Source organism: Lampetra planeri, chromosome 46 (assembly GCF_965212315.1).
Source record: "Lampetra planeri chromosome 46, kcLamPlan1.2.h2, whole genome shotgun sequence".
NCBI classification, from domain to species: Eukaryota; Metazoa; Chordata; class Hyperoartia; order Petromyzontiformes; family Petromyzontidae; genus Lampetra; species Lampetra planeri.
In genome coordinates, this window is record NC_136152.1 from 4,329,218 (window position 1) to 4,473,396 (window position 144,179).

Here is a 144,179-nt window from a genome sequence, read left to right on the forward strand (position 1 = left end):
AGGTGTTGTAGGCACGCAGACTCGGGTCTGTCTGCGGAGTGGATCTCTGTGTGTGCAGAGCCTCTGAGGGTTCACCCCTCGTGTGCAAGGAGGGCCCCCCCCCCCTTCCTCCCGCACGAAGCCAAATTGTTGCTAAAATGGAATTCATGGCCAAACATCCCCCAATGTAGCTGCACCCTCTGGCTGTCGCCTGATGAAGCTAGTTGTAATTACTGTCGAAACGTCGTCCTCGGATTGTAAATGTTGTGGCTTGGCTCTCCAACACACCGGTGTGCTGTACTAGTGACGAATTGGCACGTTCTGTTTACGTGACAACCCCCACTAGTTGGCTGTGTCGGGTGGTGGCAGGTTTAACGACACATTTTTTTTCCACGCGATCTAACCCAAAGCAACCTCTATCATAGTTAACATCGCTCCACCGTCGCACCCTTTGATAACCGAGTAGGTTGTCGTAGGGCTGTTGGGGTACGTAGTGGACAGCAGATGTCAGTGCAGCAAATATTGTACTGTATTTCTATGCTTCCACATCTGCACTCTGCGTCTTCCCCAACCAGCGCCGACGAGCGAGGTGAATTCGGGTCAACTAACCCCCCGCGTGGGGGGGCCCTCATCCACCTCGTTTGAAAATGTAATCAGTAGAAGCTGGATACAAGCACACCCCTTGTGAGCAAGGCAATATGTGCTTATATAAGAAGTTTCACTCTGCCTTCCCCCACCAGTGTAATGCAAGCCCCTGTTGCTTTTATCAGAACCGTGCGTAGATGCGTGCCTATATCCTGCTTCCATTGCATTTCCATTCTAAATTTAAAAAAAAAGAATTCCCCAGTAAGAATATAAAATGCCATTGCATTGAGAGACAGGAAGAGATGGAGGAGAGAATCCAGGCAGGTGAATGGCATCATTCAAGCGGCCAAGAACGTGAGAGTGGCGTTGGGGCAGGACGGCCGATGGTCAGGGGACTTCATCTGGCAAAACAGAAAATAGTTTCGCTTTATTGGTATGTTTGTCGTGATTTGATTACCTTCCCTATACTGTGCACTCCTGCCGTGTTTGTTGTACTGTTTGTTGTTGTAACGGGTTGACCCGCCACCTACTGGACACCTGTGAAAAAGAGCTTCATAGCTCATCGGATTCTTCCAGTATGAATACATATTCTGATTCTGATCATAATAATAATAATAACACCAGCCAGAGAAAAGGAACGGGTCCTAGTGAACGGCCACCAAGGAGATGGAGTGATGAAATCAGCTCGTGTGCGGGCGTTGGGTGGATCACTACATCGCAGGGTTCCGAGAAAGGTGGCAGCAGCTTGGGAGATGCCTTCATACAACAATGGATTGACAGAGGAGGCCAATGACGATGGCGATAAGAATGTAAAAAAAAATGTCCAAATATATCCGTTGCATCTTGCCTAACGCAACGCATATTACGTCACACGTGCTCCCACAGCATCCACAGGTTCGGGACATTAGCTGCGGGGGAGTGTTTTTCTTCTGGCAAAAGGTCGTTCCGATTTAGAACCCCCCACCCCACCCCACCCAACTCCAGATCTGCCAGTGTCTGAGACCATCAAATGTCCTTTTGAGGTTCACTGCCAGTGCATGGGCTGTTGGCTGTGCTGCAGGTGTGCTGAGCAGTGGGCACGCTGAGCACACAGCCCATTAGGCTGCCTAATGTTGTCCATCGCGGCGTCGTCCCCACAGCCCTTCACGCCTGCCCAGCGCACCACCCCTCCGCCGCGTCGCGCTCCGTGCGTGTGCGTGTGTATGTCCATGTTTGGTGAACTTCTTTCAAGCTGCATGTAACGTAGCGGTTAGCGCTTCGCTGCGCTCCGAACACGGCCACCCGAGTTCAATCCCCGCTCATGTCCGGTCTCCCCCCCCCCCTCCTCTCCGTACCCCGGTGCCTGAGCTCCTCCGGTCCACGACCGGCAAGCTGTCTGACGTTTAGCTCCACGCGCTCGCAGCTTCGTTTCACTACCTTAAGAAGCTCCCAGCCACGTGGAGCGAACCGTCGGACAACGCGGGAAAAACACATCAGAGAGTTAGGCAGCACAACATCGCGAAAAATAGAAATGTACGCGGCACAACAAGATCGCGAGTCATCAATAGCCGGTGGATGAAGACCTCCCGTACTCTGCATTTACTTCAGCACTCTGGTCAGTGCGGGGCGGTGCAGGGAGGCCACCAACAGTCGGTTCAGACATCACTCACCACGGATTCATCAGCCGATTCTGGCAAGGGCCAGAATTGTGGTTGTAATCACCAGCGGTTAGTGCTGAACTCGTGTCAATTCGACACGTTTTGTTCACGTGACAAACCTTACTAATTGGTGGTGTCGGGTGGTGCTGGGTTAACGACACATTCATAATGACATCATCTAACCCCTTATGATGAATGATATTGGTCGCGAACGTGTTAAACTGACTGACCACTGATGCTAGCCATGGCCAGCGATTGAACTTAGCTCACTGGGTTCGTAGCGGTCGCGTGCAAACCATCGTGCCGCCACCGCCTCTGTCACTGCTCGCCGTCACAGCGCTGTGCGGGATAAAAAGAAGACAACCTGCAAGTTCCACTGACTCGCACTCCTCGCTCAGTCACCCTGTGCAAGGGGGCATCAGTCCCTGGCGTGTTTACATTCTCCCCCATCACTGCAGGAAACAGAACGTGGTGATGGTGATGATGGCGACGACGATCACAACCTCGAGAGTAGCTCGCGTAACAACGGCGACAATGGTGACATTGCGGCGGAGAGCGGCGCAATTCGATTTGGATTGATGGAGCGACGGCGGAATGAGACGAGGGAATGAGACGTGGGAATGAGACGTGGGAATGAGACGTGGGAATGAGACGTGGGAGTGAGACGTGGGAATGAGACGTGGGAATGAGACGTGGGAATGAGACGTGGGAATGAGACGTGGGAATGAGACGTGGGAGTGAGAAGTGGGAATGAGACGGCGTCTCGGCGTTGCGTCACGCGCGCCACGCCGCGCGCTGGCAATGGGTCAGGCGGAGGTCCAGATATCCCGCCGAGAGGGGTGGTGGTGTGAGCCGGAGAGAAATAAACTAAAACTATTTTAATGTTCACCAGTCGAGGCCCACTGAGCTCTGTAGCTCGTTTTTTCAGAAGCAACCTGGCCACAAATTATAGCTCAACTAAGCGGCTTATCACGTGGACATTTATAGCAGCAAAATCATCAAAACAATCTAGACGCCAGTTTCTAAACGTGGAGGGGAAAACCTGGGACCCGGAGAAAAATCCACGAGACCACGGGGAAGACATGCAAACTCCAAGTATACAGCAGGCGTCAGGGTGTAGGATCTCCTGCATACCCGGCGAGGGAGTTAACATCTCGCCACCGTGGCAGCCATGGGGGCACATCCATCACAATTTCTCGTTGTCCTCTGATGAGACGGCAGCCATCGCAAACATCGCCGCAGCATTGGCGCGCTGCGCGAGTCGGGGGTTCGTTTGCGCGCGCGTGGCGAGGCAGGTGGCGCAGTGGTTAGCACACTGTACTGCGGACCCACTGAGGCTGAGTTTGATTCCCACCCACGGCCAACATCGGTGGCGAGTGACACTGGAATCTTTCCTGAGCCTCTCTCCCTCTCCCACTCCCTCCCTCCTCTTTCTGTGTTTAGTTCGTTGACCTTCCCCTGTACCTCCGTTGAGCACGGTGGGCTACGTCGTGTTGTGAAATGAGTTCAACAACAACACACACACATACATAAATACATACGTCCTGCCAGCCTCAAGATGACAACGTGGCGCAGTGTGTCCACAAACAACATCACCGGGGAGACAGAGGCAGCCCTGCAGGTGCGGTGTTGTCCCACCCACCTCCTGGCGTTCGGCATCAATAGGCGCTCGCTAACAACATTTGCCCCAACAGCCTGTTCAAGGCTACATGGAGGCGCTCCCCAATCGCATCGGATCTTTGCATCACGCGCCATCACGCACATACCGCGCAAGCACACTCGTATCTGCTCTCTCTCTGCCCTCTCTTGTATGTGCTCTGAAGAAGGACCATTGCCCGAAACGTCCCCTGTTATCTTTGGTGCTATTGACGAATGCCTTGCCTTGTTGTTGTCGTTATTTGTGCTGGTGCACCACTGCCAACCCAGCAGCAGCACCGAATAATTCGTATCTGCCTGTCTTTGCCTTCTCTTGTGTCTGCTTTGTGTGTGTGTGTGTTTCCACCGAGTGTGTGTGCAGGCATTGCTTGCGTGTGTGCGCATTCTATTGTCTGAGGGCATACGAGTGCAGTGCATGTCACCGGCCGAATGTAAAGATGTCATTTCTCATCAAACGGCCCCGGTGCGTGTCAATCGAACGCTCGCAAATTTGCGGCCGGTGATTAATGGGCGCAGAAATGTTGTTCCACCGCGCGGGCCGCCGCGTACCGCCAGGCTTGCCCGCGAACTCTCCCTCGGTGCCCTTTACTCTGATAGGGCCGTGTTTAATCATCGCGGTGTTTAAATGTTAAACAGCGGCGACGCGCCGGACACGACACGGCGTCGCGGCGGCAGCGTGATGATGACGGCCACGGGCCGCGTGCGCGCTCCACGCTCGCGGACGCTCCACGAGACGGAGCTGGTAGCGGATCAAACTGTGCCCGTGCCATCGTCAAGAAGAGGGCAGTTAACTACGTTGACGCCTTCCAACCGCCACGATCGAAAGCGTTTAGATCTGTCCGTGAGTCTCGCTGTCGGTAAACGAATAACTCAACTCGTTGTATTCTCCCAGGTAAGGCCCACTGAGCTGTACAGCTCTTTATTTAGAAACCAACGTGGCCGCCAATGGCAGTTCGACGAAGTGGCTTGTCATCTGGAAATGTATAACAGCCAAATACTTTGAACACGTGTTGATGATTAATGTGGAGGGCCGGGAGACACGACCACGCAAACACGGGGAGAGAGATGCGCAGACTCCGAACGTACAGCAAGTGTCAGGGTTGGGATCAAACGCACGACCTCATTAATACCAGGCGAGGCATTTAACATCTCATAGCAAGAGGGGACTACCGTAACTCTCGAAAAGAGGATCCGATATAAACATAACTAGACTTGCCCTGTATATAAAACAAAATTGGCCAAATTGACCATTGAACAAAGAAGATATATTTACAAACATACAACGGCGTTTTGTCCTGACAACTACCCATTAATTTCCACGTCGCTAATGAAATACTTCCAGAGATAAACGCACGATAGAACGCGTCGCATAATCCACGCGTTGTTAATTCTAGTTTTACTAAATTGTTCAACTTATCACGGAGAAAAACATTTCCCAAGATGCAAATGAGCAAAATTGTGAATGTGTGAGCGTTTATATCTTTCACTCATTGTCAGTGCACAGTGAACGCCCAGTCCTGCGTGTTCTACAAATGATTAGATTATGAAACATTTTCTTTTTTCATCTAAGTAACATATCTCTCCCTTTCTCAGGGGGCTACATCTTTCTAACGTGCTAATTTACATGTAAGTTTATACTCTCGACGGCTTTGTAAAAGTTTGACGCACACATTATCTTAACAAGTCACGTAAGCCCCCACTGCTCCGTGGAGCTCTTTTTCAGAAGCGACCTGGCCACAAATGATATCTCAACGAAGTGGCTCATCGCGTGGAAATACATGGAGAGCAGCCAAATACTCTAAACGTACGTTCATTCTAAATGTGGTGGGAAAAACCCGGGAGATAAAACCAGACGACTGCAGGGAGAGAGAACATGCAAACTCTAAATCTACAGGTGCCAGGGTCTGGATGGATCCCACGACCTCTTCTTTACCAACGAGAGGTAGGTAGCATCTCGCCACCGTGGTGCCCTAAGTAACATATCTTTCCTGATTATCAGCGGGCTGCATCTTGAACATTTTACGTGGACATTATCTAAACAAGTCAACGCGTCTCCCCGTTGGAATGAGCCATGGGGTGGAAGTCACCTCCAATGGCGGTGGCGAGCCACTGGCGAAAAAATAACCACTCAATCCCGCGGACGAACGCTCACTAATGGAGTTGGTCAAACATCCAAAATATAGAAGCACAGAGCTTTGGCAATTGCAGCTAACGCCGGTTTTGGCTGTCTTGCTTTCTTGTCTGCGATTCCCCGCGCCTCCGTGCGACATCTGCGAGCATTACAAATCACACATCGTTTTCTTGCGCTGTGAATTTGCACGAAGGGCGCTGTGTAACGTAAAGGGGGGGTTATCGTTGAGACGTTGTCACGATGGAGGGGGCCAAGTTTGCTCAGCTGCTTGACCGATGTTGACGTCTCGCAAAGCGCTACCAATTTTTTTCTTATCAGCTTTAGATAAATGATAGACTGCGTTGACCCCTAAAAGTAATAATACACACAAACGGTGATTTATAGAGCGCAAAGGTAGAATTGTGACTCTGGGATTGGTCATCCCATCGTGCCTTGCACGTCACGTGATATCACCACACTCTGTGTGTAATGCAATGCCTTGTTTTAGACCAAATGACTAAACAGAGTCAAGATTGCAGGCATTTATTTTTTAGCCAGCGGCAATAACATGCAATTAATTATTATCATGATTACGCTTTTTTACCAAGAAAAGTTTAACTGAGTCTCATCACTCCTTTTCAGGAGAATCCTGCCAAGAATTCACAGCAGTGAATGCTACGTTTATTCCAACCGAGTAATTTGCCGGGTTTATTTTTCAAATTTAGACCGTGAAGGTCTGTACATAATTAAATTATTACGAATGATGTCACGGGATTTTTAACGTCCACTGTGAATCGCACGGCCGGTATTATGATATTGGTCCAAACACACCGCAGTATTAACCAGGGCGGCCGCTGTATTTTAACTGTCAAGCTCTGTAACGAGCAGCAAACGCCCTACCGCTGAGCCACATCACTGCCCCAATAGCACTTTGACAACCGTATACTGGTTTCATCATAGTTAGGAATCATCAGTGCAGTGTAGCTATCAACGCCTACTCCTGCCTTAGGCCTCAGGGAGTCTACGTGGCACTGCCCAAGGACGACAATAGACCAAGTCCAACGCACACAGTGCCACTCCCCTGTGTCAGAGATTGGCAGCAGGAAATAAAATCACCGCATTGTGTGAGTTTAGCAATGAAATCAGCGTGTGTTTCGGAGGCGAGAGAGATTGCTACATAGCAGGACCTTGACAATTAACAGCAGAGACCTACTCGCAGCAGCGGATAGATCATGGCTGATTACAACAGTGATATATTGTCCCGGTGTTTGGCGGTATTCCTCTGCTGTGTATGTAATATTGGTAGGAACCTCCTGGTTACACCAGCCCACAGGGGATTCCTGTGTCCGTCCGTACGTCGTGCATCCAAAAATGGAAGGGGTGGGGCTGGGTGGAGAGGGGAGGGTGGGGAGGGGCTGGGTGGGGAGGGGAGGGTGGGGAGGGTGGGGAGGGGCTGGGTGGGGGGTGGGAGGGGTGGGGCTGGGTGGGGAGGAGCTGGTCACCCCGTGGTGCCCTTATAAAACTCAACGTGTAACCTACTCACGCCGGCTTGTGCCCGCCCTCACAGTCGAGCATATTTGCGGAATACACCACGCCGCCCTTGACCCTGGCCATTGACCAAGCAACCCAACGTTCCTACCAGCTCCCTCCGCAGGACAATGTGTTAATTTACATTTAATGTCTTGAGGTATCGGCTGCATTTAGCTGCTCCATAAATCTGAATTGCATTGCAGGGACGTGACAACTGAAGTCGCTTCAATTGCTTCAACCACTGGAGGGAACAGACTTCATGTCTCCGTGCAAGCAGTGTCTCTCACATGGCAGTCACATACACTGTTCAGTCTCAGAGACGGAACGATCGTAATTAAACGAAGCATCAGACCATGTAGACCAATGCATATTGGTGAAGGTATGGTCCCGGACTAGTTCGATACCACTTATCACTGATGTCACCAGATTCATAGTTTATTGTGTCGAGCACCGTGCCACCACTGCACCCAACTGTTTTTGCATGGGAACATTATTTTCAAATATACAAAGACATGAAGACACTATTATAACTTTAAATGAATTCAAGTTGCAAGCTAATTTGTTTAACCAGGTGAGAACTCAAAGAGACCAGGATGGCTCTCATTTACAAGAGTGGCCTGGGGCGTTACCTCTGCCATTAGGGGGCGATGATTACTGGGTATATCCCAATTCAGTAATTTGTAGTTAATTGTCATATTATTTTGGAAAATCTGAACCCTGATGCCGGCACACAATGGCCCCCTCTTGCGAATGTCGCCACGCGCTCTTCAGCATCCACTGTGAAACACAAGCCACTGGGTAATGATTACGCTTCACACACACACACACCGCAGTATTAACCAGGGCTGCCACTGGAACCAAACGGTGAACTTCTGCAACAAGTGGCGAACTCGCTACCGCTGGGCTTGATGGCACGGGGCAGGAGAGTGTCGCGAGTGAGACCGAAGGAAGGGGCACAAATAAAATCACATCCACACAATTGCATCTTGCCTGTGTACTCTGGGGTTCTTAAGTACCGCTAGCGGAGCAAGTTTGTGCCTTGTTCAAATGGCATTTTTAAGCACGGTTCATTAATCCAGTTTTGCTCGTTAACTAGCGAGAGACATTGTACGGCAGGGGCGAGAATAAAGTTCAGTATTTTATCCATTAAATTACGCACAATTCCACAAATTAATGAGAGACAAATTCCACAATTTGCTAACTGCCGTAAGTGCTGACTTTTTCAAAAGAACCCGTGTAAACCTCAGTTAATTAGATCATTGATTAGGAAATGCTGACGCGGCGAGTGAGGGGTTGTGTGTTTTGCAAGGCAGGGTCTGTGCTCGGTGCCCCTGCGTTCATTCACTGTTTGTCTTTAAACAATTAGCGAATGCTGATGCAGCCCTCACCCCCTCCCCCTGCGCCAGCCACTTCCCTACGCTCTCCACGCTTGACATTGGCACGTTCTAAATATCCATCACGAACCACGCTGCTCGCCGCCTCTCTCCGCGGTCACGGTTTCGAGCGCAACGCCGTGTCCAGTCGTCGCAATCTCACGGGCGACCGCACTTCTGAGGCCGTCTGGAACGCTCTTCCTTTCGATATTAGGAAGCCACTGAAGCTATGCACTTTTAAATCTAAATGTAAAACTCTTTTCTTGAGAACTGCTTTTCTGTGTTTGGTGTCCTTCTCTCACGCCTCCGATTAGCGCCGTTGTCTGCGTACGGTGCGAAGGAAGTTCAACATTCACACATTAAACGTTCATTACGGTTCTAATTACGCGATCTAATCCAAAAATATATATTACGAATCAGAATATTGGTCACTGCAGAATCACACAACAATACTAATAATTAATAATAAAAAAAGGAGAGCCCGTTGTCAATCCACGATTGGATGAAGGTGTTCTCATGTCGGTCATAACAATAATTACAATTTATAAAGCGCATTCCATCCTAGGATCCCAATGCGGTGATGGGCGTTGTGACTTCAGCGCGCTGGTCAGTGCGGGCTTCGTGAAGGAGGTAGGCTCCAACCAGTCCAGATAGCACTTGCCACTGGTGTTAGCAGATGCCCAGAGGGAATTAAACTCAGGTCACTGGGTTCACCGCACAGAGTACGATAACCACTGAGCCTCAACTGCAGCCTGCACAAGACACAATGTCACGCTTACAACACACAGTTAACGCACGGGACGTTCATGTCATTGTTACTCATAATAACGGTTTACAGCCGTTTGTCAACCCACTGCTGGATGAAGACTTTCCCGTGCTGTATTGATCATGGCGGGGTTGGGGGGGTGTTCGATCATCACCACGCTGGTCAGCGTGCAGGGCTCAGGACATCACATCCCAGCGACGTGTGACCATGGCCGGGAATTCAACTCAGGTGGTTTCATAGGTCCACTCAGCTACGACTCTCCCACGGTGTCACTCGAAATAATCCAAACGCTCTCTCCGCTAAAAAGGAACGGTCAATGCCGAACAAGAAACATTATTGCCTCCCACTGTGTTAATGTTATAAGTATTGTTGGTTGTTATATGTATGAAAACATACAATTATTCTCGGGTGTTATGCAGGTGCCAAACATTTATTGAGTTCCCCTGCAGGCAGGGAGGTACTAATACAGTACTATTAATATAGATATGCTTTAATATATTGACATCTGCATTTAAAATTCCAGACAAACTCCACTCTACATCCTGGCACCAGACAAACTCCACTCGACATCCTGGCACCAGACAAACTCCACTCTACATCCTGGCACCAGACAAACTCCACACTACATCCTGGCACCAGACAAACTCCACTCTACATCCTGGCACCAGACAAACTCCACTCTACATCCTGGCACCAGACAAACTCCACTCTACATCCTGGCACCAGACAAACTCCACTCTACATCCTGGCACCAGACAAACTCCACACTACATCCTGGCACCAGACAAACTCCACTCTACATCCTGGCACCAGACAAACTCCACTCTACATCCTGGCACCAGACAAACTCCACTCTACATCCTGGCACCAGACAAACTCCACTCTACATCCTGGCACCAGACAAACTCCACACTACATCCTGGCACCAGACAAACTCCACTCTACATCCTGGCACCAGACAAACTCCACACTACATCCTGGCACCAGACAAAACTCCACTCTACATCCTGGCACCAGACAAACTCCACTCTACATCCTGGCACCAGACAAACTCCACTCTACATCCTGGCACCAGACAAACTCCACTCTACATCCTGGCACCAGACAAACTCCACTCTACATCCTGGCACCAGACAAACTCCACTCTACATCCTGGCACTAGACAAACTCCACTCTACATCCTGGCACCAGACAAAACTCCACTCTACATCCTGGCACCAGACAAACTCCACTCTACATCCTGGCACCAGACAAACTCCACTCTACATCCTGGCACCAGACAAACTCCACACTACATCCTGGCACCAGACAAACTCCACTCTACATCCTGGCACCAGACAAACTCCACACTACATCCTGGCACCAGACAAAACTCCACTCTACATCCTGGCACCAGACAAACTCCACTCTACATCCTGGCACCAGACAAACTCCACTCTACATCCTGGCACCAGACAAACTCCACTCTACATCCTGGCACCAGACAAACTCCACACAACATGCTGGAAAATCTAATTTACTGCACTATTTGGATGTAATTTAAACCGCAGCTCCGGTTAACACGTTTGGTGTACGTACGGTGCGAAAGAAGTTCAGCACGCGTAAATTTACAGTGTTAATGATGCGATACATTTCCATGCGCTCTCACAATTAGACGCTGGCTCTTTGCGGTCTTTTCTTTGCGTAGTCCGAGCCGTGAAGAGAGAGGGGGGGGGGCAGCACACTGCGTGTGGAGTCGTTCATTGTACATCAGAGAGGCTCGCCACCGATGGCAGGTGATTAAAGAGATTCATAGCTCATCGGATTCCTCGAGTGTGAATAGAGATTCTGATTATGGATGTCCACGGGACAAGAGGCGAGCACAGATTAGCAACACGCCAAACTAGTTCACCACTATGAGGGTCAGATTTGTCCCGATAAGTAAAACATTTTGATTCTATTTATTTAAAGTTTTGCTGTCTGGTGTGCTGGCGGGTAAGAAACGCGGCGGTGGCGTCACGGCGCCCTCACCCCGGCCGTGTATCCAGCGCAAATAGGTGGCCAGTGTCAGTGTCAAACAAGTCAATGAAGATGCCTCCGGGCAGTCTTGCTCATGCCACTGCTGGCGAGATGTTAAATACCTCGCATGGCATCAATGAGGTCGTGCGTTTAATCCCAACCCTGACACCTGCTGTACATTTGGAGTGGTCGCGTGGATTTTTCTCCGGGTCCTCCGGTTTTTCCCTCCACATTTAGAATCAACGTCATGCGTTTAGAATATTTGGCTGCTGTACATTTCCACGTGATGAGCCACTTCGCTGAGCTATCATTTGTGTCCAGGTCTCTTCTGAAAAAGAGCTATACAGCTCAGTGGGCCTTACCTGGTCAAATTAAAACAAAAAAGTAGCAGTAAGTGTGCCATGAAGAATAACCAGGGCAGAGTGCGTCTCCCACGCACTTTACACGCGTGTGCCGCTCACCGTTGGCAGATGGGTTAAAGAGGCGAGAGTGTCCGGTGAGATTACCTAGCCATGGCGTGAGGTCACCGGAGATGTGGGCAGGCAGTTAGGGGGCGTGGGGCCATGGCGATTCATGTAGCTACGGAACGATTCGCCTCCCCTGGAATCTGACGATGCTTTGTGATTCAGGGTCGCCATCATGGGCTGACACTCGGTGAGATCTGGACTGGGCTCTGCACCCCCAAAATTACTCTTTGGCCCACCCGGGTTCACTGCCCTTAGCGATTTAATCACTGTTGACGGTAGCCCCTCACGCAGCAGCAACAGCTCTGCTGGGGCCACCATCCGAAAGGAGCTGGAGCCGAGCCTCGTCACGATTCAATTCAAGGATCGCTTATTTTTTTTTATTGTTTTTGTGTTTTATCGCTTCCCATTTTTGGTGATATCGCCGCCACGCCGTGACATGAATGCAGTTGGACTCTCGCAGAGCACACTGCAACCTCCCCCACCCATGTTATGGAAGGGCCCGCAGGAGTGGATATTACAGAACTGCTTCTGAGAACCCTTCGAAGTGACCTCTATTCCATACAGTAGAGGCCAGAATTGTCCCACCCGCACTGCCGACTACTAAGTAATGGCTGTCGCATGATAGTCAAACCAATATTTTTAATTCTCAGCGCTGGCACTTATTCATATTAAATGCAGAACTAAATGTAATGTTGGGGGTTTTTGTGCTGTCACTCGTGACCAGTCTAAGGCCAGCCACTCACTGCGTTTGAGACCACGGTTTGTATCACAGGTGGCTAAACCCGGGATTCAAACCCAGGATCTCAAGGGATGACCTCCTCCGACACACGCAGCCACATCTGCACGTCCAGTCTCAGAGGCGGCGTGCCGCGCCAGTCGCAGCGGTTCAGCGGTCGTTTCTGAGTCGCAGCGATATCTCGGTTTACGTCGGCGATGCGTTCCTGAAAGGTGTGACGACGAATATTGAGACGACGTCAATCGAAGCGATTTACACAGCCTCGGTGGCAGAGGCGGAGTCTGAGAGGCGACGAGTCACGAGAAAGGACGGACAATGCAATCAGCGACGTAAGCGTGGGGTTGAGGCGACGCAAATCGTCAGCGAGTAGCGGTGTTAATAATACATGGACGACGTGTTTGTGAAACGTCGTAAAACGGGGAGACGTATATCGGGGTATTACTTTACAGGGAATGCAGCTAATTCGGCTGTGACGGTCCCACCTGATGACGGAGACTTGTGTTGCCTCCGAAACGTCGTGATTTTTGTTTTTATTTTATTTTCATTAATTTTGATGTTTAATCTACGTGACTTTACCGAAAAAACCTAAGAATAAGAACCTGACGGTTCGCAAGCGAGGACAGACGAACTCTCCGTGCCGTTCAGTGGCCGATCCAGCAATCCCACCCACCACCTTCCTCTGTCGATTGGTCGAGGCGCAGTGCGGCAGGAGGCAGCCGTCAGCCCGCACACCCGGCCCTCTCAACGCGCTCGGTCGCGCATCTCCAGCTGGAGACCACTGCCGTGCGTGCACAACCAGCAATATAGAGACTGTGCCCTGCGTCCAGGCGTCGTGTTAACAAATGATATACGGCAACTTGTACCTTTACAATATATATGAATTCTTGTACCGTTGGGACCGTGAGAATAGCAATCAAAATAATTAATAATTTAACTTTAGAAAGCGTCATTTATGCTGATTGCATCCCACAACGCCACCCGAAACGTCACCCATTCAGAATCAGAATATTTATTTATACTGCAGGAATCCGATGAGCTAAAAACTATTTTTCACAGATGTGCAGTATTTTATATATACCTTTCCTTTCAAGGCCACGGTGCTATTGACGAACGTGTTGAGTCTTTTATTATTTTGTGCTTAAGCACCACTGCCAACGAAGCATCGCCAAATAATTTGTTTAATCAATGTTCGAAGTGACCGTGGTGGCTCAGAGGCAGGAGCAGCAGCAGCAGCACTGAGGCCTTTATCTCAAATATGCATATCAGCCCCTTGTGAATAAGCCTGGTTTCTCAAGTGTGATGAGTTGATGGTGATGGCCTAAGACCGGTCACCGATGACTGCCCATATGAAGAAGAAAAAAAAATGTTCCCTTAATTGGCTCAATTCAAGTACCTCGTTGTGTAAACATAAAAAATCCACTGGAGGGGTTTTCAGAAGTTTTACGACACTCTCTTGTGCTGACACACGGGAGCTACACTCCTCTCTGAGATTTCCCAATGGATTCTTTGACTCGTGGCATGATGCCAATACCACAACGGGAAAAAATGATGGAGAAGAAGGCCAATACATTTCTACTTCTATCCCGTACAATATTAGAAACATGTTTTGATGGCTGTCTGGCTGGCTGGCTGGCCACGCCCCGGCGAGCGCGTGTTCTGATTGTGCGTACGTATGTTGAACTTCTTTTGCACCGTACGTATCGAACTGTGCTAATCGGAGGCGATTGGCTGGAGGCCATACATTGCCCAGAGCCCGCGGTGGTGAAATGTTAACTACCTTACTGAGTTATTGGCTTATTTTTCAGAAGTGACCTAGCCATAAATGATAGCTCAACTAAAGTGGCTTATCATGTGGACATTTCATAGCAGCCAAATAATCTAAAAACGGAGCTGATGCATTAATGCTTTCAACATTGATTTGGAAAGTGCTAAAACGAATACACTTTAACTCACAAATTGAAGTCATATTCTTTAGTAATGCACGTTTGAACATTATTATTGAATGTATTATATTATACTTAGTGGCTGCTAATAGTGTCATTCCTGTATTCATATTCCAATTTAAAAACTGTTCGTTGGGAAACATTTTAACATTTTTATTTTCATCAGGCCACATGGTGTCATGTGCAGTCGTCAACCATCATTCTCTAATCTCTCTCTCTCTCGCCTCTCTATGTGCTATGGACAAGGGACATTGCCTGAAACGTCTCCTATGATCTTAATTTAGGAGCTTTCGTGACTGCAGGAATTATTCTTTGGTTCTTTTCTTAACCGAAAAGAACCAAAGAATGTCTCCTATGATACACTTTTATTTGTAATGTTATTGACAAATGTGTGAAAAAAATTTGTAATTTAAGGATCATTGCATGCCTACTGTAATGCAAGTGTGAGGCATAATGCTCTTTTGGATTGCTTAATCTAATTCAATGTGTTGATAATTCTGCTTGTGTGTTATTATTGTTTATTCGTCATCTTTCATGAATTCCAACGTCAACTCTGCTTAGATTCCGAAGCAATGCAAGTTGCTGCATCGCGGGTGATCTGGTCGTAGGCTTTCCTATTAAATTAGAAACACAAAAGATATCAAATTGGAGAGCAGCATTGTAAACGTGAGAGATTGAAAAGTTGCAATCATTCAAGGAGACTTCTGGAGGCAGGGGTCATGTTGAGTGAACTGCAGCTGAAGAAATTCTCACTTTTATTCGTACACCGAAGCATAACAAATGTGGCGATACAACCGTAACGTTACAATGACCAAGTACCTCCGATTAGCACGGTTGGCTACGTACGGTGCGAAAGAAGTTCAACATACTTACATACGTGCGTGATGATGATGATGATGATACTGCTGGGTTTGGCAGTGGTGCACAAGCACAAAACAACAGCAACTCGATCGGTTCAGCAAGCACATTGTGTGGCCTTCATAGAAACAAATTTATAAGGCAACGTTGCGGCCATTGGCCCTCCTTCACAGCACACACGTAAGAGATGCCAGGAGAGAAATCGAGTGTATAACAAGAAGTTGGAGACTGCACTTGTGTGGTCTAACACTGTTTGAGACTAGGCTCTAAAGAAAGCTGTCTCTGGTGTGGACCAATCCGTGTCAAAGACAATGCACACATACTGTCAGGAATTTTTTTTTGTATTTTTACCACAAGCATTGTGGTTAATGCAGACATGACTGCTTGTAAAAGGTTTCAGTGTGGTGTTTTAACATCTTAACACCTGTTTTGTTGCCAGAAAAAAGGGGGAGAACTATTCTTATGAGAATTAAAGGTAAAAAATACTTTCTGATGACCAGTTTTTAAATCGTCATGTAAAACATGTTAACATATAATGACGATAATCGTCGTGATGCAAAACGTGCTATCGTATCGCGTCGTACGGAACGACATCGCGACAATCCAGTTAGACAGCAGAGAGGCCGTGTCTGAAAAAGTATTAGACTGCTCATTAGCAATTCTACAGTCGATTTCATTTCTGTAATGGCTTTATAACTACATTAAAATAGTTACATTCTGAAAAGAAATATCATTTGCAATGCGGCAGATTGTTGGAGGGTTTTTTTCCTCTCTCGCCACATCTTTAACATTAATAATGTTTAAAGACAACAGCTTTGAAAGCAATTAAGAGGCTGAATGATGAAGTATTGGGCCCTGTAAACATTTCTTGTTGTTGTTGTTATTCGAGGAAGGCACAGCTGCAGTCATTGCGAACACACTCCATCAGAGAAAATTTCAAAAGAATATTTTTTGGGGGGGGGGGGGAGTTAAAAACGCAATCGTTAAACTAAGCACCCACATTTGACAATGCTGAAATCAACATTTATTCTCAGGTTCGGATCGCGCGAGTAACACGACGTGTCGTACAACCCTCCTCCACCCGACAGCCAACAAATACAGTTGTCACGTGATTAATAAATGTGGCCGATGTATGGGAACTGCCACCCAGAGAGGTGGCAGCAGTGAAAGATTGAGAAAGGATCATTTGGATTGGAGGACATGCGCAGGTGATTGATGTCATTCGGCTTGGGCAGGAAAATGTGACTATTGACTATTTTTTATTGTACTCGGTAAGACTCACTGAGCTTTCTTGCGGTTTTTCAGAAGCGACCTGGGCACAAATTATAACTCAACGCAGTGGCTTGTCACGTGGAAATGTATAGCAGCCAAATACTCTAAACGCGTGACGTTGATTTTAAATGTGGAGGGAAAACCCGGGGAGAACATGTCAACTCCAAATATACAGCAGACATCGTCGGGGTCGGGATTGAACCCACGACCTCCTGTGTATCAGGCGAGGTAGTTAACATCTCCTAGCCACCGTGGCGGGGTCTGGCAGCCAAGGGATGGAACGCATCCGAGGAGAAATCCTCTCGTGTGCAGAGGCGAGGTGGATTCATTCCATCGCAGGATCATGAGAGGTAGCAACGGCTTGGGGAGGCTTTCATGCAGCAGCGGGCTGATCAAAGCTGACGATGACGAATATTTGTAATCACAGAGACGCACCGTGAAAAGCACGTGCCGGCAGGAAACGAATCGATAAATATTCCCTGCGCCGGCGACAAACGAAGCGCTTTGCACGCCGGCGAGAACTGTACGCGTTGTATCGGTTGTTGCTTTGTATTCCCTCTTGGTGGTAATCAGTGGAAAGAGCACTGTACGAGCCACGGGTGCATGTAGCGGAGTGACTTCAGAGAGAGAGAGAAACAAAATCAATTGCACGGCTGCGGATATATCCAGGGATCACGCAAATCCCCGCTGAAAATGCCAGATGCCCTCCCATCTCCTCCAGAAAGACGATAGAGACGGGGTAAAGCTGAGTATGAACATCGCTGTAATATTACTGCGTGTTCAATACGAGGCGGCCGGGCTGCCGGCGAGGTCGCGTAATCGCGGGCAGGACAACCCCCGACACGACAAACACATCGTGTCACAGTTTCCTGTGCCCCGTGTTCGTAACGCGTCAATCCTGGCCAGATGTGGCCAAAGAATATACATATTGTACAAAATGTAGGTAATTTTGTACAATAATATACATATTGGATCTCTATGCTTGATATGACATTGTGGAGAACCAGCAACTGCTGGCTGATAACAAAACATAATTAGATCGGGGCCGTAATCTGGTTATTTAAGTGATCATTGGCTGTACCGATTTATAAAAAAATATATATCGTTACTGGACTAATCGGATGGGGCCCAAACAGTTCTGGGGGGGAGTCACACCTAATTTCACACGTGTGCCGCTGGACGGGAGGTGATGGGCAGGTGTTGGTGACGTCATCTTCATGATCTGCCGCGTCACGCTGGGCGTGGCTTTTCGGGAGTTTCGGCTGGCAGGGTGCTGGGGCGGCCACCATTTTTAAATGGAGGCGAAGTTAATGGACCTCAAAAAAGGAAGCGTTTGGTTATAATTTTAGTCGAAGAATCAATGTAATGGACTCATACTCCCAGCTGTGATCATAATAATAATAATGGGGAGTCCTTCGTCAACTCACTGATGAAGGGCTCCCCGCGTGTCTGCCATATGGAGATGGCTCAACGGGCCATTTCACCGCCCTTCGCCCATGACGGTCGCACTGCTCGAGACACCTTGACTCGATTTCCCCACCCACTCAGCGAGGCGTACCAGCAACAATAACATCAACAACATCAACAACAACAGCAGCAACAACAGCAATTATCACTCGCCACCGATGTCATCACTCATTGAGAATCACACTCAGGTTGTAGGGTTCATGTTGCACCGCGCTAAACGCTTCCACCACCGCCGTTCTACTCAAAAGTTGAATGTATTCATCATCAAGCGTGAGTTGTAATATGAAAAAAAAGTTTCCTACGTATATAATAATTATAATTAGAATAACAATTATAATCAGTATAATTATTATGGAAGGTTATTATTAATAATTAGTTTATACATAATTACAATAATTATAGTTAAATTTCGATTTAAAGCTTTCGTGACTGCAGGGATTCATCTTCTTGGTTCTTTACCGAAAGAACCAAGAAGAAGAAGAATTTCAGTTATTATATTGATGGTCATGCAACGAGCTTATTTATTTATTTACCCAGGAAGCGACGTTCAGTCCAAAGACTTTTTCAGAAGGGTCCTGAATCGTATCATTTCTTTTTTACGTTTCATGTGAAGATGTTTTCAGCCCAATTAAAGACTTTGTGATGTTAACTGGACAACAAACCATCGGTGAGATCAAATTAGAGTATCATTAATAAAGAGACGTGAGCCCTGCTCCGGCCTCGCTTGCACAGTGCGGCGAGAGCGGAGCCCCTCAGAGCGAGTCCACCGTGGACCAGGGCCGAGAGAGCGACTCTCTCAGAGCGACTCCACCGTGAACCAGGGCCGAGAGAGTGACTCCCTCAGAGCGAGTCCACCGTGGACCAGGGCCGAGAGAGCGACTCCCTCAGAGCGAGTCCACCGTGGACCAGGGCCGAGAGAGCGACTCTCTCAGAGCGACTCCACCGTGGACCAGGGCCGAGAGAGTGACTCCCTCAGAGCGAGTCCACCGTGGACCAGGGCCGAGAGAGTGACTCCCTCAGAGCGAGTCCACCGTGGACCAGGGCCGAGAGAGTGACTCCCTCAGAGCGAGTCCACCGTGGACCAGGGCCGAGAGAGTGACTCCCTCAGAGCGAGTCCACCGTGAACCAGGGCCGAGAGAGTGACTCCCTCAGAGCGAGTCCACCGTAGACCAGGGCCGAGAGAGTGACTCCCTCAGAGCGAGTCCACCATGAACCAGGGCCGAGAGAGTGACTCCCTCAGAGCGAGTCCACCGTAGACAGGGCCGAGAGAGTGACTCCCTCAGAGCGAGTCCACCGTAGACCAGGGCCGAGAGAGTGACTCCCTCAGAGCGAGTCCGCCGTGAAGTGCAGCGAAGAGGCGTGGGCGCGGTGCCCCGGCGCAGACTCTTAGAGCCCCTTCACGAGTCCCGAGTCATGAACGTTTCAAGAAGTAACCCATGGAACGTGATGTGAATCAGACTGGCACCTGTGGGTATTTCCAGTCGCAAAAGAGAAAAGAGAATGTTTGGGAAGCGTTTCTGCCCGCAATCCAAAAATGGAATGGAAAAAAGGAGAGGAAGTGCCTGGCTTTTGGAAGAAAAAAACAAACACGAAGGTGTGCGCGCAGCCCCCTAATGGCTTCAAAACACAAATCCGACAATCCTCAAAGGCACATCGGAGAAGTTTTCCAAAAAAACGTGTAGTCACGGTGAGATCGAGAAAATGAAGTGTAAATACAAAAAGAAAAAAAGTCAAAGAGAAAAAGAAGCGAGAACTCTTTGCAAGAGTTTTGGTCCCTGCAGCAAGGGACAACGTTATCGCTGGCCGACCGACAATAATAATAATACAACTGTGGCTCTCAAATGGATATTCGGGTCAATACCACCTTTTGTTTGGCGCGATGTCCAACGTTTCGCACTGCGTACTGGGAGCTTCTTCAGGAACTGAAATGAGCGGCTGACTTTTTTGCACGGTTAATCGATCAACTCAATTCGGATCCCGCACGCGATTAAGATCAGATTTCATTTGGTTGCGCACTCAATCTAGCTTAATTTCAAGCGGTGAGAATTAAAATAAATATTAATTTGACTGTTGTGCGACGAACTTTACTCTCTGTAGCAATGTTTGGATGGGTGAGTTCCGCCCCCTAGTGTGGAAAAGCGGTCACTCGCAGGGAATTCAGAAGCAGTTCTGCATTGTCTCCTTCCATGGACCGTTGGCTAACACGAGGTGATTGCGCTGCTATGCAAGAGCGATAAATGTTTTTGTCTCATGACGCCGATGATGCGATTCAGATAAAATTTGGGTTTTGGGGTGGAGGCAGAACAAAAAAACAATGAAACTAAAGTGAGACACACACAGACATACAAAACACACAAGAGATTGTGTGCATGAACTACGAACATGGAAATCTCATTAAATTTCCATAAGCCCTACAGAAAACACTCAACGGGCGATGCAAAAAAATAAATCACTGCCACTTTCTGGAAGTCTTATATTCATACAAATCCTGAAGTCAAACATGGTCTGTTTGTCAAGCGGAGAGCTTTACGATAGACCTCGGAAGGCCTGACACTTAGGGCGCTAATCCTGGAAGGGGAAAATACTCCGCCGCGTGTCATGATTTTTGAAATGCCACAGAAGCAGGATCATAATAAGCACGTAAGCGGGAGAATGTCGCCAAAGTTGCTTGGATACATCTCATGATGAACATTACATTTTTTATTTTCCCCACCATCAGTGGACCATGTATTTCACCTCCCATGGAGTGAGACATTTTACAGTGTCCATGATGCTGGATGAAGGCCTCCCCGAGCCGTCGCTATCTCTCACACATTCATACTCTTAGTTCTTTCGGTAAAGTCACGTAGGTTAAAAAATGGCTGTGACGGTCCCACCTGATGACGGAGACTTGTGTTTCCTCCGAAACGTCGTGATTTTTATTTCATTTTTTATTATTATTTTTATTAATTTTAATTTCATTTTTTACCTACGTGACTTTACCGAAAGAACTAAGAGTATGAATCCTTGCAGTCACGAAAGCTTCAAATCTAGAACTCTCACACATTGCTGCAACGCAACAAACACCTGCGAACGTGCCAACCACGGTATGGCACCACTTCGATAGGATGGCACCACCGTATGGCACCACCTCAATGCCCACGGGAAGGGCGTTTAGAAGCACTTGTAATTTGCCCGGTCCACCAACCCTCGCCTCCACTTTTCTGTATTAAAATATCCCCCACAGAGCCTATGAACAGACTGTTGGCTCAAGTGCTGTTAGCGAGCACCTATGAAGGCCGGAACGGCACACCAGGGAGTGGGTGGCCAGCACCACGTCCGGCCGCCTTGTCTCCCTCATTGCGACATTTACACATCGCACCAGGTACTCATTTAAGGCTGAGTTGACCTAGGGGAGGCCCATGACTGGTCCAGACAATCGCCACTGGTGTTGGCCGTGTGTGGAAATCGAACTCGAGTCGCCGGGTTCGTAGTGCACTCGCCACTACACAACCGCTCGTCACTCGCCGACGAACACACACAAACTTGGGATCATCGTCATCATCAGTAAGTACAGTATTTATTCAGTAGTTATATTATGCATTGTTTAGAAATGGTTTTTGTATTGTTCTTTTACATGTTTATTTCAATTCTTTTGTTGTAGTTTATTTGGCATACAGTACAGTACTTTTTTAAATGTTGATGTTGTCTATTGTTGGTTGCCTTTGACCGAGCCCCTTTATTTCGGTATTAAGGCTTAAGTATTGAATATCGCAGTTTTGGCTTTTGCGGCACTTTTCCAAGAACGTAACCCCCATGACATTCAGAGGTCTCCTGTGCGTTACCGTTGTGTTGTGCTGGGCTGTCTCGCGGCCTCGACGTGAAGAAGAAAAAAATCAAAATCCCGACTGTTGTTTGTTTAGTGAGGAACACTTGGGGGGCTTGAGTGTCACATCTGATTGGCGCTGGGTCAGAATTCAAATAAAGGCCACCATCACAATCACTCTCATTAAGCATCCACAGCCACTTACCACGGCTTCCTTTCTTAATTCCTTCCCACATCCGGAACTTCCTTTTCTCTTGCCCGCCGTCGTCCCAGCCCCTCTGATCTCCCTCCACAAACATCCTGCCCACCTGCTGACTCAAAGCCCTGGGCACGGTGTCGTGGGTTGTTTTGTGTGTGCCGTCAAAGTTTACGTGCTCGCCGCTTCACTTGTCAGTTATTGGGTTGAGAGCGTCTGTCGTTTAGGGCGAGGGTGCAAGATCGGGGTGGTCGTTAACGTGGCATCAGAAGTGACCCACTAAATGCGGTATGGTACACTTTTATTTTGTGCATTGATTACATTAATATATCGGAACTCTTATCACGAAGATGCTGTCAGTGGTGTAATGGTTAGCAGCGCACTGGACATGCAATCCACTGGTCTCCAGTTTGATGCCATCGTCTGGCGAAGCAGTTGACACGACAGTGCCTCTTTCGTAAATCTCCTACCCACTGCTTCCGTCCACCCAGCAGCAGTATCAATGGGCACAGCCACAGTGAAGTCTACGATCGGTGGCACAAAGAGTGTGGGCACTACCACCTGTTCGAAGGCGTCTGATCAATGTGTAGCTCATGGTCCACCCTAAACAAACCATGGCAGTGGGTGCGGATACATGATGCACAAATGGAAAATTAAAAACTCTCCAGGAGTGTACGACTGTGGTGGTCATTCAAAATTGACCGTACAACGTATATCGACGCAATGCCACGATCCACAAATACAACGGAGACATCACAGCGATACACTCCGCTACTGCTCCTGACACGGTTGTCTGGCTTGACCACCTCAATGTGAAATTGTAGTTCTGTATCTACATCAGCAGTCATACGAAAGACGAATGTGGTAGAGTAGGCCAAATGCCCTTTAGAGTGCATTCTAGTAGAGGCCCCTTCTGCCAGCAGTTTCGTTCGCTAGCAATTGCAGGGCCGCACCTTCACCTGTTATTTAACTGACTGTGTGTATGGATGGCAAAGTCAGTACGTTGCAAAGCAGAGAGACTCGGTAATGATGCATGTTTAATTTATTAATTTCGCACATTCCCAGATTCAGTTACACTTAATTTCTACATAAACAATGTTTTGTTTTGCGCTCATTTCCATAAAATAATCAACACATTTTAATAGTTTCATAATGCGCTGATGCACTTTTAAATCGCTACATTATAACGTATCATTACAAACCGGCGCAATAAGCGAAGAGTGTTTTTTTTTAAACTGTAAGCGCCTTGAGATTTAAACGACTTTAAAATCCATTATGCCACGAGATGCGTATTATTCTCAGAGTTGCTCGATGGGCTAACGCCGAATTTAGCACATCTTACTCTAGAACTTTAAAAAAATCTAATTTTCGTACAGTAATATAGCTAGAATGAGTGTTTGTTGCTTTTCGAGGAAAGTGCCGTGATACTAATAACATTTACACCGAGGACTATTTTCCATGAAGTATTTTTTCTGCTCACGGCTTTACCTCTTGTTACACCATTTTCCACAGAAACATCTTAATTTGCGCAAACACTTCCTGTAATTAAATGGGGTTTTTTCAATCTTGATTTGAAGCTTTCGTGACTGCAGGAATCCATACTCTTTGGTTGTTTCGGTAAAGTCACGTAGGTAGAAATAAAATAAAATAAAACAAATCATGACGTTTAAATCTCAACACAAGCAATCCTCATCAGGTGGCACAACCACAGCAAGAAAAAATGCTGAAGTGGACAATTCTTCTGCAAATTGTATCCCAATTGTGGCTTTTGGCGGCACCTCACGAAATTAAGAATAAAATCGGAAACCTCAACCCCTTTTCCTTCTTCTTCTTCTTAGAGAACGGCTCGCAGAAGTAGATACCGCAGAGCTGCCGCTGAGATCCCCTGGAAAATGCATCTCTTGCTCTGTTAAAAATAAATGTGGAAGATAAAGGAGCAGCCCTGCAATTGTTTACTCGCACCACTGCTGGCAGAAGGGCCTTCCCTCGACGGAGCTCTCCAGAGCCTTAGCATCTCCAGAGCTTATTCCAAGCTGACCAGACGTCTTGGAAGAGGCGGGAGTGCCCACACTTTACCCCCACCACACTTTACCCCACCCATCCATACGGCCTGGTGCACCAAGGCGGACACATTGAACAAGCTCACGCCCCAGTTCGTTTTAAACGCCGCGCCGCGAGATCGAATCGAATGGAACCAACGAACTCTGCGCTGCAAGTACCAGTGCGCTGAACCTTAACACCACGGCAGCATCCGTGCATTTAAAAATGTAATAAAATTTAACTTAAGGGATTATTGTACCCGTTGCCCTTTTTGATCACGCACGATCGATCGGCCGTGCACACTTATTTATTTATCCGCGTGCTTATGGGATGTCCGTGCATGGGAGCCGCACGATTGTGTCCCATTCGTTCTGATTACGAACATCACCTTCTGTCCTCCGGTCTCTGCGTTTGGAAGAGCAAAGGGGAGAGCACGCGCGAGCACGCGCGAGAGCGATGGCGAGCGCTTTGAGATAAAGAAAAAATTAACCCGTAAAAACAAAGTTTTTCACTATAAATCCTTTATATGCGTGGCGGCTAGAGTCCTCTCGTCCTCTGGCTTGAGATGGATGCCACCTATGGGTCAGATGATTGCCTGCCACCATTAAGCAATTGGTAATTAAATATAAAAAAAAAATCCTAAAAAGTGTAACATTTTGGGAAAAACATTTTCACGAAAATAAATTGTCACGCACAACGAGTCTGTGTGCAAAATGTCAGCTCGATTGGATCACGTGAATTGGGTTAAAAAACGACCGAAAGATTTGCACGGTCGTAAGCGCGCAAGCAAGCAAGCAAGTGAACTTAATATAAATGATTTAAAAATGGGAAGGGCGCGGCGCAAGTCGCTAAACAGCCGCCGTACACTCGGCGCGCGCCACGTGGAGGAGTCGCCGCTGGCAATGCCTCGGGAGACACGTCGCGGCCGTTCCCGCTGCAGAACGCGCTTGGCCGCGGAGTTGCCGAGCGGCCGGACAGAGGGACGCTTTGCGAGGTCGCCGGCGAAGGGCGTTCACTTGCGGCGGTCGGCGAGCGCACCACAACTGCAGCGTCACGCGAGCGACACAGCGACGCTGCTGCTGCTGCTGCTGCTGCATTGGCGGTGGCGCACAAGCGCCGTTAACTACAACACGCATTTAATACGCATAGGTTGGCTTTCGTCTCCACAATATTGTGATGTATAATATATTGTTGGGGTCAGACCGCGTGAGCAAAATCTCACTCGAGAGTTGAGCTCCTGTTAACAACCTGACGATGCTCGGTGGAATCTCCAGCGAAACGTCGGTGCCCGTGCAAGAGCCACACTGGCGGTGTTGCTGAAGCACTCGCAGACGTGGCCGCGTTTGAATGGAATCTCTGACAACCGCCTGATGATGATGATGCTGGTGCTGGTGCTGCTGGTTGTAACGACCATCCAAACGTCGATAACCCAAGTCGTCTGACCAGTGTGAAAGAGTCGACCAAACACCCTCCACAAGTGTGAGAGAGCAATACGTGGTAACAGGGGTGGTGTGTAGACCTCGATATCCTCGAGATGGGCTCTCTTGATCTCCCTCGAGTGGAGTTCCCTCCACCAGCACTGGCGTGTGCAGGACGTGCACAGGGCTGCGACTCTCACTGCCTTCTCATTACAAAGTCTACCAGCTTGAGCACCGCATTATCAGCGGATGAGAAGTGTCCTCCAGGTTGTGTGTGCAGGAGATAGCCTGAGGCTCAGAGGGGAGCGCCCTGCCACGAACGCTCGTCTGCGCAGTCACTCACAGTTTTGTCCAGACACGGGGTCTGGAAAAAAACCGTGGGTGGGATTTCCTCCCAGAAGTTTATTCGTGAGAAGAAGTTTGCTCAGCCCAACAGTCTCTGTGCGTGTGGGCGATCCGGCTTTGCAGTTGGGCTTGCAGCAGCCTAATGAGAATGTCTCTTGTGCAGTCATTGGTGACTGGGCTGAGACCACCATCACCGTGCTCCACTTGAGAACCGGGATTTGATCCTGGGGTTGGATTCCGGGTTCTCAAGCCGAGAAAAGTTATTTGTGTCTCAGCCCAGTCATCAACGACCACACGAATAAAACATGAAATGTGATTTTAGCACTCGATTTGGCTAAACCGCAGCTCTCAGAAGTCAAAATAATTGGTTGACTGTCATAGGATGAACATTGCTTTCAGTGACAGGGAAGTTGGGAGAGTGTTCAAATACCCAAAATGCCACCACATTCCAATTTCTTTCACAGTTTGATTTGACTAAATTCCAACTTGGAGAATTAAACAAAATATTAGTTTGACTGTCATGCATCAAACAAGCAATCTTAAAGCAGAGTGTGGGAAAGTGCGCCCTCTACCGTGTGAAGGATGAAGTGGCGGCTTAAAGGATTTGTTTGGCGAAGTCCTGTCCAACATTTCTTCAGCAGTTACTCTCACACACATGGGGTGCGCTGATGTCTGAGATCTCCGGATTAACTCTTCTTCTGATTCTTCCTCTCGTGCGATAACGCCGATATCATACCCGGAATAAATTGGGTGTAGAAAGTAAAAAATAAAGGTAAAAAAGCCACTAATTTGGAAGAGTTTGGCGAAATGTTATTCTGTCGATGAGCCCTGTTCAAATCAGCCGCAGCAATACGGCACCGCGTGCTAATTGCTGACAGTTTTACTTGTGGCGCAAAAAAGTGCCACTCTTTGTGTGCCCTAATTCCCCTGCGTGCCTTCGAGTTTGTGAAACCACGGCGCAATCGGAGCGCTCCGTTCCCATTAACGCACCGCGTGAGCCAAGCCGCGACACCTCCAGGTGTACATCTCTTCGAAAAGAACTTAGCGCTCAGTTGTGTCTATTTTACTCCTTCAATAACGAACTATGCATGTACGTATGTCGACCTTCTTTCGCACCGTACGTAGCCAAACCATGCTAATCAGAGGTGCGAACTATACGTCGCGTACAACAAGTTCGCTAAAGTAATGGGAGATGTCTGTCGGGACAGCAGACAACAGGTCAACATGGCAGTGTATGAGCGATCACCATACATTGCACGAGGAGCTATGGCAGATGCGGATACCTAATGGACAAATGGAAAATTAAAAACTGTGTTCATCCAGAACAGGCCATACAACGTATAACGACGCAATGTCCGATTGACAAATACGAAGGAGACATCACGGCGATACGCTCCGGTGCTCTTGACGCAGTTGTAGTTGTTGCTCTGCGTCTACAGAACAAGGAGAAAGAGTTAGCAATGGCGGACCGTTAACGCAAACGAGTTGAAACAGAGAAAATGGAATGGAGAGTACGTTGCCATTGTTTTTTGGAATCGCTAATTTTGAGAATGAAAAAAGGGTAATGTATCGATTTAGGGTGCTTAAACAAGCATTGGTAAAAGCGGTGTCTGATTTCTAAATCGATTTCCGGTCTCAAAAGGCAGGAACCGCCGATTTTCCCTATTAATTATAGCGTGCCACATCAGCACGTTTTCTCCTAATCATTGTACTGGAACGGACAATTGTCAGCGATTGCGTAGGGCACATAGACTCGTAACTTGAGCTTGGTTTTGCTGCAGAACGTGCAATAACATCCGCACGTACCAGGGCATCGTGCTCAATTCTTAGGTGCACTTTTGTGGCCAGTCTGGAACGCTCTTCCTCACGATATTAGGAAGCCACTGGAGCTATCCACTTTTAAATATAGATTGAAAACTAATTTCTTTAGAACTGCTGTTTGTGTTTAGTTTGCTGTCCTTCCCCCGTACCTTCGATTAGCGTGGCTGCTTACGTACGGTGCGAAAAAAGTTCAATACACATACAAATCTCCACACAGCTTCGTGTCTGGAAACCCACCTCCTGCCCGCAAACTCTCAGCCAGCCAGCAGACCCGTGGTTTGAGGGAATTTCACCATTCTCTGCGTGATCCACCAACCCTTGCTCCGAAGCGTTGGATCACGGGAGCGAACCACAGCGACACCACAAGGTGCTATTCAGCACAGTAAAGGATAAAGGTGCATCCCTGCAATTTCTTGCCCATGCCACTGCTTGGCAGAAGGGCTTCATTTATGTAAAAAAAAGAGGGATTCAAAGCTTCGCACGAAAGGTGTAATTTGTATTTCTTTGGCCTGCTCTTTCACGCTGGCCAGATGTCTTGGAAGTGGTGGGATTACGTTACACTTCACCCCACCACAAACGACCTGCTGATGGACCAAATGTGGCGAACCCATTGACACTGCTGGCTGGACGGCGGTGGTGGGAAAGATTTAAGCAACTTGCACCGTTATTGAAACTTCCGCACCCGGAGATGAAATTGAACCTGCGACGTCTGGATTCTGGATTGCAAGTCCGGCGTGCTAACCGTTACACCTCTGGGGCAGCATCCCCCATTCAGCCACGGAATTCCGTGTTTAAATGCGAGCGCATGACAATACAAATTAACGTACAGTTAGGAGCAATTTCTCCAAATGGGGCCACAACCTCTGTGTGATGAATGCACGCCCATTTGTAAAAAACCAACTGCACAAAAGTGCAGACTGCCACGGCAAATTTGCCCTCCTGAGGATTTTGTCTGAAAAATGTGGTCCGAGCATGAACAAAAAAACCACTCACCGTTGCCAGGTTACATCGAACATTTGCACCTTTTTTTTCTACACGTGCAAACATTTCCGTGCAAACGAAAGAAGTTGTAACTCTTGAACAGGTTTTAAATCATCACTGTGCTCTGTGGGGATAATGACCCAACATTTAAGCTGGGAAAAAGAAAACATCGATAACGATCTTTAATAACACTACGGCCTTAAAAGGAAAAAAATATATATAATTGCTGACGTTTCGGAAAATGGACCTTCATTATAACACAAATTATAATTTATCTGGGGAAAAAATCAAATGAACCCACAACCTTCTGCATACCAGGCGAGATAGTTAACATCTCGCACGTGATGCCCAGAAGCAGCAGCAGCAGCCTCGAGAAGACAGCAAGGAGCGAGGAAGACAACATAAGACCTTCTTCTTGGTTCTTTCGGTAAAGTCATCACGTAGAAGGGAAATAATAAAATAATAATAATAAAACATAATAAAAGAATTCTCACGACGTTTCGGCCACAACGCAAGCAGCCGTCCTCAGGTGAAGAATGAAACACCACCAAGCTTGGAGCGTATATTTAAGCTGAGAAGAAGAGCGCTTCTTCCCCCTCCAACCCAGCTTAAATATACCCTCCAAGCTTGGTGGTGTTTCATTCTTCACATGAGGACGGCTGCTTGCGTTGTGGCCGAAACGTCGTGAGAATTATTTTATTATGTTCTATTTTTATTATTTTATTATTTCCCTTCTACGTGACTTTACCGAAAGAACCAAGAAGATGAATCTCTGCAGTCACGAAATCTTCAAATCGAAATTTTATTATGTTTTATTTTTATTATTGTATTATTTCCCTTCTACGTGACTTTACCGAAAGAACCAATAAGATGAATCTCTGCAGTCACGAAAGAAGCTTTAAATCGAAACATAAGACCTGGTAAGTGAAACGTCGAGCAGTGGACCGAAGCAACGCGACTCGAGTTTCTACCGCTGCACAGCTCACAAGGACGCATTCGTTGGGGGCTTCTGACCTCTGAGAGTCCTCGTGAAGGGCGCCTTCTTGAACGTGTAGGGTAGGAGACGCATGAGGCCAAGGTGGAGCAACGGGTGAAAATACAACGTCAGAGCCAACAAGCCGGCACCGCTGAAACCCTGGGTTGACTCTGGGTTCCAGCCGTGACCCCCCCCCCCCCCCCCGTGATTGAAACCGGGTCTCTAAAGCACGGCCAGTTGATGGTTTCGGCCCGGTCACTTATGATTGGTACAAAAAAATGTAATCCAATATTTTGTTCAGAAAATAGACTTTGCAGTGTGGTACAGAGCACAGGTGACACACGTTGGACACATTTGTCGCTGCCAGTGGTTGCTCCATAGAGGCCAATGGCCAAATCGCGCACAACGCCACCGAATCCCATCGGCCTCGGAAGTCACCAGCGGAGTGCCTGTGTAGAGGTGTAATTGTGTATGGGCGCGGATGGCTAACAAACACAAGGGGCGTGGTTAGGGCCGTACACAGAGGAGGTGCTCACACCGACGTCCGCACCTGCATCCCCCACGGGCCCCTCCCGGGGGCCGAGTACTATAAAAGGTGGTGAGCCGGAGTGCTCGAGGTCGGAGTATCAGCTTTAACCAGCGAAGACTGAAGACCAGCTAGCATAGGCCCCGGGGCTCCCCTGGCTCGCTGTCCTTGTCAGGGCCGACCAGGGCAAGCCGGTGGCGTGGCCCCGAGAGCCCAGACTGACGTTCTTATAAGAGCCGGTCTGGAGACTCAGGGTGCCGGGATCCCAGCTTGACCAGGGCTGGGATAGGTAGCCTCCCTTAGCTCCGTAGTGGAGGACTTGGGCTTAGGTTAGCGGGGTTAGATGTTGTGTCTCCCTGTTAGCTGAGTAAAGGGGACGTTAACCCCTTAAGTACTGTGTGTACCCGCTACTGTACAAAAGTTGGTGTTAATAAATAAGTGTGCCTCCGATCCCGTCGTCAAGCCTCCTGAATACTTACTACACCTGCATAGTGCCTGGGATGGGCAACCATCATGCACAGGGGAGCCGTGCAGTCGCCATTGGGAGCAGTAGAGGGCAGTGCACCAAAAACCTGCGGCCGCACGACTTCAACAAGAACGACCCCTCCAAACAGCGCCGCTGTTTGTGCTCGAAGCGAACGTCGCCATCCATCTCGCTCACCTCGCTCGTCTCTTTGGCCGGAGACGCGGTGGGGGTGAGGGGGGGGGAGCGACTCGTGGGAGCGACTCGTGGGAGCGACTCGTGGGAGCGACTCGTGGGAGCGACTCGTGGGAGCGACTCGTGGGAGCGACTCGTGGGAGCGACTCGTGGGAGCGACTCGTGGGAGCGACTCGTGGGAGCGACTCGTGGGAGCGACTCGTGGGAGCGACTCGTGGGAGCGATCTGCCACCGCAGCAGCTCCAACCAGCGCGTCGTCATCCCGTCAATAAGTCGCCGGAGATGTGCCCCTTGCAGCGGAGCGACTTGCGAGGGAGCTTTAAGTCGGCACGAAATCCAAATTCACCTTTGCGTCGGACCCTTTTGCATTGATAACGCGTTGCATTTATTAGTTTGTTGGCCTTTCCCCGCACCTCCGATTAGTTGCCTACGTACGGTGCGACAGAAGTTCAACGTGCACACATTCGGCGCCTTTGCACTGAAGGTGCTGTAAGTAACGCAACAGAAATGGCATTGTCCCAAGAGAATGACGAACTCTAAGGAGACATGGAGAAGCCGATTTGGAGAACGGAAAGCAACAGAATAAAATAGTTACTTTAGCCTGTAAGTGCAAGTAAACACTCGTTAACCCGCTAAAGTTCACATTCACTGTGAAATAAATTATCTATGGGACCTGTTTGCGAGATTCAATTGGGCGATCGGGCAAATCAGCCGATCGGGCCAATCAATTTAAAACACAATGCACATATCTAGAATCATCGGAGCATGCTTGTTCGCGTGTGTTGCCACAAGTGCGTGTGGTTAACGCAGACGTGATGTATTGCAAAAGGTGTCTATTTGGTGTTTGAACATCTTGACCCCTCGTGTTTTATTACCAGAAAGGGTGACACATCTTCTTATTTTATTTCATCACATTTATTTGTTTCATCGAATCCCAAAGTGGCTCGTTTGGTTCGTTCGGTCGGTCGTAGAAGTTTGTGATTGTTGATGAGTTGGTAATTGTTGATGAGTTTGTGATTGTTGATGAGTTTGTGATTGTTGATGAGTGCCGATTTGTGTCCTCTCTCTGTGTGCCGTTGTGATGTCTGTCTGCTTGTATGTCTGTCTATAGTTTTCCAGTTAGATTTTTGTTGCTATTTCTTGTAAACCTGATGATGATTGCTTGTGTTGCAATCGAAACGTCGTAATATGTTATTTTAATTTATTATTTTATTTTTAGACGTGACTTAACCGAAAAGAACCAAAGAATAATTCCTGCAGTCACGAAAGCTCCTAAATTAAGATTGAACCACTTCTACGGGGAAGTTTTAAGCTTATCCTTTTTCTTTCTGGCTATTTGTTCTCTCTGCCTGTGTCCTCTCTTTGGAATTTTCACACTTAAAATTCTAACTTAGCAAATTTTGAAACACGTAATCAACCAGGCTATGCGTTAATTGTTTGTTAACCGACTCTCTGTGTTGTATTACATCACATTTCGATATTTTGCTAGGTTATTTAATTTTCGTGTGCCTGTCTCCTAATTTTCAATTTTGCGTGCCCGTTTTCAATTTTGCGTTGCCCGTTCCACATTGTCATCTTACTTGCACAGCAGTACGTTGCCGTACACTCATTGATATGCTAATTCTCTCTGCCCCCTCCCTCTCTCCGTCCCCGCCCCCCCCTTTCTATATTTAAGGGACCGTCACAGAAACGACCCCTCTCTTTGTGCCGATTTGTGTCCTCTCTCTGTGTGCCGTTGTGATGTCTGTCTGCTTGTATGTATGTCTATAGTTTTCCAGTTAGATTTGTGTTGCTATTTCTTTTATACCTGATGATGATTGCTTGTGTTGCAATCGAAACGTCGTAATATGTTATTTTAATTTATTATTTTATTTTTAGACGTGACTTAACCGAAAAGAACCAAAGAAGAAATATTATTGTTCATCTCCAGGTGCTTGGAGGGGCAGCGCCCCTAGTGGACAAACCGCGCACAGTCTTTAGTCAGTACAGTTGTGGGTGGCAGCCTCCTGGTAACATTAAAAAGAGTTTCGTTTAGAAGGCTGCCGTGGGTAGCAATATGTGGACGAATCTAATCCGAGTGTTGCCCTCTCTAATGCGTGAGTAATTGTTCCACAGGTGCTCCGGTTTCCCGCCACGTGTATACAGGACTCATGAATTGGCTGAAACATCTCATTATGTAGAGAACCACAGAGCTTGGGCAATTGTTGTTGGCGCCCGCTCACCACTTGGCTGCTGCTGCTGCTGCGTTCCCACTCGCCTTGGTTCCTCCTCGTGCCTCCGAGTCGTCCGACCTCTTTGCGAGCGAGCGGACATCGTGCGGCGGCGAGAGTGGCGGCAGCGTCACGAACTCAAATCAGTTCGCGGACACTCGGGAAATCCCAGGACCAGGAGGTGAACTCGCATCCCTTCCCGAGTTGTGTGCATGTATGTTAAACTTCTTTCGCACCGTACGTAGGCAACCATGCCAACAAGCTACACGTCAAAAGCAGTTGTAAAGAAATGAGTATTCAAGAGTTGAGTTTATGCGCGCACACGACAGCGCTGCCCATTGATCGAACACTTTCATTCATAGCAGAGGGCCTCGCCTGCTATTGCTGCGCGACTGACTGCCGTATCCCTCGGATAACATCGCTGCTGCAGCAGCAGCTGCAGCTGCAGCTGCTGCTCTTGATAATCGAGTCTCAGCCCGCCCGCGATATTATTGCGCGCATTTTTCCCCCCCGCACCAAATGAAAGAATCCAGGGGGCTCACCGTCGAGTTTATTTTCATTAGGCGCTGCGTGAAACACGCGCAATTGGAAGCAGTCGCTGTTAATTAAACCACCTTTGTCCCCGGGCTCCGGCCGCAGGTTAGGAAAAACAAGCGCTCTGCTTGATGCATTCGGCGAGTGCAATCGAGAGCGGCTCGTGAGTTTTAAACCCGCAGCGCCGCAAAGACACGGAGAGGTAACACATTTTCGGGATTATTCTCATTTAGAGGAGGTTGAGCGTTGGAAGTGAGAATGCGTCGGGGACGCCGTTGTCTCGGCATTGCATTCATTGGTGGCCTCGGGTGAAAGCGGAACGCATCGAGGAGGTTGTGCCGACTACCAGTGCGGAGCACCCGGGTCAACTTTCGTCATTGACCTCCAGTCCCATTCTGGAGCACCCGGTCGTCGTGTTTCACGTGGCCGGCTGCGCCGCCACTGCACAGTGTCAGCTCGCTCTCGCAGAGAGAGATAGGGAGAGGTAGAGAGAAATAGGGAGAGAGAGAGAGAGATAGGGAGAGAGAGATAGAAGAGATAGAGAGAGAGAGATAGGGAGAGATAGAGAGGGCGACTCGGAGGTGCAAGGAGGAGCCACAGACGGACGGAACGGCAGCCACGTGTTGAGCCGGCACAGCCAACAATTGTCCAAGCTCTGGGCTCCTCTATATGAGGGGTCGACAACCTGCGGCTCTTCAAGGGCTGCTTCGTGACGTTATTTATTGGGGACCACGGTCTCGTATTCACCACCACAGTGCATTAAAATTTTGATGTTTGTTTTTTACCGAATTCGAAAAAAGGCTCTTGTTCTTTTGGTTGCCGACCCCTGCTCTAGTGCATTAAGGTGCTGCCGGCCAATCAATGAATGTTTACATCTGGGAGGAAACCGGAGTATCTGGAGAAAACGCACGTGTGCGAGGGGGAAACGCTGTATCCCATCCAGACGGAACAGGTGGAGTCCACATTTGCTCTACTGCGCGCTCCTGGCGAGCCAGGGTACGGCACCTCCTAGACGCCCAGGGGAAGGGGAATTTGCAACATCTGTGTCGTTTACCAAGCCTCGCTGCTGCCTACGCACTGCTGGATTATTACAGGCCACGTGAATAGCCACCAACACCACTCGGTTACGGCACTTAGAGGCCACACGTGAGTGAGCTCACGGTGTAATGTCTCACCTGATATGGTTATAAACTATAGCGCAGCGAAAGTGGCTTATCGTGTGGAAATGTAGAGCAGCCAAATACTCCGAGCGTGCGTTTCTAAATGTGGCGGGAAAAAACGGAGGACCTGGACAAAAATCCACGCGACCACGGGGAGAACATCGTCGGGGTCGGGTTCGAACCCATGACCTCCTGTAAACCACGCGAGGTAGTTAACATCTCATTAGTATCGGCGCAAGGCACGGCCACCAGGATTGCCACGTGGCAGCCTTCACGCGGCCCATGCTGTGAAGTGAGAAATGGCGACGAATGCCGTCAACGCGGTCTCGAGAGCAACACCAACACAGAGGCACTGGGAGTGCGAGGGTGTCGCCTTTCACGACCGCGCCTGGAGCCGGCGAAGAATCACCCCCAGTGAGAAGCTCGCATCTGGCACCAATTCCAAAAGGATTACCTGGTGGAGCCTAACCCGACTGAAGAGAGTGGATTTCGGCAGATGCAACTCTATCGTGAAATCATGGGGGGGGGGAGGCTTCTACACAACAACCGACCAATGTGTGCTTGTCAGGAGAAGCAACCCATGGGCCATCTCCTGAGATGCCCTGCAGCACCACAATGCACTCCTCAAGATGTGGCAATGCCAATACCAGAAGCGATGGCTTGTGCACAATATTGGGCAAAGACCGATGTAGAGGGTTGGACAGGAGACGCGGCGACGAAGACCGAGCCTGCGTTAGTCATCGAACCTCAATGTTGTCGTACGTGAGTTTTCACACCCCTCGACACGCACACTGCCGCGGTATGACAAGGAGGCGATACGGCGAGATGTGGATGAGTCACTGCACAGCGCTCGAATGCCAAGGGTTGTCACAAGTAGCACGTCGGTGCGGGGACGGCGTGAGAATTATTTTATTCACTGCATTTAGCCAGGAAAGTCCCATTGAGTGTCAAGAATGTTTCCCAGGGGGTCTGCGATGGGATAATTAGTGAGTGGTTTTTTTTTGCACGTGGGTGGAAACTCAGTGGTGGTGCAGGCAAAGGTCGCAGGCCGGCAATGTCCTGTTCATAGCCCTGCCAGCGGACGGGCCTCCACGAGAGGGGGCTCCAAAGAGAGCCTCTCTCGAGGGTATGTAACCCACTCTTGCATGCCGGCAGGATATTTTGACAAAGCCTTCATCCAGCAGTGGATCATGATGATGATGATGGCATTGGGGAGTCTCACCAGAGAAGATGCTTCTGCCCTTTTCATATTTGGTGCATGGGGAGGATGCTAGAAATTTTTCAGAAATTTCATTTCAGCAACTTGCGAGTTTGGGACGTGGCAAAAAAGCGTTCTCGGTCACGAGAATTATGTGTTTTGATAGACCGCTCTCCTACACATTGGGAGTGCTTCACGTCGCATGTCATCTCAACACGTCTGTTCTGAAAGGAAAGCCCCAGTGGCAGCCGTCCCTGTGGGCACCTGGCCTGCAATGAAGAATTGTAATCTGCCAACAGGGGGCGATTATCGATGTGTTTACAGTCATCGCAATTGAGTAAAGTGCCGTGTCATTTTCATGTTTGGCAAATCTGGACCCTGACGCCAGCACAGTGGCCCACTCTTGTTCATGACGCCAGATCTTTAACGTTCACGGCGCAACAGGCGGCGCGCAGCGTCAACACACCAGTGACAATTTTATGAACTGGTCCTGAGCCTCCCCTAGGTAGACTCAGCTTTAAATAAGTACCTGGTGCGGTGTGTAGTAAACATCGCCATTGGGGAGACAAAGGCGGCCGGGCGTGGTGGTGGCTACCCACCCCCTCGTGCGACGTGCCGGCCTTCATCGGTGCTCGCTAACAGCACTTGCCCCAGCAGTCTGTCGAAGGCTACACCGGGGGGGGGGGGGGTCTTTGTCTTTGGTGTTCATGACAGCGCTGTGGCAACTCACAAATCGGGCTTTGAACTCGCATCCGCCTCTGGGCGCGAGAGAGGCGCTGCTCCAGCCTGAGCCACATCCACCGCGGACGGGTTTACTGCGGTAAATGGGGGCATCTAATGCCCCCTTTATGTGACAGATATGTTGACACACGCCGCCCCGCGCCGTATTGGGGTCAGCGGAGGCGAGCCGCATTCAGGAGGTAATTGAGGAAGCTGCACCTCGGCTTTAAAAAAAAATGTTATCATCGGCGGCCCTTATATTGGACACGTGTGAGTTTACCGCAGACGGCCACGCGCGAGGAAGCACACGCGGCTGTGTGCTCGTTAACTCGCGACGGGGGAGCGGTGGTGCAGCGGTTAGCGCGCCGAGCTCAGAAACAAGAGGACCAGAGTTCGATTTCGGCTCAGGGCCACCAACACCCAGTGACGATTCATTGAACCGGTCCTCGACCTCCCCTAGGTCCGACTGAGAGTCAATGAGTACCTGGTGCGGTGTGGACATCGCCACTCGGGATACAAAGGCGGCCGAGCGTGTTGCAGACCACCCAGGACCCTTCGCGTGCCGTTCCGATTTCCATAATTGCTCACGAACATCGACTTGCCCCAAAAGTCTTTAGGGGCTACACGGGTGATCTTTGTCTTGTTAACTCAGTGTGGGGAAGTGAGCAGTGGCGCGGCGGTGACGAACCCGAGTTGGATTCCCGCTCACGGCCATCAAGCGGTGACGAATTATCGGACGCGTCACAGATGGGGCCTCGCCCCCTAGGTCGACTCAGCCTTAACTGAGCACGCACCTGGTGCGGTATGTAAACGGTCAGCAATGGGGGAGACAAAGGTGGCCGGGCGCGGTTCTGCCACCACCCACTCCCCTCGAGTGCAGTATTGTTCTTCTTAATAGGTGCTCGCTAACATCACTTTCCCAACAGTCTGTTAAGGCTACACGGGGGATCTTTGTTTTTTTTTTCTTTGTCTTTGCTCGCAGACCGATTCGCGATTGATGGACCGATCGGCTGATTCGTGAGCTTAACTCCTGCTAATTAAGCATTAAATCTAGCTCGGTTACAAGCAAGGCGGAGGACATAACGCGTCCAAGGATGAGAGGGTTAAGTAACATGTCGCCTGCTTCGACACGCAAGGCGCTCTTCTGTCACCGCACGCTGGTGACCACTCCGTGTGCTCGAGTCACGGCAAACAACAACAACAACAACAACCTTTTTGAAAATGACAAAAACTATTGGTAGTAGCAATAATAATTCAGCGCAATGTCAGCAGGCAATTACGCATTTTGACAAATACGAATAATTAGGCGTCGTCTTCTCGCGCTGCATTCGACGGCGGCGGTGAGGAATTACAAATTTGCTGTCGCTGCGGATTAATGGGCCCTCGGATTCGTGGACGCGTCGCCACTTTGAGCGAAATTTACAATCGCGCGCCTTGCCGTGGTGCCAACAAAAGGAAGAGGCCGCAAACGACCTCGTTTGCAGAAGCCCGCTGTTAATTAGCGTTGGGTAATTAGCAAGAAAACAGCAATCGATTAATGGAGACTTAAAATCACTCAATTATGCAATACGAACTCATTAGGAAGTGCCGATGTTCGAATGCGGAGAATATAACCGAGCCCCCTAGCTGGCTGGCACAGCTAAAGAACTGTCCATTGGAAACACATGCACACTAATAGCCCGTGTAACAGTACCAATCATGTCATTATTCAACCCATTATCAATCATGTATAATTATTATGTCACTCGTTTACCCAGCGGAGCCTCACGGAATGCCAAGACTCTTGTTTAGGAGCGACCTTCCAAGTTGTCCGCAGTATTTGGCGACGACGACCGCTTCTGCTATGCGTTTCCCAATTTATTCATTTTCCAATTTGCTATTTTAGAAAATTTGGCCAATTTGGACCATGACATCGGCACACGATGTCTTGCTCGAATGACGTCATGGGAATTTGTATTTCCACCACGAAGCAGGTGTCACGTGTTTAATAGTTATTTTCACACCCGCGGTATTGACCGGGGCGGCGACCTGTCAGGTTAGAACCGCGAACCGGCTTTACCAAGCGGCGAACACGCGGCCGCTCCGCGCAGGAGGTTTCAGTTGACGCCGCTTCTGCCAAGCGTCTCCGGTCCACATCTCTCTCTGTCCCGACCAGGGCAGGAAAAACAACAACAACAACCCTAAAAGTCGTACAAATGCTGTCATTTGTGAAGCAATTTCCAAAATAGCATAAACCAAGCCCTCCCCCAACGGCATTTATGGATCCAGGAAAGAAAAAAAAAAACTCCGTCAGTCTCAAGACTTCTTTTCAGGAGGGTCCTGCATTAGGACGTTGAGTCAATTCCTTTTGGAGGGTTCCTTTGCGAGCGGGGTGGAGACGGGGGGGGAGCTGTACCGGCGGGAAGCCCAACCCACGCAAGGGACCACGGGCTGTGCTGACATCTCCTGGCCACCTTGCAGCCCAGCGGGGTTTCTTTGCGTGATCCACCAACCCTGACATCCATCCCAAGTGTCGCGTCACTGCTGCACGCCGCCGCCACCACCACCACCGCGCGTTCCCTGGGCCTCGAGCAGATCGAATCGTGAGCTGCAACCGCTGTGGCCAGTTCCATGGAGCAAGGCAGGTTGTCCACGATAAAGCGTCTCGTGGGTTAGGGGTCGCGTAAATGTGAATGTGTCGTACATCCACCTCCACCCGACACATACAATTAGCGAGGTTTGTCACCTGAACAAAAGCGTGCCAGTTTGCTACGACTTCAGCACACCGGTTGTGTGTTAGAGAGCAACCTCACGACGTTGACAATCGGAGTAACCTAACTGGTAACAGGAATAAATAATTTCATATCAACAATCAATTTTTTATTTTATTAAGTCATTGACACCCCCCCCCCCTCCTCTGCCTGGGTCCTTCTCACCTATCGGTGCACAGTAATGACATCACCATACCCTATTAAGACCACGGCCTCTTCATAATCCCTGGCAATGGCCTGATGAAGCTGGTTGCAATCACCAGCGAGACGGAGTGCTCCGTGTAAATGCTGCGGGTTCACGCTCCAACACTCGGCTGCGCTGAAGCACAGTCCGAACTAACTGGCACGCTCTGTTCACGTGACACAACCTCGGCTGTTGCCGCGTGGGTCCACGTCCCATTTACATCGACACGATCTATACCCCCGGGGGGGAGGGGGTGGGTGGAACGTCATCGTGAATCGCATTGGTGGCGAACGCGCCGCGTGTTAAATGACCGTAGGTTGTGTTGTCCGTTCGTTCTCAATCTTGATCAGCGTGCGCCGAGAGTTACTCTTAGTGCGAGGTGCTTTATGTAACCGGCGAGCGGACAAATTTGCGGAGCGTGCGCTGTTTTGAAGGGGACATTAATCTTAGCCGGCGCGTTCGCCCCGATACTTCACAAGGGATTCCACGGGAGGGGGAAAAAAATAATAAGATTGAAAAAAAACATTTAAAAAATAATGTCACCCTCATTAAATTTGGGGGAGGTTTGTAATTGGTGGAGAAAATATATAAAAGCTCCCACGCAGACACTGTTTAAATGTTTGCACAGTTGGTGACAATGTCTGTAGCTAAAAGGGTGTGAGGACTGAATTGGGGAGATTCTCTGTGTGGCTCACGGGAGATTATTCCTCCAAATGCAGCCGCCCTGCCATGAGACTGACCGCACTCGTCCCCACACTGTCACCGGGATTCACGCAAGGGTAAAGGTGCAGCCCTGCAATGCCGTGGCGCAGTAACGACATTGTCAGCTCAGGTGGGGCCCCAATATCTGATTTGTCTCGCATGGTCGCATCCAGGATGTGACAGAGCCGAATAGCGCCACTCGTGCCGTTCACTGCCTCGAACACTTCACGCTGTAGGGGCGCCACGTGTACTAAATTTGTTGTCCTTTTACTCTGTCGTTGAAGTCATCTCATGGTGGTTGTCAGTAGGGCCCCAACTCGTAGCTTTGGCTACGAGTTGGGGGTAGGGGGCTCCCTACACCCGGTGTTTTCGTCGGACCACAGATAAAGAAGATGCTGGAGTGCAATGAATTCCCCAAGAAGCTCACTAGGAGAAAGTGGCTTGGAACGTCGTGAATTTTATTTGTTTTGTTTTATTTTACTTTCATTAGTTTTAATGTTTTTAACTACGTGACTTTACCGAAAAAACCTGAGAATATGGCTTGGAACGGCTTTGTCGCAGTGGTTCCTGGCTTCCTGGGCAATCACAAGGTCGAAAACTATGGGGAGCTGGTTGAGACTTGTTAAGAACTACGGCACAATGGGCTGTAGGATGTCCCTCAAAGTCCATATCATTGATGCTCATCTTGATAAATTCAAGAACATGGGAGCGTACTCGGAGGAGCAAGGCGAGCACTTCCACCAGGATGTACTGGACTTTGAAGGCCGCTAACCAAGGACAGTGTAACGAGAACATGATGGGAAACGACATTTGGGGGCTGATTCGTGAAAGTGATTTACAGTATAATCGTAAATCTCAAAAAACTACTCACTTCTAAATATTTTGTCGTATTTTTTGTATTACTTTAGTATAAATACATGTTAGTTGATTCGTATGTTGTTTTTTGCTGACTTTGTGAACGAAAAGACACAAATTCGCCCGTTTTCTCATTGAAAATAGGTAAAGTTCAAAATATCACTGTCCTAGTCACGAAAGCAAAGTTTGTGGGGAATAATAGCCATTTTCTATACTTTTTAGGCATAAGCAATTATGAAATAACACTACCCAGGAACAACAAATGTGTTACGTAGTGTAATCATAGAACAGAGCATGGTCCTCGTGTTTAGCTTGTTGGTTGCTGTGGTGCAATGACAGTTCCAGAACGTTCCACCCACTGAAGAAGCTCCTCAACCCCCCCCCCCCATACAGACCCGAATGCCCTCTTCTCGTGCCCTCTTCTCGTGTCCTGCAAACAAAGTGATGTATGTCGCCATGATCGGCCTCATGGTGACGTGGCCCGGTCTGCAGCCCTGGCGAGGTCCTGCATGGTGCACGGCTCTGCAGGAGCCGACAGACCCGACAGGCGCTCCATGATCTGTCTCCTCACAGCAAGTCCACACGTGCGTCAGTGCCACTGGAGGAGCCCCACCTCCAGACTTGTGAGCTGCCCACTTCCATTCCAAGTTCACGTGCGAGTGGGTGGGTGGTTGTTTGAGACCCGTTCACGGCCAACACGTGACGATTATCTGAACTGGTTCTGGGCCTCACCCTAGGTCGACTCAGCCTCAAATGAGTACCTGGTGCAGTGTGTAAATATCGCCATTTAGGGAGACAAAGGCGGCCGGGAGTGGTTCTGGCCACCCAATCCCTCGTGTGTGCCGTGCCAGCCTTCATAGGTGCTCGCTAACAGCACTTGCCCCAAGTCTGTCGAAGGCTATAACGGGGGATATTTGTCTTTGTGAGTGATTGGGCGTGTGGGTAGGTGAGTGAATGGGTGTGAGTGGATGGGATGTATTCAGAAACATGTATTTAGATGATTTGGCTGCTATAAAAGTCCACATGATAAACCACTTTTCTGAGCTATCATTTGTAGCCAGGTCGCTTATGTGCTCAGTGGGGGCTTTACCTGGTAAGATTAAATATACAAGTTTAAGTTTCATTTGTATATTTTACGTGATGTTTACCTTTACTAGACTTTGCACTCCTATCGTGTCTGTGGGTTGTTTGTTGCAACATTTCGACCCGCCCCGACTTGGACATCTGAAAGAGCTTTGTTGCTCATCGGATTCCTCCTGCAGTATATTCTGTGGATTCTGATCAGCGCGTTCACCCCCACCCCCTTCTTTGCTGCCGACTGCCGCTTGAAGGCGAATGGCGAGTGTCCCCAAGCAGCTGGGAGCGGGGGTCGTCGTCCTTCTCGGCGGTCGCGCGTTCCGAAACTCCGTCGATGTCCGTCGTGGCGCCCGCGACGCTGGTGCCGAGCTCCCCGCTCGCCACGCGTCCAGTCGCGTGGCCCTCGGCGCTGTTCCTTCAGCGGCTGTTTCCACTGCAAAGATGAAATGTTCGCCAGCGTACAGCTGACCCATACCCTGAAGGAGAGTCCTCCAAATTGCTATATGTTGAGGTTGTAATAATTTGTTCCGCAACTTGCAGGTTAACTGAACAATTACAATCGGCGCGTTATTAAACGCCGTCACACGCGCGACGAGTTATGTACCTTGAACTTCTTTCGCACCGTACGCAGCCAACCGTGCTAATCCGATGTGCGGGTGGAAGGGGGGTGGCGCTTAATGACATAAAATTGAATGAGATCATTACCCGACCAAAAATAAATAAATTAGGAGTCGATTGCGATGTAAATTGCGAAAAAATTAAGCAATTCATAATCCGATTGCTTCGCCTTGAATATACACCGGGGATTGTTACGTGATTTAACAGTACAGTATGTAATATTTAACAGTACAGTATGTAATGAAGATACTACTGGAGTGCAGTGGTACAAATTCGTCGGTGAGACTGGGCCAGGCAGAAGAGTTTTTAGAACATAACATTAAGAGGATTCACTATTCATCTTGCTTCACCCATCAGTCTTACCGAGTCTTGCAACTCTTCAGGAGGCTCCTGTCACGTTTTCGCAGTGGGGGGGGGGGTACGATTATTGCTTTGTCTAACCCCAATTTAGTCATTGCAGTTGTTGTTTTTTCAAATCTGAATCATGATGCCAGCACACAAAGGCCTCCTCTTGCAAATTATGTCACGAAATGTGACGTCTGCTATGAGGCAGATGGCTTCAATTTTATGGTTTGTTGCATCTGCAGTATTAACCAGGGCGGTCACTGGAATCGAACTGTGAACCTCTACAACAATCGGCCAATTTGTTTCCGCTAGGCCATGCCACACCTGGACTTAACTTGAGAAAACTGCCACCTCTTAAAGCTTATGCATAGCGGTTTGCCCCGCAATGACCATGACTGTGTGACAAGAGAGCTGGTGGCAAAGAGCTGCCCCCTCCTGAATGCATCAGAAGTCAATCGAAGGAACGTCAGATGCTGTTCTGCGATATCCACTTTCACGACACATTGTCACGCACGGGGACCTGCGCTGCTCGAGATCCGAATGGATTGTTCGTCTCACGACGTGATAACCTACAACACGATGTGGATGAAATTAAACGTGAAACGGGGGGGGGGGGGGGGCGGGGAAACAAAAAGTTATTTTAAAAAATCCTTTTAAAATCACAGAGATTTGAAAATCAGTGCCCTTATACCGAGCTTCGAGCCACTGATGCTGAGAAAGTGGCCTCATGTTACCACAGCTCCCGGGCAAGGCTATTAAATCCGAAGATCCAGTCAATCAGCTCGCTAAAGCCGCGACACACGTACACAGCGCAGTGCTTGTGTATGCCCTCCATGCCTGCGGTAGACAATCCGATGATCGAGTACGCTTATAAATCTGCGTCGCTCGGTTAATTAGTTTAATTTCAGGTCCTACTAAAGCGGGCTGAGGCGCAGTAGACCGCGTGATGAAATAATACTTATAAAGATCAAGAGGTCACCATGGCCACCGTCACCACCTCCTCTCTGCCGAATCCCGCAACTGCTGAAGAGTTGACACCCAACACTGAAGGGTCTGCCCCTCGCAATTTCCCACCATCTGGCCTTAAGTCTACTCCCCTGGTCGGCATTCTCTGGGTGCTACTCGCAATGGCCGTCTCGGTTACCTGCCCTCCCACATTCTGCACACGCCCCCCACCCTTCACAAACCTCTCCCAGATAACATCCTGCGACATTCTTAATGCAACATTTCTACTTTTATGCATGCTCCTGTACTCAAAGGCAGGAAGAATGTTTTTCCTAGTTGCTTGGGAAAAGTCCATCTCTCTAACCCGTAATAACACGGACATTACGACCGAGTAGGTTGTTGCTGCGTGTTGTTCTGTACAATGTCCAACGTTTCACTCAGAGTGCTGGAAGCATCTTAAGGAACTCGGTTCAGACATCATGTCAGCCGTCTGTTCAGCATAATAATTTCTGCAGCCTCATGCCATCACCATAGGTTGTCTATTCAGCACTGCCCAAACAGGTTTCCTTTACAAACGCCGGCTGTGTGTGCATGCTTGTGTTCTTTAACAGATCTCTAAAATTAAATACGTGGTATCACATAATTGCAATTAATGTAAATGAATGACTTTGCAACCTTACACAAGTCATGTGTGTGGTGAAAATATAATCCCCTCGCCACAAAACCCCCAGGGAAATCATTTCATACTGCACTTGCGTTTTATGCGACGGCACATCATTAATCTGCATTTATTGCTTAAAGGGCCACCCCTGCTGCTAAGCAAAATACTTCAAACTTTGTTGGAATACGACAATGAAATGGGAGAAAACAGCAGGTGCTCCTTTAAGGCAAAGTTTTTGTTACGCGGGGAACAGTGGTGAGTGTTTAATGAGTGTCTGATCAGGACAACAGGAGAAAAATGAGGATTCATTATTTTATTTTCACCAGAGGCACAGCAGACGTGGTTTACTTCTGGTTCAGAAGATGCAACAAAAGATTCCACCGCAAAAAAACAACCACACAAACCGACTTCTCCTTTACTGGTCCTTTCAAAAAACAGCAGTAGCCTCCCACCCCACCCCAGTGCTTGGAACAGCATTTATAGAAATAATCGCCGTCACTTTAATTTTTTTGTCAAACCACAGTGTGCGCCCAATACACAGAAAGGGCGAGCAATTAACAAACACGGGAGGCTCCGGGCGAGACTACAATGACGCCCACTCGCCCGTGTGTCTGTGCGGATGATTGCGACAGTTCAGGCTTTGCCGAGTGCCACGTTCGTCCCGTTGCCAGACTCGTTAAAGCGCAAGAATTTCAAGTTACCATTGACCTACAAAAGTGACTTTTTTTTTTGCCTAAGAGCAATCAACCAGGTCAATTTAAAGAAGGAACCTCACGCATGGCAAATAATAATATGAAATTGCAAAACTTGAATCGAACAACCTCTCACTCGAAGGACCAACCTCAATTAAACCCTTGCAAGGAATCACATACATCAAGCGATAAATGGTTGCGGCGCTTCGTCCCCCACCCCTCCCCCCACCCCAAAAGAAGAGCGAGAACGGCGAGTAACATTGTTAAAAAATAAACATACCCACACAAAGTGCGGCGATGCGCTCTAGTGAACGCTGCTACTTCTACTCTACGCGGAAAATGAAGATGCTGTCAAAAGTAAATCCCGTGGCCAGATCGAACCCGGGGACCCAGTGTCAGTGTAGTGTCAGCGGGGAGAAGAAGTGACGGCACTGACGCTCTGTGATGCGTGAGGCCGCCCCCCCCCCCCCGGGGGGGCTGCAGGGCCCAACGTGAGTGATGCCTTGGCTGAGAAATGACAACTGCTCGGGGAGGGGGAGAGGGAAGCGAGGGATGAGTGATATCTTACCTATGGAACCGGCGCACAGCGTTTTACAGAGGGGGAGGGTGGGGGAGGGGAAGTGTTATTACGGTCTAAGGAGAGCCCCCTGCTCTGACCTTTCCAACCGTCATTATGGGACCAATGCCCTGCCTGTTGCATCCATTAGTCAAGGGCGCCGCTGGATTTTTATTAATTTCGTAGGCGACTGCCGGGGTGGATCCCGCGATGTCAATTCAAGCGACGCGTCTGATGCGTGCCAAGTGTGTAGGCGGGCACGCGGTGCACGCTGGGAAGCTGGATTAGCGAGACGACGTTGGAACTTGAGGGATGGGGGGAGCGGTCTGTAACCAATCAAAAGAGAGCGGGGTTACGGGGCGGTCAAGAACGTTGGGCAACAATCGCCACCACCACCACCACATCTGTATCAGCCCCAGCATACAACATCTTTACCTATACCAGTCCAAATATAATGTGCGCTGTTGATCTTCAATGTGGATGGCCAGTCTAATAGAACGCATTCGGGGAAAAGCGGATACCAATTACGTGACAATTGGCTTCACCTCAGGAGTCAGGGACCAAGTGCCCTCGGCCACCCTCAGTTCCACGCAGCGTGCACTGCGCGCGTGTCCACGGAACCCTGCGTGCGTGCAACACGAGCACGGTCCCCGGCTGATGTCGGTGTTTTGGTCCGCAAGGAAAGAACTCAAGGGACGACGCCACCGCCACACCGTCTCAACGCTTGGCACTGGGTGGCGGGGCGAGGGACGGACTCGTCGACCCCTAGGAATTCAGTTACCGGCATTGGGGGTTAACGACAGCCGTGGGGTAGAAGGGGGGGGGGCAAGACAAGACACGCACGGCCGAGGGAGCCACTCCCTCCGCTAAGGGCAGTTAGTCTCGGGAATGTGTAGCTGGATGGGAGCGTGTGCTGCAGTTGACAATAGGGGGGGGGGGGGGGGGATCTGGACGAGTGCATAGTTCCATGTGGATGATGCGACTAAAGCCCTGGGCTGTGTGGGGGCGGTGGGGGTTGCCTGTGGTCCGGGGGTAGGGCGCGTTGTTTGTAGTCCTAGCCGTAGAGGTCATCGTCCGCATCCTCGTGGTACAGATTGCCGCTGCCACCGCTCCCGCTGGGGCCCTGGTTGGGGGCCGTGCCACCCTGAGATGCCCCCGGGAACCTGCAACGCACAAAGGGGGTGGGGGGGGGTGGAGGTGGTGGTGGGCGAGGGGTGGGTGGGAGAGGTGGTGGTAGTGGGCGAGGGGTGGGGGTGGTGGGCGAGGGGTGGGTGGGAGAGGACGACACATGATTACGACGCATCTCGCCGACGGGCCGGCAATCATCCATTACAATATTGGCTCCGAAACGCACACCTCCGCCGGCGCCATTGGCGGATATTCCACATCGCCAAGGTGGGAGCCGGTGTAGTCCACCACTCGTAGGACACCCCTCTAAAGACTTGGACTATTCATTGTATAGGTCCTGGATGGTTCATGGGGCCCGAGTCAAGGACCTCAATGATTGAGAGTCGAGGGCTCCATCTGCAGAATCTACGTCACCTGGCCGGATTGATAAATCCTCACCGGCCATGATCAATCCACTGCTGGATGGTGATGACACATGCGGCGAAACGTGACGGATTTGACGGCGAATGGCACGCGCGGCATGACGCAAACGCGCATCTGACGACAGGAAGGGGGAACGCCGCCATCTTCCCGTGACGACAAAGCCGAGGGGACAATTAGAAATCGGCAGCGAAAAAAACTAAAATATAAAAAGGCGACAATAAGTTTCACACACAGGCGCACTTTGTGGCAGCGGCTGCCAGGAGGGACCTTTCCTCGAGCCGCCTCGATCGCAGCGTTGCCGTGGCGGCACGTGGAGGATGCGTGGAAGCGCTCGCTGACAAACTATGGGCGCACGCCGCCAGCTCCCTCCTCCGCGGTGTGCAAACGCTACCGAGGCGGTTTCCGTGAACCAGTGGAAACTGCAGCCAAGGACTTGCACACCCCCCCCCTTCCCCGTGTCGTCATACAGCAACAGAATCAGGCGGGAGACCTGCTGATGCTTAATTCGCCTGAATTAGGGTGCTGCGGTGGTGAGATGTTAACTCCCTCACCTGGCATACAAGAGTTTGTGGGTTTGATCCCAAAACCCACGCCTGCTTTATTGAGCTATCATTTGTGACCAGGTCGCTTCTGAAAAAGTTCTATATAGCTTAGTGGGCTTAGCTAGCAAAAACATTTAGTTTAGTTTCAAACAGCAGTCGGCAACAAAAGAGTGAATGCGCGGAAGCGTGGCTGATCTAGCATCTCATCCACTCACGCACTCACCCATCAGCCCATTCACTCACCTACTCAAACACTCACCCAATCACTCACAAAAACAAAGCTCCCCCGTATAGCCTTCGACAGACTGTTGGGGCAAGTGCTGTTGGCGAGTACCAATTAAGGACAGCATGCTGCAGAAGACGGATGTGGTCAATCCCGCCACGCTCGGGCACCTTTGATTCCCCAATGCTAATATACACACGCTATACAAGTTACTCGTGTCAGGCTGGGTCGACCGAGAGGAGGCCTCAGAGTAAGTTCAGATACCGCCGGCCAAGTATGCAAGCCATGGCAGGGAATCGGTCTGTTCGCCAGGATCGTAGCGCAGTGCTTCAAACAACGAAGTCACGGCCCTCCACACGGAGAGACGCGCAAACATCATAAACAAAGATCCCCACCCCCTAACTCCTGGCCGCCTGTCTCCCCAGTGTTAATGTTTACACACTGCACCAGTAAGTGATTTAAGGCGGAACCGACATAAGGAAGGCCCAGGCCCAGTTAAATGTCGCCTGTTATTGGTCGTGAACGAGAAACACAAAAACACACGCAAATATTTACTATTTTTATTTTACCAGGTAAGGCCCACTGAGCTACGTGGCTCTTTTACAGAAGTGACCTGGACACAAATGATAGTTCAACGAAGTGGCTCATCATGTGGAAATATATAGCAGCCAAATACTCTAAACGCATGTTTCTAAACATGGAGGGCAAAACCTATGCAACCACGGGGAGAGACATGCAAACTCCAAATATACAGGAGTCAGGGTCAGGATCGAATCCCCGATCTCCTGTATACCAGGCGAGGTAGTTAACGTCTCGCCACCGTGGCATACACACATACTTCAAGCAACCAACTCAGAAGCAGCGGACGTTAACGTGATATGTAAGAAAAGTGGCGGCATTTGGAGTACGTGGAAAGGTTGGAGTAATTACAACCTCAATATACGACAATCATCTTCTATGCCGAGGAAGTCCTCAAGCGAGTCGAATATTTTTTCACACTTTCCAACTACGGTTTACAGTGTTAATTCGTTATATGTCAGTGTATCTATCTGTCCTGCTTGGGTTAATTTTACCATACTTCAGCATACTTGTCAGTGTTGGTTGGTGAGCTTAGATATTGCTGCAATGTTCGCAGATGCCCACAACGTAGTACCAAAGCAGCCTGTAAAAGCCTGCTTAACCACATGGTGGTTGCCTATTCAAGCACTGTCCAAGCCTCAAACCTGCTGAGCTTCTGAGATGTGATTAAGAGATTTGGTGGTGCATGGCAGGCAAATTGGTCACAGGCCAACTTAATCTGTGCAAGGACAGAATTTCACACGTGTTATTACTTTTTTTTTGCCAACATAACAAAGTTTGTTTACAGTGCTTTTCCCTTCCTAGCAGCAGCATACTTTCCTTAACCACACAAATCACCATCAGAAGCACAAAGGGCCTCATGGCGAGTTTCCTTGCAGTTCGCGTTGGCCTAATTTACGTTTCAGACTTTCGCACGCCCGTTGCCAATTAGAGCGCGAGAACACACACACAAAGCACCAAATTAGGAAGCTTGAATAAAAGCAGACGAACGAGTGAGAGAAGCCAGCGAGCGCCAGCGCGCCCGTCACGAGCAATACGAAGTAGGCGCCGCCGTAATTGTGCGGCGAGCACAGAAACATTTATCCATAGAGGTTTTATACCGCTGCTCCCGTGTCCTTAACGAGCCGCACTTAGGGACGCGTCTAAGTGGAGCGCCGATTTCCGTTTCGACGGCGCCAGTTTGCGTGTCGAGTTGAGCCACTGGTCCCCCCGGTCATAGGAATATGGAATTTCCACAACTGGCTCAGACCAACCAAAAGGAGAGGACTGCCACGCAATTGAGTGGGGGGGTTGGTGGATCGTACGAGGATAATTATATTGCTGTGGAATTCTAAACCAGCCGAACCACAAGGTGGCCAGATTGCAGTACAGCAAGCGGGTTTCTTGACCTGTCTGTACAGATTTTGAGTGCTTTCGCTCAAGGCACTCCCGTTTTCTTCCCATGAGCAATACGCTCATTAAAAAGGGAATTGGTGATGCGTGGCAATGCTGGGGTTCAACTTTGCTGAATAAAAGGGCGTTATTATTTAAAGCATCTGCAGAATGTATACAATCTAAGGTGGGTGCGCTGCTGTGTGGTTAGAGCCCTCGAACTCACAATTGCAAAGTGGCAAGTTGATATTCTGGTTGGTCACAGGGTACAGATCGCCCCGGTTTAGGAACCGATGAATCGGATCGCGTCGGTGACCAACGTATGACAAGTTACGTCAACGTTCGGTTAAACAGGCGTGCCGGCGACACCGATGTCTAGTTAGTGTGTGGCCGATGTCTCCGTAGCGAACAAGCAACGTGAACCCGGGCCGCCCCTCCCCCCTCCGACTTTTGCATCACCGTGGAGAGCGCCTCGCACTCCGCAAATGTCAACGTGCGATGATGTGTCAGGGGAGTGCCCGGTGGACCGATGGACAGTTGGACGGACGGTCTCTCACCGGAAGCTGCCAAAGCCGCGGCTCTGCTGCAGCGTCTGAGCGAACATCTCGTATTTGCGGATGTCGTTGTCGCTGACGGAGCGTCGGGCGAAGCGCATGGCCTCTTCAAAGTGGTCGCGGCGGATCTCGGGCACCGCGTCTTCGTCTTCCACGTCCTGCGGTGACAAAGCGCAACAGCACGGCCCACGCAGAGCGGCGCATCGTCATCGTGATCACGTCGCCGTCACCACCACCACCGCACATCACGGGACGAGCACCTCACCCAGCAATCAAGTCACCACCAAGCGAGCAGCACATCACAAGGCAGTGCCACCAGACAAGGCAGTACCATCGTCACCACGCTAGGCAGCACACCATCACCACACTAGCTAGGCAGCACACCGCATCACTACAAAATGTAATGATAGTATATGGGGCTAAAGGGCACAGTTGATATGTGAAAAATTTGTGCTTTCGATCATACAGGCATGAAAGCTTGCACACGCTTGAATTTGAAATATTTTGAAATGCTGCTGCTCTGTTGGCAGTGGTGACAATGGAACGTGTCCATCAAAAACAGTCTTAAACAGTCAAAGTTTATAATAGGCGACGTTTGGGGCAATAGCCCTTCTTAGCCCATCTTCGGAGCACATTTGTGGTCTATGATATAATTTTAGGGCAGCGTTATTGACGAACATGTTGAATTTTATGCAACTTAAGTTGAGGAATGCTGGAAAACCACCATCTGAATATGGCCCACAATTCCAAATGTGCAGCATACAGATCGTCGAGTACCAGCTCCCACACTTGTGTATCATGGAAGGCACAAACCGTGCGATCATTGGCATCTGTGTTCGGGTGGCAGCACTTAATTTGTACCGACATCTGGTACCGGTACTGTGTTTAACTTTATTACGAGACTGCACAGTTTTGACACAGACCTAGGCCGACTGAGAAATATGGTCACGTTTGGTCTGCAGAGTAAGAGGTGGCAACCCTAAAGAAGGGACTTTTGCCACTCAATGGAGGGCGGCCATCTTGTCAAACTGGCTCGGATGACTCTGCCACCATGTTGTCTCTGCTCTGCACCTTGTGGGTCACAGTGTCTCCTGCTGGTGGTGATGGGCGGTGCATCCTCAAAATCTGCGAGACATTTAAACGGTAAGGCTCCGAGTTCGTCACCGTGGTCACAGACACCGTGCCATCTTGGGTATGGATATAGAAACAGCCTAAGGCGCTCTTTTATAGCTTCTCAAAAATACCATTTAGCAGGTTGATGGAGAATACCGCCCCACCTTACTCGGTGACAAAAAATTCCCCCGATCTTCGGCCATGATTTTGACTAAAGATGACCGTGACAGAATCGCAGCCTTACTCGTTTGGCCCTCGACACCGTCACTCACAAACGTGCATGAGGCAGAGGAGGTAAGGGTACCAACTACCAAAATTCGGAAACACTAGTGGTACGGATATATTTATATTAAATAATAAGCTTACGGTCATTAAGAGGAAAGTCTCAACAATGTCAGTCACAACTGGCTTTCTTCAGGAGGAACCAAGCACCAATGGAACTCAATCACGTATGGACTTGGAAAGGAGTGCGTGATTTGGTGATGGTTGGGCGATAGACAAGCAGCTGAACGTAGTGGAAAAGCAAGTTGTGCTTCCTGACCCCGCGCCGACTCGGTACAGCCCCAGCACAGCTCGGATATGCACGTGGAACAAGAGATATGCGCGCGAGTGTGTGTGTGTATGTGTGCACTGGGGAGTGGAGCAGTTAGCACACTGCGCGACAAACCCGGTGACACGAGTTCGATTCTCGCTGTCAACACCTGTGACGAATATCTGAACCCGAGTACCTGGTGCGATGTGTAAACATCGCTACTAAGGATACAAAGGATTGGTGCTGGCCACACCACCCCATCGTGTGCAGTGCCGGCCTTCATAGGTGCTCGCTAACCACACTTGTCCCACAGTCTGATCACTGACCATGGCACCGTCCGGGTTGCTCTGGCGTTCGCGCTCGCGCCGGATCTCTGACTCGATGCTCTCGCGGATCGCCAGCTTGCAGGCGCGCTGGCAGATCTCCGTGAGGTCGGCGCCCGAGAAGCCATTGGTGGTCTTGGCCAAGTACTCGAGGTCCACGTCCTGTAAGGGAGGGACCACGCAGGGGAGGGGGGGATGGCGGTGAGCGACCTGGTAAGCTCCACTGGAGACGGACGGACCGTCTAGAGTTACGCGGCATACAGACCTCGTGCGGCACCCGATGCGCGGTTACACGTGTGCGTTTGTGGCACTCTGCTCTGAAAGTCTACTCACCGCATGGATTTATGAATGAAGGCTTCAATATAATAATGGATTTAATAATATAGATGTCGATAATAAAGCCAGGAAAGCTTCTCCGTTCACACAATCATTTATCAGGAGGGTGAAGCATTGGAATGTTTGGTCAAGTGAATATTTTACCATAATTTGTCTTTCCCCACAGTGGTTAGCGAGCTCAATCGATTCTCAGTCAAGGCTGATCAGCGGCGAGTAACATCCGATTCTGCCCCACCCCTTCCCCATTCTCTGACCAGCAATGACTGTCTGGCAAAGCATGGCCAGACAACTCCATGCCTAACATGGCACGGACAAGCCTTCATCCAGCAGTGGATTGACAAAGCGATGCAAGTTACTAATTACATATTAATCAACCAGAAACAGATTTAGACTTTAAACATTATTCAGAGTGGGACCATTTGTGTGGACCAACACGAGCCAACGTCACAACTAAGACACATTAATTGGAATCATTTATAAAATTAAGGAATTAGGATAGTTTTTATTAACATTAACTTTTTAACCATCCCATAACTTCTGCAAAACTTAGTTTTATTCAGTTAAACAGCAATTATGACCAAACAAGTCAACTGGAAAACTACAAATTACATCTAACCAGATACATCCACGCAATTTTCCCACACAAAAAACATTAGGCGGCCATCTTGTTTGCTTTATGAACGGTGAAAACGGAGCAGACAATAAAGCGGAGCAGACAATAAAGCCGAGCAGACAATAAAGCCTTGCAGCCTTTCCCAAAACTGAAAAAGCAACCAAGTGGCTGGCTAAACAAGCGTTGAAGAAATATGAGAGGACAGAATGAAAGGAGCGAAAGACGGCCTGCGCTTACGCTGGTGTTACCCTCAATCCAGCAGTAGACGGAGCATGGCTGCTGCTTAAGCGCAGGGAGAAGCCGACTAAAAAGTGTACGTTTGTTAAGTTATATTATTTGACATTGTCTGAAAATAGCTGTAAAGTATTTTTGTCTCATTAGCAATGCTTCACAGAGCCTTGGTATCTACCACTTCTAATTTATTTCTCGAGTTGCGTTTTTCCTTTCATAGCTATTTTCAAGTTCCGCCTCGAAGTACCTCTCTAATTAGTGCTACCGCGTGCGCATTGTGTAATGATGCATCTGTGTCTGCTTGCGTGCAGGGCGTGCGTTAAGTTTGTGTGCCTGCGTGTGCATGCTTCTTATGCGTATATAATGCGTGTTTGTACATATGTTTGGTGCGTGTGTGTGTTGTGCGCTTGGCTATGTATGGAGTATGCGTATGTGTGTGGTGTCTGTGTGGATTGTGTGTGTGGTGATCTTGTTTTCAGCGTCTATGTGGGGGTGTCAGTGGGGAGGGGTGGGGGGGCAGTGTTTAGCGCACTGTAATACGAATATCTGAACCAGTCCTGGGTCTCCCCTGGGTTAACTCAGCCTCAAAGGAGTACCTGGTGTGGTGCGTAAACATCGGTACCGAGGAGGGCGTGGTGTTACGGCCACTCACCTGCTCGTGTGCTGTGCCGGCCTTCTAAGGTGCTCGCTAACAGTGCTTACCCCAACAGTCTGTTAATGCTATATGGGGGAGATCTTTGTCTTCATGTGCATGCATGCGTTTATGCATGTGTGTGTGTGTGTGCATAGGGAGCGGTAGTGTAGCGGTTAGCATGCTGCGTTATGAACCCAGCGACCAGAGTTCGATTCCCAAATGTCCAACGCCAGTGAAAATTATCTGAACCGGTTCTGGGAATCAACCTCAAATGAGTACCTGGTGAGGTGTGTAAACATCACCACTGGGGAGACAAAGGCGGCCAGGCGTGGTGTTGGCTACCCACCCCCCCTCGTGTGCCGTGCCGGCCTTCATAGGTGCTACTCGCTAAGAGCACGTTCCCCAACAGTCTGGAAACGCTACACAGGGGATCTTTGTCTAAGTGTTTTTGTGCTATTGTCTGTGTGTGTGTGCGTGCCATGGATGCTGCATCTGTGCACGTATGCGTGTCGCGTCCGTGTGGGTGCTGTACGCCCGTGTGTGCGTGCATGCAGGCTCTCACAGCTTGAAACTCCCCTTTATTAAATGCAATACAACTTAACCACCGAGTCGGCCAATACAAATGCTGAGAAATGATTCAATTTTGGGTGAATTTGGAAACGCTTTCCATGGCTCGTGTGGGGCCACGCAACCTTCCAATCCCAAGGTTACCGCATGTCGACGCCGTGGCGGGTTTCCAGCGCCTCAAGATTGTATCGGGGGGAAACAAAACTCGTCGGCCGCACAGGTTCTCAAAATTCCTGTCGTTCCTCGCTCTGGAAACGGAAATAGCGTACCAGAGCGATGAAGCAGAACACGGACAACGCGTCACAGCGACAGCTAGCCTCCATTCTTTCTGACGGAGAAAATTAACGTTGAGGGAGATAAAAAAACGGCGCCGGCAAAACGCTGGAGGATGCAGGAAAACCATATTGAGTATGGAGGAAGAATCACCAACCCCTCTCTCCCCCCACTCTCATACTCAACGGCTGAATTCATGAGGCCCAATATCAGCCCTGGAGCATATGAGCTAAGCTTAGAGACAAGGAAGAAGATACGAGCATGGGGTCCATCGCCAAAGCTAAGACCGGTCTGACACACCTGAGCCTTAGACCAGTCTGACACACCTGAACCTTAGACCAGTCTGACACACCTGAACCTTAGACCAGTCTTACACACCTGAACCTTAGACCAGTCTTACACACCTGAACCTTAGACCAGTCTTACACACCTGAACCCAGAAAGGTAACGACCGGCTAAAACCCCCCTGCAAACCCCCTCCTCCCTCGACCCCTACCCCTCTCCCCTCTCCTGCTCTGATGAGTCTGACGTGCCTCATACCGCCGATGCCCTTGGAACTGCCGCCCAAAAGGTCATAATGTTGATCTATTCTCGTCAACGTATGATGTGAGGGAGGATGTGGAATACAAATAGTTTATATAAAAAAAACCATGCCAGAAAATGAGCAGTATAATCCTGCCAAAGAGCTTGCTCCAAGAGTTTCTCCATTAGCTGCGGCTAAGACGGAGCGACGATCCGCCGGGATTAAATGTCCCCTCCGCCAAGACGCGACTCACAGCCCCGCAAGCGTCTCCTTGCACACAAAGGCAATGGGGGGGGGGGGGGGACAGAGAATGCTGATCCCCACTCTGGGCCTTGAGCCAACCGTGCAAATGCCACATCAAATCCACATTCCCTCTTGCAGAAACCATTCTATCCATATGAAGATGATGATATCCCATAATATATGGGACAGGGACGACACTAAGCGGGACACAGGCTCGCAACTCCCTCCAATCGCGAGGATGGGCGCACCGCCAAAGCGTTGCCGGACAAAAATGGGGCCACATAAAAACTGCTTCTCCATCCCACCCCGTTCTACATCCATATGCTGCTCTTATTGTTATTCCTGAGCAAGGCGAGGAGGACGACGACTGTAGGTTAGAGGAGATGAAAACCCCTCACCGCCAATTATGTATTATTGTTTTTAAATGTATCAATTCAATTTCCCTTGCCATTTCCTCGTGTCAATAAGCGTCATTGCCGGGTCATCTCTCTCCACCCGAAATCCCAACCATCACAACAAACTGGCGATTCGGGCCCGAACACGTTAATGGATATTGATCGCGCTGCCACAGCCGAGGACTTTGCAATCAGCATCAAGGTCAAATCTTCACAGCGGTGAACGGGGCTACGGATCTTCCAACCTCTTAAAACAACCGCGCGTCAACGAGCAAAGTGCGGCGAGTGGCATTTGTTTTTCCGGCGGTGGGGGTAGAGCGGTGTGAGTCTTGACAAATAAATATATTATTGATGGTCCTAAAGGTTGATTTGGCGGAGGCGAGACGGGAGGCGGCTGACAGCGAATGCAGTGGCATCGCCAGATACGAGGTGCACACACACAGCCATGGAACAAGGTTAGCACATTGCGCGATGAACCTGGCGACCCAAGATCAATCCCCAGCCATGGCGATCATCAGTGGAGAGTGATATCTGAAATGAACCTGGGCAATTCCCATTCCTTCAACCCACACCGTACTTCACCGAGTTGGTCAGTCAAACAACCGCCACGACTAAGCCAAAATAAGGAAGCATTTGTCCAGCGGTGTATTGACAAAGAGATACACATTTTTAAGGTAAAGGAGCAGCCCTGCAATTACAAGGGGGAGCTCGAGAGATGCCCTCAAGGAAGTATTTGACCTACCCTGCTATGTTGGCCAATGTCTTGGAAGAGGTGAGTTCCAACACACTTTGTGTCTATGATTATTTAACTTCCTTTGCACCGTATGTAGACAACCGGGTTAATTGAAGGTGCCACCTGCTAAATCAAATAAACTGTGCCAAACCCACATATATGGCTGGGTAGACCGAGGCCGTGCAGGGCTGGGGGGATTCATGAAACGTTCGCGATCGTTTCAAACTGCCGCGCCAGGAAATCCAATCGAACCGTCGACCGCTGGATCGACGGTCGGGCGTGCTGCTAACCACTACAACACCCACCGGTGGCAGCTTACCGCCGTGAATAACGACAACGAGCAACAACGCCCTCCGCCCTCCTGGGCTGTGCTCTTGGCAGGGGGGGGGGGGGGGGGAGCGAAATCGAGTGCCCCAAGCAGGAACGGCGGCGCGGGACGGCGGCGCACGCGGAACGGGAAAACAATGGCTCGGCACTTCACGGCGGCCTCACGCCTATATTTAGTCTCCGAGGCGGAAGCCGCCCTTTTGCATATCTCCTAATCGAAGCCATTAAGCACATTTAAAAATGGAGCCCTCTTTTCCTCTCAGGAAGCAAAGGAGGAAGAGAGCACGGCAGGGGGTGAGGGGCGGGAGACGTCGCGAGAGGGGGCCGAGATCCACGGTGAGACAAGTGTGTCGATATCATGTCACGCGGCTGTCCGCGTGACCGATGAGAATGCCAGGCAACAACAAAGTAACTTCCCTGGAAGAGCCTCGCCGAGTCTCAAGCGTCGTTTTGAGGAGGGCTCTCCTACGTCGGGATGTTTGGCGGACGCCGGAATGACCGTTTCGGGGGGGGGGGGGGCGGGGGCAGAAAATGTTGCCGTAGACGGAGGAAGAAAACCGAACCACGAGTACGGGGAACAATCTACTTGCTGTACTAATATATACTGCCAACTTCGCAGACCAGGAGGTTTGGTATCATGCACGATGATCCTGAACATATCCACTGTCAAGGAAATTACCAAAATGTAAAGCTCTTTGGTCAATCCACTGTTAGATGAAGGCTTCCTGACATGGTGTCGGTTACAGGGGTTGTATGCACCATACCTCACCGTGCTGGTCAGTGCAGGTTTTTTGGTTTAGATCGCGTAAATATATAAAGGTGTCATTAAACCCACCACCACCCGCGACAGCCAATTAGTAAGGTTTGTCGCATAAACAGAACAAGCCAATTCGTTACTAGTGGGTTCATAGCAGAATGCACTAACCATTGTGCAACCGTTCCCCACAATGATTGTTAAAACACCGCATACCAATTTGGACAAGGCAATGAGAGCTTTAGAATATAAATCTCTAAATTTGATAGGTTGCATAATTGGAGAAAAGAACCACATCAGCATCTGGGGGTTGTGACATGGCGCTATTACACACCGTAGCATTTCTAGATTGAAAACTCATTTCTTTAGAACTGCTTTCTGTATTTAGTTTGTTGTCTTTCCCCCACACTTCCAATTAGCACAGTTGGATAGGTACAGTGCGAAAGAGGTTCAATATACACACTTACATAGCAGAGCCAGACATGACTAAATGAAACTCGTTCTGAGCTATCGTCAAGGACCGTGATATACCAAGAACACACAAAACGTCCGTCTCTCCACATATAATCACCAGGCTACAAAAAAATGTTGCCTGGATTCCTGCCTGCCTCGCACACGGCCAAAGCATGCGTATGACAAAAATATATATTTAGTTCCAAGTGGAGACTGTCCATTATTGACTTGCCATACAAAACTAATCTACATCGTCACCATCACCCAATTGACAATCCACTGCTGGCCGACTGCCTCCCAAAGCCGTTGCCATCACCTCCCCCCGCCCACAAGTCTGCGATGTAATAATCCACGCAGCACCTGCACACAAACCGATTTCAATGCTCCATCTCCAGCAGCGGACGGGCTCTCACATGCGTTCCCTCCCTGGCTGCCACCATTCTTCTTGACAATCGTCCACAATCCCCCAGTCTGCCGAAATATCCTGCCCAAGCCTCTGAACAATGTCATTCAAGCTGCAGTATAAAAATATATGAAATAGTATATACCAAGCGGCAAGTCCAGAATTTAAGTGTCTCATAAAAGGCAACAGAGCACAGGTAATTTGAATCTAAATATTTGAGCTCACCGTTTCCAGAACAAAAAAGTCATTGTCTAAATGTCCGTAATTACAAGCAATTTGGTTCAGATATAACTTTGGGGACTAATTATGACCAATTTTGACGAGCTTTTTTGGGCTAATCTTGAACTCGGTACAAACTCCAGATATTGAATTTGGCCAAAAGCCAAATGGGGTGAGAACTAAACTACCCCAAGCTTTCAAGGTTGGGAAGCAAACTCAACAACATATTGTTGGCTCTCACAGAAGGAATAAAGAGATGGAGGTTTGATGCAATTAATGGCATCGACAGTGACAACCCTTTGATTTACTATGCGAATCCTTCATCATCATCAGCCATAATCGATCCCTGCCTGGATGGTCTCCCCAAACCGCCACCATCTTATAAAGTCTTGCAATGCAACGATTAATACAGCTTCCGTGCACACGAGCCGATTTCATCGCTCCATCTCCATGGTAAATGTCCATTCAGGTGCGAGTCTTGACCACTGTCCATCATCTCTGCCCAATCCCACTTTTCTCACTGGTCGATACGACGTCTAACTCGTGCACGTTCTCCATTCATGAATGTCCTCTCGTCAAGGTAGCACCTCTCTCCATGCTTTTCTGTGCATGCTGCAGCTCGTGTTCTATTCTCTTTGTTAGCATCCGACGGTTTTTGAATAACTTTTTTTTATTTCAAGTTGTAACACGCAGCACAGTGCTGGCTCATTCTTGAAGAGAGAGAACGTCTCAGAGGCGCAAGGGGGACCCAGACAAGCAGGAAGGTGGTAGCTACACAATGATTCCCCCCTCCAAGTTCTGCAGTCCTCTAATTTTAAGTTTTCAACCATTGATAATAGGTTTTTCCCTTTTTTTCTGCCAAAAAACAGCTGTGTTAAGATGTTACACCAAACCGAAACCTTTTACAAGGAATCGTGTCTGCATTAACCAGATGTCTAGGTTTCTCAATAAAAATATAAACACAATTTAAACATGTAAAAATTATAGCAATAAACTACTGATCATCTATAAAAGACAAAAGTTCTCGTAACTAAACTTTCATCTTTGGCTGGAGTGCTACTTCTATGCCATGCCACGAACATTTCAATCTGTTATGTGAAAGCCCTTCCAAGGCTTATCGTTGGAATCTGTTTAGCATAATGGAAAATATATCGATTCCCAGGTATGGCCTTAAGTTGTCTCCTTGCATAAATAATTAATAATAATTTGCTGCCCTTTGTCCATTGCTGGATGAAGGCCTCTCCACACCCAGTGAGCTCTGGGTGTTATTAAACCATACTTCACCACACTGGTCAGTGCAGGTTGATAAACGCGGAGGCTGGGCAGGGGAGCAGAGCACGTCACTGATGTTAGCCGTGAGCAGGCTTGAGTTTAGGCGGCTGGGTACAACACGCAGTGTGCTATAACCACTACACCACCACTCTCCCCCCCAACCCCTGCCTTGCGTTGTGTGTGTACAATGCAAGGCAGCAGGGAAACCTGCCACTTAGGACCCCAATGTACGTGTGTTGAACTTCATTCGCACCGTACGAAGCCAACCCTTCCAATCGGATGTGCGTGGGGAAGGACAAACTAAACACAAGAAGCAGTTCTAACGAAATTCGTTTTCAATCTAGGATTTCAACGTGCATAGCTCCAGTGGCTTCCTAATATCGGGAGCAAGAGCGTTCCATACGGCCGCAGAAGCTCATCTCGAAGTGCGCGATGCAGTGACCGATAACGTTCTTATCCATCACTAGAGGCATTTCGGCCGCATTCAGGATGGTACAAGAGGGGAATATGCGAGCCGGCAATAACGCCGCGTATGTAACGTTCGCGCGCTCAACCACCTACGAAGGCGGCGAGCCCCCCTCGTTATTATTTGTGACGGGGCGATGCGCATCTGCTCATTTCCAGGTGCTGGGGTGGATTGTTTGCGTCACGGGACTGAGGGGAATGGTCCAGCGACGGCTCGAGAATGCCTCCGCCCAACGACGATGGTGGTGGTGGATGTATGTATGTAGAACTTCTTTCGCACCATAAGGAGCCAACCGTGCCAATCGGAGGTGCGGGAATCGGAAGTAGTTAACATCTCGCCACCGTGGCGTCCCGGTCCAGAGTCCACTGGGGTCATACATGATATGATGTAAGCGAGCGAATCCACGATAGCAGCAGGCGTGGAGGGGGGGGGGGGGAGTTTCTGACCTTGGCGATGGGAGACTTGCGCACGTTGGCCTTGAGGATGGCGCTGCGGGATTTCTCGTCGGGCAGCGGGATGTAGATCAGCTGATCCAGGCGACCGGGACGCAGGATGGCAGGGTCAATGATGTCCGGTCTAGAGTCGAAAAAAACGCACGGTCATATAAGTGTACAGCTGTTTGGTCAAGTTACTGTTGGACAAGAACCTCAGTTGAGGAAGACACTTTGACGATTGACTGTAAAATTAGGTCCTCTGGTGCTGTCTTCTCTGGTCCTCTGCTTTAAAAGCACGTCCTTGGCTATCATCTTATTGAGACAAATAACTAGAATTGTCTCTATACTCCTGTACACGTATTCATCTCTCCAACAAAAATAGAGCATCGTTCATGCCAATTGCATCTCGTCAGCAGCCGGGTGGCGGGCCGACATCAACAATTGCCCAAGATCTGTGGTCCTCTATATATGAACATGTTTTCAGCAATTTAACGAGTGTTTACACGTGTGCGAGGTACACGGAGCACTCGGAGAAAACCGACGTGTGTGTGGGGGCAGCGCTATCCCTTCTCTATGGACTGACAAGTTTAATTCGCACTTTGCGCAACCGCCTTCTCCTGGCAAGAGCCAGGGTACGCACGACACCTTGACGCCCACGGAAAGGCCGTTTCGCAACATTTTGTGCGATCCACCAACGCTTGCCTAAATTGCAGGCATGCGCCACCACCACCGGCCGGCTGACCCTTGTAAGTACGTACGTAGAACTTTTCGCACCGTACGATGCCCACAATGCTGGCCCGCATGCCCCCTACAACGCGGGCCAACTCTCGACAGGAAACCCGCTGCGGACTTCCCCACGAACTGAACCGACTGTCGAACATTCATGTAGCGCTCCTGGTGCTTGTGGGGAGGTCACAATCCGATGAGCTATAAAGCTCTTTTCACAGATGTCCGGTAGTTTGCACAAACCCTTGGGGTCGGGTCGGCTCAGGCCTCGGCAGGGATCGCAACCCGCGAGCCGACCGAGCGCCGGGGAGAGGCCTCACCGGTTTGTGGCGCCGATGATGAAGACGTTCTTCTTGGTGCCCATGCCGTCCATCTCGGTGAGGATCTGGTTGATGACGCGGTCAGCCGCGCCGCCTCCGTCGCCGACGTTGCCCCCGCGTGCCTTCGCTATGGAGTCCAGCTCGTCGAAGAAGAGCACACAGGGAGCCGCTTGCCGGGCCTGAGGGCACAAGGTCAAATATGGTTAGATTAACTCTTATTTATCTTACCAGGTAAGGACAACTGAGCTGTACAGCTCTTTTTCAGAAGTGACATGGCCACAAATGATAGCTCAACAAAATAGCTTATCATGATGAAACATTACAGCAGCCAAATCCTGTAAACGCACACTTCTAAATGTGGTGGGAGAAACTGGAGGACACGGAGAAAAATCCATGTGACCACAAGGAGAACATGCGAACTTCAAATATGCAGGGGTCGGGATGGAACGCACGTAACCTCCCCCCCGATGGCCCGCACGGCGTGGGGAGGCCCCTCAACCAGCAGTCGACTGACAAATGGTTGTGCATGTGGGGTTGTACTCATTCAAGCTCAACATACTTCAGGATGCAAGACAAAGATCCGCCCCATATAGCCTTAACAGACTTTTGACGCAAGGTGTTAGCAAACACCCATTAGGGTGGGTGGGTAGCACCACGCCCGACCGCCTTTGTCTCCCTAGTGGCGATGTTTACACACCGCATCAGGTACTCATTTGAGCTTGACAGACTAATGGGGCGAGTGCTTCTTGCAAACACCTGCTGTAGCAAGCCTGGCGCACAAAGGGTTGCGGTGTGGCCAGCAACGCTCATTGGCTAACACATAGGCCACAACACAAATGCCTTCATTTGTGTTGTGGCCTATGACCAAACTACCCAGAATGCACCCGATGTTGTAAAACCTCAGCAGCTAAGCACGTTTGAGCCTGGATAGTGGTTGGGTCTGTGACAACCAAGCATTAAACCAGCGCTGCTCGGCTCTGTTATGGACAGCCAAGAGCAGTGCAGCAAAATCCATTGTTGTACTGCACTTCCATCATACCGTGTCTATGCTCCCCATCTTCACCAAACCACTGACCAGCATCGTGAAGTATGGTCAAATACCTCCCTGACCTGCAGAGAGTGGTGAGGGGCCCCCATCTCTTGCAGTCGATTGACAGAAGGGCTGTGCTTGTACTAAATTTAAGGCTGAGAAGACCTAGGCGAAGCCCACAACAGTGTTTGATATCACGGGCCACTCAAAATGTGCATGACCTCGAATCAAACATGTCAGCAGGAATGTTGCGCTGTATGCTAAATACCGTGCTCTTAGCCCCCATAAACACACAAACATGTAGAAGCACACCCACGCATTTCTACATGTTTGTACGGATACATACAAAAACACATGCATGCATGCAGGCACGAATACAAATCGCACACACATGCATGTACGCATGCACGCACTTAAATATGCACATACGCATGCAAACGCGCGATGCTTGCTTGCAAAGTACGAGCACTCAGCAGTAAGTGGCTATATTTGGATTCATCATAACCCAGCCTTGATAACTGCAGAAAAATCCATAGGTAACGTTACAAAAATCTATACGAAACTCAATCTGACGCCAAGATTTAGGGGCCCCGGGTTGGAGTGGGGGGAGGAGATGGAGGCGGAGCGGGGGTGGAGGGGCGGAAGGGGGATACGATCAAATTGAAGCGAGGATACAAAAATAGTCGCGCGGACGCACAGCGTCTGTAACGAGCCGCGTCACGCGGAATGAGCAGGGGAATAAACGGAGCGCCGACCGCGGGGCGGATCGACGACCCGGGCCCCGCGCTCTCAGAAGCCGCGCGCACATCACATCGTATGCGGCGTCGGCTCCGCGCGCGATGATTGGCACTTTCCATTGGAGGTACATGACGCAGGGAAGTTGGAGGAGGAGGAGGGGAGAGTGGAGTAAAAATGCGGTGCGCTCCTTCGGCCAGTCGGGGCTGACATTTCATTAATTCTCTGACTTGCAGCAGCAGGAGAGTACATCATCTGGACACCCGATTGCATTCTGGTGCACGTCTGGCAGGGGGAGGTGGGTGGGGGTGGGTGCGGAGGCGGGAAGAGCAGGGCTCATGCCAACAAGTTCGCTTCACACAGGAGATTTATGGCGTAGAGAACAATTACTCTGAACTGTGTAACCAGGTTAGGGTAAATCCGAGTTAACGCCAAGCGCCGCGAGGGGTGACACCCCCCCCACCCACCCCCTCCGCTCGCCACACACCGCACTGCCTATTGTGTTGCTGCTTGCAAACGACGTGACACTGCTGGAAATGGTCCCACCAAGTGTGGTTTCGTTGTGTCAGCGTAGCACGATTAAAATGTTGTCAATCCACTGCTAGATGCGGGGCTCCCGCCACGCCGAGCTCGCCGTGGGGGTGTTGTGATTGTATTTCACAGGGGCAAAATTAGTTCAGATGTCTCTCACCACGAACCTTAACCATGAGTCAGCAAATTAGCACACAGGTCACCGGGTCCGTAGTGCAGTACAATGATAACCACTCTGCCCCAGCATTAAAATAACTACTAATTAATTAAAACCGTTGCGCGACCGCTTCCCCATATTCGTGTGTGCAGCCCTTCTAGTTCATTCCACACTGCTAGATGAGGGCCTCCCCAAGCAGTGTCATTATATTTGCGCGTGAACCGTTCTTAACATCGATGTTAATTACCTCTCCTGGTATAAAGGAGGTCATGGGTTCGATCCAGACACTGAAAGCTGTATATTTTGAGTTTTCATGTTCTCCCCGTGGTCGCATGGAATTTTCTCTGGGTCCTCCGGTTTTTCCTTCCACATTTAGAAACATGCATTTGAGTATTTGGCTGCTATAATTGTCCACGTGATAAGCCACTTCGTTGAGCTATTATTTGAGGTCAGGTCGCTTCTGAAAAATATCTCTGTAGAGCTCAGTGGGCCTTACTTGGTAAAATAAAAATAGTTTACAATAAAATTATTAATGCACAACGCAAAAAAAAAAAATTCTTGAAGAGGATCGTGACCCAGATTGGTGATAATTTGCCAAATTGTGGACCGAGAAAAATCGCAACATTGCTCTTTTTTCCCCCCCGATGATAATCAAATCACAAACGTCAGCCATTTATTTTATTTTGATTCCGCATTGATTTGGGTAGCACTCGCGGTATATTAAACGCATCAGTCAGGAGAATAACTGGCTGATTATTAAAAAAAACACATTCTAAATGCACGTAAACACAGTAATGCTTTGTCATTTCCGTCATGAGACATCGCTAAAGAGGTTTCGTTAGTCAACCAGTTTCTCACTCACAATAAATAATGCTCTCTGGATCTCTTCATAAGCAAAGCACATAAAAATGTATAAAGCATCCTCCTAAAACTATTTGTTTATTTGAAGCCCCCATCTTTAGGGTTCACGGCAAACCCCACTACGCAGCACAGCAGCAAGTTGAAAACAGCTGCGTACACTTCGAGGTGTGGTTAATAATTATGATTTGTTTCTGGTCGATACGATGTTGTTGAAGGTTTGTAAACCGGTAATCAATCCGTTGCATGCGATTATAGATATTGCAAAAAATTCTAAACCGAGTAGTTCGCCTGTGGCCACATCTGTAGTGTAAATATTTTGTAGCCCGCTGTAGCTATTTGATTCTGTGATTTCATTTGCTTAAATCAAGAGGCAAGGCCATGGTTGAAGCACTCCGATCTATGCAGATTTAGGGAGGTTCCCGGCCCTCCGCCGAATGACACTCCGCCCATTCCTCTTTAAGCGCCGCCCCTTCCCCTGCAGCTCTGTACACCACGCCTCTTCCCCCAGATACAGGCTTGGGCTTGCTTTGAGGATTTTTTTTAAAGATAGTCCCGATTCCACCCCCGTGACACTAAAGCCGAGTTGATTTGAGTGAGACAGCACGGCGAGTGGATAGTGGTGGGGGTAGTGGGAGTAGAGGTGTGCGTGCAGCAGAAGGAGGTAGCGATGGGTGGCAACAGGAGGGGTAGGGGGTGGGGCGGTTTCACAACAACGACCACCAATTTCCCTCAACCCTTTCCCATTCCAATGACGTACATGTACGTAATTGAAACAGAATCCGAAAAAAAATGACAACTTTATCGGTGCGTCTTCATGTCGGCAGACATACCCAGGCTCTCAAAAGGCCATGCGGGAGGGCGTGGCAGTTTGGCGCCAGGTATCATAGAGTGCGGTCGTGTCGCTAAACTTCTTTGCAGCGAGTACGTCTTTAAAAACAAAGGCGCTCCTGCCTCTAAATAAAATTAACGCCAACCGCTTGCACATTCCGAGATCCAGTGGTGAACGGGACCCACCCTGCAACTTGCAGACATCTCGCAACGGGAAGGGGTTAAGAAGGGCAAGACAATATACAGATGGTACCCATCGGAAATCGGCTCGACACGAATGCAGACCCCGGTGGTTGACTATGGCAAGGCAAAACCCCGGTGGTCGACGTCGCGTCTGCCCCATCGTCAAAAGAAACCCCCACCTTGTCGAAGACGTCGCGCACGTTGGCCTCGGACTCGCCGAACCACATGGTGAGCAGCTCGGGCCCCTTGATGGAGATGAAGTTGGCCTGGCACTCGTTGGCAATGGCCTTGGCCAGCAGCGTCTTGCCGCAGCCCGGCGGCCCGTAGAACAGCACGCCCTTGGAGGGCGTCATGCCGAACTTGAGGAACTTCTCCGGGTGCTCGACCGGGTACTGTGGGGGAAGCAGACGGTGGGGGACAACTCGTCGTCATGTCACTGTCGGTGGTGCGGCCGTGCGGATGGCACGTTTGCCTGCTTGTTGCACAGAAAACGGCTCCATTCCAGCGGCCGCCCCGATTCATACTCTCGGTAGTGTAATGACCGTAAACGTTCGCACCATCCAGTTAACGGCAAACGTTAAACATCCCGTGACGTCATTTGCAAGAGTAGGCCATTGTGTTGCTGCGTCTTGGTCCAACTTTGCCAAATCTGAAACATTCCCTGCAAATTACTCAATTTGAATAATGCATAGCAATCATCGCCCCCTACTGAAAAAACTTCACAGGACCCTCCTGAAAGAGTCACGGGGTTCAAGAGAGGCTTTCCTGGATAAACAAGAACAATAACAATATTAAGCAGCCAGCTCAGGTGGTGCTGTGGGTAAAGCACTGGGTTTGGAATGAGGTCATGAGTTCAAATCCCCATCTGGGCTCGGCTCTGTCCATCATCGTCCCCGTCCTCAGCCAGCTAAATGGGTAACGCTCTTTGCAGGGGAGAACAAAAACATTTGTCAGTAGAATAGATTGGCCCTGTCATAGAAATGTGGAATATTTAACATTGGTAAGGGCTGCCAATCCAGATGAGCAATGCAACACATTTGGGGCCAGAGTTGTCTGCTCCTTTGCGAAGTTTGACGAGCGAGTTCAAAACTGAGAGAGTGTTAGGATGAGGCTGTGAACTACACAGAAAGCACAAATCTACCGGGCAGAGCCCATAAATAAATAAAACCGTGAGATTAAAACAAAGCTTCATGTAAACCCTACATCGCCCTCTGCTGTACAATCCCTGCACTTACCACACACCCTCATTCGAAGCAACAAATTATACTGGTTAGTGCCAGTTTTAACACAAATGTTGGAAAGCTAGATAAATAAAAACATTTATTCATAAAAATGTTGACCAAAACAACCTACCTCCTGGTGACAGCACTTTTTGACACTTTGGAGACGATGCATTTGTGCATCACGTACATTTGTAAAACTCCCCGACATTAGAGGCTGAGAAGTGGCCAGGGGGTTGGCAGAATAACGAATGGGTATATGAGCCTATCTGTGCAGACCTTTGCGACGTTCCCTCTGGGTAATCGCATGTCCTCCCGCACCAAAAATACCACCCCCCTTATTTAAAATGGAACTCAGAGTTGCAATGTAGGAAACCTCCTGAAAAATTCTTAAGACTCTGAGGCATGAGCAGATAGATAAAGTTATTATTTTTTTACAGTCTTCAGAGAAGAAGCGACCTGGTCGGGTGGAGTGTTCTTCTCTCCCCATTAGGTGGGAGCCACTTCAGTGCCTGTAAAAAAAGTCTCGTCCATCACACGCTATCCAACGGGAACTCGCTAGTTAGCGCAAGGCATCGGAACAACCGCAGCGAGTGCCAACGCCGACTCGTGCAGGGGTCTGTGGCCCCGGAGCCGCCACATGAAGCTCTGCAAGGACTGCTTTGTGATGTTATTTATCAAGGACCGTCTCGTGTTCACCACAGCGCATTGCGGCTCTTGAAATATTGAGGGTTTTTTTACCAAATTAAAAAAATGGCTCTTATTGTTATTTTGGTTGCCATCCCCCTGCACTCGACGAAAGAACCATTGCGCAGAGCCAATTTATGAAAATAAAAAAATCATGCCATCCCTGCTCTCCAATCTGAGATAGAGAAGTGAATCCTGGGTAGAGGCTTCTAGACGTGACAAGTGGTAGGTGCGTGCACTCTCTGCCCATCGCAAAGCTCTCTCCACACTAGAGTTCCCGTGCCCATGGCGAATCGTGCATGTTATGAATAGGTAGGGTCCTGCGGGCGCCAACACTGCCCCGCTCCTGCCAGACCAATAATGCCCACTTCGCAGTCCGGTGCCGTGGTCACCTTGTACTGCACAGGGACAGCTGCCACCAGGTGTCCCCTTCGGCTAGACTGCAGCAGGCAGGGCAACGAAATAGCCCGAGATGAGATCGTGACGTAACGCGCTCTTAAGAGTTGCCGCGGCGTTGGAGGAGCAATGCGTGCCCCATAAACGCGGATGTTTATTCTGAAAGGAGTCGTTGCGCAGAAACGTATTTATTTTCTTCGTTGCGAAGGCGGAGACTGCTTCAGCTGGGGGCCCGGGTCACCGTACCTGCACCAGCTCCTGCAGCTCACGCTTGACGCTCTCCAGGCCACCAATGTCCTCCCACGTCACGTTGGGCACCTCCACCACCGTCTCGCGCAGCGCCGACGGGTTGCTCTGGCCCAGCGCCCACTGCAACGAGTCCCACGGCGCGCATAACACCCAGCGTCGACTTGGTCAACATCTTAGTCCAGTCGACTTAAAGCAGTCAATGCTATGGGTCCACTCTTACTTATTAAATATTGGCGTGACGGACACGCGACCTTTTTTTTACATCCAATATTATCAAGTCAGCAAATCAATAACTGTTTTCTTTTTTATATAGGCATGCAACCAATTACCAGTTTTGGTCTTGCTCGGTGCGCTGCAGTCTTCGAGAAACGTTATTAGATTATCTCAGAATGTGTCTTCATCGGACTCGTTCATTTTGTCTCGTCGTAGTGCGTTGTGCTTTGGTCCTTGGTCGACAGTAGTCAGTCATCGTTGTGCTTGAACATTTTTGTCGACTCAGTCATCAACGTTTACCAAAATTAATCATTTCATTTATGAATACCTTCATCACTAATTTCGTTAACAAAATGACCACTCAGCACACTATGCCACAATGTAAAAAAAAATATTTCCAGAAATGTATCCCAATTGTGCCATTGGCGTTTCGTCACAAGAATAAGAATTTAGTCGGATCTCCAGCAGAGAAGTGCGACCCTTCATTTGTAGACAACAGCCCGGAGCAATGGATACGCAAGAACTACCTCCGAGATCTCTTCAAGTTACCCCTGATTTCGATTTAAAGCTTTCGTGACTGCAGGGATTCATCTTCTTGGTTCTTTCGGTAAAGTCACGTAGAAGGGAAGTAATAAAATAATAAAAATAAAACATAATAAAACAATTCTCACGACGTTTCGGCCACAACGCAAGCAGCCGTCCTCAGGCGAAGGACGGCTGCTTGCGTTGTGGCCGAAACGTCGTGAGAATTGTTTTATTATGTTTTATTTTTATTATTTTATTACTTCCCTTCTACGTGACTTTACCGAAAGAACCAAGAAGATTTACCCCTGATTCACAGAAACGGGTTAGCACGTTCCCACTCGCTACGTTAGCGAGAGAGTCATGTTCGACACACGATTTTTTTAATAAAAACCTGGAATTTAGTTACATTTACAAGCAGAGCCAAATTTAATTTAATATTTGTATTCATACAGTTGCAGGGGATCGGGCGGAGACCATAAATCCTCAAACACTTCAGAACCTGGTATAACCTCAAGACAGCCGACACCCAGATTCAAACCCAGGATCTAAGCGTTTGCCAACGTAGCGTCTCTGAGCTCCGAGCCACCCAGCCACTATGTTGGCAGTGTTGTTGCTCTAATTATTGAAACCCATGTCTCCCTTGAAAAAACGAGCCTTCTGCTCTCCGTGGCTCTTATGTAAGCAGGTCATCAATAAAGGCCACCTCCAGGCACATAACGATTCATGCTGTCGGCGATTTGATTAATTGTCACAATTTACAGGTCGCGATTTGATTTAAAAATGTATTTTACGTTTTACCGTCTCACTTTGTATTGTCTCTCGATTGTGCGTGTTACGTTCGGCCACTACGCTGTTTATTGCTTTCAATTTTCATAAACTGTCAATAATCCATTCTTACGTGTATCTCGTGAGCATAGAAATTAATTTGTAATCAACGAATCACTGAGATACTATGTCTAATTTAGCCAAACAATAATTGGCCTCTGATTACTGACAACGTAAGGCTTTTAAGTAATAGAACTTACTCCTACGTTTGGTATTTAAAGTGTTGTAATCTGTTTAACAGGACTTTTTTAAAGCAGCTGCATAACAAAGTGGTCAGAGGGTTGCGAGTTCATATCCAGGTTAAGGGTCAACCCGGCACAATCGTCCATTTGCGATCATTAAAACCATTTTGTCCAACGCGGTTGTTTTATTTCTATACTATGGTTGTCCTATGGAAACACTTTGCAACATGTCAAACAGAACGCAGAATTTCCACCAGTAAGTCTGACTGTGAACAGCTGTGCACCATCGAACGCCTGTTTTAAAATAAAACCTTATTTTTTTAGGTTATCGTACATCACGGCGAATTATCGTCAGTAAAATCAACACCGCCGCTGAGGTGGTGTGGCAGCGCAGCCTCATCTGTATGCAATGGCCACCGCTGTCCTCACATTAACCCCGCGTCGTGGTGACCACGCTCCGTTTTACAGAATCATTTTCAAATTAAATCGAAAAAACTAATCAACCGGTGTACAATTCGCAAGGGCAATCCGATTGCTTGAAGGTCCTACGATCAAATCACCCGGAATGTACCCCCCCCTCCCTCCCCTAAATCTCGTCAGATCTGGGAAGCGAAGCCAGGTTGAGCCTGGCGAGCGCTTGGATGGGCGACCACCACGATCGCATCGCAGGCTACTTTTGGGCAGCAGAGGGTGGTGCGGAAAACTGTGGTTGAACTGTACTTCTATGCCCCCGGGTCGTCTGCACTCCCCACCTTAACCAAGTGTCAAGTGCGGTCAAGTAGCCCCCATGACCCCACATGGCATTGGCTCAACAAAAGGGCCGTTCACTTCGGGATTGAGAACAAGACGGCTCAACCTCCAACTGAGATTTGAACTTATCACCGACATCTCTTTAAGTAGGGCACTCTGCAACAGCACAGCCCGGCTAGATTGGCTTCGGCAACAAACGGCAATGTTGGGACCAATTATTGACGCACAAGAAGCTCCGTCATATATTCCCATACAAATAAAAAAAAATCACAGATAGGCTGAATGTAACACCTATTGTAGCGCCCTGAAATAAATTACAAACACCGTCGTCTCTACCTGCAATGATCTTCCAGGGCATCAAGTACAAATTGTGCTCCATAAACCACAATGACTGCCACACTCCTTAATTAATTAATCTTTTTCAATTTTCTAAATACCCCGGTAACTGCAACTCATGAGAGATTCCCATAATCTCAATTTTAATTCAGTTAATTCTCAATTTGTATTCAGAGTATTGGGGCTTGGGAGTAACAATGAACTAATTAAGACATTTAGCCGAAACTGCCACATTCATGCTGCCTTAATGTAAGTAAGTCGTGTCCCGGCATGTGATATAAACCAGCGCAATCTCGGTCCTAATCCGCCACATTATCCATCAGCACCTGCACCAAATACTAAATGAAGACATTGGCTTTGCACGGCACAGATCAAAAACGCTCAGCTCTTTATTCAGTCTAAGTTAACACTGCCTTGTGTCGGAAAAATAAATGGCAGGATATTTTGTAACTATTAAACTTGTTTTATTTTACCAAGTAAGGCCCCCTGAGCTATATAGCTCTTTTTCAGAAGTGGCCTGGCCAAAAAAATGAAGTAAGTGGCTTTGTGTGGAAATTAACAGAAGCAAATTATTCTAAACGAATGTTTCTGAATGTGGAGGGAAAAACCAGAGGACCCAGAGAAAAAGTCCACATGACCACAGGGAGAGACGCACAAACTCCGACTATAGAGTAGGTGTCAGGGTCCAGATCGAACCGACGCCCTCCTGTATACCAGGCCAGATAGTTAACTTATTGCCACCGCGGTGCCAAAGGCTAACGCTTTGTACAACGTGGCCCCGTTCTTCAGAGCAAATAGAGACGATAAAGACGGATCCTGATTACATCATGGGACCTCCTTTGCCAGTACCAAAATATGAGAATAGGTTTTCCCCTTTTTTCTGGCAACAAAACAGGTGTTAAGATGTTAAAACACCAAACTGAAACCTTCTACAAGGAATCATGTCTGTATTAACCACAATACTTGTGGTCAGAATGCAAACAAAAAAACTCTGATAATATATGCATTGTCTTTGACACCGATTGGTCCACACTATTCTCATGATCCTGATTACTTGTATTATTAAAACGGAATAATAGTAGTTATAATTCACAGCTACTTATCAATCCACTGCTGGATGAAGGATTCCTCAAAACGTGTCAGTCATGGGGGATCTTTCACCATATTTCACTACTCTGGTCAACGTGGATCAATCAAGTGGGAGGGCAGCCCCAGGACTGCTTCAGACAAAACTCGCCACTGATGTTCGTTGCGATTTCAAGTCCTAAAGAAGCTCCCAGCAGCATGTGGAGCAGAACATTGGACATCGGTTCAACCCGGAAACTACATACTGCCAAATCCTACACCAGCAGTGGATTACCATTCTCATGATCCTGATATTTTGTTTTGGAACAAGTGTCCCGCAACGCCGGGGCAGATTTCCAAAGAGATTTAGAAATTTTGCCAAGATGGCAAATCAGCCCATCAAATTTCTTCTAATACCCTGACATTTTTCAGGGCACCCAACTGATAAGCGTGGTCTCTAAACATAAGTGAATCGATCTTTTTGGCTACTCTTTGCTCTGAAGAAGGGCAGAGAGAGGAGAGACATGTTAGCCAAAGCGTCTATTTTTTTTTCGTGAATGATGACGAGGCAGAGATTATGACATCGCAGGATGGCAAGAGACGGTGTGGCGGCTTGGGGAGGAGGCGCACCTTAATCCGGCAGTGGATTAACTGTGGCTGACGATAACGGTGATGAAGCAGTCTTCACGACGAAGATGGCAAGCGCTGTCGATTTGTGTCTACGGTACTGGCCGCATAATCAATGTGATGACATTTAATGTGGGATCATAATTCCACGGCAACTACTCTCACAATTAGGCCATTGGCATAGTCTCAAATGGGAATGAGCCTGAATTAATTTTGTTTCCGTTTTTGAACAAAACAACCACCACCAGCTGCCAGCAAAAATCTGTGTGTAGGCAATGAAGAGATGTGAGTCTCCTGCCAAAGGTACTTTCTCAAAGGGTCATAGATGTGGGCACAGACTTAAAATGGGGCTAACTTGCCCATCGTACCTACGAGGTCGGCAAGCAAGCTCCACTTTACGCCAAGTTGTAAGTGGCGGTACTGTAGAGGGCACGATCGCAGTTGGCAATACGGTGTTGCAATTTAAGAATTGCTCTGTTGTGCCATTTCTTTACCCTTCAGTTTGCAAGTTTCAACTACTTCTCATCTCGTCCAGTTTTGTTCGCTGCATTAGCCTAAATTTTACTTTATTGTTTAATGCGAGTAAATCATAAATGATTGATTATTGTGAAGGAAAGCTGCCAGTTGGCCACCTATTTTAAAAGCGAGATCCGTGACGCGCGAGCACAGCAGCAACCAAAGCGAGACAAACAAGTTACAGTATTGTAGAGAAGGGGTACAGGGTGCTTGAGGACTATCGCAGAACTCGCAAACGGGGTATTTAACGGCCGTAAACGAAATACACACAAATAAAAAAGTGCCGATGTAATATGAAAACGTTAGGTGCAGGTGCACACAAGCTCGACATTTTAGTCTAACAGTGAGTGACAAATAACGAGCACATCGTAAAAGACATTTGGGGGCAAGAAATGCCAGAAATGGTAATGTACATGGGCAAGTCCACTCTGTGCTTTGTTTAAAGAGGGAAGTAAGAGGCTTGGCCAGGATACATCCCCATCAAGCAGTGGTTCTTAATCTGGTGCGAGATACCCTTTTTCTGAGGGTGCGAAACATGCCAGATTTTTTCATAAGATAAATCATCGAAACACAAATTAAGCACGGGCACGTAAGTACAACTACTTTGTTTCATCAAACCTATGTATTTATTAACATTATTTAAAAAAATACGATTGAAAACCAAAAAGCATGCGCACGGCTGCAGTAAAGGTTAAGATCCACTGCCGTAAAGGATGATGGCTGATGGAAGGGGCTTAGTTACAGAATCGCACCAAAGGAGAATATAGGCCTGAGAAGACGACCGCTGCAGAGTTGCAGCGATGAGATGCCCAAGAGTGAGATGGATTGTGGCAGCGCAGCACCACATGTCATGGCAGCAGCACGGGGAGGCCTCTATCCTGCAGTGGATTGAATTTGGCTGACGATGACTAATCGACTCTGAAAACACAAAAGCAATGAGTGTATCGTGAGAATTTATTTTGATCAAATAGCCAACGTATCGTTGCACGCCTCTCTTCTGAAAACGAGCTATATAGATCATTGGGCCTTACCTGGTAAAATAAAAATTCTAGTTTTAGTGTAGCTTATTCGATAACGGGCCACGGTTAACATAAGTGTTGAGTTATATGCAAATCGGTTCTGAAACCTCCCACCCCCTCCCCTGACACGGCTTTCATCAACGCCCACTGATCAGCGTGGTGAAGCACGGTCATGTATGTACATTGAACTTCTTTCGCACTGGACGTAGCCAAGCGTGCTAATCGGAGGAGTGGGGCTAATCGGAGGTGCAGTCAAACAACCTCCACGAATGAAAACGAAGTGGGGGAGACCTTCATCCAGCAGCAGATTGACAAAGGGGGCATACATTACAACCACAAATAAGTTATTCCACACAACCCGCTCGCCATTCGAATGCACACAGCCCAAGAGAAGTGAGCACTGGGGCCAGTGTGTGTGCACGAGTGTGCACGCCGCGTGTGTGCACGAGTGTGCACGCCGCGTGTGTGCACGAGTGTGCACGCCGCGTGTGTGCACGAGTGTGCACGCCGCGTGTGTGCCCGTGTGCGTGCGCACCCCAACAACACCGCGACAGCGCTCTAACGGCTCGGAGAATAATTAATAACGTGCAATAATGAACGCGTTATTGCGCGAGGCGGCAGGTGGTGTGCCAGTGCCAACTCCATCATCGTTCTCGGCGGCATTTACCCGTCCGGTCCAGCGCCCCTTCCCGCACAACTTCCTTGCGTTTAGGTCGGCAAATTCTACCGACAAGTCCATTATGGGACGGTGAATAACGCCGCTCAGCAGTCTTGCCAGCACATTTGCCGTAATTTGCCGAAGCGGTTTCCGTGTTGAATGTATTATCCGCGCAAGGGCGCTGCGAGAGAGGCGAAGACTCCGCTACAAGGCAAAAGCAATATTCCCAATAGAGGAAACTCTCGAAAGCCCCTCTCTACATCTGAAACGTATTTGGCCTACTCTTCCACGCTTGCCAGACGTCTTGGAAGAGGTGAGAGTACCCACAAGTTACCCCTCAAGACGCGACCTCGTGTCGGTCGACTAACTGTGGTGCACCCATTTACACTTCTGGGGGACACTGGTGGAGCCATCTAAAACATTGGCACCGTTTCAATTTCCGTGCCGGGAGATGGCATAGAACCGGCGACCTCGCAAGTCCATTGTGATAACCATCACACACTGCCACGGCAGCATCCCGCTAGGAGGGCAGTACTTGGCGTGCGGCCAATGTGCACCATCGCCTGATAGAGGAACTAGCGCATGACATCGCGGAATCAGTCTAATCCATCAGAGGATAATCTTTTATTTTTCAGCGGCGTGCCAACAAGCGGGTTGCGACACCGTTATTGTTTTATATACATGAACGTCGCGATCCCGAAGAAAGCACCAACTTGTTGCAGAACGCTGCCAAACATGAACCTGGGTCAGCGTCCACGTGCGACTGCGCGGATGTAACTTACGTAAATAGCGTGCGGTTTGCAATAGCCGGCCGCATTTACCACTTTCATTGATCGCGAACACTGGCCGTTGCTGGCCTGCAGAACGCCAACTCTAAAGCTCTCCTGTAAATAACGTACATATGAGGAGCATCTTTCGAACCATACGTAGCCAGTGCGAATCGGAGGGGCGGGGAAAGACCACAAACGAACACAAGAAGCAATTCTACAGAAATTAGTTTTCAATCCAGATTTTAAAATGTATAGCTCCAGTGGCTTCCTAATATCAGAAGGAAGAGCATTCTAGACGGCCGCATAAGCACATAAGTGTGCGATGCGGTGACCGTCTTTTATTCCGATGGCCAGCCAAAAGCCGCCGCTGCCAGGATGACCGGAGCTCGTGTGACGTTTCCTGCCAAAACCACGCGGCGTTCAATGTTAAAGTAAAACGAATGGCATACACCAACGACTGCAACCCCAGGAAGAAAGCTATCAGTGACCATATCCACCGGCTCATTTTACAATTCCAATTTTAAACAGCTCGTTTCCTTCTTCTTCCAAGCCGGAGTCTCATTATTTCATGGGATCGGCAGCTCGTGTTTGTCTTTCTCCTCTACTTCTAATCATTCTGTGCTCGTTTCTTTGAAATATAAGAAAAGCTTTCCCCACACCCCTTCTCCCCTTGTGTTAATGTTTCTAACAGGATGTTAAATATTTGCTAAATAAACAAATAAGGAAATGAACACCTGCGCATAGCACCTTATAAAAATTTAAATTTTTGTCATTTGGTGGTGACAAATACAATTTCCTTTGAACCACAAGCGTCTGCAAGCTGTCGTTGTTGAGGGGTAATTTGCAACATTGAAAGATAACTTTCAAATTACAGTGATGACCCATTCTTGCAACGAACTTCATCAGGGCTTTACTATCCACCTATGAGCAGATGGAACGTTTTATCTCGGTGGCAACATCTGCCCTTGGGGCGATGCAGCCACGCAGAACGTAATACATGCGCTTTCCTGCTTATTTTGTTGCGTATTTATTGCACATAAAACATCAAGAACACGTGTCCGAGGCGACTGAATGAATCGTTTTCGTGGGGGGGGGGGATTTTGGGAAGATTGAAAGGAATGGTAGAGGGAGCCTCAAGACAAGCGTCTCGATAGCGAGACACGGACAGACAGACATTGAGAGAAGCAGAATGACAGCTCAACACAGGGATATAGAATATAGTCACAGAGAGCAAAGCACACAAAGCACAAAGGCACAGAGACAAGGGAGATGGCGTACGAACAGAGAAAAAGAGAGAGAAACAACACAGCGACACACCGAGACACGGAGAAACAGAGCGCGACAATAAGAGGCGGGGGGCAGCATCACATTGCGCACTGCTCTTAACTGGGGGGCACCTGCATGAGTTCATGCCAACTGCCTCCACGCTCCAACAAGCATTGGGAGTCGCGCTCATTTCCGTGCTCAACGCCCGACCGAGCCGCGACTCAATAATCCACAATGCCAGGGCAGGAGGCGGCCTCTCAATGGGAGATGCGCTGTTGCCTCCCGCTCTGCGGGGGTACCTATCTTATCGACCATAGAGAGACAATTGGCCGAGCCGACCCATAACCGAGACTTGGACTTGCGTAACGATGGCGAGTCAAGAGTTCTGACCGGCGTGCATGGCGAGTGGATATCCACTCGTGCTCGATCTCGCCGGATCTCGCAAGCCAAGCAAGGATGAAACTCCATAATACTCGGATGGGTGACCACCGTGCATAGCAGGTGTTACGGGCTTGTTGGGCTACATTGCGGGCAGCAGACAGTAGTGCAGAAACATGTTTGTACTGTACTCCTGTGTCTTTGCTCCTCACTTTCATGTAGCTATGTATGGTCAAATAACTCCGCCCCCCCACCATGAGCCACACACATGGGCTTGGGAAGAGTCCTGATCCAGCAGTGGATTGACAAAGGGCTGTGGAGGTGTAGATGTTCGCACAATGAAATGAATCTTTCATGAAATGCAGATTCCTGTTTGGAGGCAGGCACGGGAGATAACACGCCAATGCCAGTAGCACAGATGCCAAAACATTTGACTGCGTAAAGAGATTAAAACGCAGGCAGCCAAACACGCACCAACAGCCTCCACGTCGTAAATGTGATTCTTCGACGTTTTCTTGCAATGGTACAAAATGTAAAAACTTTTTTTTTTATGCTTAAGAAACAGAATTAAAAACCCCTCACACCCCCTCTCCTCACAAAACAACATTATGCATAAATATCAGAAACCACCAAATTCCCAGAAACACATTTCCTGAGAATTATTTTGGCGTTAGCAAAACACATTCAAACACGTTTATGTGAAATAAAATTATGGCAGATATCTCATTAAAATTTCCCTGTGAAGGTGGAAAGCTAATGAAATGGCTACGTAACAGACGTGCAGAGAAATCGTTTATTTGTCCTGGGCTGCATTTCTTGTTTGAATTTAGGCTTGTTATTTAAAATGTTGCTTTGATATAAAAAAAACTCCGTCAATCACACCAATATAAAAAAAGTGAGCTGCGCGCAACTTATAACCAGGCTGGTCCGCCGTCAGAGAAACCCGGCGTGAAACTTGGAAGGATCCAAGTCAAAGACCATCACCACCATCATCCTATTTACAGGGTCATAAAGCGAGCACCAGATTGTGGGAAGTCAACTGTGATCACTCCATGGAAAGACTGTCCCCCCCCCCCAACTTACCATTTTTTCGATACGTATTGTCAGCGTCGATTACATTAACTATCTGTGTAGACCTATCACCAGCGAATTTTATAATACAATTAAAAAAGCAAAATTTCACTACAATTCATGAGCAAGTTTGCCTCTCTGTAGGGATTCTTATATTGATACAAATACCGTATTCACTGGATTATAATCCGCTCCGGAAAATCACTCACCCCAGATTTCTGCCTGGTGTTAATCAAGTTGTGCAAATACCTTGGCTGATCTCAAGGTGCATAAACCATCACGCAAACTCCGGTCATCCTTGCAACTGATTTTGGCTAACTATCGAACATCTCACGCAATCAGATGTGCTTCTGCGGCCATTCGAAACGTTCTTCCTTCCAATATTAGGAAAGCCAATGGAGTAATACACTTCTAAATAAAAAGTGAAAACTCATTTCTTCGAACCGATTTTTGTGTTTAGTTTGTTGTCCTTCCCCCGTACCTCCGATTAGCATGGTTGGCTAGGTACAGTGCGCGAATGGAGTTCCACAAACATACATAATGCATCCAAGACTTTTTCTTAAAAATACAAAGCGTGCCTCATAATACAGAGAATGCAATACAACTGGTGCTCCCCATACGGCCGTGGGAAAGTGGTTCCGCATAAGTGATGGAGACACGACTGTTTCCACAAATGGCCAGATTTGTTTTCCTGCGTGGAGCTCTGCAAAAACAGTGTTGCGAGGGTTGACGGTGATCTGCGGCGTCCACAAAGTCCACGCATGAACATTACGCGATCTAACCCAAAAACCTTTATTATGGAAAACGTGCACGTTGAACCCAATAAACATCTCCCTGCTAGATACGAATGTAGATGGGCAGTGCTCATCTTCACACCTGCAGCAGCAAGCCGGCAGAAGTGGAAACTCCATGGGGGGGGGGGCGGGTGAAGGGTTTGCACGTACCCGGAAGTCGTCCATGGTTACGGCGAGCGAGTTCATGATCTCGGCGTCAATGGTTTCATCCTCGAGGTCGATGACGTCCATCTTCTTGCGGATCGCCTGCAGGGCGGCCTCCGAGCACAGCGCAGCCAAGTCGGCACCCACGTGGCCGTGCGTTTCATTCCCAACCTGGCAACGCATGCGGGCACGCACGCACGCACACGGGCGGGGACAACAGAAAGACACGGGCACACAGTCAGGGCACACCAACGCAGGCTCGTCGCAAATGCTCAGGCTCGTGTGGTGGTGGTTATGCCTTCTCACGAAGGTTAATTATAAAAAATAAAGATAAACTTATTCCCCCCATAAAGCCTTTAACAGACTGTTGGGGAAAGTGCTGTTAATGCTGACCAACAACTCCGTCTTAAACAGTGCCCGATGTTTCAGGCTGAGTTGACCAAGAGGAGACCAAAGACCGCTTCAGATATTCATCACCGATGTTTGGCTGTAAGCAGGAATCCGACTTGGATCGCTGGATTCATTGCAGTGTCCTAACCAATATCCGCCATTTTCCACCAAGTGAAGGTGACATCACCACGGCGCCTTGTGCCAGGGCTAGATGCACCGAGGTCACTTGAAGTGTCGAAGGCTCGCTGACAGGAGGTCACGGAACAGACCCAGGTGCCATGAATTGGCTGACTGAAAGGACTGGCAGCAGATGCACCAGCTATGCCCCCTACTCGGTCAACCACTACACATTGAGGCACAACATTCATGCATAATGACCTGTAAATCGATTTATTTTTTATCGTTTTCAAAAGTCGATTATAGATTACAAAAGTCAATGAATCGATAATGGAACACAGTTAAATGTTAGTGACAATGGCAGGTAGAATTTAACACGTAGGCTTTTGCAACCAATATTATTCATAATATAGGTTTTTGGGTCAGATCACGTTATTTATAAATGTGTCGTAACCCTCCACCACCCGACACGGCCAAACAGTAAAAAATGTGTCACGTTTTTCAAAGATGAAGCTGATTGTAATTATCAGCGAAACGTCGTACTCAAATTTCAAAATGCTGTCGATTCTCTCTTCAGCACACCGGTGGGCTAAAGAAGTGAATTATTTTGTCCTTTGAAAAACGTGACATTTTTTACTGTTTGGCCGTGTCGGGTGGTGGAGGGTTACGACACATTTATAAATAACGCGATCTGACCCAAAAACCTATATTATAGGCAGGTAGAATGTTGGAACCGCACGTTCCAAAGCAATTGGCCAGCGGCAGCCATCAGAGTGCACCAGCGGCAGGGCTCGCCAGTCACGGCGTGGTAGATTCACACAAAGATCCCCAACATAGCCTGGACAGATTTGGGGCAAGTGCTGTTAGCGAGCACCTATTTAGGCCAGCACAGGCGCACGAGGGAGTGGGTGGTCAACACCATACCCAGCCATCTTTGTCTCCCCAGTCGCAATGTTTACACACTGTACCAGGTACTCATTTGAGGCCGAGTTGACCTAAAGGAGGGCCAGTTCAGATAATCGTCACTGGTGTTGGCCGTGATCGGCAATCGAACTGGGGGAGCCGTCTTGGTAGCACACCGTGCTAACTGTTGCACTACTGCTCCCCACAAACAAAGACACTCATGCACAGGCCTGAACCTTTCATTCGTCTTGTTAGACATTTAGATACGTGCGGTAAACCGCTAATTATTTGTTTGCATGCGATTATGTTTCACAATAAAAACGAGATTGATAACCCTAATAGGTATAGACAGATGCAAGCGTGCTGTTACTCTTACAGACGAGCATGCGGTAATGGACACCAAGACAAAGACGCCCCATATAGCCGTAACAGACTGTTGAGGCAAGTGCTTTCAGCGAGCAGCACTGACAAAGGCCGGCACAGCACACGAAGGGGTGTGGGCGGCCAACATCACGCCCGGGTGCCAATGTTTACCAGCACGGATATATAACCGAAAGCATTTCAAAGGGAAAGCGTTTTTCATACACGTCGCACCGCTTCTGAACAACCACGGTGGCGTTAAACAGAGAGGAGAAAATTACGCATTCATCAAAATCAAATCAATCGAAATCTCCGCCGCAAAGCACGTAACGGCCTCGAAAACGGTACACGTCCACAGCGGTGCCCTTTCCAGGCTGGAAGGGGGGGGGGGGTGAAAGCAATGAGGGATTGGTTCTAAAGCCGCGACGGAGAGGGAATAAACCATTAACCATCATCGGAAATAGGAGAGGGCGCGCGCGCCCCGCCCACAGCAGATCGCTCTACAGTGCTACTGTCAAGAAGCAGCCAACCTGGCATAACGGATAGCGGCAGTTCGAGCTGCACCCACGATCCGAGAAAATGGTGCGGCGTTCCACCAGACAGGCAACTCACCGCGCGGGCTGTCCCGATCACGGTGCGGGCAACACCCAGCCCACCTTGACCAACTCTGTCAACTGTCCACCCAGGTAAAAAAAAGTGGGCGAGTTAAGAATAGCGTTGAGGTGGTCGGCCGCTTCAGAGGTCAGAGTGCGAAGCCGGCACCTGTGGCTGGCTCTGAACAGTGAGGGGAGTTGGTTTCAAGCAGCCGCCGATTGAACCGCTTTGTCGAGTTTTAACGAGTCGATGATTCCAGCCTGGTCACCAATGACCGTACCAACAAAAAAGCAACCACGTTAAATGTGGTTTTCTATTGAATTTGCCTTAATACCAGCCCTGAGAATGACAATTGTAGGTTTGGGTGTAATGAGACAAAATCTCATCACAAAGTGAATGGAGGAAGCACAAATCCTCGACTGAGCAAAGCATAAACAAGGCCGCTCGGTCGAATCCCACGGTCCTCCTGAAAGTCTCGAGACTCGGCGAGACTTTCCCGCATTAGCGGTTGTCTGCTCGCTTGAATCGGAGGTAGAATCAGCCCCATAACCACCCCCTCTAAGGGTGATAAAATAGGTACCACTTCATTTCCCAGGGCAATCTCTTGCCACAAAAATATCGCCTGCAACGCCACGCAAGCTGGGCAAGACTCCCCCCCCTTGGCAATCATGAGTGCTTGCGCAATTCAATTTGTTTAAGGAGACATCTTAGGCGGGACTAACTCAAAACCGTTTCACGTGGTATTAGCTCCCGCTTAAAGGGGAAGGTGGCCACATCTAACGAGGCCTATAAATCAAATAAAGGAAATCAATGTCTTCCCTTAATCACATTCGCATGGGCCAATATTTCTTGTGTTTGGGTAATTCTTCAAATTAAGCTGGACAAGGTGAATTAATTTTATTTGCAAAAAAAATCAATCCGTTTGATGTGGCGTGAATTTTTCTAACTAAACGAAAACTTACAATTACAACAAAACCCACACATTCGCAAACGAGCGTATTCCACGAGCCAACTGTTAACACTAAAGTAATATTGTCTTTTTGCAATAATCCAAACAGCCACGTTACATAACCACACGTGTTATCAACTATCCGCGTGTGGACAATTGCTAAATTATTGAAAACAGTCAGTAGTTTGGTTTCTGTCCGATGGGCAGTTGTTTCTGTTCAATAGACTCAATAAATCTATCCAGCCTGTTAATACCGTGCCGAGTCTGCAAGGCGCGTGTCTTTGCAGAAACGGCCGCTCGCATCGGAATGCCTCGCGGTGTCCGCGTCGGGCAGGCGCCCTCGCAAGCAATTAACAGAGCCCAGCCTCCCCTGCTATCTCGAGGCTATTAAGCGCCACAAGCACCGACGCATTTGTCAGGGGCACGCGGTTGGCCACCTCCGATGGCTGCGCGCACGTCCATGTTAGGTCTCGCCATCAGTGCTGCTGCCGGATAGCGCAATAAAAAAGGCGCAACAGTCGCGAAAAAGTCAAAACATCTCGCCGCTCAAGACGAATGTTGGGGCGCCAAACGTCCCTGCCCGCCGTGGCCTTGGGGGCCCGGTGGCAGAAGTTCCGCATTCCTACGGCGGGTCCCTAAGACATCGACAGCCGGTGCCCGAGATATGCGGGCGACCTGCAACGTCCCTAACGAGACGCTTAATTGAAGAGCCAAAATGAAGGAGCCACCTGGCTATCCCGTGCCTCCAAGACACTGGACAGCGCTTAACCACGTCGGGATTACGTGCACGGGAGGCACGCCCACCTCCTCCACACGTGGGCAATTGAGAAGAGCCAAGCCGAGCGATGAATGCCGTGGAGTTCAATCCATCACTCGCATAGCATTGTGTCGTATAGTAATAGACTGTGCAAGTCTGTGGTACACGTGTAAGTCTGGAGGATTTTGTGAGACTATGGGTCTTTAAATGTATAGGTCTATGCAAGTTTTATGGGATTCTGTGCAAGTCTGTGGGTCTCTTTGCAAGTCTATGGATATCCCTGTCTGTGGGATTCTGTGCGAGTCTATGGGCTGCACGAGTCTGAGTCGATGAATTTCGTCTGTAAATTAAGTAAAATTCACTTACATCACTGACCACTGCCCAGTACATACTTTCACAGGAGGTACAAATGGAATCTATCTGGTAACCCCCAAATGCCATCGATTGGCTTCACCAGATGGATTCTCCGATCCAATCTAACGCTGATGGTTAATATTATGATGTACCTCCCCCCCCTCCCTTCTCATTCGGACCTCGCGACCATCTGGTTTGAGAACTCCAATCACATTCACATGGTCGTGATTTTATGGAGTAATTATGGTTACAGCGCTTGACTCATGAATGGAAAGTTGTGAATGCAATTGCTGCTCAATGGTTTGACAGCTCCCAAGTTCAAGAAAGCACCCCCCGCCCTCCCTTCAAGATCCTCCTTGACCTCACCCTCTGCCTACCTCTTCCCACTCATCTAACTCTCCTCAACCTCCCAAGCATGCTGTGTGCGGTGTACTGACAAACTGGATTCATGTCTGTCGGTTCCACTAACCTCCGAATTAAACCACTGCCCCTCCACTGTCACTTTTCTAGGACATCCTCTACAAATTGAGTAATATTCATATTCTTAGTTCTTTCGGTAAAGTCACAGACAGAAAATCTAAATTAAAATTAAATTAAAAATAAATTTCAAATAAAAGCAAAAAACCACGACATTTCGATCGCGACACAAGCGGTCTTTATCAGACGGAGAAAACTAAATGTTACAAATTGCACACAATGTATTGTGTACGTAGCCTACCGTGCTAAATGGAGGTGCGGGGGGAGAACAAACTATTATAAATGCTATCTTATATAAATAATGTACTTTAAAGTATATAGAATGTACATTTTTTTATTTCTATTTACCATGTTTTTTATTATTTTAAAAGCATCGATTTAAATTTATTATTTTAGCCGACCTGGTGTGACTAAATGTCGGATCTGGCTGGCAGGCTTTAACCATCTCATCACCAAAGTGTGATCAGTCAACTCAAACATTACCCGAAGCCAATAGCGGCTGCGGTAATGAGAAGCGTAGAAATGTGGATGGTAAAAAAAAAAAGGGGGGGGGTATTTTCTTTATTTATTTCTCAAAATCTTTCACCAGGAAAATCCCCCGAGATGCAACATGTCGTTTTGCAAGGGTGTCAAGAATCTATAGACCAGATTCCGGGCCCCCATCGCTCCCCTTGAATAGACAAACACTTATGGACTTTGATTTGACACGTAAGACAGCCGAGCGTGGGCTGGGGAGTATCGCTGACTTATCTGCACACCGACTAAATCTCCGAGCGGTGGCGTTTTGTCTTCACGGTGGCTTGCACGGCGGAGGACAAAATACCGCAGCGGCAGTGACCCCTCCCCCACCCCCCCCGATGGTTGCACCGGCAGAACGGCCACACGGCGAACGCTGCAATAATGACGGCAATCGCGTGGTAATCAATGCGTCAGGATGGGGCCTCGCGACGGGCTTGCCGGCCCCCACTGCAAATTAGGGCCGTGATTTTCTTGGGCATTAACGGTGGCCCTAAACGTCAGGCTGTTTTACAAGGCAGTCGGGAAAATTACGCCTCGCATTGTGCACGCGCGCGCGAGAGCGACACGGCAGTTCTGTGGCTGGCGTTAACGACATGGGTGGACCACACGGTCACACGCCAATTAGCCCCGGTCGCTTAAGCTGTCAAGGCACATTTTCGGCGTTTAATTTAATCAGTTTTACGGGCGCACCGCTAGCGTGTAATGGCATTCACGGGTATTCCGGAAACGTCCCAGATATCTGCCGCTCGTTACCTAACAATCGTCTCAAACAACTACGGTCGTTAATTCTTTTTTAGGTCTGCCATTATCGATTGATTCTTTTTTTGTTTGCACTGCGATACATCTCAGCTGTTACAGGGCTCAACTTACAATTGCAAGGTTGCGAGCTTAAATCCAGGTCGCGGTTAGACTTGGCCTGTCATATACAATTTGTACAAATTTGTAGCAAACAGTGGCTGTTTGTATGGTGAGACTAGGCCCCGCCCTGGCAATGTGGAATTAACAATAAGTCTAGCCATGCAGTTTGTTGCAATACACATCTTTACATCATTTTCTAAGTGGATATTCGTGAATAACAAATCCTGGTGAGAAGCGGGAAGGGTGCGGTAACGTTGTGGCGAGGGAGGTGATGTGGATTGATGTGATATTGATGCGATGATGAGGGAGGTGATGTGATGGTACGTCGGGTATCATGATGCGATGGTAAATTAGGCGATGTGGTGGCGAGTGAAGTATTCTGATGGGAGTTAGGTGATGCGATGATGAGGTATTTCGATTTGAAGTCACGTATCACGATGATGGATTTTGATGGCAGGGGGACTGCCATGACGGTTACACCTGTACAGAAAAATATTTGCACTCAAATCACAGCCAACGACTTGACAGGCTTTTTTGCCTTTCATAAGTGATCAGAAATCTCCCAACATGCGTTTCAGAGTATATGGCTGCGATACATTTCTACGTGATAAGCCACTTTGGTTGAGCTATCATTTTTGGCCAAGTCACTTTTGAAAAAGAGAGCTACGTAGCTCATTGGGCATTAATTGGTACGAAAAAATTGTTAAAACGCTCGACTCCAGCTGATCAACTGCTGCCCCCTGCTGGGCACCACTCAAACTCCGCCGAGGGGCGCCACCAAACCTCCCACGCCTTCCGCTGTCCAGCGCCGATAGAAAAGATGAAGTACATCTCACAGGCACAACACAGCGCACGTATGTACACACACGAGCGCACACACGCACCATTACGCACGCACTTAACACAACAAAAGGTCACAACAGACGCAACACGTACGTGCATAACAAAGCTGACGTGATACAAGGCATGCGGCACAACGAAGACAAAGATCCCCCATGTAGCCTTCAGCAGGCTATTGGGGCAAGTGCTGTTAGCGAGGGCTTATTAAGACCAGCTTGACCTACAAGGGGGGAAGGGGTGGAGGTTGGGGGGTGGTCAGCGACACACCCAAGCAACCTTAACTTCAGTTTGTCATGTGCAACACAATCACTCCTTCCAGAACAAACATCAAGACTTCTTTTCAGGACAGTGCTGGATTGGCTTGTTTGGCCAATTCCATTACATCAGTCTTTTGTATGTGGCAAGAATCAGATTGTTTTTTCATACTGGAGGAATCCGATTAGCTATAAAACTCTTTCATCAGAAAAAAAAACTCGGTGAGGGTAGAACGGTGGTGCAGCAGGTAGCACGCGCTGTGCTATGAGCCCGGTGATCCCAATGTGATTCCCAGCCATGGCTAACGCCACCAGTCAGGAGCGACATCTGAACTGGTTCTGGAGTGTACCCCATCCTTCACAAAATATATTTGATCAGTGTGGTTAAGTATGGTTTAAACAGATCTTTACTTATCGTGGAGAAACCCGGTGAACTATGAAGCTCTTTTTCACAGATGTCCAGTTGGACATCTGTGAAAACAACCATCACCAGGGGTCGACAACCAAAATAACAAGATACATTTTTTTCGAATTCGGTAAAAAACTCAATATTTCAAGAGTCGCAATGCACGTGAATATACGGCGGTCCTTAAAAAACGTCACGAAGCAGTTCTTGAAAGAGTCTCATGCAGCTCCAGAGCCGTGGGTTGCCGACCCCTGGTCATGACCGACCAGCCGTTTGCGAGCCCTTCACTCCGCAGCGGTTGCACAAAGAGCTTCCCATTAAAATCACTCTGAGGTTGAGTCACGGGTCTCGGTGACGCCACCGTGGCCCCAGGTGCGAGGTGGGAGGCATCACCTGCTCAAGATCCACATCCGACGAGAGCTTCATGTTCTTGGTGTGGATCTGCAGAATCTCCAGTCGTCCCGTCGAGTCCGGAATGCCGATGTCCACTTCTCGGTCAAAGCGGCCTGGAGTCACGGGCACGGAGCCAGTCGTTGAGACGACGCACACCAACGTACAACTGTGCACAGCACACCGTGACTACCATAGCCCGTGTAAAGTCTAATAGGCTCGGCAACCCCAAATAATTCCTATTATGTAGGCCGCATAACATTCCATTATATTTAAATTTCTGAATAGATAATTCATAACGTCGGTATAATTGTAGACATGCACATACCTGCGAATGTATTCACACAAGAGACAAAGGACCCACTGTATAGCCTTAACGAACTGTTGGACCAAGTGGTGTTGGTGAGCGCCTATGAAGGCCGGAACGGCACTCGAGGGAGTGGGGGTTTGGCCAGCACCACCTTTCCCTCTCAAGTGCCGGTTTTTTCACAACAAAGTTGACCTCGGGGAGCCCCAGGACTGGATGAGACGAGCGTCACTGGTGTTGGCTGTGAGCGAGAATTGAATTCGGATCATCGGGTTCATAGCGCAGCACGCTAACTGCTACACCACCGCTCCACTCACACACAACCACACATACAGGTCATACATAAAAAAATAATTCAGACATTGGGATCGTAGGGCAGTTCCATACACTCACCGTACTGTCACTTCCCAAAAAATCGCCCATGCCAGGTGAGTCGCCTGCAACCAGAAAAACCTGGCACTGGAGCGTACGGACCTTGCCAACCCGCATCGATGAGCCGTACCTGGCAATGTTTATTTTGAGAGATTTCCCCCCAAACGGCGGACGGATGGGAATTTCCTCACCGAATCGACGCAGCGCGGGGTCGATGCTGTTGGGCCGGTTGGTGGCCGCCATGACGATGACGTGTGTGCGCTGCTTGAGGCCGTCCATGAGCGTGAGCAGCTGGGAGACGATGCGGCGCTCCACCTCGCCGTGCGTCTGCAGCCAAGCGACACCGCGAGCACGATTATACACGGGCAGGGCAACGCACGCCAACGCTCGCACGATTGCTCAGGCAGGCGTAGAGATTAACCAAGCGATGCACGGTACGTTACGCGGCAAGGAGCATTTACAATCACCAAAACTCTGGTCATCCACGCAGCGTCTTTTGGCTAACAATCGAACAAAGACGGTCACCGCATCGTGCGCTTTCAGATGCGCTTCTATAACTGTCTGGAACACTCTTCCTTACGATATTAGGAAGCCTCTGGTGCTATGCACTTTTAAAATCATGTCGATTGAAAACTAATTTCTTTATAACTACTGTGTTTAGATTGTTGTCTTTCCCCCTTACCTACGATTAGCGTGGTTGGCTACATATACGGTGCGAAAGAAAGAAATTCAACATACATACAACATAAAACACCACATTAAATTATAAGAACACGCACGTAGCACAATACACACAATGAACACAGCAAGCACGCAAAAAATAAATGCGCCTGTGTGTTTAACGCGGATATTTGACGCGCACATGGCACGACGTTCAGCTTTACGGAACGCAAGCAAATGAAAACACCCACAGGAAACACAATCACGCGGTAGAGCAACCACAACATAAGACGCTTTTAATGCGATACAATGGACGCAACCACATGCACGCACACAAACACGCGCATACAAAGCAGAGGCACATGTATTTAACAATGATGCAATGCATGCACAACAAAGACAACCCTTCCCCCGTATAGCTTTCAACTGAATCCGACACGATAACATCTCCATTCACTTGAATGGTAGTCTAACAGGGTAAAGTTGTTGCCACCTGGTGGTAAATATTGGAAATGCCGTGAGAATCCCCAGTTATTTGAATGAAGATAAATCTCCACTGAATTTCACGCTATTTTAGTGTCAACTGCGACGCTTTAATCATACTGCGATTAAAAATAATCTATGCATTAAGTTTTCTGGCTGGCTGCTGGCTGGGATCCCTCTCCACCCCAACAACAAATCTCCTGTTCGTGGCTGGGGGGCCTTTGCTAAAAAAAACTATCTAGCTAACTGGCAAAACAGAAACGTGCTACCCATACAAATAAAAGCAGATGGGAGATTAATCCACTTGCTGTACTGCCACCTCCTCCAAGGCAGAGTGGCGACTAAAACCCCCACAGGGGAAGGAAATTTGATGACATTTGGGCAATCCACCAATCCTTGCTGCCTCCACAGTACTGAATTGCAGGTGTGCGTAGCCACCACCGCACAGCCATTTGCATATTCAGTCATTGCCAGACCCTGAAATCAATGGGAATTAAGCGGCGATTTCAAGGATTTGCCACTAAAACGGCACGATTTGGAAATTCCAGTTTAAAAAAAAAAAATCCCTGACCATAATAAACGACGATCCCCACCGGGTCCCATTCCGCGTTGCGCTGAACTCCACCATCGTCTCACCTTCTCCCTCTTTGGTGCGATGGCGTCAAGCTCGTCGATGAAGATGATGGCCGGGGAGTTCTTCTCGGCCTCCTCGAACGCCTTGCGCAAGTTGCTCTCCGACTCGCCCGCCAGCTTGCTCATGATCTCGGGACCTGGGGCCACCATGGGGGGGGGGGGGGGGGGGAGAGAAGGCAACATGGGGACAACTGTAAATTGAAACTATTAACAAGTTAATAGTTAAGATGCAGACTGCACCCTCTGAATGTATCGTTTGTTAAAGTAATCGATTTAGTTGCCGACATTCGCGATCATGTGGGCACCACGTTTAAGACCCTCAACGAGTGAGGTGCAGTTTTAATTCCATCAGTGTGCAATTTAAAATGTATACTTTTTTAATTCCCGGGAAGCACAGTTAATACAAAGCCCAGGTACATTCCACCCACGGATGATCGATAGTTAACCGTGTCACGAAGTTGCTGTGCTCACCGTTGATGAGGAAGAAGAAGGCGCCAGTCTCGTTTGCCACGGCACGAGCGATCATGGTTTTGCCGGTGCCAGGGGGTCCATAAAGCAGAATGCCACGCGGGGGCTGTTACCAAACACACACACGCAGATTTGTGACACAGATGCCTGGTATCACTTTAACAGACTGTTCGGACAAGTGCTTTTAGCAGGCACCTATGAAGGCCAGCACAGTACATGAGTGGGTGGGGTGACCAGTACCACACCCAGCCACCTCCGTCTCCCTAGTGGCAATGATTACACATCGGAACAGGTACTCATTTGAGGCCGAGTCGACCGAGGGGAGGCCCAGGACCGATTCAGATAATCGTCACTGGTTGTTGGCCGTGAGCGGGAATCGAACTCTGGTCGCCAGGTTCCAAGTGCAGCGCGCGGACCGCAACACCACCACTCTCAGCTAGGCTGACATGTGTGTGACACACAAACACAAAGATCCCACGTATAGCCTCCATCAGACTGTTGAGGCAAGTGCTGTTAGCAAGCACCTGCGTTAATACACAGCGAGACAGATCACGCCTGGCCGCGCTTGCAGTGGGCGCACCTTCACGCCGATCGCCTTGAAGAGCGCCGGGTGACGCAGGGGCAACTCCACCATCTCCTTGATCATGGCGAGCTGGCGGCGGCACCCGCCGATGTCGTCGTAGCCGACCTCGTTCAATGCCTCCTCCTCGTCCTGGTTGGTCACGCAAAACAGGCAACAAGAGCATGTCAGCCTCTTCCGAACCCGCGCGTGACACCCCCACTTGCTGCCACCACCGTGTCCCGCTGGCTACGTGACAGAGCGGTGAGGGTGGCGGGTGGCTGTGCAGTGATGAGGAGATGCAACGCGTGCGCGCGGTGATGTCATCACTGGCTCGATGACATCACTGCAATGCCATCACTGGCTCGATGACATCACTGCAATGCTATTGTCACATGCTACAGCCGTGTCACTACAGATCAGTGTCTCTGTAGCCTAAACGCTGGTGGTGTCTCTACTTTCCAGAACAATGAAACGTACAATAATGCATTTCATTGCGTAATGTCTCAAGCCCCCATTTGTTAGTGGAGCGCCGCAGTGGCGAGATATTGGCTACCTCACCTGGTATACAGGTCGTGGGTTCGATCCTGACCCTGACGCCTGAAAATCTGGAGTTTGCATGTTCGCTCTCTCTCCCCGTGGTGGGGTGGTTTTTTTCTCTCCGGGTTTTCCCTTCACGTTTAGAATCAACATGCGTTTAGAGTATTGGCTGCTATAAATGCCCACATAAGCCACTTCTCGTTGGACCTATCACTTGTGGCCAGGTCGCTTCTGTAAAAAAGCTATATAGCTCAGGTGGGCCTTACCTGGTAAAATAAAAGTTTAAATAGTTTAGCTTAACTGCTCGAGTACCGACTGTAGGGGGTCTCGCTGACATACGAGTGCCGTGACTCTCCGTGGAAGTGGGTCAATTTATACAAACAATGCATGCGCATAAATGTTCCCGAACACATTAAAAAGATAACTACTTATTCTACATTATTTCTCTTTTTCGTTTTTGCATTTACACAATGGTCAAGAATTTTGTATTTGTGGTACAGCCGAGACTGAGCTCACATTTGGATTCAGTGTTGGGACCACAGACAGATATTATTCGCTCCATCTGTGAGAGTATATTTGCAGTATGCGTAGACAATGTTTAATGAAATTCAGTGTTTGGAGTTTGAGTACACAGGTACAAGGTATTCACTCAGACTGATATTCCGTATGGAGGAGTTGGCTAAAACAGCAGTCACAGGTAAACAGAGCTCAACTCAGTCAAGTAAAGATAAGGATTTGCATTTACAAGGACCGTACATGCCTCATTAACTAAAAACACATATCACATCTCATCTCAACTCAACCATTCCAATGGCCTGCTGCAGTCCAGATAAAGCCAGGCGTGATGCACCCCAACATTCGGGAACGAACGAGGGCATCCGGGCTAGGTCGGGGTAACAACCGGGAGCAGTGTACTTCAGAGGAGGCGGGGGGGTGTCACCTCTCTCTTGATGGGCTCGCCCTCGCAGTGGATCACGGTGTCTGGCGCCACGATACAGAAGGGGTTCGGGTCGGTCTCCACCACCTTGAACTCCACCGCGCGCATCCCGCCACGCACCAGGAAGATGTCCCCTGCACAAAAGCGCAAGGCAGTTATAACCGACGACGACAAATGACGACGAACAACAAACAATTGAACACCGCGCGGGTTTCATCGGTTGTGCCCGGTGGTACAGCTCTCTGGTGTTTGTTGTGTGGTTGTGCCGAGCGTCGTTTGCGGTGCTCCACCTGTCATAGGCCGTGGTGCAGGAAGAGTTTAACGTAAACTTTATTGCCATGGAAACACTGATCCAAAAGTTAGGAGTTGTTATTCGGCTTCGAAAAATCACAATTGCGATCAGGGGTGCCAAGGTGACAAGATGTTAATTACCTCGCCTGGTATACGGCAGATCGTGGATTCAATCCCGACCCGGACCCTGACGCCTGTATATTTGGAGTTTGCATGTATCTCTACCCGTAGTCGCGGATATTTATCCAGGTCCTCTGGTAATTTCCTTCCCATTTAGATACATGCGTCTTAGAGTATTTGGCTGCTATATGTTTCCACGTGATAAGCCACTCGGTTAAGCTTTCATTTGTGATAGCCAGGTCGCTTCTGAAGGAGAGCGACATAGCTCAGTGGGCCTTATCTGGTCAAATAAAAAGTTTAGTTTCGTAGACCGATCTAACCATGGCGAGTACAGTGCGGCGCTGTCGAGTGGACGGACGGCTCAGCATGGCCGCGCGCACCTTTGCGGACTGGCCGGTACGCCTCCAGAAAGTACGGCTTGAGGTAGACCTCAAACAGGTTCCCCGTGATGCCCTCCACGGTGTCGTCCAGCGGGAGCACGTGCACGCGCTTGCCGTACTTCACATCCGGACATGCTTGGATGCTGCACTCACACCACCGGGGACGGAAGGCGGGGCAACGCAGCAGGATAAACAGCATCAGCAGTTGCTAAGGCAGCTCGATTACACTCATGCATTTGTCGATTCAACTCAGGAGGCCATGAGATAGTAGTATGAGAATGGAGTCTTCATTTTATTTCCTTTTACTTCGAGTTGTGCGAGGAATGAAGTAGAACGATAGGTGTTGTGGCCGAATACCGTGTAGATTATAAGAAACAGCCAATGTGGTACAGTCCTCAACACAAGTGGAGGAAACAATGAGTGAAGTTCAAGGAGGCATTAGCACAAAGAGAAGACATTTTTCTTGAATGTTGAAAGATTTGTCATTTCGTCCAAATGGGTGACACACTGTGGTATATAGTGAATGCTCAACTCGGTGGAATGGTCGTGGGTTCAAATCCTCATCATTCCTCCATCAGATTCTTTATTTATCCTGGAGGAATCCGATGAGCTATGAAGCTCTTTCACAAATGTCCAGCAGGACACCAGAATCCATTGGCTATCCACTGCTGGATGAAGGCCTCTCGCAATCCTGCAACACCACAATCCCATTTCACTGCTGCACTTGGAACTGAACCCATCGGCTCCACCATCACGGTGATGTTTTTTTGTTTGCGTTTTCTCCCTTGGCTGCCATTCAATCACCAACCTCGACCATGGGTCGTAATCCCCTCCTAACGACGTGTGTTGCCCCAAATCCATTCATTTTTCTCGCCCATCAAGACGACGTCTTTAATTTGTGTTCGTTCCCCGACTCGTGTGTTCCTCTTTCCGCGTTTCATTGCAATTCCAAACAGGGATTTGGCTGCTATTCAGTCCCAGTAGCATCAGCAGCATCGATAAAAAAAGTTTCACTTTCAGGGGAGAAGTCAACAGTGGTCATCTTATGGAGATAGTTTGCCTTAATACCACCAAGAAAAATACAAAATCACGGACAAAAAGTGACACAAAGAGACTGCTCGGCACATTTTAACACTCTTGTCTGTCAGTGATTGATGTTGTAATAATGTGCCGGGAAGTTAAGTTTACCGCATTAACTCTCTAATGCGTCTACGGAAATGGAGCAGAAAAAAAACTGGCAGTGTGTGTGTGGCTAAACTTTTAAAAGGAATCTGACTTTGAGCCAATTGCCCAAAGTCAATTTGTAGATGCAATGAATGATTTCATGTGACCAACAAGAATAACTTCGCTTGCAGACGGCGATGGGTGCATATCGCATAGACCGTCTCCACATCGCCAGGGGTGGCCGCCTCACGGAAGGAACAGCAGCGATCACAAATCACGATGATGAGATTAGAGCCGAGACGATCAAGTCAACTAATCAGCTCAAAATTATAAAATCGGCTACTTTTTGTAAATGGATTACTCCGAAGGGTTCTTGAAAAATGCCGGCCACCCTGACTTCCGACCTCCACAAGGCCGCAAACCCCCAACAAATTCACGTCCGGCGTGATGCAGGCCAACAATGCCGCCAAGCCACGTCCATCAACTCCTGCCCAGCGGCACACGAGGAAAAACAAAATTTTAGACTGTACAACTAAGCCGTGGCGGGGCCATGGCCGAGTCAGCCTGGTACGGTTCGGGAGTCGCCAGGTTGTTTTGTCAACTACAGGAGCGAACCGCACCGATAACTTAACGGACGGGCTGAGACGCACGAACTAGCGCGGTGACGCCATGTCCTCACAAGCGTACTGACATCGCACGCATTGAACGCATCATGAGCCCCAGCCCCCCCCCTGAGCAAGATTCGGATGTTGGTTTGGTTTTCGACTCTGCAGGCGCAAATGACCGGCGGCAAACAATGCGATGGGTCCCCGCGCTGGCTTGGCTCAAATGTGCCGGTGGGAATGGAGGTAAAACAAGAGGACGCAAGCAAGGCACCCCCACTCCCGCCCCACTCACCTGACCACGTCGCCCAGGCGCACGCGCAGGTTGTTGCGCACGACACGGTTCATGCGGATCTTCTCGTCGGAGCACGTGTCGTCAGAGAGCACGATGCACACCGTCTCGCGGCGCTTCTTGCCCTTGAGCATCACCGTGTCTCCACGGAACAGCTGCAGCTCGTCCATCTTCACCTGGTTGTGCACCACGTCACAGCACGCAAGCACGCCACACATCATCAATCGCTTCATATAAATTCCGCGGTTCCCACGCGGTAACCCATCTCGAGGCGCCACACGGCAGGCACACCACGCACATCGGTCCAGCATTCACAGCTAATAACGTTTATACTTGAGATAAGCCATGCTCTAGCTTCATTGCAACACTGAAACCTTTCCTGTTCCGATGACGTACATGTCAGTTTTTCTTACAATTTCGTGTACGTCATCAGAACTGAACCGGAAGAAAAAAATTCATAAAATAACTTTATCGGTACCGAGGCTCCCACAAGGTCATGCGGAATGGCGAGGCAGTTTAGCGCCAGCTATCATAGAGTGCGGTCGTGTTGCTTCAGTTCTCTGCGGTGAGTACAACTAAATAAAATTAATGACGAACCACTTGCACACGTTCCAAGATTCAACAGTCAACGGGACACCCACCCTTCAAACTGCAGTCATCTCGGAATAGGAAAGGGTTAATCTGCCGACTCCAACACGCGACGAATCATATTGCACTAAATAATTATAAACGTTTCCTGAGTGGGCCAGAAGCGACGAGTGCTTGCCCTAGGCTACTCCAGGAGCTGGGCTCGCAGATGCAAAACAAGTGAGGGTGGTGGAGGTGTAAGTGGCGATGCCAGTACATGCATACGCATGTTGAACTTCACTTACACCGTAAGTAGCCAACCGTGCTAATCGGAGGTGCGGGGGAAGGACAGCTAAACACAAATAGCAGTTCTAAAGAAATGTTCAATCTAGATTTAAAAGTTCATAGCTCCAGTGGCTTATTAATATCGGAAGAGCGTTCTAGACGGCCGCAAAAGCGCATCTGAAAGCGCGCGATGCGGTGACCATCTTTGTTTTATGGCCAGCCAAAAGCCAGTGCTGCAAGAAATTTGCATGATGGTTTATGCTCCTTGACAAGATCAACAAGGTATCGTATTTCATTTGTGGCAAGCACTTTGTGTGTAATGAGTGCGACCTCATAATGTATTCGTTCAGCAACCAATGCATCTCAGCGAGCACTGAACGGACACGGTCAGCAGTGTTGGTGGTGGCAATGGCAGGAGAACAGGCAGGCACGCACACACCTGGGAGAGAGACACCACGCTGTTATCCTCGTTGATCGCCTCATCCACCACCAGCCGGTTGGGTCGCGCCTTCTGCTTTAGGATCGCGGTCGCCACATCGTTGGGACTGCGGAGACGTAGATGAGCAAGGAGAGTGAGCCACTTGCACTCGCATTTACTGGCCAGCGTCAAAACTCGCTCCCTCACAAAGCACACGCTCAAACTCACACGTGCATACACTCAAGCTCTTACACTCATCTAAATATTCTCACATACCATTTTTATGCATATACACTAACATACACTCTCACCTCACAAAGTCAAGGACTGAGCAGAAATTTGCGGCAAGTGCTGTTAGCAAACATCTATGAAGGCCGGCACGGCACATCAGGGGGTGGGGCCAGCACCCAGCTGCCCGTCTTCCGAGTAGCGATGTTTACACACTTCACCGGGTACTCATTTGAAGTAAAGTTGACCGAAGGGAGGCTCAGGACCAGTTCAGATGATCATCACTGGTGTTGGCCGTGAGCAGGAATCGAACTCGGGTCGCTGGGCTTATTGCGCAGCGTAGCGCTAATTGCTACACGACCGCTCCACGACCGCTCCCACAGTCAAAAGTCATCAGAGGTCGCAATCGGGTACCCAATACCCATACCCTACCCGATACCCGGCTACCCGTACCCTACCGGGTACCCGTATGCGACCCTGGTGCGGCCGGGTACGGGTAGGCCGTGAGTCACTGGTGAGTAACCGTTTGTCACTCATTTCGGGTAGGGTACGGGTAGGGAACGGGTACCCGTACCCGGCCAGGTACGGGTACCCATTTGCGACCCTGGTGCGGCCGGGTACGGGTACGGAATCAAAACCCCTTTGCGACCGCTGACAGTCATACATTAACAGTAGCTTGCACAGATTCTCACATACATATACTCAAACACGTGTCATCATACACACAGACACATTCTTACAGATACACGTGCTCAACTCGCACACACATATGCACTCGCTCAAACTCATAATCACATACACTCAATCGTTAACATACAAATATCCACACATTCACACAAGATAAAGATTCCCAATGTAGCCTTTAACAATATTGTTGAGGCAAGTGCTGTTAGTACCTACAAAGGACAGCACGGCACACAAGGGGATTGGAGGCCAGCACCACGCCCGGCCACCCTTGTCTCCCAAGTGCCGATGTTTCAGGAGGGCCCTGTCGAGTTCTTGCAGGAGGGGGCAATGTTGCTGTGTATAATCCCAATTGAATAACTTGCAGGTCATTTTTCATAATTGGGATGTTTTGACGAATAGCAGTTGCACTGCGTGCTTTGTTAGCGATGGGAAGGAACTGGAGAACATGGATGACACCAATGCAGATCACGGGGAAAAATGAACTCATCGCAGAAAGGCGCCCGAGTTGGAAATCAAAGCCAGGGCCTTCTTGCCGAGGCACGAGTGTTACCAGTGTGCCACCCTACCGCCCATTCCAGAGCAAGTTGGGTTTGACTGTCGTATAGTAAAGTCTTAGCAGGACATATAAAAAGGTAAGCAACCCAGTGTGTGAAAGGCGACTGAAGCAGATTCCTTTCGTAGTTTTGCGATGTCATCTTCAGGGGGCCATTCGTTGGCACTTTGTGATGTTGTGAGTTCTGATTGGAGATTTCTGTCAGGGACCTGTGGCCGATTAATAGCACCACTCGCAACACAGGTATGGTCATACCCCACATTCTGTATGATACACTCACGCACACGCCTTTATAGGTTGTTGAGACAAGGTGTTATTGGTGTGTCCAGCAACATACCTGGCTACCTTTGTCTCCCCAACAATGTTTCAATCCTAAATCAGCCTCTCAATGAAGGACAAATCACTTGAAATTTAGACCGAGTTCTCACATAGTTCAAACTTAGGAAGGCCCAGGACTGGTTTCGGACTCCACTTGCTGGCAATGACAGCCATGGGACAGGAATCAACCTCAGGTCGATGTCTTTTGTAAAGCAATGGGCAAACCACTGCACCACCGTTCCCCTATAGAGTACTGCGTTAAAGGACACGACAAGTCGATGGAGATTGTGAGAGATATTTTAGAGGCTCTGGAATAGAGTTGTTTTCACTATTACTTCAATCTATTATTTTCGTGGACTATCTATGAATGGATCACCATGTACATATCACAGTCATTATCCTGCTCAAATGAGGTGATGCTCATCTCTGATGGCAGGGGCGTGTCTATCCACAAGGCCACCACTATTGACGTCCCCAGAAAGCGGTAGCGATTTTATCAACCCTGAAGGGATGATGGGCTGCGCCAACCCCCCGAACCAGGAGTTGAACTCGCAACTGAACGTTTGCGAGCCCCTCGCTCTACCGCCGAGCCACCTGGCGCCGTTGTATACAAACGCACGCATTATGGAGCAGTCGTATTGCGTCAAGAGCTGGTATCGATTGCTCAGCAGCAGCGGCCAATTCCAATCAGTCCCAGTGACGTCAAACGGACCATCGGTTTTACACCAACCCAAGTCGCCGATCGACTCGAGAAAAATCGCTCCATCGATCACGCGGATCGATACCGATGCACGGCACAACCTCACGCCTGTCTGCACAAGGAGTTTGTTTTTTATGAGGATGTGATGTTAAATAAAATAACTTGTATTTTTTTTAATGCCTTTGTGTGCTTATATAATCGGCAACAGAGGGACAATGCACTCATCCAGCAGTAGCTTGACAAAGATGGACGTGTACCCTTAAGAGACATATTTGAGAGATGATTGGTTTTGGCATGTGTGCATTGCCATGTCTTAAGCACATCAGTGACGTATTAATTTGGCATTCATAGCACAGTACACATGCAATATCTGCAGTGCTTAGCATCAATTATGTCATAATTTGCATGTTAGCACCAAACACAAATATATGATGACTTCATAAGAATCTAGAGTAATAAATAACACCCATTAATCATTTGTATGTGATTAGGCCCTTAATCCAGCAGTGGATTGCAATAAGAGTTGCACATGTAAAAATGTATTTTTTTTTTCTCGTGAAGTTATCATCCAATGCACGTGGAGTTGTCTATAGTAGGGTTATCATGATGGTCGGGCGTGGTGCTGGCCACCCACCCCCTCGTGTAGTGCCGGCCTTCGTAGGTACTCGCTATACGGGGGATCTTTGTCTTTTATTATGATGGAAATGTATGTATGTAGAACTTATTTCACGCCACACGTAGCCAACCGTGCTAATCGGAGGTCCGGGGGGAAGAATTACAAACTAAAACACAAAGCAGAAACGAAGCAAATTAATAAGAAACAAACACAAGCAGACAATAGGCCTCCTTCAAGTATCCGTCTTTCCGCATAGAAAATCTAAATATTTCTTACACAACGCATCAGCCACATTGCCTTCTGGGAGTGCATTATTTCAGCAGCATTGTTCAAAACTTTGACCGGTGTGAAATCACGGAAAAATACTTTGTGATTAAGTGACGAAACGGATATGCGAAAGTACCATTGCCTGCTTATTAATTTGCTACTTCTACTCTTCACAAAAATGCTAATGGTTATTTTGAGAACTAAATAAGTAGCTAGAAATAGTGGGGCTGTGGGCAATCATGAAGAGAGGCGCTGCCATAGAGGATTCTTCTACTGGTGGGCCACAATCTTGATTTGAAGCTTTCGTGACTGCAGGAATCCACTCTTTGGTTCTTTCGGTAAAATCACGATCGAAACGTCGTGATTTGGTTTATTTTATTTTATTTCTACTTACGTGACTTTACCGAAAGAACCAAAGAGTATGGTGGGCTAAAACCAAATTGTCCCACTGAGAAATATTAGTGAGATGAGAGGTAACAATAGCTAGCGACGTGATGAGATTAGTGAGGTAAACCATGCGATTAAAAATACAGATTAGTGAGATAAAAGCAAGATGAGAAAAAAGATAGCTGTAGATGAGAGCTAGACGATATAAACATACAAGAGCTGTGGAAAAAAGCAAAAGATTAGCGGTCACATGCACATGCTATGTCACATATAAGTGATGACATCATGAAATGGTGTCAAACGAGCTTCCGGCACAAGCCAGTTTTGTTATAGGACACCTGCAACAGTCGATAAATGCAGTGTGCAACATTGTTCAAAAGGGAGGGCAGTATCGTACAATAGTATTTATTGCAATATGACTGTGAAGAGCAATCTATAACCAAAATGTGATCACTTACAAACGTTATATTGTTAATTACATATTTTCGTTAAGTAATTCTATGGATAATACACCATTGTTCGAGTGAACTTTTGGTATGCATATTATAATGCATGTCTATGTGTACGCTGCCTGTGGAGGTTTTAAATCCAACAAAGCGAAAGGTGAAAAACCAAACACAACTGGGCATCAGAGGATTTATGAGCCAAGGATGGCTGCAGTCATGGTGTCACTGCCAATGTCCCCTCTGGGTTTCCTTAAACCCCCTTTCTATATAGCAGCTTTATAGTAGCAACTATCACTCTCATCAGGTCGTCACTTTCAAATTGCTCCACACCTCTCGACAGGTCACACCGCGAGCCACACAGCCCGATTCTTGCCAATGTTTCACCAGAACATTCTGACCGCTGCAAATGTATTTAAAAGTCCAGGTTCCACATAATGAAACTCACAAAAATTCAAGTACCTCCCTGCACAGATGAACACGAAGGTGGTGCTCGTTTCCGGTGGTGGCCCTGCGGTTGTGGTGTTAATTCCCACGGTGTAACAGGCAATTTGAGCATTTTCCTGCAGAGCATCCAATTTTTAAAAAATCCAAATGAAGCGTAAGAGTCAATGATTTCCGATTTAACGTTTTCCCACATGTTCAGGTGGATCAGCGATACAGCCAGCAGTTTCCCAATCGGAAGGTTGCGAGTTGAAATCCTTGCTGGAGATCGATCATTCCTCTGTGGGGACGTAAAGTGGTTTCATGTATAGAATCACCCCCGCCATAGGAATGTGGAATTTACACCACTAGCTCAGGGCTGGAAATTAAAAAAACTAAACTATTTTAATTTCACCAGGTAAGGCCCACTGAGCTATATAGCTGTATCAGAAACAACATGGCCACAAACAATAGCTCAAAGTGGCTTGTGTAAATTTATTGTAGCCAAATACTATAAAACACACGTTTTTAAATGTGTAAGTAAAAACTGGACCAGGAGAAAAAGCCACACCACCACAAGGAGACACGCAAACTCCAAATATATAAGTGTCAGGGTTGGGATTGAACCCCCGGTCTCATGTTTACCTTGAAAAGTAGTTAACATCTCACCACCATGGTGCCAACTATTACGAGCATACTGTTAAGCACAGCAGTTATTGCATGTCGCGTGTCAGGGATGAAAAATTAAACCATCACATGGAAGAAGAGCAGCGCCTCAATGCTTATATAAGCAGGAAGTCCACTTTCAATCGTTCAATTTTACTATTCCCCTGTAAGATGTCATTTCGAAGCGTCACTGTCATTGGTGTCTTCACCGTGTGCCTCTAGCTGATGGCCATCGCCCTACAGTAGTGCAGCATCGCAATGCAATGCTGCACGTGCATTAACAATTGCTTCAGAACTGCACAAGACCATAACCAACTCCTGTCAATTACCAAATCAATTATTTTTTAAATTAATTGAGGAAAGCCACCAACCACCTCTTGCAATGGCCGATCGTATTTCCTTGCCGATCTGCCGCACAGCGAACTTCACATCACCCTCCCTAATCCTCGCTGCTAATCCCTGGTTACTTACAACGGTCTCTCCACATGATTCCACTTGGCAGTTTCTCAAGTGTAATAACTGCTTACTACTCTCGGATCAACGTTTTCTCGGCAATTGGGTTCACAATAATGTTTAGTCCTATTCTTTGGGTCTTTCGGTAGTCACGCATGTAGGTTCAAAGAAAATAACAAAAAAACTATGACGTTTTGATCGCGACACCCATTTCAAACCTTTCTAAGCAGTTTACCTTTAGAAGCTAACCCTCTCTTCCTGATGACGAACGCTTGTGTTGCGATCGAAACGTCGTAGTTTTTTTTTCATTTTCTTTGGTTCTTTCGGTAAAGTCACGTAGAAAATAAAATAATAGAATAAGACTTTTCGGTTGCAACACAAGCAACCATCATCAGGTAAGAATGAATGATAAAACACAGACACAGAAACACCACAAGCAGACACACATGCGGAGAGACACACACAAAGACACACCAAGACACAGGACAACGACTCTGTGCCTTAAATAGAGAGATGGGGGAGGGGCCGGGGCAGAAAGAGGACTGCAGAGGACAAATGAGTGGATGTTTTCTGCCGATATTGTTTCCGTGTCCGTTTCCTTGGTGTCCCACTCGGTGTCTTTGCGTCTCTCTCTGCATGTCTGCCTGTGTTGTTTCCGTGTGTTTTATCATTCATTCTTACCTGATGATGGTTGCTTGTGTTGCAACCGAAACGTCATATTCTATTATTTGATTTTCTACGTGACTTTACCAAAAGAACCAAAGAGTATTTAATGCTTAGTCCTGTAATTAACTCACAGAAATTTTTATTTTTTATTTTTAACGAGTGTTGCAACATGCATAATGGGTCCCCTAAACTGAATAACAATGTTGTTACAATTCATAGTTTGACTATATAGTTTAAATCATTTTGCCCTATTATCCACTCTTCCGATTGATCATTGCCCCAGGATCGAGCTGCAGATATCCCTATTCACAAACCAATTCTTCTTATTATCCAGACAAGCCAAGTATCCAGAAAGTGGCAGCATTTTTGTTATCTAATGGTTCTGCGACTGACACCGCCCCCCCCCCCCCCAAGGGCCACATTTGTGGCCACGGAGGCTCCAGCAGTGGCCCACAAAGAGACGTGGCTCACCAAGATGAAGAGATAGACTAGTGAGAGATGAGAGACGAGAACAGTAGAAAATAAAAATTAATGAGATCAAAATGATAAGAAACATGTGTACATGACTTGGGGTCTGAAGTCCTAACGTCCGAATACTTCCCTGTTTAGTTGTCATTCCCCCGTACCTCCGAATAGCATGGTTGGCTACGTACGATGCGAAAGTTTAATGTACAGATATATACATGTTACATGGCCCACAAGCACACGTTCGTTGGTTCATTGGAAAATATAGCTGAACCCTTATCCATTGGCAAGTCATCTGCCAGCTGTCTCCCAGAAGTGCAAAACTCGTCCTATTATCCGTGCTTATCTGTGGATAAGGGGAGTCACCTAGAAGTAGGGTTGCTGCGATACGATATCGAAATTCACGATGGCAATTATAGTAAGTTTCGAATAACTTTGCAATTGTATTTCAAATTATGGTTGTGCTTTTCTGCACTTCTTGTATGAATAAAGATGTAAAACGTCCGCAACAAGTTCACTTAATTGAGGCTGCCAGGGGTCTTAGAACCTTTACTGTCTGTAAGAAACATGCTGCCAGTTTACACAACTATTAATAAGGACAACCAAATGTATGAAGTCATAAAAAATCTACGCTGTTAATTGCTACACAAACATTCTAAAAATCATTATTTATGGATAAATAGCTATTTATTTATAACTTAAATTGTGTTTCTTAATTCGTATGTCGGCAGGAATAGAATATTTAAAATAACTGAATTATATTCACATTGTAATTCAGGGTATATTTTGCAAGACAGGTTACGATTATCACAGAATGTCGAACGATAAATCTTAGTTTCACCGCATCGCAGAAAACCTACCGGAAAGTGACACTCATTTCCACATTTATCCTAGAAGAAAATTGGTTATGGGAGTTTAATAGAAGAGAGTTGAACTGTGATATCATGTACAAAATCCAAGTTGAACATTCAGTGAACTTCAGTTTCATTAATTTACTTGACATTAAACCGATGATAAATTGGTAGCTTTATTGGTATCAATACTCGCGAAAAACGGACTCAATCCAATAATTTCCAAACTACCAAATCACATATAAAAAACAATGTTACAAAGCTTTGAGTGCTAAATATATGGAGCAACAGATCAGTTGTGATAATCAAAAATCCCACGTGTTCGTGCACAAAGCTTTTGAGTTTAAGGAAGGGGCTAAGATTTTGTTTTACAAAAAACCGGTACAACACTGTAAAACTGCCGTTGCTGTTATTGCGCCATAGATTTTTTTTCTCCCCGCAAAAATGTGAGAGGGTCGGCAGGATGAGGAAACATTGGCAACTTGTAATCTGCACAAGCCTTGCATACAAAACGAGGAAGTGTGGGTACTCGCTCAGGCACGCACACAAACATCAACACCAACACAAGGACCGACACTCACATGCACTCAAAATACACCCACAAAATCAACAAAGCTCCCTGTATGGCCTGCATAGAATGTTGGGCCAAAGTGCTGTGAGTGAGCACTTAAGGCCAGCACGGCACACAGGGCAGGTTGTACTGGCCAGCATCACACTCTGGCGGCATTTTTCTCTGATGTTGACAACAAAAGACAGATCCCTCGTATAGCCTTAGACTGTTTGGACAAGTACACAAACTGACACAAGCAGGTGGTACTCACCCACTGACAAACATGAACACACAAATTCAGATACAAGGACACGCAACGGGACATTCATAAGTACACTTGCACAATGACACTTACAAACAGGCACAACACATCCAGGGATACTGTAAAAAAGCAAGTTTGCTTGATATACATTTGAACTATTAACTAAAAGTTTAAACAATACTAATTTGGAAAAGTAGTTTACAGGTTGCTGCTGCACAATTGTATTAAACTCTCACCACTACCACCAATGTGCCATTAAGTCACTTTACTTTAACGCTCAATGCAAGGTTATGTCAAGGTCAAGAGGCCATCACAGCTATTGTATTGCCACAGCAACCTCACCATGAGTTTCTTCTTTCTTTGACCAGATATCCATGGTGTGCTTAGCCTCAACGTTCATCACCATCAAAAGGCAAAAGGTATTAATCATGGTCCCTGACCTATGTCACCATATACACTCCTGATATATATTACAATAATGGTGTACTGGCTGGGAGAAAATCGTTGGCCTCAATTGGGTAATTCCAAGAAAGATTTAATTTGCCTTTGATCATTTAAGATGGAACCAAAACGAAAACAGCTTTTATCTTGCAGATATATACATGTGGCCCTTGTATCTTGCATCCATAAAGTTTGCAGCTTCATTATTGGAAATACAGAAAATGAGAATCACGGTGCGAACACGACTCTACTAGTCTTGCATATGGCAATATGCTCAGGAGATAAATGTCGAGGTCTGCTATCCACGAGAGGATTTCAGGGGGAGTAGTTTCTCTTCCTCCATTGAGGGAGCACAGACGACAGTGGCTTACTATATGGTCTACTAGGTTGTTGGGGGGCGCCCCCCAACAACCACAGCAGTGGAGAGAGCGCGGAACTCCCTCAGGGCAGCAGTATGGTCTATAGTTTGGGTTGTATGGGTCAAAAATGAGAAAAACTGACGTCACAACCGCCTCACTCCCTTATTCTAATACATCAATGCAGTGGTGTCACAACCTAACTCTGAAAGATGTTTTCATTTACAACACTTCAAGTTAATGTTGAAGAACCCATGACACATATACATATCTTCAATATAAAAAGCTATGTTTTTTAGTGTAATTTCTTGATGACACACGCTAGAATAAAAATCACGCCATTTAGTTATGTGAAATGTGCACGTACGTAAATGGCACTTAAAACAAACCTGGTCAAACTCAAGCAGCTGCCCACTATGAATTTCGGTGGGTGGAGGAGAAAAAAAAACACGCGCATCGATCTCAAGAAATCAAATGCTCCAAATTGCAAGTGGGTGACTCTTGCCGGTGATCAATACATCCATCGATTACCAACATCACACGAAGCACACACACCACACATCTAGAATACCAACTATACCCCTACCAGCCCATGCCATTCCAAGAGTATCAGTGCAGTCAGTCCCAAAGTGTTTCTTAGAATTTCCAATGTAAATTCTTAAAATTGCTTCTCTTATTGTTGTCAGGGCAACCACCACCACACCTTGCCATTGCTCCGTCTCGCTCTTCCCTCTGCTGGATTTTGCCGCTGTTGCAGTTGACCTCCAACCTCTGCACATTGCACTTCGTACGGTTTACGTCAGAGTAATACTACAGTGTAGGTTCTGGCAAACATGCTGCATCACTCTCCAATGTTTTCAGGGGGTGCCACGTGTCGTTTGAAATGGATGTCTGTTTAGCATCGCAAGCTGACAGCTTTATAAGGAACTGAACATCTTAATGTTTCGCTTCACGATAGAAACTAAAAACACAGATAGACGTTAAAAATAGTTAAGGTGTCTGCCCACTTCATGAGGGAAGGATGGGGTGTTCATTACCATCGGTGGCAATGGAGGCAGATGGAAATTAAACAATCCCATAACCCACACCTCCGATTAGCATGGTTGGCTACATACGGTGCGAAAAAAGTTTAACATACATACAGGACAAATATTCCGATCACTTCTGAAATTACGCAAAGTAGTAGTCAATTTAACCTGCCCCTGGAGAGCTGATGGGCCAATTTGATCCACTTCAACAAAGGCGTGATCTCCAATTGCGAGTAACGCACTTTCTTTATAAAAACTCGAGAAGCACACAAGGGTGTGAAATGTATGGTGGCTCGCCAACAACTCGGACAGAACAAAGAAAACCATGGAACACGAGGCCAACAGAATCCGTCTCTGTGACTCAACATTCTGACCAAGAATGCTGAGAACAGAGGCGAGATCACCTGCAGCCACCGCAAATCTGCAAGACAGCAACATTTGTCTTCGTTGACGTAAAAATTGTGACTTTGGTCATCATTACACTCAGGCCTGTCCGTGTCTATCACAAGACAAAAACAGATAGATGAAGAACCACACAAGATAAGTGATTTATACCCAGGGTAGAATGATTGCAAAAGCCGAGTGGGAAACGTTATCCATCCACAACCTTCCAAGAAGTTGGTCGAGAGAAAAACATGGTTAACCTCAGTGCTACTAATCCTCCTGCCGCAGACGTACGCTTTTCTTACAAACCAACGTGCTCTACATTGTGTGCTTAATGTTAGGACACGTGACATTTTTTTCTATTTTATTAGACAAAATTATAAAGCGAAATGGAAAGCAAAGTATATAAACTACAACCATGCACAGTTCCTTAGCCACTTGAATACGTTTAGTACCTAAAAATCCTACCGCTACATTAGTAATACTAGATATGAAATTTATTCATAAAGCTTCAAATTATAGCAACTTTAAAGTTCAAAATAAAGCAGATGGCAGTATTTTGTTTTTACCAACGGACATGAGTATAGTAGAACCTCAAAATGACAAATAATGTACAAAACTCACACTCTGGCCAGTGGACAAGCTCTCAAGTGACTACCTGGAATAAAGTGGCTTCCACTTGCCATGTTCCATAGGGCAAGATCCAAAGCTAAATGGTGGCCCTGTGCAAGACCAGAGAAAGCACAGGCATAGCCCATTCTCACAAGCTCGTCAACAATATAAAAAACAATCTAACAATTAGAATTAATATCGTCTTCCAGCCGCAGCGAGTGTGGCGCAGTGGGTACATCTGATAGTGGGGGCGAGTCTATTCATGATACCTTCAGCAGTTATTTTACAGATTCCGGATGATTAATCAGGCTGTTACGACCATGAATTTGGCCATTATGTTTATTACCTAACAATAGTTGAGGCCTCTAACTAGAGCATCACCTGGCTGGATTATTTACAAATCATCATCAGCCACGATCAATCCACTTCTGGATGTACCCATTCCGTCGTCATCTCAAAGGGTCCCGAGATTTCAATTATTTAACCGCACAAGAGCCAATTTTATAACTCCATCTCTGCAGAGGTCATCGTCACAGGCATGTTCTCTTTTGACTGCCATTCCATTACTTTAGACCATTGATCATTATCCTAATAGTGACGTGTCCTGCCCCAAACTTTATTACTTAAAGTGTATGTTACCTATCATGCTAATATTCCACTGTTTTCCAGTTGTACTTATGTTTTGCACATTTATCTTCAGTCCTGGTTTGGAGCCCTAGTTAAGCTTTTCAACATTTTTCTGCATTTCAGAGCTACTGTTCGTTACAATAACTATATCAGGTACATAATCCTTACTCAATTTGCATTTAGGAGTTTGTCTTCAATTTTCTAGAAATCGCTACCAAAGATGCTACAAAGCAGAGGTCGCAACCGGGTACCCGATAACCGTACCCTACCCGATACCCGGCTACCAGTACCCGGCCGGGTACGGGTAGGGTACGGGTACGGCCGGGTACGGGTACCCGTTTGCGACCCTGGTGCGGCCGGGTACGGGTAAGGAATCAAAACCCGTTTGCGACCTCTGCTACAAAGTAGTTTGGCATGTGAATGCAAATTTTTGTTGCTTTCTTAAATGCCATCTTTACGTAGCTATTTATTGTTAACGAGCCTAATTACCCTTGCTGGCTTTTAGCTTCTAGGTTGCTTCCGAGAAGCCAGCTAGTTGCGCAAGCAAACTCATTAAATGTAAGAGGAAATGGACCATATACGTAAAAACATAATCAAGCGGTAATAAGATCAGCCTTAGCAATTAAAACTCACAAGAGGTTTGAGATCTTTTGTAATAAAAATTGTTCAATACAAAAAGTGTACTTGGCAGGGAATGCAGAAATATTTTGTAATGTTTTCCACTTAACAAATCCAACTTGAATCTTTCTACAATTAGAGTTGCCAAACCATATTATTTATTTTAAGGCTATACATATTAAAATTATATATAACTAGGCCGTGTATTATGAGATGTCCAACAACTTTACGAATGGAATTTAACGTTGTGATCGTGCAACTTTCCAATACTATTTAGAGCGTTCTCGTGACATCGCTCAAGTGTGACAATCTTACGTTTTACTACACAACACATGGTATGCAAGCTGGGAGTTGGCACTACAAGTCACGGCATGGTGCGCAGCGCCTTGTGGGAGCCATGCAGATATTATATCAGTGGGCACCAGCGTAATGGGGAAGGTTAAAAGCGGAAATGTTGGTGCTCAATCTAAGAGACAATTTTACATTGTTTCAGGGTGGAATTAGCGGTTTCCTATTAACAGAAGCAAATTTAAGTTGCCACACTTTGGATGAAAGTACTTATGCTAATTAAATTGCAATGCTGTGGTTTTTGAGTCATCATAACCTTAATTATGATCAGCCCGTTTAAAAGGTCAACACACAGCAACCCAGATGTTATGTGTCAGTTAATGCAATTCAAATGCCCAGTGTATTAGAAGAAGCCACAATTCACAATTAGTGAACTGGTATTCAGACATCTACACAATAATTATGCCTTCTTTGGAAGCTACACAGGCCTAAAAAAAACTAAAATATAAAAATATTGTTGAGCTGCGTATATTTAACTGCTCTCCACTCTGCAACTACCGTACCGGCCCCCGAAACATACATTCAGGAAACTCGGTATAAACTTAAAAACCCTTTGCCAACTTACTATTTACACAAATACAATGATCTGGAAAAAAAACAAAGCACACACTGTTTGGAGGTTCTACTGCATGCAAGCGACCGCATCAGTCCTGTCCAGAGCACTCCCTCATGTTCCGGTTCAGATAAATGACCATGTTGAGGTGCGAGGGGTGCAAGCTTGTGCACAGTCGCATGAAGTCCAGTCCGGCGGTCGAGAAAATCTTGTCGGCCGGTGAAGACGTAGCCGGCAGGCAAAGCACCTGCTTTGCCACACGGCTGAGGTAGGGCAGGCGGCTCTGGTTGTCTCGCCACCACACGAGTGGGTTCACCCCGCGCGGCGTCTGTTTCTCGTTGAAGTACTGCTCCGCCTCCTTGTACACGATCGCTTCGATGTCGCTGGATCCCACCACCGCCACCTCCATGTCGTCTGCGAAATCTGAGAATCCGGCGAACAGCTGGTCGAGGCCTGACACATGGATGATGGTGGGCTTGACGACCGACGGATCCCGGTTGGCGGACGGATCCTGGCGGTTGAAGTCAATGGCCTTGGCGAGGACGTGGCTTCTGACGGCATCCGCGTCCGGCCCCGAGAGGAACTTGAGGCCGCGGAAGCGCGGGTCAAGCGCCGCAGCGTACAGTAAGAAGTCGACATGGGGTGCCGTCGGGAACTTCCAGCGCTCCTCCAGCTGCCACTTGACGCGCTCTTTCAGCTGCTGGATGTGGGGCGAGTCCACCACCTCGACGCCATCCAACGTGTAGTGCACGGCCTCCAGCGCGCGGATTAGCCCCTTGACCAGGACGGGAACGGTGGAGGCGGACACGTGCGTCTCAGAGCCCAGAAAGGCCGTGGCGTGCACAAATGGCTCCAGCAGCGTCTTCAGCTCCATGAGCATGTCCCACTGCTGGGGCATCACCAGTTCCATGGGCGCGCTCGGCCATGACGGCATTACTGCCATGTCACCCAGCACGGCCGCGATGGGCACACGCAGCTCCAGCAGCCGGTCAATCATGTCGAAGGTGGTGTTCCAGCGTGAGGGCGTGTCCACCACCAGCGGGCACTCAATGATGTTGTACTCCTTCTCACGCACGCTCAGCTGGCTCAGAGCAAACTCGCTCTTGCGGAAGTACTCCACCAGCTGGCGTGCTACGTCGACCGCGCGGTCCAGCGCCGGCAGCTTGGAGATGCCGTGGTCCTTGACGATAAGCTGCAGGCTGTGGGCAGCGCATTGCACGGGCTTCCAGCTGTACGCCTCCTCCAGCAGCCTGGCGGCGGCTGACATGTTCTCACCGGTGTCGTGCACCATCGACACGATCTTGGCGGGCTCCACCTCGAAGCGCTGCAGCGCATCCTCAATCCACTGGCGGATCACAATGGGTGTGTGGCTCTCCAGCACGTTGGTGCTCTCCAGAAGGAAGTTTCGCAGCTGCCAGTCCTCGTCGATAAAATGCACCGAAACGGACATGTAGGCGTCAACTGCAGCGCTGTTCCACACGTCGCAGCTCAGCGACAAGCCCGACGCCTTCTTGAGCTCGGCAATGCACTGCTGCTTCACCTCGCTATACTTCTCTTCCAGCATCTTTTCAAAGTAGACCACGGAGGGGACAGAGTAGCCGGGCTCCAAGAATGAAAGAAACTCCCTGAAAGCCACCCCATTCACGAGATCCAGTGGACGGAGGTCCTTCACGATAACCTGCAGCAGGAGGCCTGTGATGGACCGGGCCCGGTCTTGGGCACAGCGACGTCTTCGGACCTTAGGGATGGTCAGCTTAATCTCCTTTTTGATCCTGAAATTAAGAGCGGGCAAGACAGTTACTCATTCTGCACTTCCGATCTACAGGCACATTTAGTGTGATAAAACTGCTGCATGAAATCCGAAAAGTAGATCAACAATGCAGTAACCTCTAAAATGACAGTTACTGTTCAGCTAAAGTTATAGAATGGCTGAAAAATAAGCACCTTTAAAAAAATGTTGTAGCAGAAATACAAAAAGTGAAAAAGTCAAATGGCGGGGGCCACTCATCTCAGTTGATAACCCCAAGCCACGCATTAATTCTACATTCCCCATGATAGAGGTTAATCTCATGACAGGACAACTACTGTTAACTTCACAGAAAGAGGATGGCCTCAGTTGGCCTAAAGCCAGGTTTTAAACTTCAAGTCATTAGAATTGCAAATTGAATGCCTAGGTTTTAATTAGATAAACACAATTTAACAATGCATGAGGCCTAATTTGATTATGCAAGTGGTGACCACTTTAAAACACGATCTAAAACCCGAGCCCTGGCAGGTGCATCATCAGAGATGGCAGGTGCGTCATCAGAGAGGTTGGCAGTATCAAAACGCGCACGATCAAAGATAATGAACTCGTGAGTGCAGGAGTGCTTTCTTACCGGACATCGGTAGTGTCGCGATGGCTGTCCTCCAGCGACAACATGTTGGGATGCTTTCTGTTCAGGTGTTTGTTCATCATGGTGGTAGACTTGTGATAGGTGAGCGTCAGCAGACAGGTCTTGCACTGCACTTGCTTTCTTCCCTCCATCATTGTAAAGTAATCCCAACATTTGGAATGTTTAACGCGGCCCGGCGTATGGGACTCGTTGCTGGGCGTGCAGGTCATGCTGTCAAATCAAATTGAGGCTTGTAAGGAAAGGGTCAGTATTGAGAAAAGCCAACATTGTTTCTGCAACACGTTCATCAATTGCAACATTACATGAACATCACCCATTATTACAAATTTACTCTGGTATACAAAGGAACGATGCATCTAGGAAGTAACCGACTATAAAAAAAAATAGTTCATCGGTCATGAACTGAATTAAGGCCTCCCCACGACGTGTTGGTCGTCGAGGTTTTTTTGACCATACTTCACCACATCACGCTGGTCAATGCGGGTTGGTGAAGGGTAGGCCACAAACCGATTTGGATATCACTCAACACTGACATTACATTAGTGCCCGGTAATTGAACTATACAATATTAAATGGCAAACAGAGAAGCTACCCCGGGGCACGTGGTGCTGTTTGTAAAGATTTAATTGTGTGTCAAATGTTTCTCATAAATGCAATGCAATGTTTCAGACACATTGGTTCCGATATATACCATTAACAGCAGTTGTCATAAACAAAAAGCCACAAACCAATTGTCTTCAATGGTTTAGATAAAGGACAATGGTAACAATTAATCTTTATTGGTGAAAAACCAAAGCCAAAGTAATCTTATTATATTAAACTAAATACGAATTATAAAACAAATATTCCAAACAAGTTTTTGACGCTTACGAATACTCAAAACACACAATGCAAAAAATAGCTTCTAATGCACCACTTCCAAGGTTGAGCTTATTCAATGACAAATCAGAATCAATCCCTTTTCCATATGTTGGACAGTTTTCACAGGCACTTTAATGTATGGAAATCCAAATCCACTGAGATACAATATTAACAATTATAAAGATTTACTAAACAAAAAATCCTTATGGAAATGTTCTGAAATATGAGCACATCATTCGAGTCCCCATAGATTAAAAGCGTACAGGCAGAACTGGTAATGAAACTATAAAACCAGTTATATTGGGTCCAAGGAACGCATCAAGTGCACTGGAAAGCACCAGACACCACCATCACAAAAATCAATTAACCCGCGCAGTTTCCATATGACAATGCTTCACTTTTTCGAGGTACTTTACTACGCAATTACGCTCACCGTACTATACGCGCATGCACACACACAATACATGCTAACCAAGGAAGAAACAATGTTGCGGAGGCGGTCAGAGGCACACAGGCATTGCCTACGTGGCCCAAGAGTATCCGGAAAACGAGGAAAAAAACTCCAATTACAAAGCCCAAGAGGGCCTCTTATGGCAGAACTGCCCCGTATGAAGTGAAATGGACTCACTCGTTTAGAACACGACTGTGATGAGTATTTAATACTGTAGTGTATGCCCCCCAAGTCACACGTGAAATAGATTTTTATCCGAATGTGTTCTGGCTTTGTTATAAAGATCCCTCTGCATGTAGCTGGACAGAGATCAATTACAACTCCAGTTATAAAGATCCCTCTGCATGTAGCTGGACAGAGATAAATTACAACTCCAGTACTGCAAGACTAATAACAGAACCCATTCAATTTCACTAGAATTCACGGGAACATTGATCCATGTTTACATTATTTGCACAGCTTCAATCTTAAATTCATGCCCATATAACCTGTAATATACATATGGTATATACAAAGAGATAGATGAACGATCGACGGTTAAACAGACAACCGGTGATCAGTACTGCGTCTCCACTTATTGTTCGAGCAAAAAGCGCGGCCATTTCCGCCATTTGCACTCGAATAAAACGAGGACCTCTAAACCCCGGGTGGGAGGGGTGACAGCTCCCAGGTTAGCTCTTGGACTCTTATTAAAGGGGAAACTCGAGGGGTCTTGGGCTCTCCATGGGTGTCTAGGGTTCGCGCTTTCGCTTTGAAACCTGGGCCTACAAGTGGGGGACCCGGGTCAACGGGATTTATCTGGATACCGGGTCCCAAATCACGGGGCCTCAGGGACGGGGCCACGGGGACTCGCCCCGGGGATTGTGGCTCCTAAACCCCGTGGATTTACGATCCTGGGGGGTTCCCAGTTCCCTGGGGGGTTCCCGGTCCTGAATTCTCATGACGAGGCAAAACTCGCGCGGCCCAACGAGTCGGCAGCTCAGGTATTTGGTGCAAATATACGGGCGGCGCGGATTAAAACACGACGGAAATTATCAGAAAAACGACGAGAGTCGAAGAGGAAATCGTAAACGAGCAAGACACGAGACATGCGCGGGGAGAACACGGGAAGGGATGGAGGGATGGAGGGAGGCTTCGCGGCCCGCGCAAGGCCCCGGGTTCGCGCCCTGGGCCTGACCACGTCCAGGCGAGCGCAGGCCTCGCAGGGGGCCCTCGTCCCGTTGCCTCGCCTCAACAACGAAACCGGGGCCCCGCAATTTTAAAAAAAACGACAGCGCGCGATGTTGCTATTTACTTAGAACCCCGATAGAAAGAGAGACACTTACTCTGCCGAGGCCATGACGAGCACGAAGAGACGTCGAGTGATTAAGAAGTGGATCGCACGAATCGAGCTCCGTCTGCGAGAGGCTCGACGACGGCGGCGATGGCGGAGGGCGGGAAGCGCGATGACGTCACCGAGGGGTGTGACGTAACGACGCGCCGCGCCCATCTGCGTCAAACGCGAGTCCTTACGTCTCCTCGTCGAGCCGTGACGTCACGGCGTACGGCCGGGAATTGCTTGGGCGAGCGGGCGTGACGTCACGACGTCGCGTCGCACAGCACGTGCACGTCGCGGCGTGACGTCACGACGCAACGTCAACACGGGTCACGCCTCGGCACCCGCGCGCGGTCGTGACGTCGTCACGTTGGCCCTGACGCCATTACGCAATGAGGGAGATAGAGCCAACGATTGTTGTTTAACGATTCAAAACTACAAAGAATCGATTCGCGAATCTAAGCTGATGCGATCCACCACATCTCCTATAATCAATAACGAATCGATTCTACGTGCGTGATCAATGGCACGACCGGCCGTGGTCTATCCGCTGCTGGGTGGTGCACACGCGGCGGCCAGCGACGTCACGGCCGGGAGCGAGAAAATGGCCGATGGACGAGGCTCACGAAATGGCAGCCGAGGGCGGAGATGGAGCGAGGAGATCAGACAACGCGATGAGATCATCATAGAACTATCTTTTATGTAATCCCACCCCTGTTGGTGGAGCGCCACGGTGGCGAGATGTTGACTACCTCGCCAGGTATACGGGAGGTCGTGGGCTCCGACCCTGACGCCTGCTGCCGCTGATGTGGATGTGGAGTTTGCGAGTTTCTCTCCCCCCGTGGTCGCGAGTTTCTCTCCCCACGTGGTCGCGAGTTTCTCTCCCCACGTGGTCGCGAGTTTCTCTCCCCCCGTGGTCGCGAGTTTCTCTCCCCACGTGGTCGCGAGTTTCTCTCCCCACGTGGTCGCGAGTTTCTCTCCCCCCGTGGTCGCGAGTTTCTCTCCCCACGTGGTCGCGAGTTTCTCTCCCCACGTGGTCGCGAGTTTCTCTCTCCCCGTGGTCGCGTGGATTTATCCCCGGGTCTTCCGGGTTGTCTCTCCACTTAGTATCGTGTTGAGAGTATTTGGCCGCTGTACATTTCCACATGATAAGCCACTGCGTTGAGCTATCATCTGTGACCGGGTCGCTTCTGAAAAAGAGCTAAAAAGCTCAGTGGGTTGAGTGTAAAGTCTCCAAACACATCTATCTTCTCTGGCCTTTATATGTGTGTGTGCTATGGAGAAGGGACATGGCCCGAAACGTCGTTGGTGTATATTTGTTTCGGTTTGAGGCCACGCATCGGTGTTGACGAATGTGTTGATGGTTTTTTGTGTGAGATGGGTCGTGGCATTGTTGGACTGCGAGAGACGGTGAAGGCTTCGGGAAACATTTATTCAGCAGTAGATTGACCATGGCTGCTGATGATCACTGGCAATCAAATGTCTCAAAGCTTAATAAACTACTTAAATCAGATTACATTTAAAATAGTATTGAACAAGACATGGGTCTAATGTATTAAGGTGGGGGTGGGCGGAGTGTCAAAACAAGGTTGTACCATATAGCATGCTCTTGAGCATGATTAAGGCTTCCCCAAGCCGTTGCCATCTGTCACTGCCGCCACCAAGACACTTTATACGTGACTTTACCGAAAGAACCAAAGAGAAATTCCTGCAGTCACGAAAGCTCCAAATTAAGTTTGATCTTAATCGCCCCATCACTGCGGTGGACGGCCTGTGGTTGTATTCCCACCTTTGGCTCTCATTCTGAAACCAACCTCGACCATTGTGGCCTTCATCCCGTCTCGCGACGCTGGGTGTTCTCTTGCTGTGGTCTGGGACTGTTTCGTTTTTGCTGCCTTATCCAATCTCCATAAATGGCCTCTATGATGTATCGTTTATTGATATTGCGTAACTTGCTTACCATTTTCTCTATTGCACTCATTTCGTGTTGTGTGCCGTGTTTTGTAGTGTTTGCTGTTGTAACTTGCTGACCCGCCCATACTTGACATCTATGAAAAAGAGCTTCATAGCTCATCGGATTTCTCCTGCAGTCTAATTAAAGTTATGTCCAGGGCCGTCCATAGTGGGGTACGGGGCCTGGGGCAAATCCCACGCTGTGGGACCCCGACGGCTCCAAACTCTAAATACCGGGGCGGTCATTCACCGTACCCAAAGGACACCCCTCGGGTCATGTCCAAGCCCATTTGCTAACCTGAATAGTCAACACGATGTCGCCGATTTCAATTGGATTTTTTTTTAAATGCAAATATTTGGAGAAAATACAGGGTGCTTCAAAAAAATGTTCACACTTCTGAGAATGTGCAACAATACCACAATAAATACTCCGGGCTCTGGAGACCACCTGGAGAAGATTCCAGGCATGCGTTGACAAGGATGGCAAACAAGTGGAGACTGACTTTTTAAAGATATTAACATAGATTTGTTATGTTACAGTGTATTATCCGTTATTTTTCCATTAAAAACGATAGTTGTACGGAAGTGTCAACAATTTTGAAGCACCCTGTATTATTCACCACTAATTGTGCTGCTGACAAGCCAAACAACTGATGGAAAATAACTACAGGAAATGGTTGAAGTATTTCATTTCTTGTGCTCAAAATAAATGATTGCAACAAAAGTAATTCCCAAGCCTCGGACAACTTTACAATCTGTAAGGCTTAGAATACACATGGTGCCAATTATACAAGACTTAAACTCAAGACTTTATTCGAGCTTGTAAGGCCCACTGAGCTAAGCAGGTCTTGTATAAGGACAACCACAGCCCAAACCCGTGGGCAGTCATGAAAGTTAAAATACATTGCAGGGAGGGAAATGTTCAAACTAACACAAGCACAAACAACAATTGCATGAAACTTGCCAAGACAAACAGCGAAACAAGTGAAGATACCGTATTCAAGGAACACACCTGGTAAACACATCGTAAAATAATACGTATAGCTCGGGCAATTATAGGAACAGAATCCAAATGAAATCAGAAAACACAAACAAACTTGGAACACAATCTGAAGAGTGCATGGGACAGTCCACTCTTGAATTAGACGGCGAAACGGAGGAACGCGTGGATTGAGATTTAGTTTTGATTTCTGCAGGAAGGGTCCAATGAGCTGTTAGACTATTTCACGGGCGTCCTTTGACGGTACAGATGCTATACAGTACCGATCTCAATTACAATCACGGGATCGGAGAACAGATGCAAACTAGAGACATGAACTGTTAAGAAAAGTAAGTTGGCTTGAGCAGAACGGAAAAAGAGGTGATGGTCAATGATCCTGAAAAGATCTGGACATAGACCCATGGGTTAGCTGCTCCGGCGGACGAAGCTGCGTTGGCTGGGTCACGTAGCCCGCATGCCCAGCCACCGCATGCCCAGCCACCGCATGCCCAGCCACCGCATGCCCAGCCACCGCATGCCCAGCCACCGCATGTCCAGCCACCGCATGTCCAGCCACCGCATGCCCAGCCACCGCATGCCCAAGCAGCTTCTGTTTGGCCGGACAGAGGTGGCTAAACGGGCACAGCAGCATGGGCTGCAGAAGAGAGGAGCTGATCTGATATGATTACAGAAGGAATCAGTGGCGAATCCGGGGGGACGGGTGGCAATGTTTATCGCCCCTCGCCCTGTGAGACCCCGAAAATTGGTATTTCATTGATATTTACCAGATCAATTTAAAGTAGAGCCTTATTTTAAAGGCTTGAAATTCCAGTACCCTCCCTCTTCGAAAGTTTATTTTAGTTTTGCCTCTGGTAGGACTGGGAGCTGATTGGACTTGGTAATGACTGGCACCAGTGGTGCCAATAAAGATCGCTCTCTGTATAAAGAGACCCCTGAACTGCCTCTCCACAACAATAGGTGGCGGCGGAGTGACACACTGCACACAGAGCGCCTTGTGGCTTTAACACTTATGGCAAGCACGTGGACACAGCGGAGAAAACCGGCGGTGCAACTACTCCCAGTCACCTCAGTAAATCCATAACACCCGGGGCTGTCGCGTGACTCTAAAGTGCACCTAGGCTGGTACAGCTGTTGTGGTAATGTCACTATCAATCAATCGTAGATAGTCTATGTATGTGCGTATGTCTGTGCATCTATAGACATCGGGCTTATACTGGTAGGAACCTCCTGGTTACACCAGCCCACAGGGGATTATTCTGTCCGTCGTACAGGGAGGGGCTGGGTGGGGAGGGATGGGCTGGGTGGGGAGGGGCTAGGTGGGTGGGGAGGGGCTGGGTGGGGTGGGGCTGGGTGGGGAGGGGCTGGTCACCCCGTGGTGCCCTTATAAAACTCAACGTTTAACCTACTCACGCCGGCTTGTGCCCGCCCTCACAGTCGGGCATATTTGCGGAATACACCACGCCGCCGTTGACCCTGGCCATTGACCGAGCAACCCAACGTTCCTACCAGCTCCCTCCGCAGGAATATGTGTTTGGCGTTTCCAGCAGGCAAGGCTGCGTTGGCTGGGTCACGTAGCCCGCATGCCCAGTCGTCGCATGCCCAAGCAGCTTCTGTTTGGCCGCAGAGAGGGGGCTAAACGGGCACGGCATGGGCTGGAGAAGAGATGGACTGATGCGGTACGGGAGGATGTGGAGCTGAGTGGACTTGCCGACGACTAGTACCAAATCTAGAAGTACCAGCGGTGTCAAGATCGGCCTCTGTGGAGGAGGAGGCTCGTGAAGAACGCTGCTGCTACTGGGCAGTTGGAGGCAGTCGCCCTCCAGAAACAACGGAGGGCGGAGGAGCGAGTGGAGCGCCGTGGGTTGGATCCCGACCCTGACGATGCCTGTAGAAAGTATTTGGAGTCTGTGTGTTCTATCTCCTCGTGGTGGCATATATTTTAATCCAGATCCTCTGGTTTTGCTCTCCAGATTTACAAACATGCATTTAGATTATTTGGCTGCTGCTATACATTCTCAAATGTAATCACAAGCCACTTCCATGAGCTATCTTGTGTGGCAAGTTCCCCTCTGAAAAAGAGCGAATAGATCAGTGGGCGTTACCTGGTTAATAAAATAGCTTAGTTTAGTTTATCCTGTTCATGCCTTCTCGTAATTATACACAGGAATGTATCACTAAGTGGAGTATGACCTCAATACAACAGGGCAACCCATAATGCAATGTGCCAGAAACATTTTATAAATTTACTTCGAATATAAATGAAGTTCATTTCGTAATATATTTTTTATTTGTCTGTTACTCAATGGCTACTACCGTAGACTCGATTATCTGCGTACGGTTTATCCGATTTGCGGATTAACCGCACACCTGAGATTTTGACATAAATGAATAACTCGTGGATTTTCCCTTAAGCCCAAATTAATAATCTAAAAACAGTTTTTGGAAATGTGCATCACAAGTGACGTGCTTAAACCCAACAATATGTCCTCCGGTTATTTCCAAAGTCCACGTGATCGCCCCTGCAATGCCGTAATTGCATATCTTTGCAACACTGGGCGGAGTTAGATTGATGTTCATTGGCGTGGTTCTACGGTTATCCACTTCGTGGGCCGCGTCTTCTGCACGGGAGCAGGAAAGTGTTATTTCTGAGCACGCGCATCGATCGGTCGATTCTTTACTGCAAATTTGAGTTTTGCTCATTAACAAACTTAACTTAAACGTAATTTATACCTATATTAGTGGTTTTATATATAGAGATCCGCGGAAAATAAATATTTTTGGATTATCCAGAATGTTGAATTATCCGCAGCTGTTAACCCAGTCATCAGAGCGGATAATACTGGTAGGAACCTCCTGGTTACACCAGCCCACAAGGGATTATTGTGTCCGTCCGTCGTGCATACAAAAATGAGAGGGGTGGGGCTGGGTGGAGAGGGGAGGGTGGGGAGGGGCTGGGTGAGGAGGGAGGGAGGGGCTGGGTGGGGAGGGGAGGGTGGGCAGGGGCTGGATGGGGAGGGGCTGGGTGGGGGGGTGGGAGGGGTGGGGCTGGGTGGGGAGGGGCTGGTCACCCCGTGGTGCCCTTATAAAACTCAACGTTTAACCTACTCACGCCGGCTTGTGCCCGCCCTCACAGTCGGGCATATTTGCGGAATACACCACGCCGCCGTTGACCCTGGCCATTGACCAAGCAACCCAACGTTCCTACCAGCTCCCTCCGCAGGAATGTGTTCAAGAGTCTACTGTATTTGTGTAAATAATCAATTGCTGATTAATAACTTAATCCGGAAAATAAATGTACAATTAAATTTTCATCAGGCCCCACGGTGCATAATGCAGTCCCCGACTCTCATTCCCCATTCTATCTCTGGCCTCTTTACGTGCTGTTGAAAAGGGCCATGGCCTGAAAAGTTGGCTATTGTAAACATTATACACTTTTATATACTATTCCTTTCAAGGTCACAGTGTTTTTGAGTGATTATATCATCCCTTCGGCATTGTTAAAATGAGTTCCGCTGTGTGGAAGTTGAACAGCGGTCGTAAATGTGCTTTATCCCTGCCCCGTTGATTGTCGGAGCAGGAAATCGCCGATTGTTTTTCTTACCACTACTAAAGCGCCACCGTTTTGATGCCATGCCACAGTTGGTGTAGGAATTGAAAAGAATATTCTTGAATGGGTGGAAGGAACTTTGAAGAAAAGGAATGAATCCAGATGTTTGGCCGCATGACTCACGAATTCACAAATGGCTCATATTTCCCGCGACAGTTGAAATATACAGGATGTTTAACGTTCAGGGCTATTGAGTCAATGCCACTCCGGACCTCATTCCTGAAGATCCTTTTCCTGCTTAAACGACTGCAGGAGTCATCGGCGGCGTGGTGATGCATGCCAGGAATGTTGGTGCTGTGGTGGTGTTGGATCGCACAGAGGTTGCTGTGCTACGCGAGACCCAATCGACAGGGATAGTGAAGATGTGTGCCTCAAGGACATTGATGGTGTGGCACTGACACTGATCAGGGTGTCAAGTCAGTCCATCATCCCTCCAGGGGGGGATAAAATCAGTAACCGCCATTTGGGAAGTAAATGGTGGTCGTCCAGTGGATTAACTGGTCTGAGTCATAGGAATGTGTACATTCCAGCACTGGTTGGAGATCGCCAGTGGTGATGAGTTGTTGGTTTATTGCTCGTTTGAACCACCACACGATATCCATGTGATATGTGCGCATGCTAACCCCTCGTTTAAATCGGCCCGAAATGATCTGTTATATTTAGGAATAAAAATCGTCATTGGCGATGCTATCCATTTGCTAAATAATTAGATAAATCGAGCAATAATTAATACATTGCATTACTGCATTATCCTGCTAAGGTGTCATGTGCATGTCGGTCTAGATTTGGCGAAGCCTGTACTGCTCACCCGCTACCAGCAGAGCGCAGGGTCACGCCAAATACTCTAAAACAACCATCTCAATCCACTGCTGGATGAAGGCCTCCCCACGTCGTGTCGTTCGTGGGGGTTGTTTGACCATACTTCACCACGCTGGTCAGCGCGAGTTGGTGAAAGATTAATTTTATTAATCAAGTTCTCTAATAAGTTATGTAATTCCCAATATATTCAGTATCCATATGTAATCCAAGTGAGAGTCAATTACGGTTGCCATATATTTTTACGAGGTGAATCGTTTTTGAAAATCAATCGTGCAAAATTAATTTTCTCAGACATATTTCCCTAAATACTTATTATTGTTGTTATTATTATATAAGACACAGCCAATGGGGCTATGAACACCACTGCAGGGTCTGGTTTGTTCATGAGGAGATATAGGAAACAGTTGGTGAGTAATTTTTACCAGTTTTATAAAAAAATATTTTAACATATAGACAGAAAAAATAGCACGTGGATTATCAATAATATATGGTTTAATTGACAACGTATGTTAGAAAATCAAACATAGCATCAAACATCATGCCATTACATGGGAAGATAAACTTTAAATAAGTGGCATTGGGCAGAACAGGTCTTGGCGATATGGGGGAATAGCCAATGATCAAGGCTAGTGACGGAATGGCAGCTAAGGCATGGAACGCGTCCGGCAGCACATCGAGCATGGAGATGGAGCAATGAAATCACCTTGTGTGGTGCAGGTACTTGATGGATTTTACATCCGCTACCGGATTAATGCCTCCTCCCCGTGCCGTCTCTTCATCCCTCAGAGTCCTGCGATCGATCGAATCAAATCTACACTCCTGCACGGGAGCCGATTTCACCGCTCCATCTCTGCGGTGGACGAGATCTCGGGCGTGTTCCGCTCCCTCCCCCGTGCTCTCTGCACGTCTTACTTTGTGGCGAGTGTCTTCAGATGCAGCCGAGTGTAGACTGCACACAATCCACATCGCATTGCACCTCGTACGGGGACTCAACGAGTTGAGCTTGGACAGTGGCTTGGATGGGCGACCACCACAACGTGTGAAGACGGCCTTGTGGGCAGTAGAGGGCAAGTGTCGTCAAATAACCCTCATTGCGTGCAGCGTGGGAAAGGCCCTCATCTGGCAATCGATTGACAAACAGGATATACATTTAACATGTAACGTACTTGTATGCATGCATGTTGAACTTTTTTCGCACCGTACGTAGCCAACCGTGATAATCGGAAGTGTGGGGGAAGGACATTATATTTAGCTTAGTTTTATATCGCATTGTCGTTCATGCGCATTGCATCTCTCACAATCGTCGAGGAACTACAGACGAGAGAGAAGGCAGCAGCCAGACGGCAAGGAGCCAGAGCCAACGATTGCCCAAGTTCTGCAGTCCCCCATATATATGAACACGTTTTCAGCCAATGAAAGAGCGCGTGTACATGTGGTAGGAAACCAGAGCACGCGTGTGAGGGGGCAACACGCTTTCCCTTCTTCTGTACAGAAGGGACAGATGATATCGGACTGCACTTTGCTGTATCGTGTTATCCTTGGCAAGCCAGGATAAAGCACCAAGCTGTTTCTGAGATCCCTTCAAGTGACATTTTAATCGTCACGCTATGAGATGCACCTTCCCACACACCCAGCTGCAGGGTAATGCTCATCGCATGGCAGTCAAATCGATATAGTTATTCATTATAAGAGAATCATCTTTCTAAAATTAACTTCTGATCATAATATAAATGTGAAGTATCTTTTAATCAACATTTTCCTTTCACGAGCCCGTCATCTTCTCTGGTTTCCTTTAACACAAACCCAACTTTAAACAAGTTAGGAAAACCCATGCATACGCAGGGATTATGCGATGCTTTTCAGTATGCGTTTGTCTTCAGAAGTTTTTAATTCGCGATGCGAAATCCAATCACTTCCTATCACGGAAAAGGCGTTTTAAGTTTTGAACAACCTTATACTCTATTTTGCTGACTTTCAAACAATATCTTCAAGTTTTGTTCACATTGGACTATTTTCATGATATTTATTGTGATACCCAATTGCGGATTGACCTGCAGCCAAAGTGAACGAAATCTTTCAACCTCAGCTGAAAATCTTAAAACATATAAACCACACTCGACAAAAATGATTTACTGCTGATATCCGAAAAACTGAATCAATGCTGTGAAAGTGATCTGCTCCCAGAAGGCCGTGGTGCCGACGGACTGCGTATGGAGTACTTTGGTTGTCTTTGTGGAGGAACGCATGTAGGGAGACGGAGTGTCTGCTGATATTGTGTTAGATTCTACACGCTGCTAGAGCACCGTCCTGGAAACCGGTCTTGAGACACTGTGAGGCTTGCCTGAATCAAGACAGAATTTCAGTTTGTTTTTTATTAATACTATTATTACTACAACTACTTCTACAAAAATCACGCTCTTTATCTGAACGTAAATATCAGTAAACTCGTCGTGCATTGAATAAACGTCGAATAACGGCCTGGCTGTGGCTTCGGGCAAAGTAATACGAATCCCAGTCAAGAATTCTTGTAAATTGTGACTTTGGGGAAAATGTCGTAAAATTTTTGGTCCAAAACCCCCCACTGCTCGCTTTTTCAAAACTCAGCAATACCGGGTGACAGTAGCAGAGAGGGGGAGATTAGCAATCTACTATATATATAAAAACCAGAGATGATTCAGAATACTCGGATTATATAGAAGTGGATTGAGAATGGCAGATTTTTTTACAATCGATACTGTGGTCTCAAACATATCAATGTTTTCCAGTTGCTTATTAAACACAAGAGCATTTATACTTTATAGACCTCGCCATCAGCCATGGTCAATCCACTGCTGGACCAAAGCCTCCCCAAGCCACTGCCGCCTCTTGCGATCTATCGAGACTCACCACGACCGCACCCCTCCCTGTATGTAAGATCGATAGTTGGGGGGGTGTCTTACATCTCCAGGGCATCGTATAATCCATATAACACAGTAATGATGTACATAATGTGAATCACTGCCAACAGCATTGCACCGACTCTATGATTAAATCACCATTGCCAAACGTGTTATATCCACTGTTGGATGAAGGGTCTCCCCACACTCTCCACCCACCCTCTCTGCGATACCACAATCCATCTCAGCTGGTCCCATCGCTTCATCTCTGCGGTGGGCATCTTCTCAGCTGCATTTTGCGTGTGCCCCTTTGGCTGCCAATCCACCGCCAGTCTTGTCTATTGGCCATCGTCCCAGTTGTCTGCGATCCGCAATGCGCTCTGCCCGAGATCACTTTCGTAAACAGTCAAAATGATGTCCCCGATTTGTTTTGGTTCCCCCATTCAAGGGTTCCTCTTCTTGTGCCTCAGTGTATTTTCCGAGCACGTTTCTCGCCCTTGCTTCTTTGGGCATTGTTCGGTTTTTGTTCCGATGTATTTTTGAGTACCAATGTTTCTGACCCATTTGTCATAGCTGGCAGCATGCACCGGTTTTCTGCTTTTCATTATCAGGTGATTGTGCAACACTGTACAGGGTGATCCATTTATAGGCACTGTACTTGACTGATGGGGTGTCATAATTGTTCTTCAACCTACCGGTGAGCTCAAACAATAGTAATCGGAGCTTTAAACACTTGTACAATTAGATTTAGTTGGCTGTGTTAGGTAGTGGAGAGTTCTTAACGACACAAATGTGGTCAGATCATTATGGAGCCTAACCGAAAAATCAATTATGAATCAGGATATAGGCTGCGAAAATCTAAATGATGGGTAATTTCCATATTACTTTCGTCATACAGGTGATTGAATATGGTGAAAGATGGCTCCGTATCTTAATTCCTTAATTGTGCTATGATCACTCGAAATCTATTCTGCCCGAACCGACTGACGCTTTGGGGAAATAGTAATTTAACGCGGATTTATGTTTGTGTAACATTTCAATTTCCTAATTTATATTTGCTCCATTGTTGTTGTTTTGGTGTTTGACATTGTTGTTGTTTTGCTGTTTGCCATTGTTGGTGACCGTGGTCACTCTGGAAGTGAGACGTCTCTATCCTGGGTCTCTCGAGTTCTCACCTGAATAAGCAAAATGAACCTGAAACTCGAAACGTTTATCTTTTCCCGTGTCAATTGAAACCCCGCTCATGTCAACTTTCTTCACATTTCCCAGTATGCGCATAGAACCGCATCACAAGGCCGGAGTGTGGTCCCCATCTGTGACTCAGTCCATGTTTCCACACTCTCGTTTTTCTTGCCCTGAAGAAGGCCCCAACTCCTGAATCGTCAGCCTGTAAGATACTTGGCGTATCTCAACAATTCGAGGTTATTGGCTAATTCGGTGATGCTGCTGCCGTGTCGGCAGTGGTGCACAAGCACAAACAACAACAAAAATCAACACACTCGACAAAATCAACACAGAAATCATATACAAGGCAGTGGCGGTGTTATTGACGGATGTGCGGAATTTTTGTTTGCAAATGATTAATGTTACTCGCATTGCTTTATTATACGTTATTTATATTTTGTTTTGAAAGCAAGGTCAAATAGACACACAACGCCAGAACCAATGAACATGACACGAACCCATGCGCACCACGGCACCGATCCCGTGCCGCGGCCAGGCTGGGGCTGCATCGGGGCGAGGCGGCCCTCACTCGGCGTGGAGACGAGGCGACAACAACCAACGGCTGTGCAATCGTCGAACTTCGGGAGTAAGATTTGCCGATGAGTATATTTGGGGATGTGTCCCCCCCCCACCCTCACAAAAAATCCCGTTACAAGACGGATTAGGGTACATCCGCCCACCCCCGATCAGCAAGGTTGGCTACGTACGGTGCGAAAGAACTTCAACATACACTGCACGTGTCTGTTCACACGCAGCAATATCTGACGAAGTTTCCCGGCAAACGTGGCAACGTTGTTGGCCCAACAACGTTGCCACTTTATTGGATGGGTGGCGAGATTGGCTATAATCTGCGCTTGCGCATGACTGCCAATGTCGGCTTCTATTTGGTGCTTATGAGCACATCACCAGAGGTGTGCCCCGTGCTTCAGACCTCGCAAGCTGAGCGAGTGTGAGCCCGGTTCGGACTTGAATTTGGTGACCCCCGGGGCTTGCCAGGTGTTATAGGCATAGGGTTGTGCAGTGGCAATGCCGCGTCACCACTGTAAACGTGCCAACGTGGCGCCAACATTGACACGTGGTTGGAATCGTCGGACCAACGTTGGCCCAACGTCCCACGTTTGCTGTGACCACCCCAAGGTATACAGCGTGGTTGGGTTTTCTCCGAGGCTCTCTGGTTTCCTCCCCACACAAAGCTAAACTCTCACCAACTGAATTGGCCGAACATCCGCTCCTAAAATTGCTGGGTAAATAATTGGCATTATTATCATCATCCAAAAATTGCCATGAGTAGTGCCGCATTATTATTCTGTGGGTTGTGTGTGTTTTTGTTGAACGTAATATTCGGCTTGCTCACTCACTCACTCACCCACATCTGCTTTAAGAACTGGAGCACTCAGGGGTTCAGACTGTACGCGGCGTGTTGACCTACATCCTGCCTCACTCAGCCTGCTGCTGTACGCACCACCCCACACACAGCAACACACGCGTGCCACAGTTACGCGTGACTCACACTCGCTTCACTGTTACATTGGTGGTGGTGTTGCAACGCCCGTGGACTCTCACCAGAATGCCTGGCGGTGATGGAGGCGGGTGGGGGGTGGTTTGAATCTGGGCCATACGCAGGCCACCCGGAGTTATCTGGCTAAATCCTTGTTTTCACAAACAATATTTCGATGCATAATTGCTTCATTTTTTTATGGGTTAGATCGTCGTGTCGGTCCTGTATGATGCTATTTCCTATTTGCTATATATCTCCAGAGAAAAGTCTTATATATTTTTGAAAAACAAGTGTCTACATTCTGACATATTTGCCCATGATGTGACAACTTTATTTGATTGGACCTGTCGGCTAGCGGAGGGTTGTAGTTACACATTGACATTATACCTACACAATCTAACCAAAACTAATTGGGGTTTTGTTGGTATTCTTATGAGTATTTTTTTAATATTGTACGTAAAGTACGTCCGCGTGCTATAGCATCTTCTCTTTCAGAACACGAGAAATAAAAGCTGTCCTTTGCGCGTGGACAGATGGACGAACAGAGCGAATGCATCACCGCTTTTAACCCGAGTTGCAGTGTTCGAAAGTGAATCTTTGACAGCCGTGGTGGCAATGGAATTCTCATAAAAGTTGGAAGCTTCAAGGACAGTGGTGTCAGTGGGTTGCCCTCCTTAATTGACTATAATAACATTGTTCGACAATGCGTGAAGTTAACCAACTTTATTTTTAGAGATTACAAAAAAGCACTGGATACCCTTCAGCCAGAGGATCAGTGGAGTTGGTGGTTGTCGTTGTTGTTGTTGAGTTTTTCAACCTGTGTGGATTTTTTTTCTGAGTTCAGAGCTTCTCAACCCTCAGAGTTCAAATCCTGGTAGGGGCTTGATTCCACCCATCTGATTAGTTTCTCGCAACCGTAAATAATAACATTAATAACATAAATTAACTCAATAATGCACCACTCACTGGAAAGTCAACAATTATCATTCCGGTCCTGTGAAATGACTGACCTCCGCCATGGGAATGTGGAATTTACACCACCCCATTGTTCATTTGAGCAGGGAGACTCTGTCGCCCGTCGTCATCTGCTTCGCCTGGCTTGCAGGAGCACATGGGTTCGATTCCGACCCTGACACCTGCTGCTGTATATTTGGAGTTTGCGTGTCTCTCTTTCCATGGTTGCGTGGATTTTTCTGCGGGTCTTTCAGTTGTTCCCTCTATATTTAGAATCCACATGCGTTTAGAATATATGGCTGCAATACATTTACACTTAATAAGCCTCTTCGTCTAGCTATTATTTGTGGCCAGGTCGCTTCTAAAGAAATTGCTACATATCTCAATGGACCTTACCTGGTACAGTAAAAATATCTTGTAGCTTCATAGTTTTAAAGTCCGCCAATATAATCCATCGTGGCTCAGGTAGAGGTAAAGGTGCAACCCTGCAATGTCTTGCTCACGTCACTGCTGGTGGAAGGGCCCCTACTAGAGGGAGCTCGAGAGAGCTCTGGAGATCCCCTCTAGAGGATATGTTTGGTCTATTCATCCATCCTGGCTAGACCTGTATGTATCAACGTTGAACTTATATCGCACTGTACATAGCCAACCGTGCTATATTGAAAAGCCATTTGTTTAGGACAGCTTTTTGTGTTTCGTTTGTGGTCCTTCCCCCGCATCTCCGAGTAGCACGATTGGCTACGCACGGTGCGAAATAAGTTCAACATACATACCCACACTTTACGCGATCTGCCCATTGACAACGTGTGTGAAGCCAATTTTATTTTTGCTTAAAAACGTGGTGCCTTTCTGTTACAAATCTGCCACTCAAGGCATAAAAATAAAACATTCTACACAATGAAAACATATATCTACTATATATAGTTGTTTAAAACATAAAGCTAAAGAGAGTTGTGGCACATCCATTTCTAATTCTGGGTGAACACGACAGAATGATTAAAGAAGCTTGGACCATCGTTTGAACTGCCGCGCCTGGAGTTCGAATCGAACAGGTGACCTATGGATTTGCAAGTCCAGAGCGTTACTAACCCACTCTGGCAGCGTCCCATTGTAACACAGAGCGCGCATACCTCTGCGGTCTACAGAGAGAGACATGTGTGACCACTCACTACATAAAAGCATTACGATTTTGAAATTCTGCACAGCATAAAGCCTAAATATTTCTGTCTAACAACATGCATGTCCAGCCAACTCGGGCCTAACCAAACCACAGATATTTCAGCAATGCACCATCAATATAACCACACATACATTCACACACATTGCCACACACGTACATTCACACACACACGCCTACACAGACGCAGAAACCCCCCGCTTAGCTATGCAGACTGTTGGGGCAATTTATTGTTCCAAAAAAGCCACGGTGGTTTCTTTACAGCCCTGAGCCCACGGTGGAATTTCCACATTCCTGTGGCGGGGGTTGGGGGCGAGTGTTGCCATAGGACAACCGCTGTTGTTTTCAGCACACAGTGAAACGCGCTTTATCGATCCCGGATGGATGATGGACTAAGTCAACCTCCCTCAACCTGGATTTGAAGTCGAAACCTTCGGCTGAGCCACCATGCTCGTCGTGCACAACGAATCCACCAATCCGAGGGTCAACTCGCAGGATGTCAACGGTGGTCATACCATGGGTGAACTTGTCCTGTCATGCGAACGTGGAATTTCCACCAGTGGCTTAGGGCCGCCAACAGAGACGAGTATTGCATGAATGGGATGGACTCTTTGACGTCCGTGACTGATGATGAAGTGAATTTTGGGTTTGTTGAGATGCTGCGGCGGAACGAAAGGTCAGCGCACTGGAACAGCAACACAGAGAGGTCGCCCGTTCAAATCCATCGCTTGCCACGGCAGTCGAAACAACAACGATGCAGGATCCTTAGAGGGCGCCACGGTGGCAAGATATTAAATACCTTGCCTGGCATACAGGAGGCCATGGGTTCAATCCCGACACTGACGCCTGTATATTTGGAGTTTGCGTATTCCATCCGTCGTGTGGATTTTTCTCTGGGCTCTCCCTGCAAGTTTAGAATCAAACTGCGCTTAGAGTATTTGACTGCTACAATGTCCACGTGATAATCCACTTCGTTGAGCTATCATCTGTGTGGCCAGGTCGCTCAGTGGGCCCTTACCTGGTCAAATTTAAAAAGCTGGGTGGGGAGGGGAGGGGAGGGGAGGGGAGGGGCTTGGTGGGGGGTGGGGGGTGGGGGGTGGGAGGGGTGGGGCTGGGTGGGGAGGGGCTGGTCACCCCGTGGTGCCCTTATAAAACTCAACGTTTAACCTACTCACGCCGGCTTGTGCCCGCCCTCACAGTCGGGCATATTTGCGGAATACACCATGCCGCCGTTGACCCTGGCCATTGACCGAGCAACCCAACGTTCCTACCAGCTCCCTCCGCAGGAATGTGTTTTGGTATAGCCCTGTGAGCCATTCGGCTCTTGAATCGGGTGCAACAGCAACAAACAAAAAACTAAAACATGAACAAGGAAACATCTTAAGTGTGACTATGTGCAAACAGAAAATCTAAAAAAAGACGGCAGAATATTGCAGAAAAAGCACCGCGCACCAACGCTGCGTGGAAAACTCCCAGTGGGAGCCACCTCAGCCCTCTTACTTTGAATTCCAGGGTGAAGGCCCTCTCCACCTGGGTGAAGGCCCTCCCCACCTGGGTTTTCCCATCAACAGAACACGGCGGGCACACTCACAGGCACACTCAGCCTACTGAGAAACGGTTGGTTAAAAACAACTAACTTTAGTCGGAAATCAAATAAATATTCACTGCCCGCGGTGGGGGAGGGGGGGGATGCGGTGTCAGCGGCAGAGGTGGAGGAGCCCAGGGATGGCTCGCGAGCGCCACTGCGAACAACAGGGGAGAGAGAGAGAGAGGGCCCCCCGGGCATGGTGTTTCTGCCTACTCTTCCACGCTGCCCACGCACCTAGGAAGAGAATGGCTGTGATGGTAGTGGTGGTGGTTATGAGGTGCTAATTTACGTTATTCTGTATACGGGTTGCAGCGTCCCAGGAGACATTGAGACACGGGGCGGCAGGCAGCTGGCGCAGTTCAGACGCACAGCTACAGACAGACTGCAAACATCCTCCGTATAGCCTTCACAGACTGCTGGGGCAAGTGTAGTTAGCGAGCACTTATGAAGGCCGGAACGGCAAACGAGGGGGGGGGGGGTGGCCCAGCAACCACGCCCGGCCGCCTTTGTCTCCCCAGTGGCGATGTTTACGCAGCGCACCAGGTACTCGTTTAAGGCTGAGTCGACCTAGGGGAGGCCCAAGACCGGTTCAGATAATCGTCACCGGTGTTGCCCGTGAGCGGGAATCGAACTCGGGTAGCCGGGTTCGTAGCGCTAACCACTGCACCACCGCTCCACAAGCCAGACGCACGGCTACAGACAGACTGCAAACATAAATACAGACAACAATATTGAGACTGATACACGGCCAGGAATGAAGACACACACTGCTATATGGGCAGACAGACAGACGACAGTGATACATCGATACAGACCGCAGGATATTTGCAATCATGGACGGGAGAAAAGTCAGACACGCCACAGCGAGACAGAAACAGACCCACAGCGACACAGCTAGACAGACAGGACATCGATGTCAGCAGGCAGTGAGCAGGCAGACATAAAACAGAGCTTTAGAAACAGACAAATAGCAAGGCAGCCGGAGAGACAGCGGCAGACGTAAACAATGGCAGACAAGCAGATGGAAAGACACGTCCAGGATGCGAATGCAGATACACACAGCGAATCAGACAACAAACAAGCAGACAGACATCAACATATGTCAATATTTAGCCGTACAGACAGAGATCGTAAACATTTGAGACAAGAGAGAGCTGAAGCGAGGGGAGGGGGAGGGAGCGAGAGGGCGGAGGAGATGAAGGGAGAGGTAATTTGAGAGGAGGAGGAGGAGGAGGTGCAGGTGGGTGGTGAGAGTCGATGGCTGGCGGGTGACTCACGCCCCTGGTCACACCTGACGACACGGGTGGGGGAGGCAGCCAAGGTGTCTGCTGACAGGCGAACGCGTGTAATTGATATGCGCAGGTGCGTACACCATCATTAGTATCAGCTGTTATCTCGACAAGACTCGCATGAGACTCAGGACTCATTCTCATGAGGGTCTTGCATTGGGGTATTTGAGAATATTCCTTCTGAAGCGTCTACACGTGTCAACGTATCAGGATGCTCACTCACAGAACTTGCCCCAACAGTCTGTTCCGGCTATGCCGCTGATCCTTGTCTGTGTATATGTTTGAAAATTCGACATTAACTGCGTGGCTTTAAATTAAAAACATAAAGTAGGCGACGTTTCGGGCAAAGGTCCTTCTTCGGAACACGTACACAGAGCCGGCCCAGCCACTAAGCGACCCTTGCAATTGCAAAGGGCCCCGTGGCCAGCAGAGGGCCCCCTAGAGTCACTGCTAGCTAGTGGGTGAAAAAAATCATACATCAAAGGGGCCTCCAACCAAATTTTGCTTAGGGCCCCCAAAGGTCTAGGGCCGGTTCTGCACGTACATGGAGAGGCCAGATAGAGAGTGGACGAGAGGAGTTGGAGACTTGACACCATGCAAGGTGACTGATGGTAATCAAATTAAACATACACAGCAGAGAATTGCGGTGATGTTATTAAAACAGTGATAGTCTGATATAATGGAGCACATTACACCGCCGATGCCGATATAATTGGGATTAAATCATACCCGAAGACAAAGACCCCCCGTGTAGCCTTAACAGAGCTGACCAACACCGACACACACTCGCACACAGACCCACCACCACAACGAGAGCGAGCCACACACTAAGGGCACTAGTGCCATTCTGTGATGTTTAGAGCCATCACTGCACACGCCCCAAACCGCCTTTGTCTCCCCCAGTGTTAATAAAGATGGCCACATACTGCAACTCGGCCCTATCAATAGTCTAGGGCTCTAGGCTGAGTCAATCAAGGGCTCTGTGAGGACTGCTTCGTGACGTTCTTTATTGAGGATCACCGTCCCGTACTCACCACCACAGTGCATTGCGGCTCTTTGAATACTGAAGGGGTTTTTTTAACCGAATTCGAAAAAATGTCTCTTGTTGTTATTTTGGTTGCCGACGGCCTGAAGTCGGGTATAGGCTCACATCAAGTTCCATTCATCATTCTCCAGACGTCGCGACATCACGGCCAAGAGTGGAAGCCGAGTTTCAAGCGACGTCTCAGTCGAACGCCTCCACCGTTGGACGAGGCTCTTGGGGGTTTTTTAACCATACTTCACCGCGCTCGTTACCACGGGTCTGATCTGGAGTGCAGGGAACTAATCAATATAAATGTCGTTCTATGGGAACGTGGAGTTTCCACGAATGTCTCACTCGAGATTAGTGCCGCCCCCTCCCCACACACTTTGGCTTAAGTATTCATAGCGGCGCGAGGCGGAATGGAGAGATGATACAGCGACTCTCTATTAAAATAGGAGAATGGAGTTCCATCAGCTGGGTGAGCACTGCGTGTCGGTCAGACTGCTGCCCCCGCACGAGAGGCCGGGGAGGATTCACGACATGTGGCCGGAGCCTGAGGGGGTTCCAACGTTTGAGTTCAAAAGACCGAGACGCATTTAGAAGAAGAATATCTCGTAAATACCACACGCGGGGAGAACTACATGCACGCGCATTGTCTTGCCAGGTGGGCTGTTCTGGTTGTTACGCAACTGAGAACTTTAATGTCACGGGAAGAATTGCAATCTCGCCCAGATCAGCAGCATGGCCTGCTCAGCAACGTGGTCCAGATGCCCTGTGACCCTCAATTAATAGAGACCTAACATTTTTTTCCCCTTTGCACATTAATTAATATTTTAAATGAACTTCGCTTTATAACTATAAAGTTGTAGGGGGGGTCACAAGACATCTGGACCACCGCGTACTACCCTGGGAAGGCGAGAACAAGGTGGCCACCCTTACCGGAGCCCGGACTTGAACCCTGGGTCTCATCAGCGCCGCCTCTGATCCTGAGACCGGAGCGCGTGAGTCACCCCGGGCCCGCAATAGGCGAACAATGGCCCACAGAGAGATGCAGCAGCCAGACTGAGCGGCTGATGAAAGCGGCGCACTCGTCAAGAAAGGTGTCTGCCTCAAAAGCGAGGCAGGTGCGCAGGGTCTTAGTCACGGGTGAGGAATGTTTTTTTCTCTCTCTCTCTCTGAAAAATCAGAGCGAGTTTCTGCACCTCCGATGAACATCAAAAGCATCGGCGCTCACCTCACGTCTACGGGGCTGCATAGCCAGCGGCGGAAATTCCATATTCCTATGCCGGGGGCGAGTCTAACTACGATAGGACAACCACTGTTTGACTTCCCCCACCCATGTGGTACTGATTTTACCGACCCTAGAGGAACAGTGTTATGAGTCAACTCTCCTCCTCGCCACCTCGACGAGCGGGGTGTGAACTCGTTGCTTCACTACCGCTCTACAGTCGAGCCAATCGGCCGGTTAGCGAGCACCTATCAAGGTCAGATTGTAGAAACAAACGTACCGAGCTGTATACATATTAACGGAGAACACGTTACTCATCTCAGCTATGCTGCGACGTAAACATCACGACGCCCACGAATGCACTGCACCAATGGCAATGTTCTCAGAACGTATCACGACAACATTCGACCAAGACACTCGATCCAGGCGTCGGCAACCCCAGTTTCAGTTTCATTTATTAGGTGTAGCCCTGTGAGCCATTCGGCTCTTGAATCGGGTGCAACCGCAACAAACAAAAAGACAAAAACATGAACAAGAAAACATCTGAAAGTGACTATGTGACTGAGTGCAAACAGAAAAATCTACGAAAAAACAGCTAAATTTTCCAGAAAAATCTCCGTACACCAACGCTGTGTGCAAACATCCCAGTGGGATGCAAGTCAAACAACAAGAACAACAACAACCACAAGACAACTTCGATTAAAGCCATCAGTGCCTCGGGAGCCCCATGCGACTCTTCAAGGACTTCTTTGTGACTTGTTATTGAGGACCACTGTCTACGTGTTCACCACAAGCATTGCGGCTCTTGAAACATTGAGCGGGTTTTTTTTTTGGGTCTCTCCTTGTTGTTTTGGTTGTCGAGCGCTGATCCATTGTGAGTCGCTCGCTCGACCACTGAGTCACCGCTTCTAGACGTCGAGTTTCATCTTTTGGTCCTTTTGAGTACAATCGTGAGACTCTGCTCTTAAAAAAAAGTGACCCCCCTCTTGCCCTATGCCCTAATTGTGGTGTATTAAAAAGAATCCTAATCCCTTTCACCCTCACTGAGTGATCGATTGTGTTCATGGGTTTTATGGTCGCGCTGGGCCGCAAAGTAAACTCCCAAATGTCTCTCTCCTGAGCAGACCGCAACGCTGCCATTTAGCTCACGGATCGTCTTGCTGCCATCGAATCGGGATACAAGAACAGTGACCAGCCAGAGGTGTGGACTCGAGTCATGTGACTTGGACTCGAGTCAGACTCGAGTCATGAATTTGATGACTTGCGACTCGACTTGGACTTGCATAACAATGACTTTGTCCCACCTCTGAGATGTGGACTCGAGTCATGTGACTTGGACTCGAGTCAGACTCGAGTCATGAATTTGATGACTTGCGACTCGACTTGGACTTGCATAACAATGACTTTGTCCCACCTATGAGATGTGGACTCGAGTCATGTGACTTGGACTCGAGTCAGACTCGAGTCATGAATTTGATGACTTGCGACTCGACTTGGACTTGCATAACAATGACTTTGTCCCACCTATGAGATGTGGACTCGAGTCATGTGACTTGGACTCGAGTCAGACTCGAGTCATGAATTTGATGACTTGCGACTCGACTTGGACTTGCATAACAATGACTTTGTCCCACCTATGAGATGTGGACTCGAGTCATGTGACTTGGACTCGAGTCAGACTCGAGTCATGAATTTGATGACTTGCGACTCGACTTGGACTTGCATAACAATGACTTTGTCCCACCTATGAGGTGTGGACTCGAGTCATGTGACTTGGACTCGAGTCAGACTCGAGTCATGAATTTGATGACTTGCGACTCGACTTGGACTTGCATAACAATGACTTTGTCCCACCTCTGGTGACCACTGCCGACGAATCTGGCGGCGAGTAAAAGACGAGACTTTCAGAACATTCTGACCGCAAGTGTTTCGCGGAAACATCGCCCAACGAGAACCTGCAAGCCTGAGCCTTCCACAATAATAATAATAACAATGCATCATTGTCTAAAGATGGCAGTAGGCGTATTGAAGTTGACTTGTATTGCGTAGCAACCTGCTTAAAATATTGCAAAAATATATTTGACAAATATTGTCATAAATTAATTAATTGTTTCAGGCCGCTGCCACGGAGTGGCACTCTGGACTCGCGATCCAGAGGTCGCCGGTTCGATTTGATCTCTCGGCGCGGCAGCTGAGATAATGGGGCAAGTTTCTTCAATCCACCCCTCCCCCTTCTACTCCCCCGCCCTCCCCCACCCTCCCCCACCCTCCCCACCTCTGTCCAAATGGCATGGGCAGCAGAGATAGCAGATGCACATTTGTTGCAAGTCGACATTGAAAACCACTGCTGGCCCTAAGTCTGTCATAGAAATTCCATATTACTATGGCAGGGGCAGTCCTTCCATATGAGGGCCACTTTTAACTGTCTACAAAGTATTACTCATCTATAATTAACCTGAAAGGGTGGTGGTGGTGGAGGTGATAGCGACTATCAGGACGATGGTGGCGATGATGATGAGCCGAGTCAAACCTCCAAACCAAGATTTGAACTCGTGCCATTTTCATTGTGAGCCAAGAGGTCTGACCAGAGGGACATCTGCTCTGATTCGATTAAAGTTCTTCAGCAAGGCGGCCAGGAACAGTGTTTAGAAGAGTGACCTTTTCAACATAAAGTATATATTTCGTTTCATGTAGAGAGTCATCATTTCTGCAAATTGCATCTTACAATCGCTAAGAAACTACAGACAAGCTGGAGGGCAGCAGCCAGGCAGTCAACGGGCAACCACAATTGCCCGAGCGCTGTTGTCCTCTACATATTAAGATGTTTTCAGACAATGAATGCATGTTATGTGCAATTGGGTTTTCTTGTGAAGTTACAAAAAATCCTTCTAGAGATGCCTTCCTCTCTGCGCATTCTGTCTTCTCTGTCTCTCCACGCACCCATTCCCTCTCTGTATAACTGTGCTGATGATCAACACGCACGGGCACATTGACAAGAGCGCTATAGGGATGAGTGGCACTCGCATGACCTCACATTGGCAGTGATCGAGTGAGTTTTAATTGGTAAAGAGAGGTCGTGGCTGCCAATTGCACCCCCCCCCCCTCCTTAACACTTGCCCGTGACAGTGGCTGTGTTGAGCCACTGCTGGTAACAGATGGCAGATTGGTCTTCTCTCCCCCCAATACCACGCGCCGGAATACACGCTGACGTCCAATGTAGAATTATAAACAAGAACCAGGGACGGGTAATTTATGACAACCTTTTGCCAAATTGACTGCTGAATGCACCTCTCGCTCCCTGTGCTGTCGGCTGTAGGGGTTGTTTTGACCATACTTCACCACGCTGGTAGTAGATACGAGTTGGTTCTAATATAATGCTTGCTAGCTGTATGTTCTGTGTCATTTTGTGTGTGATTTAGTACTGACTGTGCATGCGAGTTTGGTTATCTGTTATAGATAAAGGTGCAGCCCTGCAATCTCTTGCTTACGCCACTGCTGGCGGAAGGGCCTCCATAGATATAAATGGCTCTAGAGAAGCCCCTCTACTGTCGTACTCTCGGATGTACTTGGCCTACTCTTCCATGCTGGCCACACTTTACTCCACCACAATCATCTGCGATGCTGCTCTCCTCTGGTGGAACGAGTGGACTCCACTCAGATACCACCCCAGATACCGGTGGCCCCACTGATATCACATTTTTCAAACGCCATAAAAAATAAGAATCAACTTTGTACAATACTGTACATCGTCACCATCAGCCATGACCCATCCACTGCTGGATGAAGGCCTCCCCCAAGCGGTTGGCGTGTCTCGCGCTCCTGCAATGCAACATTGGTGGTCCCACTGCCAACAACGCATCAGCAGCAAAGAAGTCGTTTCATTAGTTAAATATACCCCAACAAGACACCTTGGTACTCTGATGTGTTTTTGGGTCGTCCTGCGTTTTGTTCAGCACGATGTCCGACGTTTCGCTCCACGTGCTAGGTTGGGGGGGGGGGCTTCACAAGCATCTCCTAAAGACAGAGAGAGAGCAATCTGCAATCACTCGGAGCGTGGAAACATAAGCTGTGATAGTATAACAGTTTTTAGAACGGCAAACAACTGTCTCGCGTATATTTCCTCGCTACGAGCAGCCAGCGCTCTTGATACAGAGAGATAAGCCCCGATTTTCACCAAGGCTCCCAGGATTTGCGCACATTGGTGGTCTGTGGGTTCACACACACGCACACACGTACACCAAACCCACCCACACACCCGCACGCGCGTGTATTTTTATTTTGCCGGCAGAAACCAAAATGTAATCGCGCACTCTTTCCCGTAAGTCTGAGATGGCACTTTCAAACCACGCTCGCCCCGGTCCAAAATTACACCCGATACACTAAGCTACAAGTCGAGATAATATCCCGGGTTTCCACTTTACGATATTTGAGGTGGAAGATCGGAAGAGTGTTTTTTGGTGTGTGTGTGTGTGTATGTTGTGATGTGAATTTGTCGGAGGAATGACCGCAGACTACTGCGTAGGCCGGGCCGGCGATCGTGAAGATAGATATCGACCCTACGAGAGGTGTTTGTTCAACTTCTCGCAGGCTGGGGTGGGGGGTTGGGGGTCCTAAGCAGAATTTATTTTGGTGAGAGACCCCTTTAATAATTTATGAGCTCCTATTGAAAAACAACATCACGAATATGTAAGCAAATTGAACTTCTTTCGCGGCGTACGTAGCCAACCGTGCTAATCGGAGGTGAGTTAAGTGCTACGAGGCAGGGTCATTGCCCGAAACGTCGCCTAATATTAATATTGTTTATCTCTCTTTTTATCGACGTGTTTTTGCCGAATGTGTTGAGTTTCTGTTATTTGTTCTAGAGCACCACTGCCGACACAGCATTGCAGAAGACAACTGTTTTGGCTGCAGTATTAAGATTCATTAAGCCAGCAGGCTCGTTTTAACGGTACTCCTCTGGGGCGAGGTAGCAGGAATGACACCACGGAAACATTTCAAAGATTCAACAGAGCAGCATCAAAACAACAACAACATATCTCGTAAACAAATCCAAAACTGTTCACACATTTGACAGAGTGTAGAGAATCTGCTCATGATGATAACGACAAGAGATGTGATCGACAAGACGGAAACAACAGAGATGTAGGCGAGATGAGATGCAGACACAAGTTCGGAATCAGAATCTTTATTTAACCTGGAGAAATTCGATGAGCTATGAAGCTCTTTTTCAAATATTTCCAAGAATTGGAGGCGTACAGAGAAGGAGAGGTGTTGAGAAATACATGTTTTTTTTATGTAGCGATAGATGTACGGATGACGGAAGACTCATGAAGGCAGCACGGAGATGTGGTGCAATGAGAGATGCCGTCCGGATGACGTAGTGATGATGTGCCTGCACGTGACGGATCTACCGTGCTGTGGAGGCGGAGTTGGCACACGACAGTGATGGTGATGATGACAAGAGGAGTCAAGTACTCATCACATCTTTGGCGCATGCAGAATCTGGTGCCCCTTGCCTAATATATGTGTGTGTTTTATGTCCGTATGCTTATTGACTCACAAGCGGAAGATTCGATTCTCCCTCACGGCCAAAGAGTGGCGAATATCTAAACCGCTCGTGCGCCTCATCTAGGTCGACTCAGCCTTAACTGAGTAACCTGGCGCGGTGTGTAGACAGCAGCACTGGGGAGACAAAGGCAGCCGAGCGTGGTGCTATGGCCGTGTCGGCTTTCATAGATGCTCGCTAACGGCACTTGCGCCATCCGTCTGTGCAAGGCTACACGGGGGAGCTTTTCCTTGTGTGTGTGTTTGTATTAACGTGGCCCTCGCAGCCTTTGTCGTGCCCGGCCCATCTCGTGCAACTCACTGCCGGTCACTGTCCGTGACGTGTCTCTGTCACCCAGTGCTGCAGGAGTAGAACTCAAGACTGCAGTGATACTCGCAAAGTAGAACCACGGCGCTTGCCTTCTGGGAAGCCTCTGCGCTCTAAGAGAAATCGCGAACACAACATGTGCATTACCTTAGTTGCCGCGTGTGCCGGTGGTGGTGGGCAGGTCAAAGCTTTCTTGGGTCGCGTAATTTTAAGACGCATTTCGAGAAGGTATCGATGTGGCATTTCTATCTGGCACAAAACTATTGGGGGGACTGATCGATGCCTTTGAGCGTGGTCAAGGTATGGCTTCCTGCTGGATCAACACTGTGGTGGGAGCACCTGGAAATGTCCACTCGCTTCGAAACTGCGTTGGGAGACCCTGGCGCGGAGAGGGAGGGCCCCACCAACAGCCCCACCAAAAACAAAGCGCCCACTGCTGCCTCCGTGCTGTGTGTCATGAAACACCGCGCCCCTCGACTATCCATGAGTAATGGGGCGGTTGTGGAGAGAGTGGAGGAGTTCCCATACCTGGGCACGGTGGTTGTGGCCACTTCCGATTTGGCAGCGGAGGTTTCGCTCCAATTGAGCGGCACGCATCATTGTTTATTAAAGCGCCACGGATACCACACTGTGTGTGGAAGCTGCCTCGCCTGTCGCCCCACACAAACCTCCGGGTCTTCTCGGCCACGGTCATGCCTTTCCCTTCTAAATGCGTTTGCACAGACCAGTTCAAAGGAACACCCGTGGTGGTTATTAACATTGGGACTGCCCTGTCTGCAATCCATCAGAGGTTTAACCAGACTGGAACGCGTGAGGAGATCGCAGAATCCTGGGAAGATCTGAACAGAGCCCCATCAGTGAGGTCCTCCAGTAGGTCCCATTGGTGTGGCCGGCTAACGGAGTCGGCATGCCCAGCCAACGCATGGCCAAGCAACTCGGATTGAGGGGGCGAAATGGGTGCGGCATGGGCTGGAGAGACGGGCTGATGCGTACAGGAGGATGTGGAGCTGAGTGGACTTGCCGATGACCGATACCAGCGGTGTCAAAATCGACCTCTGTGGAGGAGGTTCGTGAAGGAGGCTGGAGGAGCGACGCTCACAACAACGAGTAGAACGCCAGGCGGCTAAAGCACAGCAAATTGGTGCAGTGGGGTGTACAGGTGGTGCATCTGCCAGTTACCTCGATGAGCCAATAGCACCTCGGTCTGTCCCGTGAATTGGCAG

General features: G+C 48.3%; 1 protein-coding gene across 2 annotated transcripts; it reads right to left on the reverse strand.

The window, feature by feature from the left end:
- Positions 1–45,400: 45,400 nt before the first annotated feature.
- Positions 45,401–117,046, reverse strand: LOC144733340 (transitional endoplasmic reticulum ATPase). 2 transcript variants are annotated; one of them, XM_078615188.1, is made up of 18 exons: positions 116,858–117,015; positions 98,344–98,449; positions 97,056–97,228; positions 94,995–95,137; positions 94,207–94,337; positions 92,748–92,879; positions 92,171–92,273; positions 91,703–91,836; positions 90,115–90,250; positions 89,248–89,360; positions 81,083–81,247; positions 69,935–70,057; positions 67,565–67,777; positions 63,061–63,239; positions 62,027–62,156; positions 53,142–53,300; positions 51,174–51,328; positions 45,401–47,513 (listed from the first exon to the last, which is right to left on the reverse strand). In XM_078615188.1, exons 1-18 carry the CDS (start codon positions 116,869–116,871, stop codon positions 47,405–47,407), a joined length of 2,418 nt encoding a protein of 805 aa, XP_078471314.1. In that variant the 5' UTR covers positions 116,872–117,015; the 3' UTR covers positions 45,401–47,404. The 2 variants fall into 2 exon arrangements, with proteins under 2 accessions (XP_078471314.1, XP_078471315.1); XM_078615189.1 differs by lacking the exons at positions 45,401–47,513; positions 51,174–51,328; positions 53,142–53,300; ... (12 more) ...; positions 97,056–97,228; positions 98,344–98,449 and adding exons at positions 106,208–113,596; positions 114,203–114,430 and having other exon boundaries at positions 116,858–117,046.
- Between the last annotated feature and the right edge of the window lie 27,133 nt (positions 117,047–144,179).

Excerpts from the sequence above, each read along its gene's own strand:
- LOC144733340 (XM_078615188.1), bottom strand. Across the intron at positions 67,778-69,934 it reads AGCTGCAGGAGCTGGTGCAG|TACCCGGTCGAGCACCCGGA; the intron begins GTACGGTGACCC and ends CTTCCCCCACAG. Across the intron at positions 47,514-51,173 it reads CGCGGCTTTGGCAGCTTCCG|GTTCCCGGGGGCATCTCAGG; the intron begins GTGAGAGACCGT and ends TGTGCGTTGCAG.